Here is a 121,896-nt window from a genome sequence, read left to right on the forward strand (position 1 = left end):
CAGAAATGAAACGTAAATATATAATTTATCAATCAGTGATAACTTAAATTTTTTTGCTCAATTCAATTAATACAAAACACACAACCTCTTTACACAGATGATAATCTCATGGTGAAAATATACGTTTGCACCAAATTGCCCCTATTGGCCCCTTTGTTTGGCTCTGCCCCCTCCCCCCCCCAAGGAAAATATATTCCACCGCCACTGGTTGAAACACGCATCTTCTTCATGGCTAACTGCAAAAAGTTCTTTAAATGTCCCCTTTAGATCAGGTCAGAGCTTATATATTTAAAATTTCTGTTTGCGATCTTGCTCGCAGTTATTATCTTAATTTAGTTACATAGGCATCTCGTTTTGAAGATCACAAACATATTGCCCATCATATTAAAAAAATATGTATCATGTTATTACATATTTACTTTATTTTATAAGTATAAAGCTAATTATTGACTGTTAGGACTACCCTTTCAAAGAAACAAACAAAAATCAACTTTAAGCTGCCGATCGAGGAAAATGTGGCTGAAAAAAATATTGCCCCCCCCCTATTTGACGAAAGTTGGATCCGCCGGGAGGGAGGCAAGGGGCACTTGCACCCCAAATATGAAATAAAAAACAGGGAAATGAATATTGTCCAAAATGGGAAAGTTCCTTTTTCAAAAATAGATATGCCGTTTTTCGTGTCTTTTCGAAATAAAATACTCTTTAAAGTATACAAGTTAAGTTTTCAGGCTGGAATATTGCAAATTTTCAGCTTGCGCTTCGCACTCTCATTCGATTGGTGAAATATGCATCCTAAAGAGGTCACTACATGCTTTCTTTAACCAGTTAACAGGTTCCTTTTCTGGTCAGTATGTTTAAGCTGCGTTTTGCGCTCGTGTTAATTTTTTAGTAAGATGCACATCTTTTTAATGACAGCAGAAATCTGCTTGGATTTTCAAAAACTTACTTTAATTTTTTATTGAAATACCCTAAAGTTTTAGCTTGTGATTCACGTTCGCAACACCTTGCAATTATGCTACTTTAAGAACAATTGACCCCAAAGAACGTTTTACAACTTCACCTTTGAATTTGTTTACCAAGCCGCTCGCTCATTACACTCTCTCCCGAAAAATAAAGCCTAAACATACGTTTTGCCATAATAAGAAATCACTTCAAAAAAGGTTTTTCTCTACTTAATCACTATCAAACACACAATGACTTCAAGCAGATGATAATCTTAAGGGGAAAATATCACCAAAGTGTCCATTTTGACGTAGGCTATGAGTTTCATTTTTTTGCTTTACCCCCCCCCCCCAAACGAAAATTCGTCCGGCCGCCCTTGATTCCTATCCTCATAACAATTGAACGGCAACAGTGTCCCCGTCCCCCTCCCCCTTTCCTCTGCTTTCCCGGTTTTCATTTTTCGGATTAACGAACCTTATTTTGTTTTCGGATTAACGAACCTTATTTCGTTTTCGGATTAACGAACCTTATTTCGTTTTCGGATTAACGAACCTTCGGAACAACGAACCTTATTTCGTTTTCGGATTAACGAACATTCGGAACAACGAACCTTATTTCGTTTTCGGATTATCGAACCTTCGGAAAAACGAACCTTATTTCGTTTTCGAATTATCGAACCGTCGGAATAACGCCACAAATGTTCGGATTAACGAACCCTTTTTCGTTTTCGGATTAGCGAACATCGAGGTATAGGCAATTTACGTGTTTCGGAATTACGAACCTTCGGAATAAAGAACCTTCGGAATTACGAAGCTTCGGAATCACGAAGTGTAACCATACTGACCTCCACGTTTTAAAATTCTTTCATGCCTCGGTAAATCATAATTCATAATTTCCTTTTCAGAAATGTCTGATTTTAGCAGACAAGCAGACAACAAAGGATATTATACAAATAATACATGCACATGAGTTCATTAGGCCATGGACCTACACATCTATTCTTACGCGAGTTGATGCTCTGTTCAATCCATTGCACGAAGCCGTTAGGCTGAGTGCAATGGGGTGAACACAGCCTCAACGCCATAGGTCGCATGTGGACGAATGAAGACATGCATCATTTGGTTTATACAACGAATTTTCTAGATTTTATTTTTTGACAATAGAGAAGAAGAAAAATAATCAGATGGAATTCGGGCATATTTTGCCTTTGTCTGACAATTTATTTTCTCTGAAAATATTATTTTCTCGGTGTATGAAAGCAGTTATTGTTTATGTTGTTTTGTGACGCACTTTGGTTCATGAACCTGAGTGACAATAACAATGATTTTATTTACCCACATCACCCTAATTTAGCTATTGGGGACACTATCATATAGAACATACCATGTTCAAAATCATTTCAATTATAATTTCAAAGTATTTACAAATATATACAATCACATATTTACAGAGTAAAGGAATAAATACTGCATGATATTACATTAGAGACGTAACGATTGGTGAGAGAAGGGGGAGGGACAAAAAAGAAAAAGAAGAAAAGATGTGAGGAAAAACAAAAGGGGAAGAGAAAAAAAAAGAAAAGAACAAAAAGATAAATGATGGTAATAACAATAACAATGTTAAAAGAAACAATATTAACGACTATGATAATAAATGATAACAGTAACGGTAGATAGATAAATAGACGAATGAATGCGTGTTATCGTGGTTATAGGATTGAACAAAGTTGGAACTGCAATGCAAAGGCACCGATATGTGAATAAAAAGTGAATATATAATTCTAATATGTATTGGACTTTGGCATAAAACTTGATGAAAATTTATTTGAAAAAAGGAGAATTTAAGACTTATTTTCCCTTTATCTAATTATTGTTTATTTACATATATACATGAACGTGTTTTCAAAAAGAAAATGTTAACATAATTATTTTATTCATTTATTTATTTAACTGTCCATTATAATGCTGCAAAACTTTGATAAATTTATTAATGTTGACATTTTGGAAAAATTGAAAAACAAACATTTTTAATGCATTTTGACGGCCTGTATATGAACCATCAATATACGTCTTTCTTGTTTTAAGAAATCCAGGGCACTCGAATACAAATAATGAAATTCATCACCCAGCTTTTGTTGTATTATAGTGCATATTCTCTGCGGTCGCTCAATAATTGCAAATCTACCAGATGCTATTGGCAGACGGTGGTTTCCACACCGGAATCTTGTTAAAGTAATTCTGTATTTGAAATGCAATTTTAGAAGAGATAGATCACAACTGCAATTTTCTTTGATAGTTTAAGCACAGTGAATTAGAAAACATACCAGCATGCCAATTCTTAGAATATATATTTTGGTTGGTTTGGTTTGTTGGTTCATTTATTTCTTCTTTCACAACATTTGTACATAACATTAGTTAACAACACCATACGAAATACTTTTTACATCTTAAATACTTTGATTGTCACGCACACTTAGAATCTAAAAGATAATATTAAAAAAGAAAAAGTATACATACATGTACATGTATGTCATGAAAGAGGTGGAGACCTTCAAGAAGCTGAGCTTGTCAAAGCAAGGTCCCCCAAAAGAGAATACATGGCATGAAATTTTAAGAGATTAGAGGTAAAATTTGCCCAGAAAAACCAAAACAAATCAAATCGTGTTTTAATTGTTGCTTTGAACCACCGTGGATTTATTGGCTGATTATCAAGCCACAGGTAAGATAAGCCTAATTTATCCAATGTATTTGTTACTTTTACTAGCCACAGGTTTTGATATATATTCAGATCAAACTTTATTTTCAGAATATCGTAAACCGTATGGGACAATTTTGATGTTTTGCTCACGATTATTTTAATCCAAAAGTTTAACATTCTGCACTCAATTAGTTTCTTGATACTATGTTTGCGGACTTCTCCATAGGTTATGCAGTTTGCTGTAACATTTTGAAGATTACTTTCAAGGCCCCACAACTCACTTCCATGTCAAAATATAAAGAAATTCGGTTATTTAAAATAGTCAGGGGCCTTGGGCCCGAAATTTGAAGTTTTGGGGACAGAGTTTACAAAAGCACCAAACTTTCCCTATGTCACTATTAGGTCAATAGCTTTATTTTTTCCCACAGAACATGGTGTTGAAAATTGCATCTTCATGCAAAAATATGCTAATTTATGTAAATTAGCAGTAATTAATGCATGAAAGCCATATGCCAATAGGAATTAATTACTAAAAATTAATAAAAAGATACCAAACTTTAGGAAAATGTCTATCATGTCAATAGCTTTAATTTTTCCCCAGAACATGGTGTTGAAAATTGCATCTTCATGCAAAAATATGCTAATTTATGTAAATTAGCAGTAATTTATGCATGAAAGCCATATGCCAATAGGAATTAATTAATAAAAATTAATAAAAAGATACCAAACTTTAGGAAAATATCTATCAGGTCAATAGCTTTATTTTTTTCCACAGAACATGGTGTTGAAAATTGCATCTTCATGCAAAAATATGCTAATTTATGTAAATTAGCAGTAATTTATGCATGAAGCCATATGCCAATAGGAATTGATTAATAAAAGTAAATAAAGAGATACCAAAACTTAAGAAAATCTCTTGTAGGTCAATAGCTTTAAATTTCCTTATCAAACATGATATTGAAAATTGTGTCTTCATGCAAAAATATGTTAATTTATGTGAATTAGCAGTTGATATATGCATGAATAGTAAAAATTAGTAAAAAGGAATAAAAGGAAACCAAACTTAAAAGAAAATCTCTATCAGATCGATAGCTTTATTTTTTCCTATCAAACGTGCTATTGAAAATCCCGTCTTCATCCAAAATATGCTAATTTATGTAAATTAGCAATTATTTTATATGAATAAATTAGTCCCATTCCAATGGGTATTAACAGTGGAAAAGGGGCCAAACTTTTGAAGTACCTCTATCAGCTCAAAAGTTTAAATTTTACCAGCAAAACATGCTATCGAAAATCATATTTCCATGCAAAAGTGTGTTATATTATGTAAATTAACAATAATATATGTATGAAACTGTATTCTACTGATCAAACAAGTATTGCATAAAGCCGTATGGCAACCCAAACAGTGGCAAAAATCGAGCCAGAGCAGCCAGAATCAAGCCGAATTTAGCCCGAAGCTATTCGCATGCCATTTTTCTAATTTCTGGCCAGTTCGTCTCACTCGTCTATTTTGTTCTTTGTAATGATTCGTACGATATGGGGAGGCAAGAGTCGGACCTTTACTCTACAACTGATACGAATAGGTCTTAATCTTCCCAGAATACCCCCAAATACCTCCCAAATCCAACCGAATTCCATCGGAATACATCCCGATGTGGCCCGAATGGAATTTGTCGTAGCCACATTCGGGAGTATTTTGGAGGTATTCGGCTGGATTTGACCATTTTCATATCGAGCTGAATTCCTCCAAGAATATTTCCTAATCCCTCCTGAACTTTCCTGCATTCGGGAGGGGAGAACAGAGTGCTCCAAAGTCTTTATGTGTATTCGGATAGATTTGCTGCTGATTTTGTTCCGGTTTAACCCTTGTTTTAAGTAGGCAATCCATTTCTAGATGACAAACCAGAATAGGATACAACTGTGATAAACAGTCTCTGCAAACATTCAGATGATAACCAAAAGTACAGTCGCGAGAATACATCACGTCAGTCCTGGTTTAAGCTAGGTTTACACCAAAATCTAATTCTCCCGAATAAATTCGGACTGATTCTGCCTGATTCACATGGATTAGGGAAGTTCCCCCAAATAGAGAAGAATGGGTCCTGAATATGTCGCGATTCAGCGCAGAATCGCCAGGAATTGACCAAATCAATTTTCGCCATCCCCCCAAAAAGCAGAATGCCAACACGAATAGTGGAAGAATTGACCAAAGCATGTCCAGAATCCAGCCGAAAGTGACCCAATATCTCTGATTTACAGCAGAACAATGGCCTGAATGTAGACCTGAATCAGAACGAATGCGCTGAGCTCGAACGGTTCGGGACAGTTATGTCCAGAAATAAAACAAATCGTCTGAATCTGTCCAGACTCCGAATGACTCCCCGAATCCAACCGAATGTCACCCGAATTCATCTCAAATGTGGCCCGAATGAAATTTGTTGTGGTAACATTCGGGAATATTCTGGAGGGTATTCGGCTGGTTTTGAACAATTCAAAATGAGCTGAATTTCTCAACGAACGTTCCCGAATTTTCTCGCATTTACGAAGGCAAAACAGAATATTCCTGAAACCACCAGAATACGTGTATATGGATGAATGCGCAGCTGATTCGGTTCTGTTCTAACCCTAGCTTTAAGCAAGTGTTACACCAAAACCAAATTCTCCCGAACAGATTTGGACCAATTCTGCTCAAAATGGCCTGGATTCAATACTTATTCATCTCGGATCATCTCGGATTCGGGGAGCTCCCGGAATCGATGCGGGAGGATAAGGGACTATTCTGTTCTCCCTCCCCATCGGGAACATTCGTGGAGGGATTCAGCTTGTCTTGAAATGTTTAAACCAGCCGAATATCCTCCAAAATACTCCCGAATGTGGCCATGACACATCTTATACGAGCCACATTCGGGATGTATTCGGATGGAATTCGGTTGAATTAAATTTGGGGAGGCATTTGGACAATTATTTTGGGAAGTCAGTAGCTCTGATTCGGGAACTATTCCAGAACGATTTGACTCTGATTCGGTCTAAAGTTATTGATTGGGAGAATTCGGTTTTGGTGTTACTTAGTTTTAGAGATAGAGATCAATTCATTAGCCATTTAAGAAAAATCACTGAAATTATTCAGAAGGATCAGGTCTCTTTGCTCAAATCTGATGTGTCCCTGTTATAAAATAAATGTACATAGTTGTCAGAGGGGCAGACATGGACAGCTTTTTCTGACATGAGCACCATCCATATACCCTCCTCTTTCTGACAGGGGAAAACTCTACTTGGGAAAGAAATCTGACCTCTTGATTTGCTTTGAAAAGAAAGATGAAATACTCAGGGGCGTCGATCCATTTTTCAGATTGGGGGGGGGGGAATCATTAACGTTCCAAAGGCGCTGGATCGTACAAGACACCCACATACACACACACACACACCCCCACACACACATATATATATATATATATATATATATATATATATATATGACTCATGAGACACAGTCACGTATCTCACCGACAAATCAATGCGAGCGCGAAGGGCTAGCTGATTTTTTTTTAGTATACTGACAGGAAAAGCGTGCCTGTTTAGAACTGCTTGTATATAGTAACTCCTGAGGAGGATACATATCTCACTACACAGATAGTACGAGTACCGAGAGTGAGCTAAAATTTCTTTATATTCTGACCTGAAAGCTTGATATTCTAAGCATTTTGGTACCAATGATTAAGATTGGTATCTAAAAGAAGAATAGATGCGAGCGCGAAGCGCGAGCTGAAAATTTTGATTTTCGATCTGAAAAAAATGACAGTTTAATGGACGTTTTTGATAAAGAAAAAGATATATATCGAAGAAAAGAGGATTGCAAATCGAAGCAGGAGTTCTTTTAAGGCTTTAAAGTGAAAACGGGACTTTTGCATTCACCTATTTAATCATGAAAAGTATGGGTTTTTGCTACAGAAATGATGCGAGCGCGAAGCGCGAGCTGAAATTTTTTATATTCCAATCAGAAAAGCGGGCATTTTGAGCACGATTTTAAATAAAGAACGAGTTGTGTATCTCATTCTCGCTTGCTAAACATTACAATCTTGTTTTTTTTTTGCCATATCTGGAATTATTGGGGGGGCAAAATGATATGTTTGCCCCCCAATATTTTCATTGGTGGGGCGATCACCCCCCCCCCCCCCTTCCCCCCCCCCCCCAGGATCGACGCCTCTGGAAATACTGGTTTATCTTTTCCATATGATTTTTTTTAATCGTGAAAGGGGTAGGCACAAGATTTATCATTTGCATAAATTTGCATTTTAAACATGATACCCTCCTCTGGTAGCATGGAAAGTCACCATAATGAATGAATTGTGTTACAGTGTCTTATATGCATGGTGCTCGTCCCTCGGTTTAAAACCTCAAAATATGATAGTTGATGAGTTTTACACATTTTTGCATAAATTTTGCATAAATTTGCATTAATTAACATTGAAAATTAATTCTTATTCTGGAACTGTACAGAATCAATCTAGATTTCATGCCCAATCAAAATAAATCCCAAATACCCCCCCCCAAAAAAAAAGAAATGACAATAAATAGGCTTCTATAGAAAAGTTTAGGTCTGTACTATACATATGCAGTAATTTACGGTGAATAGTGTGATTTTGCATAATTTTGCATAAATTAGCACTATGAAATATGATTTCAGTCATTGATATCGAGGCATCCTATCAAGAATTAATGGTTTTGATACCGTTGACACATATGGAAATAAAAATGTGATTTTGACAATTCTATATGTCGACATATGATAAAATATGTGTTTTTACATATAATTTGCATAAAATTTGCATAAATTAACCTTAAGAATGATTCACATTCACCAATGTTTTAAAAATCGACCTGCAGTTAAATATTTAGCAAAAGAAGACCCAAATACACAAAATTTGGGCATTTAAAAATTATTTTTAGTGAGAAATGGCGAATTATGAGTTTTTTTCATAAAATTTGCATAAATTTGCATTTTAAAATAGGGTGCCCTTCACCGATTTTGGGGCACCCTATCTAGAATTAATGCTTTTGATACCAGGGACCCACATGCAAAAAATGGCGCTTTTGTAAATCCTGTCCCCAAAATTTTGCTAAGGCCCCTGACTAAAATAGATGTGAACAGTTTACCAAAGCGTTGATTTTTCTCTTTTTATTCAAATCGAGTTTTTGTTGGGGTGGACTTATGCACACATTAGAAAAGGTGAGTCTGCACCGGCTCTTGCGTCTACTACACGGTAATAATAATTGTTCATACTTTTGGAATATATGCATGAATTGCAGGTATATGCACCTCTAAGTATAAGCACGAAGCTCCATGGTATAAACTTATAGCCTATTTTGACAACAGAATCATAACAGTTGGTGATATTCACATAAGAGTCAAGCCATTGTTGTTCCGAATATTTTAGCAGGATTCTCTGTTCAATAAAGTTCTAGCTCGTTGCCCAGATTGAATTAATCCATCCAGCCTCGAGCAAACATCGTGTTCTGTTTACGTCAATGTGCTTGAACTCAAATTTAATTGAGTCGGGGTACAATACTGGATATACCCCCCCCCCCTTAGATCTCGACCGCTTATTGCGCGATCACCAGGAAAATTTGCACGCCCGTTGAACCGGATCTGTAATCTACAAGATTGTACAGTAAAAGATATGTAAAAAATAACCGTTCATAATCTTTAGTTCAATAATTATGTTCGTGTGTGAATTTTTTTTGTATGTTTTTTTTTGTCTTAAAATTTGTTTTTATTGTATTTTTCGATATATCTTGTACGCTCAATCATGGAATATGCTGTTAATGATGGGTAATGAGTGATTTATAATATTCATCAAGAAAATCCAATCACAGAGAGTTTAACCGCCCTTTTACATGGTAAATGTAATTTGAATGACGAGTCCAGTGAAAAATAAGGTTAATGACGAATTTCTAGCACGTATGAAACCAAACTAGCATCACGAACGCTAATCATGATCACGAATTCAAATTCTACTTTTCACAAGTGAATCTTGAATCGTCATTGTTATGGATCACTATACACTGTTAGAAAATTTATCCTTAAAATAAAAGAAGTTCCTTTAACTCCCTTTTCCCTTTTTTAAACAGACTTGTTCTGTTAAATTGCAGAAAAAATCCTGTTTTTCTGTTATTACTTTTTGTAAAATCTTCTTTCTTTTTCTGTAAACTCTGGGTTTTGTTAACAGTGTACCCATCGAGATATCGCATTAGCCGCATATGTGATGTCATAGTGATGTATAGTATAGTATAGGTTTTCCCGTCCGATTTCGCACTTGCATGCAAAAGTAAAGATAGGTCATTCAATTTCGCACATAGTGCATGACAAAATATATAAATAGGTCATTCAATTTATTAGATAGGGCAGCCAAAATCACCAGTCTGCATTCAAATTCGCTATAGTGCAACCATTTGGCATTCATAATTGCTTTAGAGCAAATCCGCCACTCGGCATACGAATATGTACATAGTGCAACCAAGTTCGCCCGTGAAACCCCCTCGAGCTATGTTAGAGCATTCAATTTCCCCATTGTGCATCCAATAGTACAATATGTGCATTCAATTTAGCACACGTAATATTTTCTATTTGTTTTATAACTTTCTCATGTTTATATTTTCTTCCATTTTATGGGCCTACTATTTCCTTATTAAAGATAAATTCCAGTGATCTGGTAACGATCTCAAAATGACTTTTTTTTTACAGAATCTAATATAATTACCACCCAAGTGTCTGTTTGTACGAATAAAAAAATATGTGCCAAAGGATTCTGGAAGAAATGAGAAATAAGCAAAATAAGCGCGGATTCGGTCACTTGTTGGTCTTTATTCCAGCAATAATAATACAATGTCCCACGTGTGCCTATCTGTGTTGGTGATCTTCAGTGTGAACATTTTTCAGCGTAGATTTCAAGATTTCACAAAGTTCAGTTTATGTAACTGTACCAGATCTAGACCCTCGATGATATACTGACAATTAAGCCTGGTTTTACAGAATTTCTCATAAAATCAATGTTTACTCAACTACTGGCATTTCTCTTTAAGTCACCGAAAAAATTTAAATATCGGATGGCTAAAGGCATATGAATTAACATGTTAAAGTTCAAAGCACAAAACTCGGTCTTTTTCAGTCATTGATTACTTTAGAATGTATACAATATCTAATTTTCTTCTTTAACATAACATACTTTTATTGTTTTTTATCTTGTATCTGTTTTCATATGCCTTTAATCATTTAAAACAATCTTTTCATCAAAACTTAAGACATTAACTTTTCCCTTATATAACTCTTTTTTGAACCTTTTATATTCTTTAAAAAACATAACATTATAACTAAATGTATATACCTAATATGATATCGTAATTGCAGATGGTGTATCACTTCCTAAATAAGCAGGTCACTGCTTTTATGTAATTTACATGATTTTTTACACGCATCTGTAAAGAATAATGTAAATTATCCAGTGCGGTTTTATGAATGGTCACTGGTGGCACACATACTGCAGGTTGGGAAAAACAAACGAAGAATGTTTGAATATGTATTAAAAGTCATGTAAATACGGTGCTAAATTGAATGCACTAAATATGAACATGGATACCCAATAGTGAAATTGAACGCTCTGTCTTCAGTCACGTGACCTCCGATGTTAACTTGAGTGCACTATGGCGAATCTGAATGATGTTTATACAATTTTGATTGCTCTATAGCCAAACTGAATGCCCATTATGAATTTTGGGCGGCCCTATGGCGATTTTGAATAACTAGTTTGAATTTTTGGTTGCTCTTTAGCGAAATTGAATGAACTGTTTATACTTTTGCATGCACTAAGTGCAAAATTGACCGGGAAAACCTATATTACTATAGTATTTTTTTTCGTATAAAAACTAAAAAATTCGAAACGGATGAATAGCCCGTATTTAGTTCTTCCATGTAAAGCAAGGACTATTCCATGTACTCCCAATACATGAAATAGCTAAAATGTAATTTTTCTTCAAATCATATTTTTCTTTAATGAGGACATGACACAATGGCTAAAATGTAATTTGTCTTCAAATCATATTTTTCTTTAATGAGGACATGACACAATATAATACCATGGTAGTATTTCGATTACTGTCCCTTGTTAAACGAATTTTCAGTGAATTGTATATTAGCTCCACGTACGTTTTAACGTTCTGTCATGCCTCGGTAAATCATAATTCTCACATTTCCCTTTCAAAAATGTCTGATTTTAACAGACAAATACGACAAAGGATGTATCTAAAAAAAAATTTCTGTCTTTTGGAATCAAGGTATGCATGAGGTACATATCCTCCGTGGGTCTTGACAATAGAATCATACAGGGGCGTCGATCCATTTTTCAGATGGGGGGGTACATGAGTCATAAATCGACATTACAACGGTGCTCGATCGCACAAAGCAAACTCTCACACACACACACCCTCAAACACACATTATACATATATATATATATATATATATATATATATATATATATATATATATATATATATATATGTATATATATATGTATATATATATATATATATAACCCCTCAAAAAAAGTTCCGCAACTCAAGTTTGAGTGATAATAAATTTCTTAGTCAGCCATCATCATATGTAAAAGTTGTACCATTGAAAGGTATGATTATTCCTCTTTACAATCATGTGTCATTTGTAATGCTAGTGTTATCATGAAATACACAGACATGATAAATATGCAGCAATGTAAAAAATGAAATGTTGCAAAATTCGTTGCCATCGCATGTTTGAGTTCTGCAACTCAAACTGCAAGTTTGAGTGCCAATAAATTTCTTAATGTGCCATCATCGTGTGTAAAAGTGATATCTTTAGAAAGCATGATTATTCTCCTTTATAATCATGTGTCATTTGTAATACTAGTGTTATCATGGAATACACAGACATGATAATACGCAGCAATGTTAGAAATGAAATGTTGCAAAATGCGTCGTTTCCAATAGCGAATTTCCAATTGTTTTGAGGATGGACCGAGTGCATTCACTGTCGCCGGCCGGCCAGCATGGTGGAAATTCTATAGAAATGGAGACTCTTGTTAGAAATCAATGCACTTTGCAACATTTCACTTCTGACTTTTCTCAATGTTCATTGTGACTGCATATTCCATGATTACATAATCACAGCAAATGGCATATCATTGTAAAGAGGAATAATTCAGCCTTCCAATGAAACCAGTTTCATCTTTTATACTTCATTAACCAAAGAGATATCATCCCCCAAAACTGAGTTGCAAAACTTTTTTTGAGGGGTTTATATATATATATATATATATATATATATAATATATACAATATATATTATATTATTATATATTATTATCATTATATTATATATATATATATATATACATATATATATATATATAATTGTGATGAGCAAGGACCTAAACATTGCGTGGGTTCTTCAGTGATTAATATATTGGCGAAGAAGCTCAAAAAGCATTGAAGCTAGAGACGTAGCCTGGATTTCTTCAACTTTTATTAGTACAAGCTTTCGGCCATTTAATTCGGCCTTCTTCAGGTATCTGAAGATGTAAAAGACATAATGGCTTTACATCAATCATGCATATATTTGGATTAATTTACTAAATATAGGTATATCTTAAAAAGAAGATGTTTTACATAGGTAATGTTTAATTAGGATTATCCAATAGCTATTAAAATCAATTAAGATTTGTATTACAAACATTTTTTTTTGAAAGTATGTAGACACATTGGGTTATGTGTACGGTATAATACATATATCGCAAAATTTATAATGATACATATATCTCAAAATGTATAATGATACATATATCTCAAAGTAATACATATATCTCAAAACAATATATATCTCAAAAGAAGTTGTATTGCATTGGTAATGCTTAATTAAGATTATTGAAAAGTTATTAAAATAGATTAAGTTTGCACAGATTTTTATAACAAATATTTTAGTAAAGTGTATAGACATATTGTAGTGTGTGTACTGTATAATATATATTGAGTACATATTAAGGAAAGGTATTGATTCATATACATTCGCGTCTAAGCACGTGAACGTATGTATGTAATCACACTCGCAGTCACACACCCTCACACATACGCGCAGACACCCAAACAAATCCTACTCCTATATAATTATCCTTGGCAGTGCTAGTAATTACAGAAAGTATTATATAAGGTAGAGGTAACAATAATATATGTGGTCCTGCGATAAATAAGTGATGTATACAATAAAAATACATTATAAATATCTGATTTCTTACCTTCAAGTTTTACTGTAAGTGCTTAACCAGGTGGGTGATGTGTGGGTGTGTGTATATCAGTGAATGTGAAAGTGCATTGACCCTTGTGTACTAGCACTACCAAGGATAATTATATAGTACCCTGATTTGTAAGCTCCCCGCGCCCGATATGAATCTAGCAAGACGTATAACGTGCTCCCGAGTCATATGCTACGCCTATCTAACGAGATTTCGGAGACCCCCTTTTAATGTAGTCTGTTCCTGAGCATTGCAATTTTTTTGGCAATTGTTGGTCCAAGAGCCGTTCCGAATAAACTTCGTAATTCCGAAGGTTCGCAATTCGGGGGGCCACTTACATTGACGAGTGGATACCATGCGCGACCAAAAAATCACGTAAAAAGGATGTCTTTTTCACGATAGGGCACGTTACGTACGTAACGTGATAAGGGTGTCAAAAACACAAAAATATTGAAAAAAGGGTCTCTATTTCGCTAGGAAAATTACGTGTTTAGGGTTGAATTTGCGGGAATGATAAAACAAAATTAAAATATTTTATAAAGGATGTCCATTTTGCCCCAACACTTCGTGTTTAGAGTCCGATTTGCACGAGATGTAGAAGGTGGGGTCGTACTAAACCAAATATGGTAAAGCCGACGACCGAAGGACCCGTAACAATAAAACATTCCTATACTTGTTTAGGGGTTCATTTCAGGGAATATTTGCCAAGAGTATCGTTTTGTTTAATTCCAATACTTGTTAAGGGTAGGGTTTCACACGCCAATACTCGTTAAGGGGTGCATTTTCAGAATATGGAAATTACGTGTTTAGGGTGCTTTTCGAGACCCCATGGTCGCGCATGGTATCCACTCGTGAATGGAAGTGGCCCCCCCGGGAAATTGCCTATATACCTCCATGTTCGTTAATCCGAAAACGTAGAAGGGTTCGTTAATCTGAACATTTGTGGCGTTATTCCGAAGGTTCGATTATCCGAAAACGAAATAAGGTTCGATGTTCCAAAGGTTCGTTAATCTGAAAACGAAATAAGGTTCGTTGTTCCGAAGGTTCGTTAATCCGAAAATAAAATAAGGTTCCTTGTTCGGAATTACGAACCTCACTTCGTTTTCGGACAAACGAACCTTCGGAATTAATAACGGAACTTCAATTCTTAAAGCCGGGGTAATAATAACAGGGCCCACTGGGAGAACAGTTTTCGGAAGTGAACTTTAGTGGCTCTCCTTGGTAAATATATGCCGCTGTTATTTTCGTTTTCGGACTTACGAACCTTCGCAATTACAAACCTTCGGAAATACGAACCTTCGGAATATCTGAACCTTCGGAATAACAAAGCTTCGGAATTACGAATATATGCGGTTTTAAGACCAAGATTTAGTTCCAGAACCCCCTACCCCTGACTAGGTATCATGTTATAATTCGAGTATCCCCGGGTGTCATCTCAGTTTTCCAAAGTCTTAAAAAAAGCTAAAGAGCACATTTTCTCTTTTCTTGTTTTCAGGGACCGGTATCAACATTCTCAGTACTGCGATCGTTATCACACTCGACGCACAATCTCCAGATGATTTCAAGATTTTCTACGGTATTGGCAAATCTGGTTTCGCTTTCGGAATGGTCGCAGTGCCTCTCATCGCTCAATATCTCAAAAAAGTATATGGTTGGCGAGCATCACTATTGCTTTTAGGAGGGTTCATGTCTCATCTCGTTCCGTTCACGATGTTGGTCGATACTAGTTTAGAGAGGAAGGAAGAAAAACAGTCCATAGTGAACAAAGATGACGCGACTATTAACATGAACTGCCAGAGTTTGCGATCTGATGAGTCTGGAAACGAATCTGGGTTTACAGACAACGATCCTACGGGTACCATACGTGAAGAACCAAAGAGAGAGTCATTGTTGGATCTTTCTCAAGTGGAAATGATAAAGAACAGTGAAAGCGGTCATGATGAACAGATAGCTCTTCAGAGGAGAAGGCCAGCGAAGCTAATTGAACAACAGTCTCCACCAAAATCTGGTGCCCAGGAGATTCAGATGGGCACGAGATGCCACGCTATTTTCGAAAAGATTGTACATGTTATCATAGAATCTATCTTTTACCAAGACCCCTGGCTCATTGCCTTGATTGTTGTTGTGGGTTTCTTCGGGGTGATAGATGGTGCTTGGCATGCATTCTTGCTTCCCCGCGCCATGGGTAGAGGTATAACAGCCTCAAAGGCACTTTCCCTTGCTTACTCCGCAGGAGCCGGTTGTTTTATTGGCCGTTGTGTTAGTGGTGTTCTCCCCAGTACTCAGTACTTCGGTCAGCTTGAATGGTTTCTTTCCTTGACCTTGCTAAACTGCTCGTCCCTTGTCGTCGACATCTTCATTCTAAATTTTAACATCATGATAGTGACATCGTTTGTGACAGCCATGTGTATCGCTGAACTTAATATTTTGCAAGTCACCCTGTGTCAAGAAAGATGTCCATCTCATGCCTTTCCTGTTGCCTTAGCAGTTGGAGAAGTCATCTTTGGAATATCAGATCTATTAGGCACGTCAATAGCAGGTATAAACGATGGTAACGTTATTATAACACAATTTTTAAACAACAGGACCCCGTTGCATGAAATATAAAATTATGGTTAACTTGCCTTCCACTGACAACTTCCATCAAAGCCTTTATTTTGTTTGGATATTGAACATAGTCACCATGGCAGTTCCCATTGAATGACAAAGTCACCAAATCAGGGGAGCTCACAGTAGAGGTGTGGATGTATTTTTGGTAGTCGTTGAAATTCATTTCAAATTTCATTTTGTAATATTTGTACGTGGTTAAAAATTATACATATCTTGCCTCTTCTTTTCAATTTTATCTCTATATTTATAGGATATCTTGCTGATAGATTTGCTGACTTCAACGCATCTTTTATCTTCCTGTTGGTCGTTGAAATTTGCATATTCGTTCTGATGGTAATTCTAAAACTCACCAAGCATCGGACTTAATATACATTTCGTTTTATACAATTATAGACATAATAAGAACTGGACGAGCCTTAATTCATTAATGTCTTGGTAGTCATCGCATGCAAAGCTTCAAATCCAAAGTGTTGGCCGCTAACATGAAAAAGAGGCAAATGTGAATGCATAAATGGATGGCTCTGGTGCCGAAGATGACTCGACTATGATGTCACTCATACCATTCTCTTCTTAAGAAGGGAAAAATAAAGCAACTGGGAGAAAATAACTCAAAGATTTGAAGAAGACCCTCGATACCGTATACTAAAGGGATACTCCCTGCTGAAAGTTTTCGAAGATATGTAATTTTAAAGTTTAAACAATATTTTGTGAAAAAAGTTATATGCACACCGTCATGAATCTTCATTAGGTAGGCTGATGATATCACATCCCCACTTACCTTTTTCTTAATAATGTTATTACATGAGATCATAACCATTTATAAGTACATATGTGTGTATGATAATAACGATGAGTTGTAGTAATTAATATCTTATAAGCGTTAAATCTGTTTTCAATCCATTTATTTTTTTCATTCTTGATGGATAAAATTTGAATAAATATATATAATTTCATATAATACAATACAAAATTAATAAGTGGATGTATGACATCACCAGCTTGCCCATTGCATACTAATGAAGACATGCACAGAACTGTTTTATCAAAATGATTATAACTTTGTTATTCATTGTCCGATTACGATGAAATTTTCAGTGCTTTGATCGTTTGTTTGATTTTAACCTTATCTGTTTAAATCAGATTATGTTCAGCCTAGTATATTACCACGTTTGAAAGGGCACAGTCACAGAGCTGGCTCATCATCTAGACTCAGAATTATTGTTTCACATATTTTGATACATCGTAAAAAAATGTCATTTTTATTCAGTTGATAGATCATGTAGATTTACTAGATTTTATCATGATTATTATGTGATAATGATTATTAATAATCGAGACGATTTTTTTTCTTGCTTGTTTTTTAATTCATTAAATATTACTTGATTCTAAGAGCCGTGTGTATCCCTTTATTAGACGGACATTATTACATGTAGACTACCTTTTGTCACTCTTAAAAATGCATTTCATTTTATTTATTTATTTTTCTTTTTTAGCCAAATGATTTAACCCTGTAATCAAACCAACGTAGCAAAGAAACCGGATTTTTTTCTATATATAATGAGCAGTGCTTCATTAATTTAGGTTTCCATCGATGACTTTAGGTAAATTTTGCCTGGGGATAGTTTGTGTGATCAATGTGCTTACTCAGTTACTGTTGTCCCAACCATACCACTTTCTGGAAGTATGTATGTATAACTTTCACATCCAAGTCAAATTCCTCTTCTGAATTTCTTTTTCGAACTACGTTCTTCATCAAACTTTATTTTATGGTTGCCATCTTTCAACAATCTATCAGCCGGTCAGGGCTCTTTCAATCGTTTCACTTCGGAACAGGCTTATGTATTTTCCCATTCCATGACACAATATTGGAGTTTTCTGTACATCTGCTGCTGTCTCATCGTCGTCATGGAGCTGATCCGTTTCCAGTCTCGTCGAGGAGAATCTAGGAGGAATAGGACAGATGAAAGCGGGAGGGGAGAAGTCTGGCTGCCAGGGGTTTAAGGATCGATGCTGAAGCAGACGACACTTGGGGAAGACCGAAGAATAGGACTTTTTGCAGTATTGTAGTTTATAGTATTGTAGTTTGTATATTTCTAATCCAGTTTCTTTTTTTTTTACCCAGGTTTAGTTGTTTTGTATTTGTTACTTTTGTAAATCATTGTTGGTTTGGGACTACATGGAGATGTACGTATTGGTATTTTTCTAATTTATCTAATATGTTTTCATAATGTAAACACAATTTATCATGTTAGTCTTCGAACGATAAGCCTTTTAAAAAATCCGTTCATCTATTTTGTACTATAAATCTGTAGCAACCTTTCGAGCTGAATTATGTAACCATTTGTTGGTATCTCTTGTTATTATTTGGGGATGTGGAAACAAATCCTGGTCCAAATTGTATTTTTTTATGTAGAAAATGTCAAAATCCTGCGAAGACTATTTTGCACCCCATTCAAACAAATGTTGGTCATACCGAACCACTTTTGCCCCCCCCCGAACATAATAATAATAATAATAATAATAATACATTGTATTTATATAGCGCTTAATACGTGATGTTTCTAAGCGCTTTACAAAACAATTAAGTAACATACATCAATAACATTGGACAGTTAACATACAAGAAAGGAAATGTACAGTGTAAAGTATTTTCATATGACAAATTAGCTAAGAAAACTGCCTACTCAAGTTGGGAAGTACATGAACAAATAATGAAAATAATAAAAACTATGACGTTTATTAATTAATTAAATAGTTCGAATACAATCAGTTTAAACAAAATGAATAATCAGAAATACTATGACATATGCATTATGTTCGAACAATAAAACAGGCAATAGCTAAACATAAACAAACAAAAAATCAAGGAATAATCGTTTGATATTGACAAGATTAACTTAAAACTTAAAGGAAGAATTGTAGAGGTAAGTTTTGAGAGAAGCTTTGAATGATTCGAATGACGGGGCATCCCTCAATTCTATGGGAAGGTCATTCCAAAGCTTTGGAGCAACAACACTAAATGCTCGGTTCCCATACCTTGTCCGAGCTCTGGGTCCTTGGGCAAGTTGCAGATGAAGATGTGTAGAAGATCGGAGTCGAATGGAGGTTGTCGGGATCCTGGGTGAGAGAAGGTCGGTAATATAAGAAGGGGCTTGACCATGTTGGGTTTTGTAAGTTAGAATCAAGATTTTGAAGATGATACGTGCAGAGACAGGAAGCCAGTGAAGAGAACGGAAGATAGGGGTGATGTTGTCGTGCTTTCTGGAACGAGTTACAAGCCGAGCAGCCGTGTTCTGGATACGTTGGAGAGGTTGGATAAGAGAGTCTGGTAAGCCGCAAAATAAGCTATTGCAGTAGTCCAAATTTGATGACACGAATGCATGAACTAATCGTTCAGTTGCACTTGGGGTCAGATACTTTCTTATTTTCCCTATCCTGGAAATTCCAAAAGCTGCTGCTCGAGACTTAGATCGGATGTGGTCAGCCATGGTGAGATTCAAGCATTACACCAAGATCACGGGAGACCTTATTACATCCGACTGACGTTCCATCTCCAATCTGCAGTACAGGGAGATCCCGAGCACCTCTGAACCTGGAGAAGACATGTAGAACCTCAGTTTTAGAGTCATTAAATTGAAGATTGTTCTTTAGTGACCAGTCCTTAACATCTGCTATACACTGCTGCAATTTGTGGAGGCCAGCATCATGTTCGTCAGGTCTGATGACAGCATACAACTGAGTGTCATCTGCGTACATGATGTGCTTGATTCCTTCATGTGTGTTAATGACCTGCGACAGAGGACCGGTGTACAGTGCAAATGCCAAAGGCCCAATGACGGAGCCCTGAGGGATTCCCTGGGAGAGAGGAAAAGTCTTTGAGATAGCGTTGTTAACTTTGACCCTCTGTCTCCGATTTTCTAAGTAGGAAACCAGCCACTGTTGAGCAACACCTGTGATACCATATTTACATTCAAGGATGGAGATCAAATTTCCATGGTCAATGGTATCAAAGGCAGCACTGTAATCTAGTAGAACCAATATCGCCTCATTACCCTTGTCAACAGCCAGTAAGAGATCGTTCATTACTTTCACGAGCGCTGTTTCCGTTGAGTGGAACGAACGATAGGCCGACTGCATTATGGGAAACAAGCAGTTATTTTCTAGATACGCTTTCAACTGGAAGCTCGCAACTCTTTCAAGAACTTTTGCAAGGAACATTTGGTTGGACACAGGTCTATAGTTCCGAAGATCATTAGGATCCAAACCACGTTTCTTCAGCAGGGGAACTACTTGGGCGACCTTGAAGCTGTCAGGAACACTCCCAGAACATGTTTTTAATATCCCATTTTTCGATAAAACAACAATGTTTAAGTCCTTTGAAAAAATGCTTGAGGCAAAAGGATTGCATTTCTTTCATTTATAACGTGAGATCAATCTTGAATTATTTGAACTTCTTTATTCTCAACTTAAAATAGCTATATTATTGCCATCACTGAAACATGGTTAAACTCGTCTGTACATGCTGAAGAAATATGTATAGATGGATACTATAGATTACGTCGGGATCTTGAATGTGGGCTCGGCGGTGGTGATTGTCTCTACATATAAGAAAAGACTACATCGCAATTAATATCAGAGTAGATTTGACTTCAAGAAATATTGAATCATTGTGGATCGATATTCTATTGCCTCGGACAAAGCCCATTACACTAGGTGCTCTTTACAGACCCCCTAAAGATAATGATTTTATTGAATCAATCTCTGACACTCTAGAAAAATTAACAAAAGATGATGAGATTATAGTCTTAGGGACATAGTTATAATACCTTTCCAATAAGTCTCTTGTCCCAGAAATATGAGAATATACTTCTAAATGGTTCAAGCCAATTTGTAAAGCTGCCCTCATGTACAACTTAGCCATCTTCCTCGACGATAAATCACATATTAAGTACTAATTTAGTACAAAGGAATCAAATTTATAATTAATCTAACTTGTTATTTGTTGCAATATCATAACAGTTTTATATCAATGATATGTGTACTTGTATTAACGAATCTAAATTAATTTGATATGCTGATAATAGTGTATTGCTATATTCAGATACAAATCCCAATATAAATGATGAAAAAAAATTAGTGCAGATCTGGCAAAGTGCATCGAATAGATGTCTGACAACAAGCTTAGTTTACATGTTGGGAAAAAGGAAAGCATTTTATTTTGTTCGAAACGAAAGTTAAGATATACACACGATTTTAAAGTTTCATATAATAATCAGGTAATTGGCAGAAAAGATTCAGTAAAATATTTGAGAACAAATTCAATGCTGAACCGAACCAAATCAAATGGGGAAATAGCCAAGATCAGGCCTTCAACACGCTGAAAGTTAAGCTTACCAACCCTTCATCTACCAGACTTGTCACAAGAATTCATCCTCAGAACGGTAGCATCTAGTATTATATATAGGATTCTTATGATATATTGGAAACCGAAAAACGAAACAATGTATCAAAGGTGTTCGAAAGGATTAAAGTGTAGTCACTTGTGAAGAATTTTTTTAAGTGCCTCGAGACAAGATTAATTTGGTGTTGAAACAAGTAATATAGTTATGAGATATTTTTTATATTGATATCTCATCAGACAGAAATTTTTTTTTTCATTGTAAAACAGAAATCCACTGAAATAAATGTAAATAGATTTGATTGGCAAAAGTTTGACCGATTCTGATTTTAGTATACATGTATACATGTGACACCTTTATTTTCTGCCATTTTACAATACTTCGCTTTCGATTGACATTATATTTCTTGCAATAAAATTGTAAATACGTATTGATATATATGACAATTTCCAGTCTGTGTATGTGTACGATTTCTCGTATGTTGATCCCCATATTCGTACTGTGCAGCTGAGAGAGATTATGTTATATTTCAGTGTTATTTGGAGAATAACTACATTTTTGTGTCATGAGTACAATCAGTGGCGTACCGTGGGTCACGGCATGGGAGGGGCACGAGCAAAAAATATTTGAGTCACTTATTACTGACTGCCAGTGGCGTAACTACGGGGGGGCACGTGCCCCCCCCCCCCCCCAATCGGCTGGCCAAAAAAAAAACGGGATAAAAGGGAGAAAAAGAGGGAGAAGAAAGAAACGTAATGGGAAAGAAGAATTTATTGTACGCTATAATGTTATATTATGTTATATATGTTGTGTTATATTACATAAGAATTATTTTCTTTCATAACTTTATAAAACATAATATGCTCAGGGCCTATTTGTTCATTATTCCTGGTACTAGCATTGTCTGTTTAACGAGATATACATGTACAATCATGTTGTACCAAAACGTCCTGTTTTCAAGTCAATATGCACCAAATATATTTCATCGCACTTCGAGTTAGTATTGTTTTATGTAGTGACATATGCTTCTTTTCATGACTACTTAAAGTGATAGCCCCATTTTAAGGTCTGCATATAAAAAAAAATCCTGTTCGTGCTTACGTTCGAATTAGTGGATTGATGAGATATGTCTGCTCTTCATGAATTCCTGAAGTCGGTCCTTGAAATGTCTCTTTTTCTAATGTAAACATCAAAAAAATTTCAGCTCGCGCTTCGCGCTCGCATCATTTGTTTAGCCTAAATACGTATGGTCATAGTAGATTCCTACAAACAAGCCTTAGAATGCCGCTCTTCAGATCTGAAATTCCTATATTTTCAGCTCGGACTTTGCGCTACCGAGATAATCATGATTACTATGACTACAAAAAGCTCTTCATGTGTTTGAATGTGATTCTAACAAAATCAGCAATCGCTTGGCACTCGCATTGAATGACTATGGTGAGAAATTTATACTCCTAATGGATTCAAAAAAAGAAATAGTCCTTAAAATGTCCCTGTTTGGGGTCAATATATACAAAATTTTCAGCTCGCGCTTCGCGCTCGCATCATTTTGTATATGAAATACGTATGGTCTTCGTAAATTCCTACAAACAAGCCTTAAAATGCTTCTCTTCAGGACTGAATAACCTAAATATTTAGCTCGCGCTTCGCGCTCGCAGTATTTGATTAGTGAGATGCGTATTTTAATCATGATTACAATGACTACAAAAGGTGTTTCGTGTTTTCTAACAAAATCAGCGAGCGCTTGGCACTCAAATTAGATGAGTATGTTGAGAGTAACGATATGTATTCTCTTATTTGATTTTTTGAATAACGATATGTATTCTCTTATTTGATTTCTAAAAATAGTCCTTAAACTGTCTCTGTTAGGGGTCAATAAATACAAAAATTTCAGCTCGCGCTTCGCGCTCGAATTGTTTGTTTAGCGAGACAGATAGGTATTAAGAGGGACATTTTAAGGATTGTTGGTAGGAATTCATGACAAACGAAATGTTTAATTTCATATCCTGGTTTATGTATTACAAGTAAAACAATCATATACTGCAACTTAAACAGAGGTATAAAAATTGCACAATGCATGTAACATAAAATAATAATGTAGTGATGATAAAACTAATGGTACACTAAGAAAAATCCAGTAAACATTATGAAATTATAGTGCAAATATACAGTTCAGCAGTTATAGGAGAGTGATTAAATACGGTATTGAATTACATGTACGTTTTAAACGGGAGATCCTGCATTCATATTGCATATACTTTTCTTTATTGCGTAAAGTCATGCCAACAACTTTCCCTTCCGGTAACCAGTTTTTATGTACAATCTGCATTTTTGCTCACAGATACTGCAAAATCATAACATAATTGTTCACCTCTATCTTTTAGTGTATCAATTTTGCATCGTTCTAAAGCATCTTTATAACTTACTTTTGGCTAGGAAATATTTAGAAACTCTATTCTAGATTTCTAATTTTTGCACATGGTCTAAAGTTTTAGAATTCTATTAAACACGGGCACACAGTATTCTAAGACAGGAAAGATATATCCGATATATATTTGAATTAAGTCAGATATTGGTAGTTCATATTTTTTCACTAATGTTAACATTTCGAGCTTTGTATTGCGGTTTTTTAACATTTCATTCATATGAAAGTCTCTTTAAATTGTGTTGGATATAAACTCCTAGGATCTTCGGATTCGCCAATATGCAAAAACTCACAATAAAGGTGCATTTTCCATTAATGCTATGTTCATTGCTGTACACTTACGAGGATTTAGTTTCATATTCTTACTGTCTGTCCATTCTAATGAATCATCTAATGCATTTGGTAATATGTTTTTTTTTAGTTCTTTTTTCAAGTAACGTAAGATCATCAACGTATTTAAAATATGACAATTGTTCTTCACAAGCATCATTAAAGATAATCAAAAATAAATTGGGTCCTAATTTTGTACCTTGGGGGACTCCGCGTATTCTGAAAAATTATTCTGATATCCAAAACCATTGGACAATAAGGGATTTTGTTACTTTGGAGAGACCACTTGTTAAAGCAATTGAGCGTAGTTGAGTAATAGTAGGTGGTTGTGACTCTGGGACAGGAACAATTTGACCTTTTTTCCACTACCATGGCACAATCAATACCTACATCAAAAGATGCATGTTAAATATCGATTACAGGTTTACTAAATTCTTAAGCAAATTCACTTAAATGCGAGGTGGAAGGTCTTCCTGCATGTTGTGTTGCTCTATATCTTTCTAAGGGCATTGTAAACTTCATGTTGTTAAACTCTTGGGCATTTTGAAATCGAAGGCAAGTAGGCTGACGAAGTCTTCTTGTCGAGGGGTTCTAGATCCCTAGTTACTGATATACAGGGGTGTGAGAGTTCAGATTTTTAGCTGATTTCAGTTTTTTGGCTTAATTTCAGATTATATTTGGCTTTCCTCTTTACAAAAAGTATAGGAGCTCTTTCTATTTCAGACTTTTTCAACACTCTTCGGCTTTTTTTTTTTAGATCTTTTTATTTGTGACCATTCACACCCCTGTGGTATAGGTCCAAAATTGTTCATGGATAGCATCGCGACTTTTAGCATGTTTATAGGGTCTCTATATATCTCAAATACCATCTACTCTTATAACAGGGGGTTTATTTGTCCTTTAGTCATTATTTTTATTTGTTTATACCGAGGACGTAAGGGGTGTTTCATTAAGCTGCTCGTGACGTTACACACAACCTTACGAACGACTGGAACATTTTCTTATGTCCTAAATGAATGACCTAGATATGTATCATCTAACACAAGAAAGGGTCACCAGTCGTGCGTAATGCTATTCGTATCTTACGAACAGCTTTATGAAACACCCACCAGGGTTTGTAGATTTGAAATGTGATACACGAAGAGTATGATAATATATTTTCTGTAACTTTATCATTCTATCTATTTTATTTCATAAACATCGAAAAATCGTGTTATTTTTGGATCGAAAGGCCTTTTCCATGTGAATAGGGCTTTGTTTGTGAATCATCCTCCATTCCTTGTCTTTGTCATTTAGTTCTGCTTCGTTGGTAGGTAAAAATTCATTCAATTTAGACAATAGAAAATTAGAAAACGGTGAAAAGGGAGCTTACGGTTTCAACACGTTACTCCACGAATTTTGTGTGACCCATTGACAAAATTATCGTAATAATAATAATACATGTATATCCATTTATATAGCGCAGTTACTTGCGCAAATACTCGACTGCGCTTTGATACTTGGTATCCTGGCTGATGCTGAGCAGCCATATTAAAAGGCGCTAAAGCGTTAAAGGAATAAATCCTACCGAGTACCCATTCACCTCACCTGGGTTGAGTGCAGCACAATGTGGATTAATTTATTGCCGAAGGAATTTACGCCATGGCTGGGATTTGAACCCACGACCCTCTGTTTCAAAGTCAGAAGACTACTCCACTGGGCCACAACGCCGCAAATACTATCTATCAAATACTATGTTAATCTTAAGAAAAATAATACCAATTTGGGATAACAATTAATTTCATTTTCTGGGCCTACTTTATGAAATCTTCTTCCAAGTAATATTAGAAACACCCCCAGTCGTAAGACATTTAGCAAATCGTTAAAATTAATGCTACTGGAAGATTCTAATTAATTTGGTATGGTAAAATACTGCCTGAAAACAAATATTTTTTATATAAAGATTTTGTGAATAATTAAGATGTTGTTTTTTTCTTGTAAATAGTGTAAATATGTTCACTGAAAATGATCGAAACTTTCTGCAACAGTAATAACTAGAATAAGTATTGAATAAAATATTGAGATTCAGTTAAATTTATTGTTTAAACTGTGATAATGACATTATTTGGGGCTAACCTCGATTAGCACAATGTGCTGCACTCAACCCAGGTGAGGTAAATGGGTACCTGGCAGGATTTTCTTCCTTGAAACGCAGCGCGCGTAACAGCTAGCACTGCTAAAGCCAGGGTAATTATGTTGCATGATATACTGTAGAGCGCTTAGAGACTTCTGACAAAGTAAGTATTAAGCGCTATATAAGCAAGTATGATTATTATTATTAGCATCTTATTTTATGTTAGCTCCAATTCCCAAATGTTTTGTCTATATGTGATGTACTATTCCTTGTAATTGTACCTGACAGTGCTATTTGGTAATAAATTCTATTCAATTCAAATACTGTCAGGAATAGGAAATGTACAACTCTTCTTTTAACTTTCTTCGTTGAACGTGTTACAGATGGTGGAGGGGATAATAATCCGGGATGATAATATACAATTATGATCACTTCTATCAAGGGGTGATAGTGTTGTCGCTGGAAGTAAAAACTTTTCACAAATTTGTAATAATTTTATACAGTATATTACCCTCTCGAGCTAGTTGGCGCATTTACAATTTGATTAAAATTCAAAAAATGATAAAACTCTGAACATCAATGTCATTCATGTTCACATATGGATATCTGCACTGCAAAAACTCCGGCGCTGATTTACCACGAGCTCTGAATCTACACAAGGGGAGCGTTTCATCAATATTTTCATCCGACAAGTTGTCAGATCTGACAACTTTCCTTGATTCTGATTGGCTGAGAGGCGCTGTTCCTACGGGAACTGTCGGATAAACTGGTACTTGTCGGATGAAATGTCCGACAAGTCCTTTCATGAAACGCCCCCCAGAGAAGTATTGAAACAACACCACAGTTTGGAATCAAACCAATGTTGTTTTATTACTAATTGATGATGATGTTAGACCAAATGGAAACTGTTGTTCTTCAACACTTCTCTGGTATGGACATATAGATTCCGGGCTGGTGTTAAATCAACACCAGAGTTCTTGCAGTGTGTCACAAACTTTCTTGCATAGTTCATATGATTTGATTTTTATGAAAATCCCAACTAATGCTTCTGTGAGGACTTAAAATGATTCGAAAATTATGAAAATTAAAAGAAATTAAGTTTAAGTCATTGACCCTACTCTGTGCCATATCGTTTGATTATTTTGGTGTGTGTGCATTTTGGATATTGTCACCCTGAAGCCATGTGCAAGTTTCATGAAAAAAAATATTCACAAGTTACAAAAATCGTCCATGAAACAAACCATTATTTCGTTTTTGATAAAATTTTGATTTTCTCTCTCATATACATGATATAAATTGTGCACGCTATGGGTGCATAATTATGTTTAAGAATAAGTATCCCATTCACTGGCGTAAATCCCTGGGGGATATATCCCCCCACTTTTCGAGAAGGGGGGGATGGCCTGTACAAACATCCCCCCCCCCCCACTTTTTACGGAAAAAATGAAGAAAAAAATCACAAGTGATAATTTTTTTGTTAGTGAAAATTCTTCCAAAATACCGCTTAACAAATAAAACAATATTATTGGATCATAAAATGCAAATAAAGAGCCAGTTCACCATTTGCAAACGAAATCCTTCTGTCCAATTATAACAATGAAGAGAAACCCCCGTTTCTTCCAATTCATCAATGTTGGGGTTTCGAGGGAGGGATTAAGATGGAATGTCAAAACATTTTGAATGTAATCTCTAATAAAACCATTAAATCATCATGGGGTAAAAAAGATAACAATATCGGAGGGGTATTTGCCATATGGACATACATATGGCGTAACTACCGGGGGGCATGGGGGGCACATGCCCCCCCCCCCCAAATTAAAAAAAACGGGGAAAAGGAGAAATGAGGAAGAAATGAAGAGAAACGTAGTGGGAAAGAAAAAAATATTATTCATTATAATGTTATATTATAATTATTTATGTTACATTACATAAGAAATATTTTATCATACCTTTATGAAACATAATTTGCCCAGGGCCTACGTCTTCATTGTTCCTGGTGCTCGCATTGTCTGTTTAACAAGATATTAATCCTGTTGTACTAAAACATCACGTTTTCAAGTCACTATAAACCAATTATATTTCCTAGCACTTTAGTTATCATATAGTGACATATGCTTCTTTTACATGACTCAAAAAGTGATTGCCCCATGTTAAGGTCTTCGTATACAGTGCGTATCAAAAAAAACGGGACAGATTTGAAAAGTCTATAAAATTTTTGTTTCAAATTATGATATCTATATTTTGGTGTCAATACATGCTCTGGAGTCTTATCCTTCAAATGCCATTAATATAATTTTGTTTCGTTCATGCTTGAGCGAACACGGAATGTTTTTGTCTGGGGCAAAAAAGGAGGCTTGCGCCAAAATGGCATAAAATAATCAATATGATGGTCGGACTTCTTGCTAATCAGCCGACTTCCTCTTAACTTTTTCACTATCTTTGCCATAATTTTCAAATTATGCGGTCAAAATTCATTCCCAAATCTACTTATTTGCTTGAATAGTTCTGTTGTTCTTTTTTAATATGTTCTCTTTTAGCTTTGAATATTCCTTGTTTAGGCAAGAACTTTTTTTTAAAACCAAAGTATGGGAGATCGAGCGTTTTTTGTTAATCCTTTCATTGTGTGCTACAAAGGTTATGGTGCCTTTGAACAGTGGCATACTGAGGGGTGGGGGCTTGGGGTGCCCCCCCCCCCAATAAAAAAAAATAATGACCGACCAAAAAAGTGGAAAGGAAAATATCAGAAAACATAGAAAGTGAAATATGATATCATTTTCTGAATAATATTTCAAAATCACAAAATTTGATATTTTAATAAAAAAGTGGAAATTTTTGCTTCCTCGCTTCACAACTTTTTAATACATTTTACCCGATTTGGCCATATCTTGCTCCTTCAAAATTGACTCAATTCACCATTGCCATTGAAAAACATGAATCCTTTCCTGTTTTTCCTGTCAAGCACATAATTAAACTTGGTGAAGGATTCACTAACCCCTTGAAAAAAAGGATTCCTGCCTTTTATAGGTACCATAACATAATTTGTTTCACATGATAATTGTTAAAGGTAAAATAACAATTTTTCACATAATAAAAGGATTTGAATTATTACAAATTCTCCCAATTAATGATGCAAATCTTCTTACTTGGGTTGACAAAAGTCTCTTCTATTTTTACTTATGAAGGAAAATTCAAAGGTAAAAGAAGTTTAAATGAAAAACCATATAATTCAGGAAAATAAATAAATTTGTAAATTAAATTTGACAGCATAATTCGAAAACTATGGCAAAGAAAATGAAAAGATTAAGAGGAAGTCTGAGTAGCCAAACTCTAATCATCAAATTTCCCATTTCTGCCATTTTGGCGCAGGCATCTTTTTGAACAAAAACGTCTCGTGTTTGCTCAAGCATAAACAAAATTTATTTTTTTGAATGGCATTTCAAAGATAAGATCTTAGAGCATCTATTAACATCAAAATATAGACATAATGATTTGAAACAAATTTTTTATAGACTTTTCAAAACTGTCCCGTTTTTTTTGATACGCACTGTATAAACATTTCCTGTCCGTGATTACGTTCGCATTAGTGGATTTGTGAGATATATCTGCTCTTCATGAATTCCTAAAATCAGTCCTTAAAATGTCCCTTCTGATCTGAATGGTGGCTCAGTAGTAGAGCGTCCGCCTCATGAACGGGAGGTCGTGGGATCGATCCTCGGCCGAGTCATACCAAAGACTTATAAAAATGGGACCTTCTGCGTTCTTGCCAGGCGCTCAGCATTTAGATTGGAGAAGGGCAATAATAACATATAATGTTATGCAGGGCCCGCTGGTAGAGCAGTTTCCTAACTGAAGTGGCTACCCTGGGTAAATAAAACGTTATTATTATCATCAAAAAATTTTCAGCTCGCGCTTCGCGCTCGCATCATTTGGTTAATGAATTACCTATATGGTTCTAGTTAATTCCTACAAAGAAACCTTAGAATGCCCCACTTCAGGTCTGAATTATCTAATTTTCAGCTCGCGCTCGCAATATTTGATTGGTGAGATGCGTATAATAATCATGATTGCAATGACTACAAAAAGTGTTTCATGTGTTCAGATGTAATTATAATAAAATCAGCAAGCGCTTGGCACTCGCATTAGATGACTATGGTGAGATATGCATACTCTTAATGGATTCCTAAAATATATTCCTTAAAATCTCGCTGTTTGGGGTCAAAATATACACAAATTTCAGCTCGCGCTTCGCGCTCGCATTGTTTAGCAGGACAGGTACCTATCATGATTACATAAATTTGATTATATTGTCCCTTTTTAGGTGAGAATATAAACAAATTTAGCTCGCGCTTCGTGCGCTCATTCAGTGATTCCAAAAATTTGCTGGTGCCCCCACAATGCCGTGACTCACGGAACGCCAGTGTGGACATATCAATGACAATCCCTTGCATATCTAAAAACATGATTGAAAAAAAAATGCCAAAATCTTTCAGTCATCCCCCCCCCCCCATCAACATGGATTTACGCCAGTGATCCCCTTATTCAATATAATGGAACTGTTTTTAAAAAAATGTTTTTTATAATGGGGACAAATTATGTTTCAAATGTGAGTTTTATCATTTTATCGCCGCACACTTTCCGAACTTTTCACACTTTCATGGTTGAGCGAGCATATTACTTGGGAATGAATACTTTTTATATTGCATAAATGCATTCTTTTCCTAGCAATTTCTCAGGATGAGTTGAAATTATGGACAAATCAGTGATGGATCCATAATTTGAAAATGGGGAGGGGAGACAATAAAATTTTCAAATTTTAACACGTGTTTTTATGTTATAGATCGGATGGTACTACCATAGATCTCACCCTGATGGGCAAGATACAACTTTTGAAAACATTTGCACTTTCTGAAATAAATTATGTGTCTTCACTTTTACCAGTACAAATATGGGTGTTTGAGGAGATCGAAAAGTTGATGTCTGATTTCTTATGGAATGGTAAAGATAAGGTCGAAAGAAACGTGATGTCTATGGAGTACGAAAGGGGAGGACTTAAAACGATTGATTTTCATTTATTTGTATATGCACAAAGAGTCATGAGGCTGAAAAGGCTTTTGACAGATTTCAGAATAGGATGGAAACTTTTTTTATATATATAAATATGGAACCCGTAATGTAGGAGGACTTTTGTTATTATTCACTAATACTTCACTGAATATTTGTAAAATAATATTACCAAAATTTTACATGGATGTTGGAAATTTGGGCCGCTACCGGTACTTCTTAAAAAAGAAACATCCAAAAGAAATGAGATATTTTTAACAATAAACTTATTCGACTAAACGGGCAAATGCTATTTGATGAAAACTTATTTCTTAAAAATATATATAAATTGCATCATATTGTTGACAAGGAAGGTAACATCAAATCTCCTAGAGACTTTCTGAGAATGGGGTTAGATGGAAATGAAATAGATAAAGTTTATTAAGTTTTTGAAAATATTCCAGCAACATGGAAATACCTTTTGAAGAAAAAAAGACAACTGTGAAGACACTGGTCTAAATCTAGAATTTATATTTAATGGTAAGATTAACATTTTACCAAACGTGACATCCAAGAAAATATACAAGGCACTTTTAAGTAATAAATTGGAAAAATCGTATACATGCGTTTAATAACATAAAGACATATAATTACTCCGAAAGAGATATCTGTGTTATATTTTCAAGACCCAGAAGATGTACTCTAAGCAGTAGGCTTAGAGAGTTTCAATTTAAAATGCTTTATGAATTGATATACACGAAGAAATATTTACATTTATTCAAAATTTCCTCAGATAGTTAATGTCCATTTTGTGGGAATACTGAAGAAACTTACGAGCATCTGTTTTTTTTTTTCATGTGAAAAGACGAGACGTATGGATAGAATGTGGTAACTTATTCACTATGTATGAAATAAAAATGCCAGGTGGGTGGATATACACATTGCTGTTAACCATGCTAATATAGGAAAGAACAGATAATTAATCACATTATTCTTTTAATAAAATATCTTATCTTTGCTTAAAGCTGGACTTCAAAAAGACAACCAAGTCCCAACGAAATCAAAGAGAAGATATTAGAAAATGAACGTGAAGAGAAAATTTTAGCAGTAACGCGGGGTAAATTATCAAACCTATTATAAGGAAATGGGAACATTTCCTTACAAGAGTATAGAGGCGACAGAGCTCACGAGATTATGTTCGTTCATTATGGTGTTTTTCTTGTTTCAAACGGAACGCGGGCACCGTATGCAAGGGCGTGAGAGTGTTTGAGGGTGTGAAGTGTGGGGGTTTGCGGAGGGAAGAGTTGGGGGATAGGAGGGGGCAGGTACAATGCATATACTTCTGTAATTTTTTTCTCTGATATTTGTTTGTCACACTCATCTGGTACGATGCAGAATAATATTACATGATGTGCATAATGTATGGGTTTAAGAAATTTGTTCGAATTATTATTCACAATTGTTACTTTGTAAACTGCATTGTATAAAATTTGATTTGAGAGAACAACAATAAAACATCTTTTTAAAAAAATGAAAATAAACCCCTATGATGATACGTCACAAAAAATGTGCCCATGAACATATACGTTATCCAAATATTGTGTGAAGTGGTAAATGGTAGGTAGCATAAGCAGTAAAAACACCATAAAATTACCAAAAGACAAACTTCGCCCACTTACTCCAACTTATACACAATCTGAAAAACGGTTCTTGTGACATTAAAAAATGATCATTTCTTTATTCAATCTTAAATTACTCAGAATGCATAACTCAACTGATTAATCTCATTTTTTCACATGAGTTGCTTAATGAGTGTAGAAAACCACCTACGAAATATTGTGTCTCATTAGGAGGAGGGGCTTGCTTTTTTAGTACAATTATATGCAATATTTTATATTGAAAAACAAGAGTCCATTTACAGTAAACTAATGATATAATTTACAAGAGTAGATTCTCCATTTGTTATAGAAGAAAGTCGTAAATTTCGATTTTGGAGGGTGTATAAAAAGGTGCTATATAAAAGACCTATTACTTCTTGCAACATAAACCTTACTAGCAAAACAAAATATCACTGAAAAGGCGGACTATAAAGGAAAAAAGAGAGAGAAAGAGAAAGACAGTCACTTTAAAATGCACTTCGAAACAAAGAGAAACATTTTGGCAAAATTTCAACAAAATTTTCTTTAATACAATTTCTTTAAAGTCTTTAATAACAAAATGCACATTCCCATAATAACTTTCTACACCCAAATGCGAATACCAAATCTTGTAATATTTATTTTATCTGAGAAGTAAAAAAAAAGGGGGGTTGGATAGCGTCTTTATGGGAATTCTATACCCGTCCCAATGCAGCGTTATAACTGTCCTTGGATGAGGATGCTAACGGCCATGTAAACATTGACGATCACCCCAATGCTGTGGGCTAATAGTCGGCAGGGTTGCGGTAAGGGTGTGAGGTAGGCTATGGTGTGGAAGACTCGGGAGAATGCAAATGCTCGAAAGAGAAGCGAAGCCGCATTGAAGCTAGGTCTTGTTGCTATGTAGAGTAATCCAAGCACTAAGAAAGGGACGATATTTTCAAGATCATTGACGTGGCATCTGCAACCGAAAAATAATTAAATAAAATTATTGACAGCTCATTCATGCCTTCATGGTTGTAACTATCGTAATTAACTCAAATTGAAAAAGACAGCTAATTGAATATTAAAGGTCAAGTCCACCCCAGAAAATTGTTGATTTTAATCGATAGAGAAAAATCAAACAAAAATAACGCTGCAAATTTCATCGAAATCCATTATGACATTTTTAAGTTTCGCTTATTTTTCACAAAACAGTTCAATGCACAACTCAGCGATATGCAAATGAGAGAGAAGATGATGTCCATCACTCACTATTTCTTTTGTTTTCTTATTGTTTGAATAATACAATATTTCAGTTTTTACAGATTTGATAATAAGGATCAACTTAATTTAACCATTAAAAGTTAAATCAATGGTAATTCCACATGTTCAGGGAGAAATAAAACTGTTTCACTTGACGCGGATGAGAAAATTATAATATTTCATAAATTAAAATACAAAAGAAATAGTGAGTGACGTCATCAGTCTGCCGATTTGCATACCGACCAGGATGTGCATAACTGTTTCAAGAAATCAGGCGAAACTTTAAAATGTCATAACTTTCTTATTTTACATCCGATTTTGATGAAATTTTCAGTGTTTTGCTTGATGGATTTTTCTCCTTTTTTCAAGTCAATATTTTGGGGTGGACTTGTCGTTTAATAAGAGGGGCTGTGGAACGAATTTGAGAGGGTAGTGTATGCGGAGGGGGGGGTGAATGACTGAACTGAAAGTCAAAACCATTTAATGGTCATTCTTACGATCCTGTAAACATCCACTGAAAAAGTTTTTAAACCCTCCACCCCCCCCCTGCTTCCGTGGCCCTTTTAGTATTATGATAATTAAAAAAATTGCAATATCAAGAAATAAAAAATACTTTTCAGAATAATTATGTGAGCTTTGGGGGAAGGTCGAAGAAGTGAGCCTATATTTCTCCGATTTTTGTGTATGATTTAAATATTGGGAACAAAAATGAATAGGTGTAATGATACAAAAACCGTTTAAAAATGTTCTTAAAAATTAATGTAACAAAAATAATACTGAAAGTCTAAGCTGGCCTAGGCAGATAAACATTTATATATTAAAGGCTGAAAATTATATGATTTGAACAGATAAAAAAAAATCAGACGAACAGAACACGGAAAATTTGATCAGAATCGGACAAGGAATAACAAAGCTATGGCATCTTAAGATTTGCGTTATTCCGGTGAAACAGTTCCAGGACTAGAGTACCTAACGGGGGGGGGGCATGGGGCAGACTGCCCCCCCCCCCACTAACGAGTCACAACTTATGCTTGTCAAAATATCTTCAAAAAAATGTTTTGACCCCCTTTGGAAAATCCTAGGTATGCCGCTGAGTTCTTCATGAATATTCAATGAGCAAACTGATGATGTCATATCTCCACTTCTTCTTTTGTATTTTATGTATGAAATTAGATTATTTAAATTGTTGATACCAAGAAATTTAAAAAAATGTATTGACAACTGATTAGTGTCTTATTGCTGCAAATTATTTCATATAATGGGACATAGAATTCACACGTGAATGAAAAAAAGAAGCAAATAACATACATGTGAGAAAAAGGAAAGTGGGGAAGTGACATCAGCCCATCGAATGAATATCATGACAACGTGCACATGAAATGTTTTCACAAAATATTGCAAAACTTCAGAATTTAATTATTTTTTTAATTTGTTGTCCGAATTTGATGAAATTTCAGCATTTTGCTCTGTGAATTTTAGTCTATTTATTTATATATGATTTTTCAGTCCGTTGTATCCCTTTAATAGGTATGTTTTTAGCAGGGTCTTAAAACTGACTGGATTTGGCATTGTGAATGTAAGAAGGTAACTAGTATAAATGAGAGAATGTCATACTGCCACGGTCGTTATAATCTGGTATTTTAGACTAATCTTGCGGTAACCTGTGCCTTAAGATACCATAATTATTATTACTATTAAAATTATTTTAATTTGGAAATTATTTTTTTACGATTATCCAATATCCATACATTTTTTTTGTATTGTTATCATCATAATTATCATGGAAATCATTAATATTAAAAAAAAATATTCTTTTATTTTATGAATGTAAAGGGTTCGGGTGAAATTTCTATTCAGCCTTCTATAATTATTATTCCTTAATTTGTGTTATTCTCGCGTAATCGATTCCATGAACTCTGCACAACTCGACCCAGTATTTGCATGATTTGTATAGTGGGGCCGAGTTATATCATGGTCAGCGTTGTTTCGATGCATGCAATCATATAAAAAAATACCATTGATTGTATAGTGTACAACGATTAATAGGCCTAGGCCTACTAGTGAAAATAAAGTGTAGAACAATCGCTAACCTTTGTGCTACCGGTCCCTGATCCAAGCGTTCAATCAATTATTAATCCACAAAAATTAATGCTTGACAATAATTAGTGATTGGCTTAGTTTCTATGTATTATTCTTAATGCAACACTATATACTGCCAATTTATTTTGTTATCATGGCAAAAAAATCATTAAAACAATTTATTGCAAAATCTATACCGATTGGTATTAATCATCAATTTATATAATCTTTCGAAAATTGCTAAGTTTGAAACTTGATGGGGAGGTTCAAACCCGGGCGAGTGGATACCATGCGCGACCAAAAAACACGAAAAAGGTATCTTTTTCACGATAGGGCACGTTACGTACGTAACGTGATAAGGGTGTCAAAAACACAAAAATAATGAAAAAAGGGTATCTATTTCGCCTAGGAAAATTACGTGTTTAGGGTTGAATTTGCGGGGATGATAAAACAAAATTATAATGTTTTATAAATGATGTCCTTTTTGCCCCCAACACTTCGTGTTTAGAGTCCGATTTGCGCGAGGTGTAGAAGGTGGGGTCAAACCAAATAAGGTAAAGCCGACGACCGAAGGACCCATAACAATAAAACATTCCTGTACTTGTTTAGGGGTTCATTTCTGGGAACATTTGCCAAGAGTATCGTTTTGTTTCCAATACTTGTTAAGGATAGGGTTTCACACGCCAATACTTGTTAAGGGGTGCATTTTCAGAATATGGAAATTACGTGTTTGAGACCCCATGGTCGCCCATGGTATCCACTCGTGAATGGAAGTGCCCCCGGGGGGTTCAAAGCGCATCATGGCATTATCAACGTCATTGTTGCTATAATAATCATTATCATTATCATTAGAAGTAATAGTATAGCAGGCAGTAGTAGAAATAGTAGTAGTTGCTGTAGTAGTAGTAGTAGTAATAGTAGTATAGTAGTATAGTAGTAGTAGTAGTAGTAGTAGTAGTAGTAGTAGTAGTAGTAGTAGTAGTAATAGTAGTATAGTAGTAGTAGTAGTAGTAGTAGTAGTAGTAGTAGTAGTAGTAGTAGTAGTAGTAGTAGTAGTAGTAGTAGTAGTAGTAGTAGTAGTAGTAGTAGTAGTAGTAGTAGTAGTAGTAGTAATAGAAGTATAGTCGTGAAGTCATAGTAGTAGTCGTAGTAGTCGTAGTAGTCGTAGTAGTAGTAGTAGTAGAAGTAGTCGTAGTAGTAGTAGTAGTAGTAGTAGTAGTAGTAGTAGTAGTAGTAGTAGTAGAAGTAATAGAAGTATAGTCGTGAAGTCATAGTAGTAGTCGTAGTAGTCGTAGTAGTAGTAGTAGTAGAAGTAGTCGTAGTAGTAGTAGTAGTAGTAGTAGTAGTAGTAGTAGTAGTAGTAGTAGTAGTAGTAGTAGTAGTAGTAGTAGTAGTAGTAGTAGTAGTAGTAGTAAATAAAAGTCAACGTACCTTCGTAATCTTTCAATGTTGTGATCACCATGAATAGGTTTCAGTTTTTCACTGTCATCTCGTGCTAAAGCGATGTCTTCTGGATTGGCAAATACCTTGTAATAATACAACAATAACAAGTTAACTTTGTTATGACTCAGCCATGGATTGAGCCCACGACTCTCCATTCATGCATGACTATCGCTCAACACTACTGCTTGAACCAACATAAATGTATAATATACAGAAAAATGCCCTCATAGTTTTCAGAAATATCATCCATTTTAGTATAGTTATTTCTAGAAAAATTGGCATATATAGCCGCAGGATAGCCGCTGACATAGACCCATATCGAAACGAAGAAACAGACCGTCGCCCATCCACGGCCACGCGTGCCCCAACTATGTTTCATTTGAGAAAAAGACTGCCAAATAATTTTATGCATTGATCCCATTCGAGCGTGATAGCAGTTAAAATTTGCTCAATTCAAAAAGTTATTAGAATTATAATTATTTGATTTGTGACGTCATATGCGAGCAGGTTTCCTACACATCGTATGGTAAAAATCAAGTATATATATCAACAGACAAATCATTTCAAACCCATTCCTAAAAAGAAAACAAAAATAAGTCATTACGAACCATTAAAAACTTGAAATTTATACAATCCATATTTTTTTAAAAAGCTGCATATGACGTCACAAATCCCAAACTTAAAATTCTAATAACTTTCTCAATCTTTTATCAATTTTCCTCAAACCTTCACCAATATTGTTCTGCTATTTTACAACAAAACTTCCATTCAGGGTGAACTTCCCCTTTAAAGGAGGAGAAAATTTAAAAAATGTTGTCAAGAATCATGAGAGACCTCTGTAAATCAATCTTAATGGTCCATTTCTGGACGCCTGTTGCGAAGTTAGTTTCCCCGCAAATATCTGATTAGGTCTATATTAACCAATAAACTCTATTCGCGCATACATGCATCAGCCTCATTGGAACGTCAAACTCAATATCCAATGGATATGGATATGCCAACTCAATATTACTCTAACTATGGAGTTAGTGCTTTATATTGTGATTTAAAGGCATGGTCACACCGCCCCGAGCGTTGTTGGAGCGGTCGTGGAGCGGTAGGGAAAGAGGGTCGAATTTCGCTCTCAAAATTTTTTTTTTTTTAAGGATGTTTTATTATATTCTCTCAAATCAACATACATAATCAGATTCTATAAACAATTTGTACAAACTATTTGAAACATAATTATAAATTATACAATAAATCCATTACAATATAATTATACAACTTATACATCAAACTTCAAAAATACTAGAAATTAATATACTAATGCGTTTCAGCAATTACAAAATGAAATATTAACAAAATATATGACATGATCAGAGAGAAAAAAGATAAAAATGTTGTTCCACCTCCCACCCCCCCCCCCCCCCCCCCCCTCCCCTCCGTCCCCAGGTTAGGAGCATTCTCCCCTTTATGCCTATACTCTACATGGAAGGGACTGCAATTCTCCGTATTGGTTTTTTCTGTGTTTTTATTCATTTTGTTTTGTGGCTTTGTCTCTTTGCCTCACTCTCCCTATTTATTCTTTTAATTAAGATTTTCCCATTTCCTTAAATGAAGAGACATCTTGCCTCTACCTAGCGCCAGCCTTCTTTCTTCCCATTCTTCTTCTTTAAATTTCCTTTTAATTTCATCCATGGTTATACAGCGCGTCCCAAAAAAAATGTCCCTCTGATATGCGGCTTAATAACTTCCAAAAATAAAAATTATTCTCAATGAAATGTATGGATATAGGAAGCCCATCTCATGTCCTAACTTCTATAAAAATTTCATTGGTCTTGTTTCAGTGGTTTTGAATACACAGCCTATTATGTAACAGTGGTGCTTTTCAACCCATTCCAAGTTTATATGCATGCAACACTGCTTTGTGTTCTGCACTTTCTTGCATATCAACCACCTTTGACCATTCTGACCGAGGAGATTTCACCTCTATCTCCTTGTTCTGACCAAGGAATTCCCTGATCTGACCAGGGAAATCTCCATGATCTAACCAGGCTCATCAAATCACAACCTTGAGCATGTTCAGAAGGGCAAAAACAGTATTGACAGTTCATTTCATGTTTGATAAACGGGAGATGCACAATGATTGAGACAACGGGTCATGTCTGTTTCATGCATAATTCCAACAATACTGCATTTTTGTTTTCATTACTTTTTTTTTAGTTAATTAGCTACTGAGGTCAAGTTCAATAATGCAGTGTAACTTTTTAAAAGAAAAAAGTCAAAATTTTCTTTGGTATAGTTCCTTTTTGCAAAGGGTGATTAACTTGTTGATTCCCCCTTTTTCAGCTTATTGTACTCATCCATCATTCACATTTTCTTTCAAGTTGGTGCACTGATTCCCCTTATCAATCATCAAACAAACTTATTTTTTTATGTTTCTTGTCCTCTGAACATGCTCAAGTTTATGATTTGATGAGCCTAGATATGATTAGGGAATTATCCCTGCTCAGATCCTGGATGTAAGAATGGGGGTTAACATGCCATAGACAATGAAGAAATGCATCAATGCTGCAAACTTGGAATGAGCTAAAATGCACCACTGTTACGTAATAGAGTGTGTATTCAAAACCGCTGAAGCGTGACCAATGAAATTTTCATAAAAGTTAGAACATGAAATGAGCTTTCTACTCATGAACATTTATTTGAGAATCCTACCACATTTTAGAATTAATTCAGTCCTATGTCAGAGGGACATTTTTTTTGGGACGCGCTGTATGTGCACCCTTTTCCCTCCCTTTGAAGATTAAAAATTTAACAAAGATTAAAAAGTGATTGATTAAGCGTTCTTTTCCTTCGTCCTTTAATTCTACCCCTACAAGAATTTCCTCCCAGCTTAAATTACCCGTAGAAATAAAACCAAACATCTCCTTACAATTATCCCAAACCAGACAAGCATATTCACATTCCAAAAAAAGATGGCGATATGTTTCCTCCTCTTTTTTACAATAACAACAAAGGTTATTTTGTGAGATTTTAAAACGGAACAAGTGATGATTTGTGTAAGCAATGCCGTGTAACATTTTAAACTGAAATTCTCTTAATCTACTGTTCAGAGTACATTGTCTTGGTCTCATAAAAATGTGTTCAATCTTTTCATAAGAGAAACTATATTTGTTTTTTAACCTTTCGAAAACATCAGGTATTGAGAAGTTGCATTTCATAAAATTTGCATAAACGTTTTTAGATACTAACTCCTCCATTGACAAAATTCTTTTTCCAGATATAAATGATATTTCTTCCCTAAGAGAAGCCTCTTTGCTATCTATTTTCATATTTCGTTTCCAGTTGACTGGAAAAGTTTTATAAATTGACTCTATCAAATGAAAATCATCTATGTTTAAACCCTGTCTTTGGAAGTACGAAAATGGCCTTAAGTTTCCATCATAATCCATAATATGTTTCAATCTGTAAATATTTTTTTCATATATTTTTTGGTTAAATATGCATTTCCCTTCAATTCGTACAAATTTATTGTTAAAAAATATCTCATTTCCTTTAAATGTTTCAGATTTTAAACGAAAATCCTTCGTCTCTATCCATACTTCTAACAAATCTATATAAAATTGCGGCAATGCTATCTCCAACAATCCAAGCAAGTAATCACATGAAAATATAAAATTTCCTCCCAGATGTTTTGTGGCATAATTGAAATATTGTTTCCATTTCATTGTATTATTTTCTTTTAGTCTTTTAATCCACATAACTCTCTGTGCCTTTATTAACCATTGAAAATTCATCATTTTTAAGCCACCTTGATGGTAATCTAAGTACATCGTTTTTTTGTTAATCTTATTTCTGCCACCCCACAAAAAAGTAAAAGTCAACTGATCAAGCTCAACATAAACCCATTCTGGAATTGGTGTAAGAGATGCCACATATATGAATTTTGAAAAGATAAACTGCTTTAATAGTTGTATTTTGCCCATCAAAGTTAAATCTCTTTGCTTCCACCAGTTTAACAACTTCTTTATTTTACTTAATATTTCTTTATAATTCAATCTTTCTTTTACTTCTACATCTAAAGAAAAAAATACACCGAGAATCTTTATAAAATCCACCTTTTGGCCAAAAGATAAATCATATGATTTTCCTTGGGAGGAACCTAATAATAGAACCTTCGTCTTATCGTTATTAACTTTGAGTCCTGACACTTTTCTGAATTTTTCTAAAATTTCTATTACTTTTCTTACTGAATCTAGATCTCGGACAAATATAGACATATCATCTGCATACATAACCTGTTTTACTTCTTCCTTTCCAAAGGAAATTCCTTTAACATCATTATTATATCTTATATTATGCGCTAATACTTCAATACATAAAATGAAAAGATATGGTGAAAGCGGATCTCCCTGCCTTACCCCTCTTTCAACATGAAAATAGCTTGTAGAATCCCCCCCCCCCATTAAAAATACAACTTTGGCTATTTGTATATAATATTTTGACCCATTTGCGAAATTGCTGGCCAAGACCGAATGAACCTAATGTTTGATGTAAAAATTTGTGGGATATCGAATCAAAGGCTTTTTCTAAATCAATTGCTATCATATACCCAGGGATATTATTATATAACGTATGAAAAAGCATATCATCAATTAATCTAATAGCTTCTCCTATATTCCTGTTTTTAATAAATCCTATTTGATCTGCTAACACCACGCTCTCCAAAACCTCTTTAATTCGTTTTGCTAAAACTTTGGATATGATCTTATAATCTGTATTCAATAACGAAATGGGTCTATAATTCTTTACGTAATGTGGGTCTTTCCCTTCTTTAGCTAATAAAATAATAATTGCTTGTTTTTGTGATGCCGAAAGTTCTCCAAGAACAAAAGCTTCATTGAATGCCCCAATCAATACATCCTTTATTTCAGCCCAAAATGTACAATAAAATTCAACTGTTAACCCATCGTTACCAGGGGATTTATTTTGCTTCATTTCTTTCAGTACCGAAATACACTCCTCTTCTAGTATATCCCCTTCACAGCTTTCAGAATCTTCAGATGATAACGTTGGTACATTTTTAAAGAAATCCCTAAAATCTTCCGTGTGTTCCCTTGCATAAAGGTGGGTATAAAATGATTTAATTTCATTTAAAACTTCCTTCTCATTTTCAGTAATTTCTCCGTTAACCTTAACTAATTTTGTTAACCTTAACTAATTTTGTCAAAATTAAGGAAAAAATCGATAACAAAAATCGAAAGAAAAAAAAAACAATCGAAATAGAAAATGGTGAACGGTAGCGAGCGGTGATGATTTTTTTCTCTCCGCTCCAAGACCGCTCCAACAACGCTCGGGCGGTGTGACCATGCCTTAATACGGAGAGATTATAATCACATCTACGCAAATCAAGCAAACAGAAAGTTCAATTTGAAAACTGTATATGCCTTTACTGGTTCACTAACACCATGTTTTCACATCAGACCGGGGCAGTGCCAGGGCAATGGGAGTGTTGCCGGGGAAGGGGCGTTGAATTAAGGGGGCGTCGCTATTTTTTCACCGAAAAAATGGATTTCAATAATAACATTTGTTATTTCTACGCCCCCTCCACTGGCCCTCACCCTTCTTTTGTAAAATCATCTGAAAAGGAACGAGGTGTTCACCAGTAGCGCCATGAGCCCCCCCCCATACAAAAAAATAAGGGAGCTAGATAATTATATCATACAACTTAAAATTTACAAATTGCGAACGAGCCAAGCGAGCGAAAAACAATTTCGACATTTTTTAACAAAAAAAATCAAATTTTGTGATAGATATATAAAATATTCATAAAATGATATCGTCTTTACACTTCTTTCCTTTCTTTTCTTTCCTTTTTTTTCTTGGTCGTGAAAAGATGGGATAGGGGCCAGAGCCCCTCCAGCCCCCCCCCTTCCCATCTGTACACCAGTAGTGTTCACCAGTGCCCTGTCCCTTATTATGTAACTGCCAATAATATTTATAAAATCATAGATTTTATGAAATCTGATCAAATCAAAATCCATAAGTTTCTATATATAAGAGGCAAAGAGGTAATGCACTATGAAAGTTCCAACAGAGTTTATTACTAAGTCCAAATTATCGACGTAATTCCCACGTCTTCTTCAGGGATAAAACAAGCTCACAGTGACAAGATACATGTATAAAAGATGCATTTATGATTATGGTAGTCATAGAAACGAGCCACTTAAAAAAAGCATCACCATGATGCGTGTTAAAAAAGCGTGATGCTTTTTAACCTGCGCGTTTCTATGACTACCATAATCACGAATCATCATTTATATCTTGTCACTGTGAGCTTTATTGTATCCCTGAAGAAGACAGGGGATTTACGTCGAAAATTTGAACTTGAAAATAAACTCTGTTGGAACTAGTATAATGCATTACCTCTTTGCCTCTTTTATCTCATCTATGTCCAACTCGCGTATGCAGTATGTCAAAGTAGGCACAAAAAATTACACATACTGGACTATTTGAGCAGATCACGCATATATGTTTAGATTATTTTGAATAAGATGTTTTAAATTTAAACAGCAATGTTAAGTTTCTAATATGTATTGCTTAAAAGTTTAACATTGTTGTTTGATTAGTGTTTTAATTGATTGAACTCTCTTTGAACGCTTCAAATACCAACCATACACACCAAAAACTGAAATGTTAAATGAACAGTAACTGAAAGTTTGACGTGACAACCTTATTAAAATGATGAATTCAATCCAACATTATGTCAATTCCCCCAGATAAATGTTGATTTGAATAAATAGAGAAAAATCAAACTAGCAAAACGCTGAAAGTTTCATCAAACAGTAATATGTATAACTCAAATGAGACAGTCGATGTCCCTCACTCAATATTTCTTTTGTTTTTGATTGTTTGAATTATACATTTGACAATAGGGACCAACTTGACTAAATCATATAGTATTAATCAATGCTCATTCCACATGTTCAGGGAGGAATTATTCGTTGTTTCACTTGACAATGAAAATATAATTTTCCCTATAATAAAATACAAAAGAAATAGTGAGTGGATGACTTCATCAGTATCCTCATACCCACCAGGATGTGCATATAACTATTTTGTGAAATTAAGCAAAACTTTAAAATGGCATAACTTTCTTATTTTACATCCGATTTTGATGAAATTTTCAGTGTTATGCTTGTTGGATTTTTCTTTTTTATTCAAATCATTTTTTTTTGCTGGGGCAGACTTGTCCTTAAAGTTTTTGGATTCAGCTTTATGCCACATTTTAGAAAAGATTGTCACGCATCCAACACTTTACTTACTGCATGATTTAACATTTCAGTTTATAATAGCGTAATGTACGTATACGAGCTTGTACATAGGCCTATTATTATAGTGGTCTACACCCACCCCGCTCACTATCAGAAGAGAACTTCAAAAGTCTTCAGTGAACATAAAGGATGCATACAATGAAAAGCATTTTTGAAGAAAGACGTGGGCTCAATAAAGGGTTGATAACTAAAGATTTGGATAAGGAAGACAATATGACAGTCAGTATGGTAGGAGGCAATCGATCGATAAGCTAAGAGAGGACGCTGCAGATTATTGTCGAATGCTCTACACATTTCATCCCACACGACAGCCAGTCCCAGTCAGTTTGCTTGATATATCCATCTGACGAATCTTTAAGCACCTTCAGCATTCTGTCTGTATATTGGATTCGACTAATTACAATGATCTGTTCATGAACACAATAATATAGGCGCCCCATTGCCTAGCCAGGGGCCTTGGTGGATTGAGTGGAAAAACTAGTGGATCTAGTATCGACGAACTAAAACTTTAAACAATAAAAATAAGTGAATTCGCGTAGTGTATGTCGATCAAACGACAAATGGTTTTACTTTTAGCCCATATATATATAGACCATTTGAAAAGATGATTTTTTTTTTTCAATTCAATTCATTCATTTGACATCCTTTAAAAAAAACATACAAACATAGGCCTACATTAGTATATACAAGTATACAACAAAGGAGTAAAAGAATTTAAATTACAGTATAAGCAATAATAAGAAAAATAAAAATGGTAGAAATATAAAAGAAATGGAAATAAAATGCACAGCTATATAACCAGGCGTAATACTCCAAATCGGAATCGTCTTTGAAATTGAATAGTTTAATTCCCCGACCCGGGTACATGTCCTACCTTGTTTTGAAAACGGTACTTCGAAGTCCAGATACCGACCCAGAGCATCTTTATTACGACGATAGTTGCGTAGGTGGCGAAAAGACGGAATATTTCATTTTCGAATGAATACAAAGGCGATTCCATTATTTCAAAAATCAGAATTACATGAACGATTTACGATCAAGGAGTAAAAGACAACACAGCTGGTATTAATACACATGCATATAGAATGGTATTTGGCCTTCACGCGCTGTGTGCAAACAGCAGAGTTTATGAATGGGTGACGTAATAATAAGAGGCCCCCTGGACTTTTTAATACGGCAGCTATATAGGCGATTGCTGTCGTCGTCGTTGAGCGGGAGCTGAGCGAATGGCCCGCCAAAGGGGCTTAGCTGCAAATAATAGATTATTCTGCAACAATTTTCCATATTATGCTTGTATAATAGGGGGTCAACCCGGGACTTTCGGGCAGGAAATGTCTGTTTTTCTTAAACAAATTTAATTAGAGTCTAATATCCAGTAGACTAGCTATATAGGGTACCTGATTATGCAATACCAAGAGCTTCAAGATTGGAACGAACCATTCCAGTGAAGAGGAATGACAACAAAAGTGGTTTAACCCGAAAAGAGCCGGGTTATTTGGACCACGTCTCACAGCCGAGCCTCGCGAAAATTTGCACGGCGGTAGTGTGCGATAAAATCTACAAGTCTGTATGGTGAATTTTTCTTTACATAATATTTTTTTTTATTTTAGGAATTGGTTGTGCTTTGATTTATGCATGAAATAAAACATTTGCTCTAATAAACAAAAAAGCCCCAAAACTGATATTTTTTATTCACAGACTCTTTGTAGGATCCCGATCAAATATAGACTTAAAAAAATTGGTATCGCTTTTTTTTCTTATGTATTTTATTGGGGGGGGGGGTGGTTCTTATGCATTTCTTTGTCTTTTACTTTTTGTTTTTCATTGTTTTTTCGATGGAAATTATTGCAGGATTAATTTTGATCATAAAGACAAAATTAATCAAGTTTAATCATCAAAAGTGGAAATAATGACACATTTATGAATTTTGTCTAAATACACAATTTGCATTGGATTTGTATATTAATCCACGTTTTGGGCAGTTTTGGGTGTGACATGCACTTACATAATGTTGCGTAATTTCGTAACCGCGTACCCAGGCATCGCAAGTTTGGTCTCAAAAGGTGTGCAAGATTTGAAAGTAAAAAGTCAGCGCCGAGCGGCGCGGTTGAAAAATTTCGCGATTTATCGTGAAAATGTAGAGGGGGCGGATTCCGCCCCAAGTCCTTTTCGAGTTAACAACCCCCTCAATTGAAGGAGCTCTGTGTCCCGGGAATGAGAAAGGGATGGTTGGGGTTGATTAACTCAATTAAATTGCAAAACGACCAATGATTGTGCACAACAGTACCCTATGGCCGCAGCGGTTCAAAACTATTCATTTCACTTATATACATGTAGACTTAAATGGAGAAAGCATGAAAAAAGTTTTTTAAAATTCCTCTGCAAGATTGGGTTTTTACACTCTTATCTCCTAAATACAAGAGACTATAAAGATACATGTTCATATTCAGGCTATGGTATAAACCATTTCATTTTACATGATGAAAAAAAGAAGTTTATTTTACAGCCTTTAGATGGAAGCTCACCCTGACAAAAAAAACATATTGTAAAAATAGCAGAAAAATATTTAAAGAAAAATTTTGGTGACAGTTTTAGGAAAAGCTATCAAAGATTACTAAAGTTATTATAAGTTTAATATTTTTATTTGTGACCAATTTTTCACGTAAGGTGCATTGAAAAAAAATGTTTTATTATGTTTGTACCTTCAGTATATCAACAGGCAACGAAAGTCTGAAAAAATATTCAAGTCATCATGAACAATAAAAAACAAAATTAAATAATGCATTTTATATGACATATATAGGGTAGCCTATCCGATATGCGTCGGGCTAGTGGGCAAACTACTACTAACGGCAAACTTACTAACTAGCCCGGCGCATATCAGATAGGCTACATCGGGCAGCTGCTCGTTTATGACGTCACAAATCGAAAAATTAAAATTCTAATAACTTTCTTCATCTTTGATAGATTTTGTTGAAACCGTGACCAATATTCGTTAATTAACTCTTTCCTGCATGGTAATTTTACAACAGACTTTTCGGCGTATATATGGGGGACGTGGCTTGCAGGCCATTTGACCCCCCCCCCAAAAAAAAAAGGAAAGGAAATGAGTGAAATATATATTATTAACCACCACCACCACCATCATGCCAACATCTCTTCAGTAACACCGGGCATTAACATCGTCATTAAAGGACAAGTCCACCCCAACAAAAACTTGATTTGAATAAAAAGAGAAAAATTCAACAAGCATAACACTGAAAATTTCATCAAAATCGGATGTAAAATAAGAAAGTTATGACATCTTTCAAAATTTCGCTTCATTTCACATAAACAGTTGTAGGCCTATGAACAAGCCAGCTACATGATGAGAGAGTCGATGATGTCATTCACTCACTATTTCTTTATTGTTTGAAATATGAAATATTTGATTTTATCGTCATTGTCATGTGAAATGAAGTTTCATTCCTCCCTGAACATGTGGAATTCCATTACCATTTTGTGCTTCAGGCAAGGAGGTCCTAATCGTCAAATTCGTAAAAATTGAAATATTGTACAATTTAAACAACAAAATCAAAAGAAATAGTGAGTGAGTGACATCATCAACTTTCTCATTTGGATGTAACTGGCTCGTTCATATAACTATTTTGTTAAAAATAAGCGAAACTTTGAAATGTCATAACTTTCTTATTTTACATCCGATTTTGATGAAATCGTCAGCATTGTGCTTGTCTGTTTTTTCTCTGTTGATTCAAATCAACATTTTTCTGAGGTGGACTTGACCTTTAAGGCCTGTTGGCGCCGCCTGCCTGCATCTACGGTCTGCAGACACAGACCCTATCTTTGGTCAGCAAATGTGTCTCCACGGAAAGACTAGCACATACAAAACTTGCTGTTTCAACCCTGAGAGGGCCGTCAGTATTTCTGTGGGCATGAGTGGGCTGCACATGATCTTTAACTCGAGTGAATGGTTTGCACAGCAGACCTAGGGTGTTGCAACCGTATATTTGCAATCAATCGTAAATATTCAGTTGCAATTTTACAATTGATTATCACTTTACTATCATGAGCAAACCAAATTACACTCCTTGTTTCATGGAGCAGATTTGCAATTAATTGCACAACATATGCTTGATTTCGGGAACTATAGACTTGCAATTGATCGCAAGTTTCTGGCAACGCCCCTGCATTCGTCATTCCATCATGCAGCTGCTTGAAATAATATCGGTCGAATTCAAAGCTTGCGAGTTTGTGCATGGCTGGGCGACACACTTGGAGTTTGGGGCGATTTGTTTTACGTGCCAGCTATTATTAATAATGCGACAAAGTTTTGAGGAAAGGTTGAGGGAGGCTGAGACAGCGATATGGCTGACGTTTTAAGTTTACTTCGTGTTTATCACTCTCAGAATAAGGTTATAACAGAAAGAAACGACGATGTTATTTTCGGAGAATTTTCATGGCCCAAAGATACCAAAACCAACTACGTTACTTATGGGTAAGTTAACGGCTTTTCCTCCTTTCTGCTCTGCAAATTGCAACGACACGGTCGGTAACATACCGTACCGGTACTGGCGTACAGCGCGGAGCGCTGCAGTGCAGTGTGAACGTGAAGACGAAGTAGACTGTACAGCTGGCAGTGGCAACCGTCTGTTTCGAGGATTTTTTTAATTGACATTAAGTTTTTTTTCTCCTCGAAGAGGACCTCGTATACAGACGGCTCTCTATCGTGCAGCCACCATAACATAACAAGGGGACTTATGCAAAATCCCCCCGCCAGGGCTCACAATTTTTGTCTAAAAATATAGGAATAACGCATTCCGCGGAGTTGTTTAGCGAATATGCAGTGCACGAGAGGTTTCTTCTGAGCATGCGCACTCCACACGAGCCGGAGGCGAGTGTGGAGTGTGCATGCGAAGAAGAAACCTCGAGTGCACTGCATATTCGCTGAAAAACGACGGGTAAAATGCGTTATTCCTTTTATAAGATGGCTAAGTAATTTCGATCGCAATTTTAAGCACCTTATATGAGAAAGAAATAATGAAATTGATCTAAATCAAATATCAAAAATTTTGAAATTGCACTTACCGTGGGTTAGACAATTTGGGTGCGCGAAATTTGCACGGGCGTGCAGGGATAGACACTTTTCGCGAATGATCACGTGGTACGCTTTGACCAATCAGCAAGCTGCAAATTACTTAGCCATCTTATAAAGTAAAATTAACGCAACCGAAATGCAAATTAATATTCCCTCTTTATATGGTAGTGGATCGTATTACCGAACGCTTTTCAGTAAATCGTCCTTAGTTACAGAAATATTCTTTCATTTTCCGTCAAACTTACTCCAATAATACCTGAAATCCTACAGAAGAGGAATTTGCAAAAATCTCCGTGGAAGCCAAGGTCAAACGCACCCCTTGTCACCGACGCGTCTATTTCCGCCTAAGAAAAAGGTATTGTATTACCGAACGTGCGCCCCCTATGGCAAATTGACATACAGGCTGCCTAATTCTAGGGTGACGAAAGAGCATTTTGTAACGTCATGTCGTCAAGCCTACCTTTAATTTCAATTTATCTTTAATCATTTGTATATTATATGGCTGTGATGTCTTTTTTTAGAATTAATAGAAAATGTTTTTTTAAGTTTCATTCGTTTTATTATCGCTTATTTTTTGGTTTTTAGCATCTTGAAATAATTGAAATAAATTGTGAGTATGAAAAAAAAATGTTTTTTTTTCTTTTATATAAACCCATTGTTAATGCCCTCTTTCCCCAATCAACTCATCTAACGAATTAAACAAATCAATCATTTATTCATTCAATCAACCAATCAATCAACCAACCAACCAATCAATCAATCAAACAACCAACCAACCAAACAAACAAACAATATATATAGATTAATAAATGAATAAGTAATCATTTACTGATAATGTATTGTTTCATCTTCGCTATATCAGCTGCTGTAAATTTAAGCATTTATCATTTCCAAAACGCTCAACAAAACACAATTGACAAAAGAGTTCAGTTTAAACATTTCATAGAAATGATATTCTTTTCTTATTGTTGTTCACACATTTCATAGAAATGATATTTTCATTTTTTCCTTTAACCTTTTCACACATTTTCAATGAATAACAAATTAAGATAACAATATATCATACATCTTAAAATATATACTCCACATTTCCAATGATGTATTCATAACATTCAAAGGAGTCATATAGTTATCATATTTCATTCATAAATGACAGAATCAACTATAAGCTATACAAAATTAATAGCATGGCATTACAATCACATTATAAATATCACACATGTCTAAAATGATTGTAAACTGAAAGTGATAGATGACAGAAAGGAATAAAATATAAAGGAGAAGATGAATCAAGGACAGGAAGAAATCAAGATAGAAGAAAGTTGATCAACTAGGAAAAAATCACTCGTCACTACAACAAGGACACAAATAACTCCTTGGTGCCTTAAACCAACGACAGCAGAAACGCAGATGGACCCAATGTTCACAGTTGTCACACTTTACCCAGTTCACGATGGTAAGAACTCGTCTATCCATAGACTTTGATGTCATCTGCCCACAGACACAGCATGGTTTGTCATCTTCATCCTCAGCACCGTAGTCATCAGGGTCGTCGTGCATGGCGTCGAAGACTAATCTGCGGGGCTGTGTGATGGATGAACAGGCTCCTGACGGTCCTGGTCGTGCCGGAGTCTCATCAGCAGTTGTTTCGACTGAGGTGGTTGCAGCGGCTGGAGTAACATCTTTTACCCTCAACAACCATTATTTACACGGAGAATCTTGAGGTAGATCCCTTCTTCTGTCACTGCAACTCCAGCTGCTTGGTACTTGTACCTTCTCTTCTTCTGATCTTGGCTTGGTGGTGGATGAGAAGGGCGGCGCTCAGCAAGATATGCCTCAGTTGGTGTCGCAGATTCGGCATTCTCCACAGACTCGACTGGTGCCGGATTTACAAGCGCTGACGGTCCGCAGATGACATCGATGTCAACCCGGTCTCGGTTGAGAGGAGAGATGCCGGTCACCCTGAATCCTGCTGAAAGGTTTCCCTTGTTTATGGAGCATCTGTATGCATCTCCAATCAACTGACACAGGTCATATCTAGTAATTACTCGGCCAGGATGTTGTCTGAGAAAACGACTGCATGAAGTATTATAATTTGCCTTCATTGGGGAGAACACACCAACATCCAACGGCTGCAGGAAGTGACTGGTGTGAGCTGGGAGGACAGGGACTGACACATGCGACTTGTGACCGTCATAGATCAGCATGACAGGCTCCCCAGCTGCCCTCCTTCCGTTGATGTAGGGGAGGAAATGTTCCTTCATAAACTTGAAGATTAACTCCGAGTTACTCCAACCCGATTCACTAACGTCTACCAATGTTCCTGGCAGTCCGCCTTCTCGCAGGGTCTCGGTTGCCTTTTTTCCTTTGAACACAAGGAATGGAGGAAGACTATCACCTGCAGCATTTCCGCATGCGATGAGTGTCCTCAATGCTGACCTCGGCGAAGTAATAGACTGTGGCCGATGGCATGATTTCCTCATCACAATCTTGACCGGCCGGTGTTCGCAATTGAAGCCAACTTCGTCCACGTTAAAAATCCGGCTGGGCATTTCGAGAAGATTGTACTTTCTCAGGATTCTCTCTAGCTCATCAAAGTAGTCCCTGACGATCTGTGGCTTTGATGACTTTGCCCGGGACATGGAGAGACCTTGTGGCTTCACAAGTCGGATGGTTGGCCACCGTCTAAGAAACCCTTTAAACCAGTTGACAGTCAGCCGGCGTTTGTCTTCAGGGCGATGTGTCAGTCTCTTCAGATTGTTGGCTAAATCACCAGCCAATGTAATTGCCTGTAGTAAAAGATAAGAAAAGAAATTAAGTGTAAGCTTTAATTGTCAATCATTTCACACAAAAATGAAAACAAAATTATCATAATAATTATTTCAAAATAATGAAAAGAAGTGATAGAATCAAACTCACATCTCTCCTTGAAAGTCCATAACCTCGATCAGCCATAAAGTTAAGATGGGATATGACCTGTTCCTCTTCTGTACAGGACAGCACCGGACGAGGTCCTGACTTGAAACATTTGTATTTCTTGTGGACTCTATCATGAAGTGTTGTTTTAGGGATGCCGCATCTCTTTGAGGCTGAATGAAGAGAGGCCCCTCCGTCCACAAGATTGAGGGCTGTCTCCATATTGAGCTCAGAGTAAGATTTCCGTCGACCATGTTGATTGGGACATTTCCTCGGGGATTCCTAAATGAAATTAATAAACAAATATGCAAAACATCAGAAAAGCAAATCTATTTTGGTAGTAGGTCAAAGTAGGTCAAAGTAAGACTGGAAAAGTTTTTCTTTTCCCTTTCTTCTTCATTCTCCTTTTCTTCTTATTTCATATTCACTCATTAATGCCCACCCCCATGACATCGCCCCTGTATTTTTTAAGAATTATCTTATTATATTTCCAGCCGTTCCAATCATTCATCCATTCAATTTCAAGCGATAATTATCTTTTTCCTTTAATAGCAAGTTTCAAACTGATCTGTTTTTTTTTTCATCATGCTGTCATCTCTTTACTTCATGAAAAATGTGTGTTATTTCAAATTCTATTCCATTAATTTCAATAATCACTTTTCTCATTTCTAGATCCAACTTGGATACAGTTAATTTAATTATTCATTTTTTATTTCATCAAATATCTATGAACAACTCAACGAACTAACTCTGCAAACACTTTTCTTGTTATCACTCAAACTTTCGTCGTATCAAACGGCCGATTCGACCGAATGCTTCGCATCGACGGTTGCCCGTGTGTAAATAAAGAAGGCACACACCGCATATCACTTCCTCTCTCTCTCTCTCTCTCTCCGACGGTAACGAAGAAGATCGAAACGAACGTTCGCGAGGTCTCTGAAATAACAGTAATTTCGCTCTAAAACGAAAATATTTTCAATGATAAAGCATTTTTTCAATAAAATAGTAACTTTTTGTAGAAAAATGATGAATTACTTACATTTTTTCGCCTCATGTTGTGAATTTCTGTCCTGTCTTGGCTGTGTGATGGGATGGAGAACATTCTACGCGTAGTCCCATGCGTATGAAGCCAATTTAGTTGAATTGCGCTACGCGTTCGGTAATACAAGGCCGGTCGGTAATACAACCCCTCACTATACAAGTTAGTCTTGGCATTAATTGCCAAAAAACGGGGAAAAATCAAGCATTGAACTGCCAAAAACCTCAAACTTTCTTCCCCGAGATTTCTACTTAAAACAGATTCTAGATCTAGCCCAAAATTAGCCTGGCTTTGACAAAGTCACAAAGTGTTACATGAATTCTTGTGAGCTCACAAAAAATATTTCAAATTATTTGCTCTATTATAATGTACTGCCTTTCACAACGACAAATCGTCCATAGACTGTGTACAGCGGATAGATCGTCTCTGCACAGCGACTCGGCGACCGCTGATTGGTGAATCGCGCAGATCACGTCATGACCATGTGGTCGGACTGCGTGCAAAAGTATCGATAGTGATAACAATATCCGGTTGAATGCTGTGTTCACAGGAATTGGTCTTGGTTTGTGATCGGATCGCTCTGGTATTGATAAAAACTCATTGAAACTCTACAATTTCATGCATATTCACGCGAGGCTCCAAAACCCGGAAGCCAGTTGACATTGTGCACGTTGTTGGTTCCATAATTTCTGAGCTGTGTAGCTAAGTTAAGAGTAGCCTTGGTTTTAGATTAGGGTATTTCCAAAAGAGATAAAGGTAAAAGCTGGATTTTTTTCACCTTGTTTTGGAATTTTATATGTATTGCTCTGTGAAATTGAACCATGGAAGTCTTACAGTACAAAATTGTTTTCGTACACAGTAGTATGCGCGTCGGAAATCATGATGGTGTCCGGTAATAGAAAATGTGACTATACAGCTACAGCTTGGTAAAATATACTATTAGTCAATTACATGTAGTCTTGTTTTTTTTCTTCCCGACTTTTGAATAATTCAAACTAATTTAACTTGAATGAAGTATCTTACTTTATCTCTGTTTATCTCTGTGCAGTACGGGCAAAGAAGGGGAGGCAAAGAGTTACTACACACTAGAATCTATCCTCTACCTACTGAAGAATGAGAAGCTCACTCACACCAGCTATGTCAAGAAAGCACTTGTAAGTATCAATTGCCAATTTTTGACAAGTGGGCCTCTTTTTGTAGATGGCTGGGTAACTTTTGATTAAGGGGAATGAAATTCCATGTGGAAAGTTGTTTGAAAAGTGAAAGAGTATGTAGAAGCAGAAAAGTGAAAATGTGATAACTATTTTGTTATTCCTTTACATTTATTACACTACCGGTATGTCACAGTTCTCCTTCTGAGCACAACATATGTCATAGGAAAATAAAATCCACACCATATATGTCAAGGTCAGGAGGAGATAATGTAAAATATGTAAAATAAAGGGGAAAATCTGAAAATATGTGTACAAAACAAATGGAGTGTTGTCCACAAAATCAGCCATTTTGAAGCACATTTGCCAATTTGAAGATCCACATAGTAAATACAACAAGACTTTTTAATTGTCCATAACCTGCTTATTTCATAACCGATTTTGATGAAACTTTTTTTTAATGTTCTTCTCATTTTACTCTTTCCAATAAGATTGCTTCTCTTCTTGGGTTTTGGTTTCCTTTAATTTAGCTGGTCACCGACCACTGGTGTCCTCAAGTTGTATCACAAATGGCCTCATTTTTTGTAATGTAGAGTGAAATGCAGCACCATGTTGAGAATTTTAGGATTTAGGGTTCCCCCAGAAATTTGAAAACGGAATTCCATGACTTTTATGTGGAAGTTTTGTAGTAAAGGTAAATTCAGGATCCTTATTTCAATATGCCTGGAAAATTTGACATTTACATCTATTGTATAGTTCACTTTTGTGACAAGATCTGCATGCTATGCTCTGAAAATTTTGAGATACATGTAGTTCATGGAAATCTGTCAGTTCAAGAAATTACATGAGTTTGTGTTCAAGACAATTTTGAATCTTGATGTTGGTGAAACGAAAATGGTACTCTACCCTGGTCAGAAACAGACCGTATACGAATGATAATACATGTAGATGTATATGTCATGAGTAAGGTAGTGGGTGGAATGGATGGCCGTGAGGGGAGGTTATGGAGGCCATCATAATGTGTCTGATTTGGGAAACCATGCCAGAAAGCAAGTCATGGAAAAGTCATGGAATTCTGTTTTCAAATTTCTGTGGGAACCCTTTTACAAAGAGTTGTGATTGATTCGTTCAATTACAACTATGGAAAGCGAGCTAAGTCAACATATGAAATGCATGTTCATTCAAAAAAATTCTAGATATGAATGTATATCCATAAAGTCATTTATTTTGTTGACAATTTTCCTGTTGAAAAAATTATTACCCTGATGGATTTCCATTGAGTTAAGATTGATTGGATCAGTTGTAACTCTTTGTGAGACGGGGCTTAGATGTTTCAAACATTCCCAGCTTTTTTCATTTGTTGTCTGATTTTGTCTAAATAATGTACAACTGTCAATGTTGTGTTTACTCTATTAGATTAACTCACTATTTTATTGTACCCTGTTTTTTAAGAGATGTGAAATAAATGAATTTGAATTCATTACGGTACCAGTTTGCTATTACTCAAATAAATCATCAAAGGTCAACTCCCCACAAAGTGCTTGTAATCAGAATTTATCCATAAAAGGATGCAGTTCCATTAAACAGTTGGAACAGCATTGTAATTCTGATGTTGAATTTTTTTTTAAGAACTAATAAAGCACCAAAGCCTGTAAATGAATGCCAATGTGATGGAAGTACACATTTATTGTATTCTTTTTTAAAGTCAACTCATACATATTTGGGGTAGAAAATTAACATACATGTACATGTACTATTGCCAGTTTGTGAAGAAAATACTGATGAAAATATTTTTCAAATGATAACTCCCTCTCATGTGATGTAACTTTAAAATGTTAAAATCAGATTCAGAATGCCACAATGAATCTTGTTGTATTTCCATTTTATAATTTGTTTACTGTCATCCATTTGTGTGCATGATCTGTTTGGTATTCAAGAGAAATTATGCCATTTTATTTTTTTTTCATGTACAACTTTTGTAAACTGGTGACTAAACTTGGCTTGTATAAAATACTGACCATAATTATACGTATTGGATATTTTTCATACATAATATGATATTTCATTATGAAGTGTCAACTTGCTTTGTTTTTAAATTAACAGGAAGAGAATATTCCAGTAGTTCGTCGTCCCGACAGGAGAGATCTGCTTGCCTATCTTAGTGGGGAAATAAGTGAGTGATGATGTACCCCCAATTCTTTCACTTTTATTCTCTTGTATTCTACCCATTTAAAAAATCTATATCAAGCTTTCATTGGGAATAGATTATGATTTGCTGACACTAGAAATCACTTAAATTGTATGCACATTTAGGGATCAGCAGATAATGCTGTCCTTTCAGATGTTCCTGAGTCTGAGTCGGGCACTGTTGTACCAGGTCATGTGAGATAATGACTGTTGGATTGAATATATGCACAGCATTATTACACATTAGACCGGTGTGTCCGTCTCACAACCGGGAGGTCAGGGGTCCAAACCCCGGCCACGTCAGATCAAAAGACATTAAAAGATGGGAGTTGCTGCTACCTGTTTTGCGTTCAACGATTAAAGGGATAGAGCCTAGTGGATCTGGCGCTGCACAGTGGCCGCCGGGCCCACGATCAATTGGGCAAAGCAAATTTTTGGAGGATTTCATGTCTATTTCAAACAATAAAATATGGATTTTCGTCATTTTTTTTGTCATTATTACATTACAAAATGGATGTTCTTCTTAAATCCAGATTCCATTCTGTGTAATTGACAACACATGTACCTGGATTAACACTAATGGAATGGAATCCCTTGGAAAAAAAGAATTTGCTTACTCCTGAATGGTGAAAAGAATTCCAAATAATCATAATGATAACAAGATACATGTTTGTAGATAGGATGATTTTATACATTATTGTTTTTTTCTTTCTTTCTTATTCAGAAACATCTGCAAATATCGACAAAAGTGCACCCCCTGAAATATCAAGGCAGAGACCAACACAAGGTAACGTGTCTTATCAGTCGTAAATTTGTTTTTGTGTTCTTCAAATGATGTAGCAAATATTACGCTGTGCTGTGATGGTAATTTTGAAGTAATTGATAATACAATTCAGAAAAGGAAAAATAATGATATAGGGTATCTGTATAGCACACATATCCTCTTTCTTAGGTGCCCAAAGCCCTCCTATATTACCCCGTCTAAGCTAATCTACTGATTCCGGCGCTCACACATTTCCATTTTATTTACAAATAAATGCAAAAGATGCTGTATTCAATAAGTCAGTAAGCCCTCTAATATTCAGAATACACATAAAATTCTACTCATGTGGCAAAACTGCTTGTCTAAAAATTTTGTTTTATTCAGGTGAGAGAAACAAATTGGCTGCCCTTATGACAATTTAGCCAATTGGAGAAGCATTCTCTTCTTATGTTTCTATAAGATATCACTTGAAAGCTTATCTTTTCATTATTAAACAAGTCATTTTTCATTCGACAAGAGGAAGCGGCTTTTTTTGGGGGGGGGGTTAATTTTACAGACATGAAGGTCTTTCTCTGTTATTTTTATGGTTTTATTTTCCTTTCCTTGTAGTCAAAAGAAGTGCAGATGAACCGCAGACAGAAACGACCAAGAAAAGAAGATTTGAGGATGATGAAGTTCGACGAGACAAGGTGAATATGTTTTCTTTACTTATTTTTGCTATAACAGGTCCTAATGCCAGCATTATCATTTGTTGATTGTATGGTGAGGATCATTGTAAATTACCAGTGGGTAACAAGTCACAAAAGATTTTAGATTTTCATTGAGCTTTAAATAGCATGTCCTATGCTTTGAAATAATATATAACTTGTCAAAATTTATCAGCAATAACCCTTTCAAGTAAATGATTAAATGTAGAAGAAATTCAGTGAGAGCTTCATAGAATAAGGAAAGAGAAGTTTTGAAGTTTAGGGTTCACTCGGGCATGAGATGTGCAAGCTGTGCATTCTCAGTGAAATTGCCAAGTCGTCTGGAATAAACAGTTTCAAAGAAACTCTTATCTTGCTTTCAAGTAAATGATTAAATGTAGAAGATATCAATTGAGAGCTTCTTAGAATAAGGAAAAAAGAAGTTTTGAAGTTCAGGGTTTACTCAGGCATCAGATCTGCATGCTGTGCATTCTCAGTGAAATTGCCAAGTAGTCTGGAATAAACGGTTTCAAAGAAACTCTTTTATCTTGCCGTTTAATTCAACTTTACAACTTCAAATTTTTACAGTATGAAAATGAAAAGTATCCTTTCAAATATTCAAATTTTCTTATTTTTACTTTTTGAAGACCAAATTGCCAATTTGGATATTTACAGAGAACCTCCCCTGGCGATTCATTGTTGGTCATATTTTTCAATTATTTGAATATTTGTTTCATGTTTCAGGTGGGAAAACATGCTCAAATTATATTAAATCATTGAAAGCATGCCATTAAATACTGATGGGCCTTTATCATTCTTGATCATTAATTTTTTTTACCATAATTTTATTCCCGATAGAAACGTCTGTTGGAGAGACTTGAGGGTCATAAAGAAGGTGCCGTGGCAACCACTGATCACATTCGGTGAGTTCAGCTTTTATTTCATCATTGTATTGTTTGATGGGTGATGCAACATACGCTCTTGCAAACTCTGCTGCGGTCTTGAATATATCAGAGGGCATAGGGTTAGATTTGGGGTCGTAATAGAGTTCTTGGTTAGGAATACTTTAAAAGTTAAGATGAGGAGGGTTTGTTTAGTTTTGGAGGTAAGGTTTTATGTTTGGCTTAACATGCAGGTTTGCCATCGAAGCAATTGTCGCTGGAGCAAGTGTTTTAGAACCATTTGCTGTTATCTTTGGCTGGGTGGCGAAAAAGCGGAAAAAATTATTATGAGCAGTGGGTCTCTCCTCCTAATGTAAATTATTTTGGGCGTGCAGGTGGGCGTACACCAGGGTTTCTCCATACTCTCATACAAATGTTGCAGCAGATTTTCAACATGCAAAGTTAGCCATCTTCTGTACACATGGCCTGCGTTTAATCTACTAACCGAGGGACGTTGTGTTTTCCACTGCACGCAACCTGCATGTATGAAACAAAGGGAGGGGATATGTTATCTGGCAACATAAGCTTGAGTCTTCCGCTCAGGACACACCCAAATACATTGTCTTTCTTTCAACAGAGTCGCATAACCGTCTGAGCCAACTCCCTCATAATGATGCATTTCATTGAATTCAGTTGCTTCAAGTGAGATCCCTTTATATCTATTTTAGATCCTACTCTACAAAGAAACAATTACATGTGGGCTTGGGTTGAATACCTTACAGAGCCCCGGAAAACTCCTAAAGAAACAGGGAAGTTCCTACACTATAGGAAAATTGTGCTGGTGAGCTCAAAAATTAGCACTGGAAATGAAATTGTTAATAATTTCCCTGCTTTTTCACAGAATCTGTGTACATTGTGTGCATGCACAGTTACGTTTTCACTTCAATGTGTGATTCTTATAAATCAAAGTTCCCAACCCAAGCGGAAAATTCAGGGAGATTTTTTTTCCTGCCAGGAAAGAGTCGGGGAATTCAATAGAAATGCCCCAAATCAGGGAAAGTTTTTATAAAAATTAGGGAATTATCTTTTCTTGAAAAGCAGTGAAGCCTGTAAAATGCTAATGCAATGTATCTTATCAGGTCTACTCTGGGTAAATGGGAATTATGACGATTTTCGCGATTATAATACAGATCCCTCTCTGATACAATGTCCATCGAGCGTATCGCATCCATCAGAGCGAAGATCCATACCAAGAAACGTGTGACCATCAAGGCAGACGTGGAGGCTGACCTTGGGGTTGGAGGTCTTGAGCAGCGTAGTTTCATTGATGCCGAGGTTGACGTCTCAAGGGATATCATGAGCAGAGAAAGGAATTGGAGAACAAGAACATCTGTACTAAGGAGCAATGGAAAGGTAGGTTTCTGTCTTGTCTTCCGTTTTCTGTCAAAGTGGGCCAGTCACGGTCTTGTTTTTCCATGACTTTTTTCGTCCATTTTTTCCTCTCGTACCACTCTTCTATTTTTGCGTGCTGCTTTTCCCAAACTACTCATGAAATCTGCAACATTGGATAAGCTTTAACATTGCAATGCATGGAGATTTTCCATGGCTCTTTTGATAATTTTGAGGGGGCGAAATCACCGCAGAGCCCCCATTAATTTTTTCTCCGTACTATCGCAGATTTTTTTATTTTTGAAGACTTTGAATCAGGTTTCAAGTCTTGGATTTTTATTTTTCAAAGTCTCGCTTCAATTTCAGTTCTTTTCATAACTCCCAGGTCAGCAAATTGTAATTCACTGCCGAGTGAATGCCGAAGATGATATGTCTCTAAAATGGGGATTTTTTAAATATTTTTTGTTTTATTTTGAGCAGGAATTCAAGAACATCTTTGCTATTCTTCAGTCGGTGAAGGCAAGAGAAGAGGGCAAGCAAGGCCAACAGAATCAAAATCAATCATCACACCAAACCCCATCACAAAGCCAGGTAGGAGTGGAGTCAAAGTTCATCCTCATTATGAATTGGTTTAATATGAGTTGAAAAACTAGAGAAGAAAATTTGCGAACATTTGACAAAAATCCATTGAAGAATACATAAGTTTGATATTTTCAGAATCTTGAATTTCTGAAAATCAGACAGATTTTGCAGAACAATTTTGTTGTTATTTGTCTTTGCCTAGAATCAACTCAAAAACAGTTGATTTTTTTTATTTGTACCTATTTAAGAGGTCTTTTACAAATAAGTGATATGCTTTATATTGATAATAGAGTCATTACTATATGATTCTTTATCAGAGTAGGAATTGTTGATTTTTGAACAGCTATTGTTATTGGGGCTATAATTATAGCTATTCTTTTTTCTTTTGGAGCAGTTTTTTTGTGCACTTCGCACAGTTTGGTTATTCACCAAGTTGTTAGCATACGATCTTGAATATAGAGCTGAACAAACTTTTTTTTTATAGGGCTTTCTTAGTGTGTCTAGTCCAAATCATCATAAATAGATATTATTGAAGAGCAATAATTCTTGAAAATTCTTGTAGCAGTTTGGGGGTGAATTTGAAGAAAATGGTTGCACTGAAGAATAAGGCTTTGATTAGGGGCAATTTTTGCTTCAACAGGGGCGAAATCACCTGCGGCCCCTGGTTATGCATATTTAATTATTATATGTGAAATATTATTGTTTCTTCAACAGCCCACAGAAAGAAGAAAAACGGTTCAGCAGACTGCACAGTACAACAGATACGATCAGGAGAGATTCAAAGGAAAAGAAGGTATGAATAATAATTATACTTCTCTTATATAGTGCATAATAAACTGAAAGTTTCTATACGGGCTTTACAATAAAGGGTACAAAGAACACATACTACAAACAAAGAAAATAGACTTGTGAATTACAGAATTACTTAATATTCAAACTTACAATTATTACCTATAAAATAATTATTTATACTATACCTAGTTATGAGTTTCGGAAAGATAGGTTTTGAGTAAGGATTTGAAAGTTGAATAAGTGGATGCCTGTCAGATATACATGTAGGGGAAATTTGTTCCAAAGGGTTAGTCCAGCTACAGCAAATGATCTGCTACCATAAAAACTTGTGTGGGTTTTGGGAATTTGAAGAAGTACTTGTTTGCTTGATCGAAGGTTAGGTGGTTTGTAATCATTTAGTAAATTGGACAAGTATGATGGAGATAAGCCATGCTGAGCCTTATACAAATGATACACATCATTATTAAAGAGCATTAGTGAGAATGACATGCTTTAGGTACATTTGGAACAGTTCTAATATGCCTGATGTATAGCCGTTACTTCATTGATCACTACACTGTAGTGTGCATCATCTGACCGTGATCTCACCAATCCCACAATGCATTTGTATTTTATTGGATGGCTAAGAATGGAATTCCAAAAATATTCCAAGAGTTAGGCAAATACTCCACAAACCGCAGAGTGGAATATTGACCCTAACAAGTGTAATATTTCTGGTATCCCATGAAATCAAGCCATCCAATTCACTTATTGTCTATCCCACCCCCCCCCCCCCCAAAAAAAAAGAAAGGAAAAAACTTTTATTGAGCAGGTCATGTCACTTACCACAATCACTTCATAAGGTCATCATAGAAATGCGAATTAAATGTAGTTCATTATGATTTTATTAAGTATAATTGTGCTCTGTGCATTTGTATCGCATAGCATCATAGCATTTATTGTTGTACGCATTGTATATTTCGCACATGTGCTTCAGACTGTTGAATACAGTCACATATTGAACCGCAAGTTTTGTACAGGTACTACAGGAGCTTATAGGATATTCTTCAGATTTTGGTCCTTTTTAGAATATGCTCTTGTTTTTGAACAGACAATTGATGCAGACCAAACACTCTATATAGATAGTAATAAATAATATATACCTCACACTTAACTGAAATTTTATGGGCAGTTTTAGTCAGACTTGCTCAATTTGACACCAAGTTCATTATTGACACCTTTTGTTTTTATCTTACATGAAATGCCAATTGTAGCTATATCAAACTGAGTTCATACAAATCCAATTTTAATGACCACCCAAGCATCTGTATTTGTGAATGTAAAATATGTGCCAAAGGATTCTGCAAGATATTGTGAAATTGCTGAGAAATTAGCAAAATAAGCAAGACATTCTAGCTATCTTTCGTGTCTTTTTCCAAACAATAATACAGTGTCCCACGTGTGCCTAACTGTGTTGGCCGATCTTTAGGGTATTAAATTTTCAGCTTAGATTTTGAGATTTCACAGAGTGAGGTTAATGTAAATTTACCAGAACTAGATCTACGATGATATAGTGACAATTAAACTTGATTTTACAGAATAACTCATGAAATTGTGTTTTAACTGCAACTATTTTCATTTATTTGTAACATTTTGAAACAGAAACTGAGGGTTTCAAGATCGATACTGGTGGCTCCCATATGCTGGCCTTCCATGGGATGTCTAATCTCAACAAACCTGCACAGGTAAGCAACTCCCTTTCTTTAATTTGTGATGAATAGTACCCACACCGCTAACAGTTAAATTCATGAGAGACTTGTAGTTCAGACACTTTGCCCAAGGAATTACAAGATAGCTCGGGCTGCGAGAGAGAAATGCAGATATTAAAGGAATATGTCATTGAACTATAGATCCGAAGCACAGGGAAGAAAGGATTAATTAGTAGATCTACAAGTGAGATTCAGGAAAACTAGTGTTTTCATGGTGATTTTTGTTTTGTTTTTGCTTTGGAAGAGAAACATGATGATTAATGCATGTTGTTGAGTACACTGGTCAACTAACATTGTTAGAAGGGAGCAGCTTGCACAAATTAATCATGAAATGCACGAGTTGGAAATATAAATAAATTGATGTGAATATATTGCTGTAAATATAATGATGTAAATATATTAAGATAAGCTTCTGAGGACTCATTGATCCGAATGTAATAGTATCCAGATTTCTCAATGAAACGTACAGTTGATAATTGCTTTAGCAGGGGATAAAAGTTGTTTAAAAAAGCATTGTAAAATAAGATGTGTTAACCCTATCTAGGCCGGGGTATTTTGAGAGTTCCTATGGCCGGGGGGGGGGGCCTCCCAGGCCCCCCCCTAAGATCTCGGCCGTCGACCGCGTGATCGCGCCGAAAATTGGCACGCGGGTTGCCTGGGACATAATCTACAAGATTGTATAGTAATTTATTTCATGCGAATCGCTATTAAGTGATTATGCTAATTTATGCGTAATTAGTATGCGAAATCATACTTTTTCCTCTAACTCCCTAAATAAAGCTCCAAATGTACTAATTTTTGGTATAGAAACTCTTTGTGGTGTCCTTAGCAAGTGTACATGAAAAAAATTGTGATATCAAATGATTTTCTTATGTATTTTATTGTTTTTTGCAATTTCTTATGTATTTCTTTGTTTTTTTACCTTTTGTTTTTCATTGTTTTTTCAATGAAATTTGTTGAGGAATCTTCTGTGATCATAAAAATCATAAAATGAATACATTTTTACCAGCAAAACCAAAAATAATCATACATTTATGAATTTTGGTTGAAAACACAATTTGCATTGACTTTGTACACGAAATCACGTTTTTGAGCCATTTTCGGTCTGACATGCACTTACACAATGTTGCGTAATTTCGGAACCACGTACCCGGGTGACGCAAAATTGGTCTCAAAAGTTGCGCAAGACTTGAAAGTAAAAAGTCAGCGAGCGGCGCGGTCAAAAAATTTCGCACGGCGAAAATATCGCGCGATTCGTTGAGGGGGGGCCTCCGAGGCCCCCCCCCCCCGGCCTAGATAGGGTTAAAATACAAATTAAAAAATAAAACACAACTCTCGAATCCGTTCTTTTGATTAGTTAGAAATCAATTTGCTATTGAATTTTTTTTTCTTCTGTTTTTATTGGTTTTCATAAAATAACAGTAACAAACAATATAGGCTGACAATAAGTTCAAGGCTATCTAAACACATTAACAAGCTAAATTATCTCAAATTAACTTAATAATAAGCCACAGACATCCATCCTTACAACATACCACTCACACATACACAAACCCACACATACACACACACACGCACGTCTTCCCAATGTTTAAAGCTTGTATAAAATTTAACTTTCTTCATACTTTGTTATGTTATAAAAAAGGACCCTCATTACTGCATAACAAGTACAAATTAAATTAAATAAGTAAAATAATTGAACCAGGATAAATTTCCTTAAAACTGTATGGTCCATTTCTTAAAATGAGCACTCTGCTTATTCTTTTTTTGAGCTATCTTATATTCTACATTTTCAATTTGCTATTGATATTTAGAGTTGCATTTAATAGCAACCTTTTCTTCAGAGTCCCATATCCCCATATTACAAACAGTGTCATAATTATAGACAATATTCTAAACCTTTCTTGGAGACAGCAGAGCATTACTGACTTGTAAAAAAATGTAAATCATAGACTCATTTTAGATGTTGGAAATGCTGGCCTTCTATAGTTATGATTGATTGGATCAATCACAAAGCTTTATAAGACAAAGAGTCCAGAGGCCCGTAACACAAAGCTTAGCAGTCATCGTAGAATTTTTTTTAAACAATTGATTGCAATGACTACAATGTAAAATCAATCGTAAAATCAAGCGTATGATTAATCACTAACCTTTGTGTTACAAGACTCTGGTCTCCAAGCTTGAGACCCTGCTAAATGGGCTCTCAGTCAACGATTCAAATTTCAAAATGGAATGGAATTTAAAATGTAAATGCCTCTGCTATTGTAATCCTGAAACTTAGAACATGTCATTTCTTGCTATTTTGATCTTTTTGTCTAACCAGGAAACTGCACCTGCCAGGAAACCTGTTACCCCTGCACCAGCACCGCGCCCGGAACCCGCAGCGGCCCCTAAGCCCCAGGCACCTGCCAAAAGGGTATCGCGTACCCCCATCATCATCGTCCCTGCAGCCACTACAGCTCTCATCACACTCTATAATGCCAAGGATATATTACAAGATTTTAGGTAGGTTTCTGTCGTATCAGTAGCCCACATTAATAATGATATAATATATAGGGTATTTATATTGCGCACATATCCACCTTCTTATGTGCTCAAGGCGCTTCTATATTACCCGGCTAAGCTAGGCTTGTATAGCGCACACAACTTTTTAAGGAATTACTTTCTTCTGGTACCCATTTACCTCACCTGGGTTGAGTGCAGCACATTGTGGATCAGTTTCTTGCTGAAGGAAATTATGCTATGGCTGGGATTCGAACCCACAACCCTCTGTTTCAAAGTCCGAAGACTAATCCATTGGGCCACAATGCTCCACACATTAGTTCTGCAGGACCTTGTTAAAGCCATGGAGTTGCATAATGTTGTCTAGCTTTACATTCTGAGAAATGAGTGTGAATCTCTAATGGGGTTTTGAATTAATTCTTTTGCTGGTTTAGGGATTCAACTAGATATTGACAGACTGCTCATCAATTATACAAATCAGTGATATGATCAGTCGCTACATTTTGTGTAAAAGGACCACTTGTGTGGGTGTATTCAATTTCACAGACTTTGAAGAAGGCATAGTATCTCATAAAGAGTTGAGTTGACTTTAAGGCATGCATAAGTACCAATGTCATTGTATCAACATTGCGCAATCCTTGTGATGTATTTCAAACATTGTATACATACTGTACATACAGAATTCCAGTTGAATGCCTGTGTGCATATTTGTGTGCTGTGCGTGTGATTATATAGGGTTATTTTCTGGGATAAGAAATCTTGACTTCATGCATGGATGAACTCTCATTCATTTGTTAACATATTGTGCATGCAGTCAACAACCATTGGCTGATGGGGGGGGGGGGGTGAGACAGCCTTACAATTTCAAAATAGCCCTGGCTGTAACACTCTCAGGGGGTGTTCCAAGAAAATATTTGCAATCAACTGCAAACATTGAACTGATAGATCAATGTTAGCTGTAGCAAATCAGATTAAACTTCCTTTTTCAAGGAGCAAAATTATCAATCAATCACTAATTTGCAATCAACTACAAGACATATCGTTGATTTAGGGAAAAAATTGACTTGGAATTGATCGCAAGTTTCTTGCAACACCCCATTAGAATACCAATCCAGAAAAGACAACTCAAAAACATATCAGGAAAATGTTATTGTGTTTCCACTAGGCCCTAGTTTCCACACAAAGATGGGACAGTTCATGAAACAAGTAGGGGTATTCACTGGTGACTGTTATAAGCTTCTGAAATTCTAGCATCTGATTGGCTCAGCACAAATGAATAATTGGAAATCTGTTTTTTTTTTTAAACGCTGTCCTGAACTTTGTTGGGGCATCATGGTCTAATGGTTATGACTCTCATCGTGGGCTCACTTGGAGAACAGTTTAAAAACTGAAGTGGCTACTCTGGGTGAAATATGAAATTATTATTAACTGTCAAAGATTGCTTATTATGTTCTCCAAACTTTCCTGATCTCACTTTCTTCAGGTTTATTACGTCGGAAGACAAGAAGAAGCAAGGTGCTAGGAAGGAGAACGATGTCTTGATCCAGAGGAGAAAAGACGACGGTAGCACGGTGCCCTACAGGGTCATAGACACAATCACCAAACTCACCCAAGCAGATTGGTAAGTGGCTTTCGATACAACGATTGATGATGATGATGATGGTGATGAAGATGATGGTGATGAAGATGATGGTGATGAAGATGATGGTGATGAAGATGAAGATGATGATGATGATGGTGATGATGGTGCAAGTCCACCCTGAAGATTGGTTGTTTTAATCAAAGCAGATAAATTAGCTGAAAATAATAGTGATGGTTTGACAAAAATCAACCAAAGGTCGAGAGAGTGATTTGTTATTTTTTTTAATATGTGACATTTGCTAGCAGCTCCCTGTATATCATGAAATATAAATTCCAATGTTTTAATGGAGTTGGATGAATACAAATATTTTTCTGATAGAAGGGGGAATTAAATGATGCGTCTGATGATATATATTTTGCGCAAATAAAATCACTGTCAAGTTTTTGATGAAATGTTATTTTTCTGAAATTCATATTACACGACATATGGGGGAGTTGCTCCTCTGTACAAATTCAAAAGTTTGAAAAATCTTATCTGTGTCATTCTGTGACGGATTTTTATCAAACCTTCACCAATATTTTTCTCAAATTTTACTACTATTCAAACCAACTTAGCATTGATGATGATGATGATGAACATGATGATGATGATGATGATGGTGATGGTGATGATGCTGAGGAAGATGATGATGATGATGATGGTGATGATGACGATGATGATGGGGGTGATGATGATGATGTTAATGATGTTGATGAATATGATGATGATTTTTTTTCTCTCTTTTCTTCATTCAGAGGTACTTTATTCTTCATATTCCTTTCTCATTTTAACAATTTCTTTTGAGGCACAGTGCACGTAGAGTTACATAAACATGCAAAAGACATCAACTATTTAATCTTAAATGTAATAGATGAAATTTCTCTATAGTGTTAATGCTCTTTGAACATTTGAATTAAATGAACATTGGATTGATGATGATGATGACAACGATGGCAATAAAAGATGGTTAGATAAGTAAATTTAGTCTTTTCATTTGGCAAGAACAGAAAGTCATAAAAAAAATGAAAGTTTGTAAATTCTATCTTTGATTACCAGGGATCGTGTTGTAGCAGTATTTGTTCAAGGACCAACGTGGCAATTCAAAGGATGGCCATGGATGAATGGCAACAACCCTGTAGATATCTTTGCTAGAAGTAAGTATTCCCCAGTGCTGGCCGCACAGAAACATTGTTAGCCTAACAGAGCGATAACAGTAAGCCCAGTCACATCTTTCGGATTGTGAAGTAAAATATTCATTTCAGTGTGTAAGTAATGCATTGTTGAATAAACATTAGGCATCGCTGCCACATTACCAGTTTTGACAGGGTCTCTGTTGAGTACAGGAAAAGTAGCCTTATTGCTAAAAGAGGTTGTCACAACTAAAAGTTTAGCCAGTGTACAGCAATGTATGAAGGCTGAGGCTGGTGGTTTTCTTAGTCCATTCTCATGAACTCTCTAGAATTGCCTTTTATTAAGAACATGAAAAATTTTACTTCATGATTTTTTGTTAACGGAAGGCAATTGTTGTTATCAAAGAATTGAATGTTTGATATCAAGGAATGGGGTTAAAGGAGAAAAGGGCTGGGAACTCTTTCAGTTTGTGGGCACACACTGGGTAAAATATCTTGGTGGCTGTTTCAAAAAGATTTTAGTATGACTTGCATTTAAGTCGCATTTAATGCCAAGTTGCGTGCATTGTAAAAGGCACGACTGCATTGGTCAGATCATACCAAGTGGATGCGCAGTACTGAATACTTATAAGATTGCGCGTTTCGTGTCGTGTCATATATGCTTCAGCATTTTAGTGGGGCTCTTCATACTTAAATCTTTGTGAAAAACCCCCAGGGGTCCGTTGGAGAAAGAGTCAAAAGTAAAAAAAAATCAATCGCAAGTCCCAAATGCATGCTGTTGATTAGTTGAAAATCAAGTTGAGATTGATTTTTAGAGTTGCGTTTGATTGCAACTCTAGTGTGACAACTCCTTTGTGGGTAATTTCATAGAGTACGTACGTGCAACCCCCTTTATTTAGAACCATCCTGAAAGGATTTGCATTTTGTATGAAAAAGTGTAAAGCTTTCATCATGGTGTGAGAGAGTAGGGCATTTAGTGAAGTAAAAATAGAGAAAATGGGAGTTGGATGAAGAAAAGGATGGATTTTCATTGGATTTGTTTTATACAACTCTCTTTTCAAGAAAATATTTTTTATCATGGATGATATGATAACCTGAAATTATTCAAATTGATAATAAAAACACTTTTGTTCTACCGCTAAATTATTAAAGTCAAACTCAAATAGTCACAATGAGCAATTATTTTATTGAGAAATTCTTGTATTACCCTATTTTTCAATCATTTTCTCTTTCAGTTCGTGGTTTCCATTTGAAATTTGATGAATTCAAGATTGACCCAAACGTCAAGAAATGGAACGTCCACATAATGGAGATCAGTCGGAGTAAACGCCATTTGGACAAAGCTAGACTTCTCAATTTCTGGGAAGTATTGGACAAGTGAGTAAATCTTCTGATATTTACACTACTAATCAAATATTGCAAAAAGTAGTATCCAGTGGTGACTGATTGAAAACTCATTGATATATTTGTAGCACATTTGATTATGCATCCACGTAAATATATTGTTTAGAAACCCTGTTTATTGGTATTTTTTGTCGTGCAACAAATTAGTGGAATGTCTTTGTACTACATGTATATACTATACTGTATTTGTACTATATATCTTGTATGCCATTTTTGTCTTGCCTGCATAGCAGAATGAGACTGTAGGCGCCGCTTTTACGACGGGGGCAGCGGTTATGTTTGTTTCTGAAATGACATAACTTAGAAAGTATATGGACCTAGTTCATGAAACTTGGACATATTATTAATCAAGTATTACTGAATATCCTGCCTGAGTTTAATATCACATGACCAAGAACATAGGTCATTTAGGGTCAATGAACTTTGGCCGTGTCAGGGTAGTCGTTGAATTGCCAAGTTTATGGATAAAGTTTATGAAATATGGAAAACGTATCTCAAGTGCTAGGTCACATGATCAAGGTGAAATGTCATTAAGGATAAATGCACATAGTATTATATCATTATATGAATTTTTTGTGAATACTTATTTTACAGTAGTTTTCAGCACTGCTGCTATATTGTATACAAATAATGCATGCAGCCGAGTGCGTTAGTGGAAATGCAGAGCACGAAGGGTTCTTTAGATAGATGCCGCACTGTGCACGGGCCGCTTGCGGCGAGTGCCCAGTGTGCATCATCTGAAGAAACCGAGCTTCTCTGCATTTACTTTTACGCACGACAGAGCGAGTGTATTGTTTGTTTTATAAAATAGCAACACAGAAACAAATTTTTAAAAAGTTACAGTACAGTTTTGTTAGACTTCTACCGCACTGGTTTGCTCAACGTGCAATATCAATTTTCGTTGCTCACCTTTTGCACTGTCGTGCAGTGCACCAAAAAAGTTGGATGTCCTGTGATGCCTATTGGCCAATCACAATGCTTAAAAATACAGAGCTATTTTATAAAATTGCATAATGCAGGCGAGACTACCAGAGGCACTCCATTTGTTTATAATTTATTTCATTGTTTCTTAGTTTATATCAGGTTTTTGAAAAAATGTTTAAATATTTTTTATGTTTTCTTCTTTGTCTTACATTTCAGGTACATGGTGAAAAACAAATCACATTTGAGAATCTAAAGCTGAAGATGGAACTCTTGTTATTCGGGGCAGTACTCAAAAAGCAACATTGAAGGTCCAGTGGCATGACGAATCCTGGAGTCAAGACTAGACGCATTGGATTAGTACACTGAACAGACTACATGAATGTTTGATGGGCGATCTCAGACATAATCATCAGTCATCATTATTGATGACCAGTAACATGTGATTCATATGTTTCCATCACTGACAATGGATAGTGCTATCAATCACCAGTGGTTATCTGTAACATATCATTCAGACATTATTACTGCTTGTGATGGATAGCGATATCATTCAATATTGACGATCGGTGAAGTATTTTTCAGATGTTATTACCATTTGTAATGGATCGCAGTCAATCACCAGTGGTTATCCGTAACATATCATTCAGACATTATTACTGCTTGTGATGGATAGCAATATCATTCAATACTGACGATCGGTGAAGTGTTTTTCAGATGTTATTACCATTTGTAATGGATAGCGCTGTCAATCACCAGTGGTTATCCGTAACATATCATTCAGAATTATTACTGCTTGTGATGGATAGCGATATCATTCAATACTGACGATTGGTGAAGTGTTTTTTTTTTTCAGATGTTATCACCATTTCTAACAGATAGCGCTATCAATCACCAGTGGTGATCAGTAACTCGTCATTCAATAGTGGCGATCGGTGAGGTGTTTTTTTAGACGCTATCACTATTTCTAACGGATAGCGTTATCAGTCACCGGTGGTGATTGGTAATGTATCAGGTTTTATCACTTCTTGCAATAGGTAACATGTTAGCATTGCAATGTACGATGCGTCACAATGCACGGTACGCATTGCCCATGGTGATACATATCACAATACAAATAACAGCACACCATATCATGCAATATCAAAGGCCCCCCCCCATTATAATTAGCGGAGAAGAGTAATTATTCATTCTGACATTATTACGACTTGCTATTCACAGCACAAACATGGTTGCAAGTGGTGACAGGCGTCGATTGGCAATCGGTCACCACTCACAATAAAGGATCATTCAGTCATGTGATCTATGACCATTGGTCATTGATAGCACTGTCCATCATGATTGGCTATAATGCTGATATTGAAATATTTGTTTTAGAGGAATAAACTCACCAAGGGTCTGCTACACAAAGCATAGCGATTGATCACAATCCGTTTGTTGATATTTCTTGGTAACAGACATAGGCATTACACCTGGTACATGTCTTAGAGGGGTTCCATGACATTTGCTCTGGTGACATTTGCTCCGATGGAAAATCTGCATGTTAAGCCAAACATTTATAATCTGACCTCCAAAACTAAATAAACCTTAAGCCTTATCTTAAAATTATTCTGAACCAAAAACCCTATTGCAACCCTAACCGTATGCCCTCTGAGATATTTGGACTGGAGCAAATGTTGTGTCACCCATAGAGGTGTAACCCTTGTTTAGGGGAGAGGGATAAAATGTTAAGTAGAAGAAAGTGGAATTTGGAATTGATTTTATGAAGAGAGCTATGGTAGAATGTGTGTACTGCAAAACCGTAGAAAAGTCTCAGAATGATCGACATGTTTGTGTACAGAAAAGGGTGTTGAATCATTGCACCATTTGTATTTTTCAGCTACTTTTCATATCTTCATAGAAGTATCGGTATTAGTACCGTTCAAATGACAAACAAAAATGGAGTGGGCCAAGACCTTTTTCTTCTCCAGACCATTTGGCAAATTACATTATTTTCTTCTTTTTGAGTATTTGATGCAAGACCATATAAAATGATTGTATGCCCCACACCGTAATTGTTTTTAATATGCCATAAATTGATCGAAATAGACCCTGATATCATGTAAACAACCTATTTATGTAGCATATGAATTTGTTTCACTGGTTGGAATGCGAGTGTCCATATGTTACATGTTAATTGGCAGATCAGTCCATGATATTTGTATTTTCTAGCAATAAAAGATGCATACTATTCCCTAAAACACTAATACAACCTGTGTAATATGTAATTCTTACTTTGCTTCAAAATCTAGACACTTTGCAAAGAAAACAGCATTCCTGGATAAAATAATCACTTTGTCAAAGTTGCTTTAAAGTAGGTAAAAGCACCATATATGTAAATAAACCCTCGGCGCATTTACTTTCCTTGTTTGAAAATTACTGTTGTACAGTGTACATATATATATATTACATGTAAAGGATTATATTGTCATGATCCTGTGTAAGAAATATGCCTTCCTATTGTTCTACATGTATATGATCATGTATTTATGACAAAAGGTTGTAAACAACAGTTCTTCAAATTTACAAATGGTTTCTTGTTAATGGTAATAAATTCATAACAGCCGTGGAACCTACAGTATATGATTCACTCCGACTTATATGACTGACCATCCTTTGTCCAGACTCTCGCTCATGGTATACATTGGTCTGCTAACCTACAAGCAGTTGGTTTTCTCAGATAGTAATATAACACATGGGCTAAACCCATTGGCCTGTATTCTGAAGTCGGGTTTAAGTTAAACTCTGGTTTTAAGTTGTGGTTTAACTATGGAAAGCTAGTTGTTACATAAACCTATAACATTAACAGTAGAGGTTCATTGTATCAGCTCATTTGACTCCCGAAACGTTATTAACTGCCTGGGAATGATAAGTATGACAGTTGACGTGACCATCAAATAATTAGTAAAGAGCACGGTAGACATGAGAAGCATTCACTGTAAACAAAATTTTGACACTTTTGGCTTCCCATAATTTTAGCACAGAGTTAGTCCATGGTCTATTTTAAACACGACTTCAGAATACGGGCCATTTGGTCTACCGTCGCTAGTAGTATAATGTGTAATTTAGTCTAATGCCGAATTGGTCTGATTTCTGTTTACTTTGTAGAATGAATATTTGGTTTATAAACAGTTCATTCAGCCATATAGACTAAGTTATGTTATTAAACCAAGCGGATATTAGACAAAATGGCTGTACCTTAACTGGAAATTAATAGGCAAAATGGTAATTTGGCTAAAAGTCAATATATGAGCTGGGTGCAGACAAACTAGGATTAGACCATGTTGAATGAGACTTGACGGAAACTAGAAAGTAGACTAAGCGAGCATTGACCAAGTGGGTATTTACTATATACATTTACGTACTCGTACATTTGCAAGTCTTTCAAGACTATACACGTATGAGCACTTGCCTGATTGCCCAGGGTAAAAGTTAAAATTTCAATTTTCAATCTCGTCCACTCCTTTGATCAAATGTTAAAAAAGTCAAAAAGTAAAAGTTATAGTCTGGCAAGTGTTTTGTAGTAAAGACCCAAACTACTTGCCCGATTTGGGCAAGCAAAATTCTCACAGTAGAATTACCAAAATTAGGGTCGATATGATATACCGACCCTAAATTTGGTCATGGCGGGCAAGATAAAATCACTTTATAAAAAAAATGCAAGAACAAGGTACATCAGTTCATGTCAAAAGAGAAAAAAAAAAGGTCAATGGTTCCTAAAACCATAATATTTTCTTTTGAAGAAGTAAAACTTTTTTTCAATGATTTTTGGGGGAAAGTGAAATAGATTTCAGGCAAGTATATTCCAACTATTTAGAAATTTACTTGCCCAACAAGGCAAGTTTATCTAAAAGGTTATGTAGCACCCTGTATAACACTGATGTTGAATTGGTTTAAATAAAAGAAGAAAAGTTTGAAAGGTCATGTGTGAGCAGCTCCACAGTATTTTTTTTTTCAAAAATAATAATAATAATTTAAAAGTGACTTCATGCATTGTAAGCTTTATACATTCATAGTGATGTAATTTTTTTATGGATTTTTTACCAACCCTTCATCCAGATCTTCCTCTTATTTTTCAGGTTTTTTGTTAAGACCAACTGATCATTAGGGTGGATAACCATTGCTGAGCTGGATTTCGGGCATTTTTTGAAGAATAGAATTTCAATTAGATGCTGTCTTTAAATTGTTTTCAACCCCTTGTCATAACAATGTTAATTGTTACTAATAATAAATGACACATGAACATTACTTATATCTTTTGTTTCTCATCAGTGGTGTATATTTAAACTCACTATATATATCCATATCTTAACAATTGGACTTGGGTATGTCAGAGTGCCCATTGTGCAGAAGTAGATGTAGTGAAATGCAAATCCCCAAATCAAACATAATTTGATTTTTAACTAATCTTAAGTCTTCATTTCAGATTTGCAATTGATGTTTTAGTTGCAAATAAATGCAATGCTTTCTGTAAAGGGCCCCTGTCCTATGAAAAAAGCAAAAGGCTTTCTGGAATTTGAAGGAAAAAAAGTAGATACCTACCATATTCTTTACCTGGGGTTGACTGTTTCTCAACTTCCTCATAAGTTTAACTTCTTGACTTAATCAGAGATAGTGATGAACTACTTGTGTACTAATCATTTCACAAAGCTCTCTTTGCCAAGGTTGGGGGCAACAGCCTGACTAAATATTTATGACACCTCCGAACCAGTCAACCTCTTTCTTATGAGGTAGTGGCATCATGTCAGTAGACTATGACTTGCAAAAATGCCTCGAAAATTATAATTGTACATAATCAATAATAAAAGTCAGAATAGCATTGGAAAACAATTGGATGAGATCATATTGTAATGCAAAACTGTTTGGAAAAGCGGGATAAAACTAACTCATTTTAAGATAGAAAAATGATTAAATCGATAAAGACCTTGCCACAACAGGCCATCCATATTTGGCTTGATTTCTTTGTTTCCAAACCCTTTATTATATGTTTTCCCCTATTGCAGTTTTATCATGGCTTGATTTTTTAAAATTATGATATGTGACTAAGGCTACGTCTCATCTGCTCATTCTGCCAATAGTATCACTATTAAGGGATTATAGCTTCATTGAGAGCCTTTCGTGCAATGGTTTAGTAAGATTGGAGCTAACTCCATGGTTATCCAATAAAGATAAGGCTATTCCCTAATTTGTCCATTCCAGAAACAGGTCCTTGAACTCCTGTGAATATAAGGAACATAGTGGTAGAGAGAGAGGGAGGGGGGGGGAAGAGTGGGGAGACAGATTTTTCTTGCCATAGAAGAACCCATGAAAGGAGTCACTTGATTTTAACATCCAAGGCCTATGCTGAAAATGAGAGAATAATGGCAAAAAATTTCCCCTATATTTTGGGTTTGGGTTGGGCGGTACGTTAGCTCGATCATTTGCCACTGGCTGCGAGAGATATATAATGTAAAGGGAGAGAGAGTGATGGAGAGAGAAAATTTATTTATACATCTCAGTGTTGGATCCAGGTGGGGGCACATCCGGGTCATGGCCCCCACTTGGATCGAGAGACATAAATATTAGGTGAATACGACATGCATATGCATGTGAGGACTTCTTTTTTTTGGGGGGGGGGCTTGCTAATTTTTTCTTTACAAAAATGCCCCTTATAACCTCTCCCTTTTGGGGGAAATCCTGGATCTGCCCCAGATATATATAGGCAGACAAAGGAGGGCATGTAACAGATTTGGGGAGTAAAAGGGCACATTATAAATTGAGGGGATCATACGCCCTAAGAGCTTGGAGCACATGGAGGGGAGGACAAAGAAATGAATAAAGATGCTTGAGTTTGATATGATGTAAATAAAAGTTAATTCTGTCTCTCGATCAGTCGACCAGGCCCCTTCTACTCAGCTCACTAGGCATATATATGTTTAATTGCATGGAAATACCCCTGCTGGGGAAATACCTATAAATAATATAGGAATGGTAAGTTAAGTTGGTAATAGTGTAATGCTGTTTTCAAAGCCCTATAGGCTAGCCAACCCCCAGCAGCCCCCCCCCCTCTTTTTCTTTCTTGGATCCCCCATGCATGGTATATATAACTTAAAGGACAAGTCTACCCCAACAAAAAATTTGAATATGAAGAGAAAATCCAACAAGGATAGCACTGAAAATTTCATCAAAATCAGATGTAAAATAAGAAAGTTATATGACATTTTAAAGTTTTGTTTAATTTTCATAACAGTTATTTGCACATACTGTTGGTTATGCAAATGAGGAGACTGATGATGTCATCCACTCCCTATTTCTTTTGTATTTTATTATATAAAATAGGAAATATCCTATTTTTCTCCTCATTGTCAAGTGAAACAACATGGATTCCTCCCTGAACATATTTGATATATATGATTCAATCAAGTTGGTCAATATTGTCAAATCTATGAAAAAATGAAATATTGTATAATCAAACAATAAAAAAACAAAAGAAATACAGCGAATGAGGGACATCATCGACTGTCTCATTTGAGTTGTGCATATCACTGTTTTGTGAAAAATAAGCAAAACTTTAAAATCTCTGCATAACTTTCTTGTATCCAATGATCGATAGAATTTGGGTGGAATTTTCAGCATTAAAGTATGATTTTGTGGGGTGGACTTGACCTTTAAATAGCGATGTGGAATGAACCAGGGGGAATGAAACGAAGTACATGTAAAATGATTTCGCAAATATTTATAAAATATCCCTTTTTTATCATTGTTTATTTCCTCTATTGTTATCGTACCGGTATCCTGTGAAAATATCCTTCATCGAACTAGACGACTGTTAACTTTCCTTCCGGTTTGCATGAGTCACAGATTCATTCAAAATGGCAGAAACAGCGAACGTCGATAGATGGATAGAAATTGCGAAACAGTGCAAGTATCTTCCAGAAAATGATTTGAAGGTATGTAGATCGGTATTTTTGTTAATTGTCTTAGGCGAAAATGCGGCATTCAAGATTTTTTAAGATGTATTTTTCCTGATGATGATGTCACTTTTGTGAAGCTGCTTCTCTGACAATTGCCTTCGGCTTGCACCCGGAGGCATTACTGTTACCTTCGCATGCGATTTTAATGCACTAATATCCAACCTGGAAATCACGATTCTGTGATGCATGCGTTCGAATTGCACAGGAACTCTTCCCCACATTTATTGTGCGACGGTAGTATTGATGGTCATCAATACAAATTTGTTCCTTGCAGTGCGATATGTATGGCAGTGTATCCTATTGCCAGACACCTTTATTTCATTGCTTAAAAATTACAACTAGAGGATTTACAAATACAATCAAGAAAAATTTGCACATGCTAATAGCTATTCCAAATATTGTGAAATTATGAATACGTAATAATGTATGATAAAATTATTTTATATTTACCAACTCAACTGTTTTCTTTGGCTTTGCATCGCATTTGCCGCATACGGTACCTCTCCACGAAAAACAATTATTTTTGTGTGTGGCAAATTACATCATCATGATTCCGGACGTGTAAAGATATTTTTTATCAATTATTATGCAGGGCTCCACACTAACCCATTTTTTTTACTGGTCCAACCTATTCATGTCGGACCAGTAGATACCCAGTTTTTCAAATTTTTACTGGTCCGAACCTAAAATCTACTGGTCCCAAAAAATAAAGAAAACATTAAGAAAAGGCGCAAGTTTATATTTCTAGCCTTTCGTTACCCCCCCCCCAAAAAAAAAATGAAGGAAATGAATGACAAAAAGAAAGCAAGACCGAAACAAAGAAAGACAGAAACGAAGAAAGAAAGAAAGAAAGAAAGAAAGTAAGAAAGAAAGAAAGAAAGAAAGAAAGAAAGGAAGGAAGGAAGGAAGGAAGAAAGGAAGGAAAAGAAAGAATAAAAGAAAGGAAGGAAGAAAAAAAGGTAAAGAAAGGATAGATGTGAAGGAAGAAAAAAAAGAAAGAACTAAAGTAGGAAAGGAAGGAATAAAGAAGGAACAAATATAAGAAAGAAAGAAAGAAAGAAAGAAAAGAAAGAAAGAAATGAAGGAAGGAAGAAAATGAAGCAAGCAATACAGAAAGAACAAATCCAGAAAGTAGTAAAGGAAAGAAAGAAGAAGCAATAAAAAAGAAAGGGTAAAAGGAGAGATGGAAAGACGGACAAAAGAAAGAAAGGAAGGATTGAAAGAAGGAAAGAAGGATCGAATTAAGGAGGAATTGAAGGAAAGGTAAAATGATAGATAGAAGGAAATAAATAAATAAAGGAAGGGAAGGAAAGAAGCAAGCAATTATAAAAAAAAGAAAAGGTAAAAGAATAGATGAAAGGAAGAAAAAAAAAGAAAGACGGAGAGACAAAGAAAGGAAGGAATGAAAGAATAAAGGAAGCAAGCAGTCAAAAAAAAAGAAAGGAAGGTAAAAGGGTATAATTAACAAAGGGAAAAAGGAAAGAACAAGACAGATAGAAGAAAGGAATGTAATAAAGAAAGGGCTGAGAAAAGAAATAAAAAAAGAAATGGTAAATAAATGATGGATGGAAGAAAGAAACAAAGAATGAAGGGGTAAAAAGAAGGAAGGAAGAAGAGAAGGGATGAATATAGGATGGATGGACTCAAAAACTAAAGAAAGAAAATATCAGAAAGAAAGAGAGAGAAAAAGGAAATAGAGAAAATATTTTATAAAAGGATAGAAAGAAAAAATGAATTAAAGAAAAAAGGGAAATTAAAAAAAAGACAGTAACAAAAAAAAATCCAGGGAAGAAACAAAGAAAGATTAAGGAAAGAAAGATAGGAAGAAAGCTAAAACTATTATCATAAATAATTTATCAGTTTCTTTTTGGCTCAATTAAAATAGCTACGAAAGAAAGTCAGATACCAAGTGTATCAACACACACATACATTGTAAATGCATATGTGGGGCTATTATGTATTCAGACGATATCACCCGAAACCCGATCTGTTTGAACCAAAACAGAAGTGAAAATTTCTCCTTTTACTGCTTAAAAATGACAGAGTTGCTCCAATTTTTAGGAAATATGGACATTATAAGGGCCTTTCATGAGTATGAACCTTGAATTTTGACAGTTCTGTGAGAGATTTCTGCCAGAGTTTAGCCAAGCTTCGTTCGTGCGGCCAGTGGAGAATTTACCATGTGAGTTGTGTGGCTGACTAGACTGACTACATGTACACTGTATGCATGCTGTATACACTTACGTGCAATTCATTCTGTGTATATTCTGTGTGTAAATGCCAGAATTTAACGGGGGGAAATGGTTTGCTGTGAATTTGACCATTTCTGGAAAAGTTATTGGCCCAACAATGGTTTTTATTACTGGTCATGTCGGACCCTTAAATCTTGCTATTTTTGGAAAATTTACTGGCCCGACAATGATATTTTTTACTGGTCATGTCGGACCCGTAAATCTTCCAATTTCTGAAAATCTACTGGCCCGACAGCGATTTTTACCGGTCTGGGACCGTCAGACCGCCGCTAGTGTCGAGCCCTGTATTATGTAAGAATTGGTGTGGACGAGATTGAAATTCGGCAAAACGGGCCCATAGGCCATATTTCCGTCAGAAAATATATCAATTGTTAATGCAAAACTATGTTATCATGCCTTTCATGGTTATAATATATTTCAAGTATTTTCTGTCATTTTAGAGATAAATAAGGTAAGAGTTTAATTTTTCCAGCTTTTTTTGCAATCTTATTCTATGTACATTGTATTGATCTGTGAAAATGAACTGCGGAAGTCCTAGCAAAGTTTAATATGGTACAAAATTCTTTTTCAGTGATGTGCGTGTCCGGAGTCACGATTTGTAACTTCCCCACATGAGGCGCATGCAACAACACCCAGTTGTCACAGTCTTTATTTTTTGGCAAATTTAAGATGGTATCTCCAAAGTGCAATAAAAAGAGAAATTTTTCACTATCAAAGCCAGCTTGGAGCAACTGAGCTAGCAGCGCAGTGAGTGGCTTATGTCATTGCTCAGCAATTATTTCGGGGGCGACTTCCAGATTTTATTCTGCCTTCAAAATGGCGAAAGCATGATTTTGGGGGACAACTTTAGGCACTTCCTGGGCAAATTCGCTTGCCGCCCCCGTGTATTTTTTTCACTGGAATGGTAGACAGACCACTTCCCAGATTTTTGTTCAAACCTCTTTTTTCCCCCTTTTTTTAACCACTGAGGTTTCATTTGTGTGGCTAATTTTGTATGTTTTTATTGAGAATCCATTGATAGCGTGTGGGAGTGTCTTACTTGTGACACTAGCAAACTGTCTTCATCTATTCTTCTAAATGGGAACCAGCGTGTACAACTTCATGGAGGATTTTCCAAGAATATTTGGTGTATTTTATATATGGAATTTGAGGATTTTCTTAATTATCGTTAATTACAATTTATTAAATAACATGTTAAGAATATTAGATTATTATATTATCGCCTCAAGCTTTAAGATGAGACCAATATTACATCTCTACCCCCCTGTATACCAAAGTTATTCACCTTGAAAGTATGAAATGTTAATGCTTAATTTCACAATATATATTTTATAAATCCCTCCTTCTGCATTTGGTGTTTAAATATCAAATTATTTCTCCACTTTTTGTCCCCCAGAAATTGTGTGATGTGGTATGTGACCTGCAGTTAGAGGAATGCAACGTTCAACCAGTATCAACTCCAGTTACAGTGTGTGGCGATATACATGGACAGGTAAATTTCTTCGGGTCTACTGCATTCTCAACAAGAAAAGTGACTCCAAGTGACCAATGTTGTGATATCCATATTTTTTTATTGTTCGAAATAGAAATCTGAGAATTCAAAATAACATGGATACAAGTAAATTTCATTGGTCTGTTGTCGGTTTTGTTGATGTAACTGTGACATTATATTTTAATCGGATGAAAGTTCCTTGTTGGTCATCTTTCAGTTTTCTCCTTTTTTCCAATCCTTTTTTCATCTTTCCCTTTTCTTTCCATCCCCTCATCTTTTCCAGTCTTTACCTTCCTTGTGTCACTCTTTTCTTCCTTCCTCTTCCTTTCTGTCTTCCTCTTCATCCCCTTTCTCCTTGCCCCTTTCTTTTTCTGCTCCTCATCCTATCATCAGTCGTCCTCCTCTCCATTATCCATCTCCCCTCTTTCCCTTCTACCTCGTCACCCTTCTCCTCCTTCATCTGTCCTCCCTGAGTGCACCTTCCCATCCTCAGACCTTCCCCCCCCCCATCATCACGTAGAATCACTTTTAGCACTTTCCTATGTTTGTAGATATGAGAGTCATAACTCTGTTTTCAATGGCGATAAGCAAGGATTTTTTTTTTGCATGTATACTTATCATAGTTATTTTGTGAGTTTTCCTATTTTAATGCTTTTCATCCTTTTCAGATTTATCTGAAATATCTTGTTTCATAATAATCTGTACCCAGACACCATTGGTTTTTACCAGGGTTGTAATAAAAAACGTTTTTTATTAAAAAAAAAAAACATTTTTTATTGTTTTAAAACGTTTTTAATCATTTTAAATTGTACACTTACTATAGTATGATTTAAGCACTGAATGATCTAAATACATTTTCGGAGTATAAGAGATGACTTCAATCTTTGTTATTGAATTTTCAACAGAAAAGTTCATATTTTTCCCAAAATTACTAAATCAAGGAGATTGAATGCCGAAAAAGTAAGTTGAAATTTTATAAGTAAATTCCTCATGCATGTACATACATGTAGTCTCTTTTGAGTCTTGTCAATCTAGGGGGTGAGAAGAATTTGCACAATGTAAGAAAATGACATAATCTATAGACTATACAGTTTCAAAGCTTAATTTTATTTACTCAATAAGCTTTATTTCTTTTGAATCAATCATACCAACTTTAGGAAATGATAATAGTCCGCTTTTATATAGCACTTAATACGTATCAGAACGTGTCTAAGCGCTTTTCAGATATACTAGTATTATTACCCAAGTCATCAGATTCAATCAGTCATTCCTGCACACAATACACGCACATCCTCCACTCCGTGGGTATTCCAGTCAGTCGCCACTCGCCAGTAAGGCGCACAAAGTACTGGACAAGCTACAATGACTTTCACATCCTACCGGGTATCCATAAGTGTATGAAATACAAGTTTGGGTTTAAATCTATAAATATTAGGCCCTTGAACTGCTTATTTCTTTAATTGAGGAATTCTGATCAAATTTTAATGTTTTAACTTTTTTTTATATTTCTCATGTACAGTTTTGTGGTTACTTTTTTTATTGTCTTTTTTATGGAAATTATTGGCAATAATTTTCCAATCATCGACAAAAAGTACAAATATTGATACAGATAAAAATGTTGGCAAAAAAATTGCATTGGCTTTATACATGAAATAACTATATTGAGCAATTCTGGTCTGACATGCACTTGTGAAATAATCATGGAGCTATCAATGTGTTGATAGCTCCATGGTAATATCACAACCGCATATATGCATGTATCCAAAAAATAGTATTGAACAATATGGCTGGCCTTGTTGTGCTTGTATGTTAGGGTTAAAGGTTAAGTCCACCCAAAAAAATGTTGATTTGAATCAGTAGAGAAAATTCAAACAAGCATAATGCCGAGCATTTCATCGAAATCAGATGTTTAAATAAGAAAGTTATGACATTTTAGAATTTCGCTCAATATTTTTTTTTATTGCTTGAACAGTACAATATTTCAATTTTTAAAGATTGATAATAATGGCCAACTTGACTGAATCAGAACATGTTAAAACAATGGTAGTTCCACACATGTTCAGGGAGGAAAAAAACTTCATTTCACATGACAATGAGAAAATAATGACTTACAAAATCAATAGTGAGTGATGTCATTTGTCCCCTCATTTGCATACTAACCAGAATATAACTGTTGTGCGAAAATGTCATCACTTTATTATTTTACATCCTATTTTGATGAAATTTTCAGCATATTCTTGGGATGGACTTGTCCTTTAATGTTTGCTAGCTGATTATCTTATTCTGAATTAAAGTACTTTTCTTCATCTTTCTGAAGCGCTAAGTTTCACCTAATTTTGTGTGTACCTCAAGGTTACAATGTAAGCATACAGTCTATTTGCAAAATATCATTATGCTTGTGCAACACTTTCATTTCATTCAAGTACTACTATTACATATTTGAGATTATTTTAAATAGTGTTTCTGTCCCTGTCTAGAAGTGGGCACAACACTCTGATGTTTGTTAAAATGAGCATATTCTTAATATAGACTGATGTGCACCATTGAACAGGAGGAAAGGTACATAGCAATGCAGGGAAGAAAGGGAGAATAAAGGGGGGGGGGGGAAGAGAGGAGAAAAAGAGTGGTGTTGAGAAAGATATTTAGTTAGAAGAAAATAAAATTGAAATATAAAAAATATATTCATGTAAAATCACATCCATGCATATTTATAATTATAACACTCAAGTCTATGAGGTGTTTTAAACATGTTTTTTTTTACAAAAAAAAATGGGTGTTTTAAAACACGTCTTAAAACATGTTTTAAAACGCACCCTTTAAAACATGCCAACCCTGGTTTTTACCACATTTCAAATATTTCATGTAATACTTGTCCATGTACATGTAGTTTGATCAATATTCTTCTCCCCATTTCACAGTTTTATGACTTGGAAGAGCTTTTCAGGACTGGTGGTCAGATCCCAGATACAAGTTATATTTTCATGGTAAGAATTTTTTTTACCACTTCATTGAGGGATACTTATCAAGACGTCACTGGGCTTTATGCTATGTGGACCTGATCTCACTTAGGATCAAAACTGCATACAAGAACAAAAAAAAAATATTGGAAAATTCTATGCAAGTAATAGAAAATTAATTTCAAGATGAAAACAAACGCAAACAAAGGTTAAAAAGATGTAATTATGAAGATTTTAATACTTTACAGTTTGAAAAAATTTGAAAAAAAAAGGTAAAAGATAGGTTATGGCAATTTTATGGCTATTCATGAAAGCCATTAAATTCCATCTATTTTGCTAATGAGGGCAATGAATGGCATAGACTGATCTAACTCTTCTGAGGTTTTGAATTATTGTTTGACTAGCCCAAACTTGGAGTTGTGTATGTGCAGTGCTTTGTAACCGAAAGGAAATGTGATTTTTCTAATGACCATTAGATTGGATAATAATAATAGCCAATTTTTATGGCTCAAAGCGCGTTACAGCATATTATTACCCCAGTCATTGGATTCATGAAAAGTGCGCAATTTCCACTCCCTGGGGAGCATTCCTTGCATTCTTCGCAGCCTCATTATGGTGCTGGCAAAATGAAACATACAATATCTTACGCATCCTACTGGGTACCCATTTAGCACCTGGGTCGATAGTGGCAAAGTGTGGATTAATGCCTTGCCAAAGGACGCTAGACCACGGTGGGATTCAAACACACGACCCTCTGTTTACAAGGCAAGAGTCAGAACCACTACACCACGGCTCGTCCACGGATAGGACTTTTACTTTGTTTAATAAATTCCATCCATTTTTTCCCCCTTCCAGGGTGACTTTGTAGACCGAGGTTATTACAGCTTAGAGACATTCACCAGGTTACTCACACTCAAAGCAAAATGGCCTGACCGTATTGTTCTGCTGAGAGGGAATCACGAAAGCAGACAAATTACACAAGTCTATGGATTCTATGGTAGGCCATCTTTATTCAAGAGCGTACCTTCTTTTACTAGAATTGCGCAGATACAGGTGTGCGCAGACAAGGGGGTTTGCGCAGACTTGGGGAAACTTGCCATACAAGAGGAGGCAAAATGGTCAATGTCGTAGAAATACATGTAATATTGTATGTAAGCATACATACAATACATACAATTACCGGTAGGATGTAATTCCTTAAAAAGCTGTGTGTGCTATGAACACCTAGCTTAGCCGGGTAATATAGGAGTGCCTTGAGCACCTAACAAGGTGGATATGTGAGCAATATCAATACCCTATATTATTATTATTATTAAGCAGTTACGCTACGGTTGAAAAGAATTTCAGTAATTCAGTTTCTGTTGGAGTGCTTGCTATAGCAGAAGTTTGTAGTATACCTACCAAGAAGTATCAACAGAGGGTGACCGTGGAATGACAGTTAAAATTAGGGTTGATTGAAGAAAAAAAAATCATGGAGGATTAATGGATTGATGAATTAGATGAACTGGTGTCAGACGAACTATTATTAGACCAACAAGCCATCAACCCTTGTAGCTTTGAATTCATTTGTAGTGAAATATGAGCTCTAAACTGCTCTTTATTTTTCAGATGAATGTCAGACGAAATATGGAAACGCTAATGCATGGAGGTACTGCACCAAAGTCTTTGATCTTCTCACAATCGCTGCAGTAAGTTTCAAGTGAAGGAAATTGTTTTATATTTGATGAGGTTGCACAATATGATGATGTGAATGTATTATGAAAAGGAAGAGATGATTCTTAAATGGGAGAGAGGGGATTTGAAGAAAGAGTGACTTTTGCAGATGGAATGAAACTTACTACGTTAATTGCTGTCAAGAGACAAAATGGTGCCTTTTGATTGAGAAAAATTGGCTCAGAAATGGCATAAAGACAGGGAAAATGAACATGAATTGAAGTTTTCTATGTATGAAGTATGTTTTTTGAGAAGTTGTAAATTCCTGTAGAACAAATGACATCTTTAAAAAATGCAACATAAAAATAGCCTTCTAGGTATATCTTACATTTTGTTTACATTGCCAATGTGAGGATCTCCAAAGCATTTAGTGATCTCAAGTTCACAATATTCAAATGCTTATAACTTTCTTGATTTATTTCATCTTTCTCAAACATCCATTGATCTGTTTCTTCAATGTTTAAAGTAAGTTTTGAATACAGTTCAACTGGTTTCAAGAGTTTTATTTTCCTTTAAATTTAGATTTCTAATTGTTTATTGCTTCTTTATGTCTTTGCTAGATCATTGATGAGCAGGTTCTGTGTGTACATGGAGGTCTGTCACCAGATGTCAAGACCATCGATCAAATCAGAATGATAGAACGAGCTCAGGAAATACCTCATAAAGGAGCATTCTGTGATATCCTTTACAAATCAATTATTATACTTGTGATTAGGGATGTATTGTTTTCTTGGGGGGAGGGGTAGAATGAGGGAAGGGTACCGACTTTGGAATTAATTGTCAATTAGTCTACACCTCCTTCTTTCCAGTGCAATGAGTGTGTATCTTAATTTCTTCGTTAGAATTTACCTGAATTTCAGACCCATCATATTTTCAAGAGCAAATGCTGGTCATTCTTTTTCCCGTTATTTTTTTCTTCAACCAGTCGACTGTGTGCACTGGCGATCGAATTATACGGCGATGGTTTTTGGAACTAGTATTCAACCCGTCGGCACTAGTATTCAACCTACCAAAGAAAGATAGCCCTGTCTCTCAATCTGCCCTTGTCCCATCCGACTATGGACTTGACCATTTGAGATGAGACCAAACAGGGAATTAATCAAAACCAGAGACTTACATAGATCTCTATCTTATTTAGCAATCTAAACCCTTTTGAGATTTGCTGTCTATCACTAGGTTGAATACTAGTGCCTTTCAGTGCAAAAGGCCATCGCCGCATAATTCGATCCTCTGCGCATACAGTTGACAGATTGATAAAGAAATTACAGACAACAGATTACCCTGGAAATAACAAAGGTATGAAATTACGATTAATTCCCTATTTCTAAATATTTTCGGGAATATGTCAAAATATTTAAATTATGCCAGGTTGAATACTAGTGCCCATATGGTATCTCTGAGATGTGTCATAGACATGTCTGAATGTAACATATTTACTACCCTTACTTTGTACACTCTTGCTTCCTTATAGAGTTTTTTGGGGGGGATAAATTGTCATGTTGGGTAGTGTTGAATGTTGATTCTCCTTGACTTTGTAGCCTTTACATCTTGTCTGGTCAGACCCCGACAATGTGGAAACGTGGGCCATAAGTCCGAGGGGGGCAGGCTGGCTGTTTGGTTCAAAGGTTACAAATGAGGTCAGTATGAAAACAGAAATCTAATCTTCAATCATATTTCTTTTTAACAACTTGTATTGGTCATATCTGTTTTATGATTTGCTCTTTAAAAATCTGATAATTTTGTATGTGTACATGTATGATATTGGATAAGTAGCTATGGATTTGCAAATGAGGATCAACCTCTTTTCTAAGATGTCATTGGAAACTTTAAAGTGTCATTTGTTTCATTTTTATTCTTGCCGTATATGAATGTGCTCCAATAAATTGATGAAATATCAGGACAATGAAGCTTTTTTCATGGTATCAGGATATCGAGAATAGCATCACTCATGATATACATTTAAGTCTGGGGTACTATTTGTATAACACTGCTTTCTTTGATGGAAAATGAACATTCCAGTCACTTTCATACCAATTTCATGACACATAATGTCTTTTACATTTTTCAGCATGTCATCATTTCACTATGTAACATGCTTTTATGGAATGCAAGGTCATGCAGTTAATATTCTAGAGTTGCCAAATTTTAGGGTAGTACTTGAATAGTAAATTCATTATATAATGCATTCCTTTGATCTTCACTTTAAAAACCATAGTTTCCCATTCTTTCTGAATTATCCTTAAAGGGATGGTCCAGGGTGGAAATGTTTATATCAATAAATGAGTAAAATTCACAGAGCAAAATGCTGAAAATTTGATCAAAATTGGATAACAAATAAAGTTATTGAATTTTAAAGATTTGCATTATTCTGGTGAAACAGTTTTAGGCATGTCTTTATAAATATTCTTTAGGTGGGCTGATGATGTCATATCCCCACTTGTTCTTTTGTATTTTATTATAGGAAATTAGGTTTATTCAAGAATTTTCTACCAAGATCTAAAACAATTGGACTGGACAACTGATTAAGTTCATTAGTTATTTATTGCTGCAACTTATTTCATCATAATGGAGACACATTTACACATGTATGAAAAAATAAAACATTTATGATTTCATGTAATAACATAAGAAAAAGGAAAGTGAAGATGTGACATCATCAGACCACCTTATGAATATTCATGACGATGTGCATATAACTGTTTTCACAAAATATTGATAAACTTTACAATTCAATAACTTCGTTATATTTGTATTCCAATTTTGATGAAATTTTCAGCATTTTGCTCTGTGAATTTTACTATATTTATTGAGATATAAATATCTTCAGCCCGGACCATCTCTTTAATTGGGTAGTCCCTCTGAACACGAGTATATTTGCATAAACGTAGTATGAAATTAGAAAACAGCAGCCAAAAATATTATATAAATAAAATGGGAAAAAAATAATTTTTTAATGAATAAATAAGAGTATGAAATTAAACAAGAAAGCCTTTGATGCATAGTCAAGATGAAATTGTAAAAAATTCCCAGGCATTAAATATCCGTACATTTCTTTTTTTTCCCTAGTTTGTTCACATCAACAACCTGAAGCTGATATGTCGAGCTCACCAGCTTGTGCAAGAAGGATACAAGTACATGTTTGATGACAAGCTAGTAACAGTGTGGAGTGCCCCCAACTATTGCTACCGCTGCGGAAACATCGCATCGATACTCGCTTTTAACGACGCCACCACCCGAGAAGCCAAACTATTCCGTAATGTTCCAGATAGTGAACGTGTGATTCCGGCTAGGACGACAACGCCGTATTTCCTCTGATTCTATGTATACTAATCACATAAAGACTGTCTGAACCAGAGAATCTTTGGAATTAAATAGAAATCACCTGCACATTTAATTGTGGATTGGCTCCTTATGTAATTCTAATTTTATTCCCCTCAATAAATTAGTAATGTACTTTGCTCTAGAATGCATGTGGTGTCAAAGTTCGTAGTCAAAATACAAATAAATTAATCTATATTTTGGTCCTTCTTATTAAAGCCAATAATTAGATCAGGATTTAAAACTATGCTATGTATTTTAGATATTGACTTGGTGAAAAACTGTATGTAAAAGAAACAGGTACCTGTATGTAAATAATGAGAAAAATAGCCTTTTTAGATCTGGATGGAATAAAAGATTAAGTTCAGGTGTGGATTCGTTTTTTTTTTATCAAGAAAGGATGAATATTTTTTTATGTAAATCTTCTCATTTGAATACATCTTAATGATGTTTATTCACACATTTTACATTTTCAGTGTCTGCTTTTTGCTTTTTTGTTTACCAAGAAGTTTATGAAAATCGCTGTTTTCTTTTATTCCGTCACTCCCATTCAATCACCTATGTCACATGTATAAGTCTTTTTTATGTACTTTTAACATTATCCTTGATACAGTTTTTAGTGCCAGATTTAAGTGAATCAAAATAATAAGAAGTTTTCTGAATAGGCAATTTCCCAATAGAGGAAAAATTTCCCCTTGGCCATAAAAATGCGCATGCAACTTTTATGCAAGGGTGATCTTAATAGGCAATTTCATTTTTATGAGTTTTATCATTGCTATGAAAGAAAAACATGGTGTTTGATGCATAGTGTTGAGTACACTCTCAGTATAATGCAAGTGATTGAAGTCATATGGGTGCAACTTGCATGCATGTATTAGGAAACACATATATCACTCTACCATACGAGGTCTTGTGTCCTCTGTCTCGATTGATTCATGGTTGAATGCTATTTAATTTTCAATTATATTTCACTGAGCTCCTTTATGTATATTGTATAAATGAATAGTGAAGAGATACCGGTTTTACTGCATCTGTATCTCTCAAATATTTTGTAAATGACTGTAAATAATATTGTGTAGTGCATGTTCCTTTGAATTAAAAACAATGGAAACGGATGAAGATACATTGAGTGTTTTTAGTACACCAAAAGACAATATGTTCTCTTTGAGGCTGCCATTGGGCTTTAGGCTGGCCTAAAGGACAATTATGTGGCATTACATTGTCCTTGACCTTGACTTCTGGCAGTCAGTTCTTGGCCTTGGCCATGGTTTTCAGGCCTGGTGCATAACACTGACCGAAACCCAATCTTCCCCCCAAAAAAAAAAATTAAAAAAAATGAAAATCATGTCCCTGTAGATGAAAATGCAGTGTTTTACTTCTACCATGTCATTGCGATAAATCTTGACATAGTATTTGAGTTTTGAATATATTTTAATCTGAGTAGTGCCAGAATTGAAAGTTTTCCATCATTCAGACCCCAGATTATCAATGTTATATTGCATATTTTCCCAATTTCAGTGATGGTTAGCCAAAAAGTTAATCTATTGGGAAAATACATTACTTTAATCATCTTTAAATCTTTATGTGATAAGGTATAAAGCTATCTGAAAAGCTAAACTACTAGATTTTTAAAGCATCTTCAAATGTCTATCCATTTGTTTTTAGAAATATGTGTATTTCCATTTCATGTTTTATTTGATATTCTTTTATTATTGTTTTGATTCAAAGCCAATATTTGTTTTATGTTTGTGTGGTTTTAAGGTCATTGAGATGGTGAAGAGTTATTTCAAGTTGAATCATTTTATGATCAGTATTAGATTCTTCAAGATGGCAACACCCTGTCATTTCCAAACACCTAATTTATTGTGTAAGAAAACTTTGTGGATTCTCAATGATTTTTATAAAGCTGAACAAAAATACTCTTGAGGTTTGTGTAAGATGGTACATATCCACTCCCTCGATCCCCCATTAAAAAAAATGCCAATTATTAAAATGGACTTTAAAAATATATGTTTGAATTAGCCATTGTTGCCAATTTAAAAGCAAAATCCATGAAGTTCATGTGATCATGAAAAAAGGGGGTCCTATTTTAGCCCAATTCTATCCTTGCATCATATAAATTTAAGGATCGAAAAAGTCAAAATTTATTTGAATTTTTCTCGCTATATTATGCACATGATGTACTTGGCATGTGGTCACATTATACAGGAGTGAGGGTGTATACTGCATTACCAAAGAGCTTTGTAGTGAATAACAAAAATGTATCGAGTTTATGTGTATAAGTGAAAGCCATATCATATAAAAATGAAGTTGTTGAATCCATACCTTATGGAGTTATAATAACCATGTCATATGAAAGTGGAGTTGTCAAAACCATATCATATGAAAGTGGAGTTGTCAAAACCATGTCATATGAAAGTGGAGTTGTCAAAACCATGTCATATGAAAGTGGAGTTGTCAAAACCATGTCATGTGAAAGTGGAGTTGTCAAAACCATATCATATGAAAGTGGAGGTGTCAAAACCATATCATATGAAAGTGGAGTTGTCAAAACTATGTCATGTGAAAGTGGAGTTGTCAAAACTATGTCATATGAAAGTGGAGTTGTCAAAACCATGTCATATGAAAGTGGAGTTGTCAAAACTATATCATATGAAAGTGGAGTTGTCAAAACCATGTCATATGAAAGTGGAGTTGTCAAAACCATGTCATATGAAAGTGGAGTTGTCAAAACCATGTCATGTGAAAGTGGAGTTGTCAAAACCATGTCATATGAAAGTGGAGTTGTCAAAACCATGTCATGTGAAAGTGGAGTTGTCAAAACCATATCATATGAAAGTGGAGTTGTCAAAACCATGTCATATGAAAGTGGAGTTGTCAAAACCATATCATATGAAAGTGGAGTTGTCCAAAACCATGTCATATGAAAGTGGAGTTGTCAAAAACCATATCATATGAAAGTGGAGTTGTCAAAACCATGTCATATGAAAGTGGAGTTGTCAAAACCATGTCATATGAAAGTGGAGTTGTCAAAACCATGTCATGTGAAAGTGGAGTTGTCAAAACCATGTCATATGAAAGTGGAGTTGTCAAAACCATATCATATGAAAGTGGAGTTGTCAAAACCATGTCATATGAAAGTGGAGTTGTCAAAACCATGTCATATGAAAGTGGAGTTGTCAAAACCATATCATATGAAAGTGGAGTTGTCAAAACCATGTCATATGAAAGTGGAGTTGTCAAAACCATGTCATATGAAAGTGGAGTTGTCAAAACCATGTCATGAAAGTGGAGTCGTCAAAACCATGTCATGTGAAAGTGGAGTGGTCAAAACCATGTCATGTGACAGTGGAGTTGTCAAAACCATGTCATGTGAAAGTGGAGTTGTCAAAACCATGTCATGTGAAAGTGGAGTTGTCAAAACCATGTCATATGGAAGTGGAGTTGTCAAAACCATATCATATGAAAGTGGAGTTGTCAGAACTATGTCATATGAAAGTGGAGTTGTCAGAACCATGTCATATGAAAGTGGAGTTGTCAAAACCATGTCATGTGAAAGTGGAGTTGTCAAAACCATATCATATGAAAGTGGAGTTGTCAAAAACATATCATATGAAAGTGGAGTTGTCAAAACTATGTCATGTGAAAGTGGAGTTGTCAAAACCATGTCATATGAAAGTGGAGTTGTCTAAAACATGTCATGTGAAAGTGGAGTTGTCAAAACCATGTCATGTGAAAGTGGAGTTGTCAAAACCATGTCATATGGAAGTGGAGTTGTCAAAACCATATCATATGAAAGTGGAGTTGTCAGAACTATGTCATATGAAAGTGGAGTTGTCAGAACCATGTCATATGAAAGTGGAGTTGTCAAAACCATGTCATGTGAAAGTGGAGTTGTCAAAACCATATCATATGAAAGTGGAGTTGTCAAAACCATATCATATGAAAGTGGAGTTGTCAAAACCATGTCATGTGAAAGTGGAGTTGTCAAAACCATGTCATATGAAAGTGGAGTTGTCAAAACCATGTCATATGAAAGTGGAGTTGTCAAAACCATGTCATATGAAAGTGGAGTTGTCAAAACCATGTCATATGAAAGTGGAGTTGTCAAAACCATGTCATGTGAAAGTGGAGTTGTCAAAACCATGTCATATGAAAGTGGAGTTGTCAAAACCATGTCATATGAAAGTGGAGTTGTCAAAACCATGTCATATGAAAGTGGAGTTGTCAAAACCATGTCATATGAAGTGGAGTTGTCAAAACCATGTCATATGAAAGTGGAGTTGTCAAAACCATGTCATATGAAAGTGGAGTTGTCAAAACCATGTCATATGAAAGTGGAGTTGTCAAAACCATGTCATATGAAAGTGGAGTTGTCAAAACCATGTCATGTGAAAGTGAGTTGTCAAAAACATGTCCAAAAGTGGAAAAGTAAAAACCATGTCATGTGAAAGTGGAGTTGTCAAAACCATGTCATATGAAAGTGGAGTTGTCAAAACCATGTCATGTGAAAGTGGAGTTGTCAAAACCATGTCATGTGAAAGTGGAGTTGTCAAAACCATGTCATATGAAAGTGGAGTTGTCAAAACCATGTCATGTGAAAGTGGAGTTGTCAAAACCATGTCATATGAAAGTGGAGTTGTCAAAACCATGTCATGTGAAAGTGGAGTTGTCAAAACCATGTCATATGAAAGTAGAGTTGTCAAAACCATGTCATGTGAAAGTGGAGTTGTCAAAACCATGTCATATGAAAGTGGAGTTGTCAAAACCATGTCATGTGAAAGTGGAGTTGTCAAAACCATGTCATATGAAAGTGGAGTTGTCAAAACCATGTCATATGAAAGTGGAGTTGTCAAAACCATGTCATGTGAAAACAATACCTATATGTACATGACCAAGAGTAATGAAAGATTTTAATCTTTATGCAAAAGAGATACATGAATTTCCGTATTGAAGATGTGATTACAAAAGTATGGATATATCCTTGATTCATGCAGTGTATTATGGTAAACAGAAATGTATAAAATATATGAATAATCCTTTGAAATACACACTGTTTTTTTTTTTTTTTTCAAAGACACCCATGATGTTCTTTCCAACTCCCATTCCCTCCTGTGACGGATCTACAAGTAGTCAATCCATATACTTCTCAGTCTTATACCACATTGGACATTGGGTCTATTTGTCGTTTGGACTACATACACCTGACGTAATGCCAACGTGTAATTTCTACTTTATTTTGTTTACTAATTACTTTGCACTCAGTCAAATTAAAATTTGATTCACACACAGTTTATCTAATCATAAAAAACTTTGACTAATTGGATAATTGACTAACTTGGTATAGGAAATGAAATGAGACCAAATGGAAAGTAGTCGAAGCGAGTGTAGATCAAGTGCTTCCCATAGACCAACTGGCCCTAATCTCCGTTCATCTAAAGACCCATATTTGCTTGCCATACCCAAAACTCGTACAAAAACAGGTGATTTTACGTATAGTGTTACTGCTTCTAAACAATGGAACATCCCACTTTCATTAAATCATCAAACTCTTCAGATCATCTTAAGAAACTTCTAAAAACATGCCTCTTTTTCAATTAATTTCTTTGCGTGTATTTGTATTGTAATTATGTACTTTTGTTTTAAATCGTTTGTAAACGTCATATAGTTAACTACTAAATGGTAGTCATTATTATTAAGTGCTCAATCTTATCTCTCCCCAATTCTCCCATGCTTTATTAAAATACCCATCATAATTCAGACCCCTTCTCCCTGTACTCCATTCCTGCTTTGGCAACACAAATGAATATTCAACTCTAATGCACTTTTCACAACAAGAAATTTTAATTTTATTCCTATTTTTCTTAACAATAATTAAACATTCATACGTTAATGTCTGATGAAGATTTCATTTTATATATACCTTTGACAAAATATCTGGCTAATTCTTTAAATATGGCTATGATATGGGTGCAAAGTCACAATCACAATATTTCTGCTTATAAATAGCTCTTAATGCATCAGCCACGTCCAAGTTTGTACACATTATCCACTCCTTGAGGAGCATTCCAGCAAGAGCTACCATGACCACGTTGTCTAGCATACTCCATTTGCTTCAACATTTTTTCAGAGTACCCATCTAACACCTGGGTAGAGAGTGGCAAATACACATTATATAAGCATTTTGCCAAAGCATGGTAGAGTGCTGGAATAGGATTTAAACTTGCATTACTCCATATTAAAAGGTGAGGGTTGGAACTATACAACGTGGCACTTGCACAAAACATTCCACACACTTCCATTTTATTTTACCCATGTGTTTAGGCACTGTGTATCAATCGAGCACTTGCAAATTCACCATTCTAGGACCCAACAAAGCATACTTCATGTGTTTCATTGGTATGTAATACATGGACCAACATCAGGAGAATTAAAAACAAAAATTGTTAGCAATGTTCACAAACTAAATTACTCTCAGTCAATCATATGCAAGATTTGAAGTAGCTTATAACAGCAGTTGGTGAAAGATCACTATTTTTTCATGTAATGCTCCCCAGAACACAAGTCGCTCATACTGTGTATTATGCAGAGGTGCCAACCGTTACAGAATATTAATCAGATAAGAAATTACAATGTGACTATTAAAGCAAACGACTGAACCAAATGTTTTCTTATGATACAAAACGTGAACAAAAGCTTTTCACTCAGTCATTCAATGAGAAGTATTTCTGAATTTAAATTAGATAACTCTGATTATGTTGCCTGGCGATGATAGAAGGAAGAAATTTATGAATTTACATTTTCCCCGAAATCAAAATTCATGTCTTGAAAGGGGGTGTGTGGCAAGAAACCTATTTGTAATCAGCCATGAGTTTTTCATTGCAAATCTTTTTTTGCAACTACTGGGTCAAATGTCAGAAGAAATCACTTTTTGCAAGGGATAATAAATTGCACACATGCAACTAACTGCAAAATTTCCAATTGAATTCCAGACCTAAAATCAACTTTAAATTAACAATAATATTCCTTAGACTGAAGTTGATGCAAATTACACAGTGGTACCAATGCTTTCTGATACTGGCATATACATGTATTTTAGTAGGATGAGTGAACATAAGGTTGATCAAAGAGAGGAGTGTACTGTGAAATATGAAAATATATTGATAACTCAAATTTGGTTGAAATTTCATTTGGTTCTTTTTTAATTGCAAGATAGTATGAACTTGATTTTAATGGCATTTTCTGCACAATATTCATTTCATATGAAATCATTGCTAGGCATTCATGTAATAAATGCCTTTTGAAAAGAAAAATATGCTTAAAATTCATTTGTTCCATACATATTGTAAGTCATAATTCCATTGAGATACAATATGATTAATAAATGGGTAGAATATTTGAACAATTCAGAAAATTCACAATACATACTCTCATGTACAGTTCCATATATATACTTTCCAGCCTCTCAAAGAAAAAATCATTCTGAAATTGAGTAAAATTTTAAAAAATGTGCAATCTTAAATTCAAAGAAAATTATTGAAAAAATAGCTAGAAAACATTTTTTAATCACAAAATCTTATTTAATCAAAATGAATAGAGAAAAAATATTTTAAAAGCAATAAAGAGTTAATTTCAAATTTGTACGCCAATGTAATATCTTGGATATGAAGTGAACAAATATGTGTAAATTACTGTACTGTTTTCATTTTATGTTACCCTGCATCATGCTCACTTAGGACAGGTAACCTGGGCTTTATTGTAAGAACCGTTTCCCTTTTTATATCAGTGAAAGGTGATTTATTCAGAAAAAAAATCAAACACCCCACCCCTAAACCATGATAAATCTCACAGAAGAGTTTTGCACAATTTAAAATATTTCATTTCATGGTTGAAGTAAGAAATTTATACCAAAGGAAATTCATTTTGGAATAATGTCTGTGGTAAAATGCCATATATATTTAAAAGCATATAAATCCTAGATCTTTCATTTTCAATATTTCCATTGGTATAATTCAGTTTCTGAACCTTTTATTATGTTCTACTGTGCAGCTGTGATAAATAGCAATATTCATGGTTGGAGCAGAGGGAAAAAAAATGTAAATTTTCCCTTTTTTCAACCCTAGATAAAGAAATCATTTTGGAACATTCTGCCAGTACATGTAGTGCAATAGATAAAATATGATACAATTATAGAAACATGTATTCACATAAATTCATCTTCCATTTCCCTATATAATTCAATTTCTGTATCTTTAATAATATCTTTCATACTTGTATCTATTGTGATACATAGCATATTCACAAATTTCTCTTTGCTTGGTGATTGTGTTTCTCAAGTAAATCTTTACGTAATTTATTTCATGAATATTTTCCCCTCTTACATGAATGTGAGTTGTGTACTACACAAAATAATAAAACTCTCCATCGTACGTCTTCTTGCAGCATATAATAAAAAAAAACTTTACCCTTTCTACATCAACATAGGGCAATCAAATTCTCTGAACATATTTAAAGGGCATTGGTTAACAAGGACTTGACTTTAAAAGATCAGGTGGGTGTTTCATAAAGCTGCTCGTAAAGTTACGCACAACTTTACGAACGACAGGAACATGTTCTTATATCCTAAATGAATGACATAGGGATCATATGTATCATCTCGCAAAAGAAAGGATCACAACGGCTTTATGGAACACCCACCGAAACTAAAATGTACCAATGCAGTGGATTCTCAATACGATATGCCACCTGTCTATTACAGCAGACAGGCCAAACTTCACAAAGCCTCATGGGGAAAAAGTCAGCACTGAAATTAATCTCTGTGGTGCGCACTGCATGCATGTGATTGTACGTGTATTGCGCTGGCTGGCGCGGCTCAAGTTCTTCCTTTTTTTTCTCTTGGCTTGGGATGGTATGCCACGATCAGTAATATCCCTTTTTTTTTTTGGTTCGTCAACCCGCATTCACCAAAAAACAAAAACTAGATCTGAGATCACAGTCACATTATAGCACACAAGCACTGTGCGCTGCCTGCGCCTGCGATGTCGACCCCAACCGATAGGTGGCGTACCGTATTGCGAATCCACCGAATCTCTATCTGTGATATCTTGTAAACTGAAGCCCTTAAACGGAACCGTATCTGAAACTTGTTGATCAGTGCTTCACAAAAGGTGAAAATGTAAGTGACTGGAACAGTTTTATTTCTGCTACACATACTACCTATCCTAACAATTTTTTCACCAGTAGAGATATTGCATAATAATTTTTCAGTAATACAGTCATTACAGTGTCTGCTAGAATTTGATACTTTTGTTCCTTCACATGTGTTTTTATCCTAATGATCAACACTACATACATGTACAACACACATCAAAGTTTAAGATTTTGTATTTAAAGAGACAGGCCTCTGTAATGTTTATTCCTGTTTTATGTGAACATTTACCCATAATCAGGCTACTCGTACATGCATAACTTAACATGGATTATAAACGGTGTGTACTTAAATTAAGTTACTAGGTCAAGATTGAGAAATCTTATCATCATGCAAACATAATGCCGCCATGAAAACACAATATCTACATATCAAACAACTATGCACAGACTACTGCAATTTGTATTACTATCATTTGCAGTAAACACATAGAAAGTACTGCATTATTTAAAAACAAGTCATTTACATAAAGGTGTTCAAAGTTGGAAAAGAAAATCAATTTGCATAATTTCATTTAATATCCAAATAATTTCTTTAAAAAGAGGACCACAAAATTCAGACACAATGAATAAATGGTCTATTATTAACAATCTTAAATATATAACAATAATAACTCCCAAAACAGTGGTCTAATACTTTGGCACAGCCAAACGTTACACTGGAATTTTAATTTTACAAGTTTTTTTGACCAAAACAAGGCACAATTTTCTTTTTCTGCTCACTCGCAGACTCAACCACAATCACACCTATGGGCACGTAATGAAATCAATTTTGGTCAGTTTTCCAGGATGTATTTTGTGTAAATTGGAAACAGGGACCCACTATTCCATAATTGATAATAATTCTATAAATCAATAAAATAATAATCAGCAACTACTTTATCCATGATATTGGTCTGTTTGTAGCACTGTGAGCTAAAAACTCACCCCTAACATGCAGATTCTCCCCGATTGAGAAAACAATATTTTTCTTATTTTCATATGCAGAAATTCTTTCGACAATAAAAAGGCCGATAGCTATTATAAAGGTGATGATAATAAAACACTTTTCCTACATGTGAAGCCATGTTCTACTCAAGACTAAAAAGATTTGGCATGTCTGAGAGAGAAAGTAACCTCGCAGTAAAAAATTGGTAATAGTTACATGTTTTTTTCTTTAATAATCTGTGTGTACTGGTACGCGTTTTACTATGAATGTATGGCACAAACCCTGTTTCACAAACAAATTGATAAATGAGAAGTTTCTGTTATAAGCTACTGATATTGTGCCATTTTATTGGCTAAGTAAACATCTGTAACAGAATTTCTGGCATTTAGGCATTTATGACTGTGAATAAGTACGATTTTACATGGCAAATCTATCATTTCAAGTTTGATTGCAGATGCTCAAATAGGAGATTGCCCCCAAGATATCTAGACTATTAGGTTAGGGAAATAGTAATTAAAGCATTTAAAATCTAATGCTGGTAGCAATATGCAATTCATTGTCCATTTTCAAATCACAGATGAAGCAAAATATTATTGCCAGTTTTTGACCTGTAAGTAGGTTTAATTCAACCCATGATCTATTATTTCTTTACTGTGCTTCCTCCCCCCCCCCCCCATAGTATTCATGGTAAAGGAAAACAATTTCAAATACCATAACAGTTATGAATGATATTGAAGGTCAAAGGTACAGATGAATTTAATTAATCTCTATTGCGAGAGATTGTGTCACATTTGGCTATCTTAGATATTCCACAGCTTTAGACCATAGTTAAACTAGAGTTCCGAAAAAGGGCCTATGGCTTGTTTTTTACCAAAATTCATTATTTCATTAAAAATACCCGTCTGAAATTCACATTGAAGGGGAATTCACTGCACCTTTATTTTTCAGAGACCTTGGATGAGTCCTTTGCAAAAAGAAATGTTACACAACCGGTAGTTTCCGTGTAGGATTGGCATAGGTAAGAAGGAAGAAGTCCACTCCATGTATGGGCACCTGCCCTGAGCGCCACAGAAAGTACTTGCATGTGCCACAATTGCAATAACATAATATACTGAATCAAAGCATTCAGACATAATAATGATCATAATAAATATTGTTGCACTCTTTCAAATAGGTATCATGCATCACTGAAAATTCAGCGTCATACTTTGTAAGAGTTTGGCTGCCTGGCCATTAAATCCGGCTATATCAAGCATGCCTAGGTCCTCTGGGTTCGCCATGGAGAAGCTGTTGGACGTCATGGCAACGATGGCAACCTTGGCATCGATCTTCATGGCTTGGCGATACTGAGAAAGGGCATCTCCTGCCGACACATCTCCGCTGAAGGTCTCGCAGTCTGTGCACATGATGAACTGATCCACTGCTATCTTGTTCTTAGCAGCCCACAGCATTGGTTGAGCAAAGTCTGTTTGACCCATTGACAGCTGCAACAAAGGTCGTCAAAAATGTACAAAATTATAGAATAATACTTAACATATTGCAGTATAACATGAGAACATTCAAGAAACTGCAAGGAAAGCAAAGTTGCTAAAGTAAAGGGGCATCATTATGAAAACAATAATTTTGTCTGCGATTTTGCTGGACTGCTTACTACATTTTTGAACGTGTGTCGTTACTTGTATCTTGTGTATACTGTGGATATTTTATGCCTGTATATGTGATTGTGCGTTTTTAAAGAATCAAATAAGGGAGCTACATGTATTTTCATTATTATCGGGGAGAGTGATTTTCTGTTTCCTGGTATTTCCAGAAAATCTGTGTTGGTACTTCATTATTCCTGTAAAAATTTACATTTGCAAAATAAAATCAGTGTTTCTGCTGAGTACATGTTCTATGACATTTTAATTTTAGATCAAGTTTCAAGGGAATTACAGGTTTTCAGAAACGGAAAAGATAATTTTCAAGCGGACAATCCCTGTCCCTACATGATGAGCAAAAAAATAGAAAACATGGGGAAAAAGCTTTGTGTCATCTATTCTGAGGTGCACTCTTATTATCATCCCCCGCCTTTAGCTCGAGCTCCCATTTCCAGCGCCCAGTGCACACAAGGAATAAATCCGGCCTGGTACCCATTTACTACACCTGGGTTGGGTGCAGCACAATGTCAGGGGACTTTCTTACATGAAAAGAAAACCCAAATTGTGAATATAACAACTTGTCACAATGCCACATGTGTCCAAATTTATTCATTTCTGGATGCCAAAATATTGGCCTTTAGTTCTATAGCGGTTCTGTTGAGACTGGAGAATGAATTAAATATAATAATAACAAAGATGAAAGATAAATGGCTAAGAGCAATTGCTGCGAGTGACAGGTAAAAATGGCCAACCCTGGGGAAAAGAAACAGGTTTGAAACTGTGAGTTTAATCTCTACCCCTTTCTGTATCATGAATAAATGTTCTATAAAGTAATAAATGATGTTTGTGATTTTAAAGAGACAGCATACAATAAAACCTGGGGAGCGTTTCATGAAAGGACTTGTCGGACGTTTTATCCGACAAGTCCCATTTTATCCGACAGTTACTATAGTTACAGTGCCTCTCAGCCAATCAGAATCAGGGAAAGATGTCAGATCTGACAACTTGTCAGACAAAAATGTTGATGAAACGGTCCCCTGGGCGCCCTTTAAAAAGAACTACTACAAGAAATCTTGATTTCTATAAAGTAATAAATGATGTTTTGATTTTAAAGAGACCACATACAATAAAACCTGGGTGCCCTTTAAAAAGAACTACCAGTACTACAAGAAACCTTGATTTCTATCTCTTACCAAACCCTGTTACCATGGGTGTAGCAAAATTTACATGGTTGCTATCATTGGAAGGTTTTTATCTTTTTCTGTAACAGGTCCAACTGCTATTCCGCGGGGTTAGATTACAGTTAATCTACTTGCATCAAAATTCAAGACGTAAAAAATAATTTGGAATAAAGGAATAAAAATGACAATATATAATACATTCTAGATACGATTTTATGTCAGGACCCTCAAGGATAGCGATTTAGATTAATGGTGAGGCGTCCCCCGATTGAATAAAACTGAAAATAATTATCACAAACCTCTCCCATCTTTTTGACAGCATCCTCCAGTTTCATGTTAGCAGTGATGGGGATCTCTTTAAGCTCTGATGTGAAACCCATGATACGGCTGCCTTCTTCTTTCTTGGCGATCATCAGCGCGATGGTGGCAGCGGCCTCTCGGGCGGCGATATTCCTCGTTCCATTCACACCACTCAGCGCCATGGACGAGCTGACATCAACTGCAAGGAGATATCGCTTGCCGGTTTTTTCTGAGACCTGGATAGCAGAAACAAGGAATGCATGAGAGGAGGAGTCAGAATAGGAAAGCTTACACAATCTGAAATGAACAATTAAGGAATATTCTTTGCTCCCTGTATTTCTGTTTTCAAGGCCAGAGACTAATCCACTGGGCCACAATGCTCCACAAAGTAACCATAATTTCTTTGCACGTGACTTAGAAACTACCCATTTCTCTCCAGGTACATTCGAACAAACTCAATTATTACAGTTTACAACTTGCTCAGGCTTAAAAATAATTGATTATTATTTTCTGCATTCACATCAACCCTAACCAGACCTTTCAAGTGTAAGTTCTGAAAGTTATGAACATGTACAGTATGATCTAAGTAGCAGAAAAGGCATGTGATTCAAGATTGGTAGCTCTCCAAGCAATTATCCCAAGCGCCCTTACATGAAATGTTTTGTACATGACTTGTGATATGCTTTCACATTGCAAGAATACTTGAAACCTTGGAAAATATACCTCCAAATGTTCTTGTATCTTGACAAGTCCCCATGACTCAGCAGGTACATGTAGTCCTGGAATATCATGAATAATTTTCTTTCATACTCAGGCTGGCCAAAATACCAGGTATTTTCTGATCGGGGTAGGTCAAGGGGAACTTTCCAATTACAGGATACCTGGTATTCTTAGTTTTCCTGTTGGTCTGAACTATGAAAGGACCCTCTTATATCAATATCACATGAGTGAACTTTTTTTTTGGGGGGGGACTAACTCACCTCAAAAGCTTTATAGTAAGCTTCTGTCAAGGCTTTCATGAGTTCCTTGTTGATCTCCCAGTGTGCCTTGGTCTTCTCCACCTTCTTGGAGCGGTAGATGCGTTGCGCCATTAGTACACTAAACGGATGGACGTGCGCCTCCGACAGGTCCTTCGGTGTCTGCAATCGCCTGCATATCACTTCCACCTCAGGACTCTTCGGTTTGAACAGACCCATCGATGCTAGTCTCACAATGTTTTCTAGTATGGACTGCACAGACAAATGAGGGACTAGAGCTTTCCACACCTGTATATAGATAATTAGATATATTGGTGAGCTTTTAAAACCTTGTACCTCAAAATTTCACAATTTTGAAGACGGATCAGAAAAAAAAATATTTTCAGGATTATCACAATTTATGGCATGAAAATACACGTACATGTAGTCTCCTTATTCCTGTAAGGAACTCTTTCTAGGAAACAGAAAGTCGCTCCTACAATGCAATACATGTAGGTCCTACTAAGTTGTCCTAATTTGTTTTTAAACTTTGAGATATTTCATCCAAAGCTTGCTGATGATGAAATATTTCTGTTACAAGTATCATACTTAACATCCCCATTACAACATGTACATGGCTACACATAGCTGGAATTAAACCTTCAACCCTATCACCTAGTCATACATTCCACCAATTTACAAATAATGCATGCAGCCGAGTGTATTAGTGGAAATGCAAAGCTCATGAGGTTTATTTAGATAGGTGCCGCACTGTGTACAAGCCGCTGGTGGCAAGTGCCCAGTGTGAACCATCTGAAGAAACCGAGCTTTCTCTGCACTTACTTTTACGCATGACAGAGCAAGTGCATTATTTGTTTTATAAAATAGCAACACAGAAACAAATTCTTAAAAAGTTACGATACAGTTTTGCTGGACTTCTCCCGGGACTTCTACCGCACTGGCCTGCTTGAGCGTGCAATGTCAATTTTCGTTTCACACATTTTGCACTGCCATGCACGCACAAAAAAATTTGGATGTCATGTGACGCGTATTGGCCAATCGCCATGCTTGAAATAATACACCTATTATAAAATAGTTTCTAATCACTTTGCTGTAATAATGCATGCAGACTATAACCTATCATGAGAAAAAAGTTGTAAAAGAATAATAGACAGAGACATATATAATTATATTTTCACACAATTCATATTTCACTAAAAATGAATGAATGTATAAAAAAGTTTGGTTTTCTTTTGTAAGAATCGAATGTCGGATAATTGATACTTGAGTATTCACATCAGTGGCCCTTTAAAACAGTCTTACGCCATATTCACCTCTCTTGATTTGAGACTCTTGGTAGGAAGATGTTCCAGTGAGAGTTTGTGTTTCTCCACCAGCCCTGCCACTCTCTCCAAGTCCTCCTCCTTCCGAAGACCATCGACATCCTTGAGGAACTCTGTCAACGCCTTGGTGCTGTCATCTGCTCCCTCGGTGGGCTGAGACTCTAACACGACTTTCAAACCCCGCATGATGTACTTCAACACCAGAGCAGTACCTGAACCTTCATAACAGGGGAAGGGAAAAAAGACAAAATAATAAATTAATACACATATATTAAAGTTTACAGTAAGTACCGGAAAAAAAATTATTCATTAAAAAAATGAACTTAAATTTCAAAATACAAATACTTTTACATTTCATTTTCAACAAACTGATATCCTCTGATTTTGTACAGAGCTTCAAAAAATATAATGCACATGAATGCTCACACAATTGATGCCAAATACCTTCCTACAGAAACCTGATATAACTCTTACATGTAGGAATATCAAGCCCAAGACTTATTTTGTGATTTTTGTCCTTCATTTCATAATGATTTTCATGACACTGACTGACTTCCCCTGCCCCCATAGGATTTAGAATGCAGCTTGCCTTCAAAATTATTACTGTAAGTGCTGGCCAAAGGGGGGACTCAGTCCTGGAACAGTACCCCCTGCTGTGATAATGTGAGCTATTCTGCATGCTTGTACTACAAAACATTGTTTTTAAATGTACAGCGTACATGTATGTACATGTACACAGGGGCGGACCCAGAATTTTCCAAAACGGGGGGGGGGGGGGGTGGGGCGGGCCGGAGTCATTTGTCATTTTGGACAATTTTGACAAGCAAAACAAAAATAATGGTCCTCACTTGTTTAATATTAATGACATATCCCCATACATGTAATTTTCTTTTGTGCCTCTCAACTCTCAAGGGGGGGGGGCAGGGGCTGGATGTGCCTCTATATACCTGGCGGCACTGCATGTGTATACAAAATATTGATCGCTTGCAGTCAATAAGAATCCTGAAAATCAAAATGATTTCCTGGGAAAAGCTAAATGTATAAATTTAGAGTGACCCACTTAAAACTGAAAAGTTATCACAAATACTCTTTCCCCTCCAAGTCACCCCATGACCACTCCCTCGCTCAGCCTCACTAGACAGTCCAGCCACCCCCACAAGACAAACAAGTCCGAGTAATTTAAAGGTCAAGTCCACCTCAGAAAAATGTTGATTTGAATCAATAGAGGAAAATCAGACAAGCACATTGCTGAAAATGTCATCAAAATCAGATGTAAAATAACAAAATTATGATATTTCAAAGTTTCGCTTATTTTCAACAAAGTAGTTACATGTATATGAACGAGCCAGTTACATCCAAATGAGAGAGTCAATGATGTCACTCACTCACTATTTCTTTTTTTTTTTTGAATTATACAATATTTCAATTTTTACGAATTCGATGATTAGGACCTCCTTGCCTGAAGCATAAAATGTTAAATAATGGAATTCCACATGTTCAGAGAGAAATGAAACTTCAATTCACATGACAATGACGAGAAAATAAAAATATTTCATATAATAAAATACAAAAGAAATAGTGAGTGAGGGATGTCATCAGTTCCTTATTTGCATACCGACCTAGATGTGCATATCAGTAAAATGAAGCGAAAATTTAAAATGCCATAACTTTCTTATTTTACATCCGATTTTGATGAAATTTTCAGTATTATCCTTGCTGAATTTTTCTCTTTTTATTAAAATCAAGTTTTTGTTGGGGTGGACTTGTCCTTTAAAGAGATTATTTGTCATTTGGAAGAGAGTCTGAGTGAAAACGTAACACTCCTGAGTCAGATTTAAGATTATCTGCCTTCATCACTAAAGAGTGCGTTCACATAATGAATTATGTTTGCATCTCCTCCCCCCCCCCCCTGCGCCCCGGTCCATACACCTCTACCAGACGTCAATCAAAGAAATCATTGAACACATTCGAAGATTTGAAATAGCATCATAGATAGATTCTCTGCCTTCATCACTAAGGCTGCCTTCAGCTTCATACTTATTTTTGTATCCTATCACCTCCCCCCCCCCATAACCTTAAAAAGAAAAAAACATCTCACCTAAGAAATTATTTCACAGGTTATTGTCTATTTGGAGAGAGTCTGAGTGAAATAGCTACACTCCAAAAAGAAAATTCTCTGCCTTCATCACTAAGGGTGCGTTCACACTAAACACACTATTATGCATAATTTTGCAGGCAAAAAAAGCATATACATGTATGAACAACCTTGGAAACATAGTTTGAAGAGTAGTTCACATCATGACCCATGCCCATATTTTTTGGCTCAAGAGATCTTAGAACGAGGGGTGATTTCCAACGCACTTGAGAAGTTGATACTTAAACCATCCTTTAGTTAAAAAAAACCTGAAAAATCTAGGCTTCCATGTTACATGTACATGTAGTTACCAATTACATGTAGGCCTTATTATAAGTCTGAACAAATGGGCCTTTAGTTTATACATGAAACTTATAAAGTTATAATACACTGTATTAAAAATTAACATAAAACTTCATTATTGATACTGTTGCATACATATTTGGTCTAGAAAGTAAAAAGGTTTCAAAATGCATTTTTGTATGAAAAGTTCTTCACAACAAAGAATCCAACAAGATCTATATTTCGAGCCAAACCTATTTAAAACGCCTATTCTAAGCCCTTAAATATGAGCCTAAACACACCCTACAGTAAGACATGCTGGTATGTGAGGCATGCTGAGTTGAGGGGAGAGGATAAAGGTGTGAGCAATGAGGAAATGACATTTCTGTCTGTCAATGTGCACTGGGTCACATTCATCTCATTCAAGGAGATACACCATCAAGACAATCAAATAAACTATTAAAAAAAATGATTTCTAGTATGTAATATACTATTACTAGGAAAATACAATATGATATGCAAACAATAGTTTTGGAAACAATACATGTACATGCATCAAATACATGAACCATTAAGCAAAACAATGACAAAATTTCTTATGCACTGCATAATTTACTAAAGCTTCTTTTAATGATGTGCTCTCCCATTCAGCACATGGGCCCTATTCATTCAAACAAAGCTTATTGATTGATCAAAAGATACATTTTAATAATTGATTATTCACAATCAATAATAGCAATTAGCTCTAATATCAATCACTATTTAGCTTGTTAAAGGGCCTCTAAATAAGTACAAACAGACATTATGCTTGGCATCTGGCAGAGATTATTGACTGCTTTGTGGCAAGTTCTGATTTTTGTATTTGGCATTTGAATGTACATGTACATGTATCATGTACACACAAATTGAAAATAGTGGAGTATTTCATGACTCGAGATTTGTAAACGTGTAAGTTGAACAAAGTAGTGATCAAAAGTAAGGATATTATATTAATTTAATCAAGTGACCAGGTTGAAAAATAAATATAAATTATACATGTTTTTGCAAGTTTTTAAGCTTACCTTCTGCTGGAGGTTTGACATGAGCTAGTCGTATGAGATCTCGATGTGACCATCCACAACGCTGCTTGCACCCTGTAACCAGCCGCGCCAACTCCTGGCCATCTTTGCCACAATACCAATTACATATTGCTTTCCTCTGCATGCGTCCCCAGCCTGTCCCCTCCCCACCCTTCTCCACCCCGTCAACAAAGCGAAAGAGTCCAGACGCAGTTGGGCACAGCTGACCTAGTTCATTATACAGGGCCTTCTTGGCAGTCGAGTCCTTGCTCCTTGCAATGCAAACCAATACTTTCATGTAGGAGTCCTCATGTACTACGTGTCCAGCCTTGGAAAACTTTAGAAGTTCTTTGACAATATCTCCTCCTCGACCTTCCTCTAGGATCTTCTGCGTGCATTCTGGAAGGGGATTCCCCTTCGGTTCTTTGTTTACAACGTAGTATGTTCCGTTTGTTTGTCCCATACAGAGGTACCGTCTGAGGGTGACCAGGTCCGAGTTGACCCCTATGTTGTTCGTCTGATCTTCAGAAGCCATCTTTGGTTGAGTTCAAAGGTCAGGCAAACTCAAAGCAAACTGAAGAACGTTTATCCTTGTGGTCTGCAAATTACAGAGGGAAAGACAGGGAGAAAACAGAGTTAGACTGCACTCTTTTCAGCAAACATATTTTATTTCAGTTTGTTTTATAATTTGGAAAATACATGTGCAAAGGGAATTCACACACCTTCAGATGGACTGGAAATGTTTTACTAAAATTCCCCCCAAAATGTTAATCACCAGACCAACCATGGGTGAAAAACTTTTTAACTACATGTATAACTTTTTTTTTTCACAGCCAGGTATAATATAATCAGTATCTATGGAAAAAGAAAAATTAAACCTGCTGAACACTACTTGATTTCAGTACTGTATGTATGTTTTCCATAGACCTTTAATAGCCTGAGTTACTACATGTACCTCTGGCATAGGGCCCAAAGGGTTAACTTATGAAAGACTTACTTTGAAGGAACAATAAGATGTCATCAGCATATTACTGTGTGAATCATCACCTCTATTAATGCAACATCCTGTGCAAGCATCTCACAGTAATACCACACAAATCTTTCCTATTTTTGCACTCATTTGTATCACAAGTTCCAAACCTACATGTTGAAGTCAAAGTAGCTTCTATTCCTTTGATCTGCTCTACACAAACAAAGCCTGAATTACAGGAGCATTTCATGTTGAAAATTGTCAAAAGCTACTGAAATCCTTGCATCTGATTGGCTGAAAGAATTATTTTGCTTAAAATCACTGATTAATGAAATGCCCCCAGGTGTACATGTAGATCCAGGATTTCATTTGAGGGAGTGCTTAATACAGAAAAAGGGTTAATTCCGTACAACTCTCTCACAAGCAAACAGGTTACAGGCAAAAAATGTGCCCGACTCATGCCGTAAGCACTGTTTATAGCTAATTCAATTTTCATGTACGGCCGCCTTTTTAAATGTGTGTGTACAATTTTTCACTTGAATCTTGAAATGTATAACAAATCATGCAACTATATTATTCTAATGATAGAACAGAGGGCTTACACTGTACAAAAAAAACATGTGCATAAAATACAATCACTCTTGAAATTCCAACTAATTGGCAAAGGCAGACAAGCACTTTAAAAGAACCTTTATTACCAGTGATTTATCATATTTACACTTCATGTCATTAAAGTGTATAATGCTACTTGAAATCAGTAACTTTTATTCAGGTTAATCACATAAAGTTTAAATCACAGTTTATGTTTTATTCTCCGAAGTATTAACCTACATGTACTTGTTATGTGATTGAAAATTAATCAATTGAAATAATCAAGTGCCATTCCTTTATTAGTGATTTTAATGCCTGAAGTTCAAATATTCAGCTCAGATAACATAATTTTTTTTTCATAAGCATCCACACTCAACCAGGCATTATGGCTCAGTGGTAGACCCTCCACCTTACAAACGGAAGGCCATGGGTTCCAGCCCTAGCCAAGTCCTACCAAAGACTCGAAAAATGGGACCTCAACGTTTGAGAATGGAGAAGTGGCTCCCTTGGTAAATAAGAGTTATGATTATTATCAAATCACATTCTTTTAACCCTATCTAGCAGGGGGGAGGGGATTTTTTCACAATAAATCTGTACTGGTAATGCTGGAAGACAACACCACAACATTTTATGACTTTTTTCCTTCAATTCTCTGTGCAACTTTTAAGACCAAATTTATGACACAGGGGTACATGCGATTTTAAAGTTACACAACATTTTGTATAAAGTGCATGTCAGACCCAAAATTGTTCAATAAAGTGGTATTATGTACAATCCAATGCAAATTCTGTACACATAAGGCCTATACATGTATAGCCAAATTTAAAAAATGTATGTGTATCTGTTTTTTTTACTTTTGCTGCTTAAAGACAATTGATTTTATGCTATTTATGTTTTGAATAGTGTCGCAAATGATATCCATAACAAAAAACATAAACCCTAAAAACAAAGGAATAAATAATTGAAAAAAAACTAATAAAAAACATACATGCAAGAAAAAAAAATTACACTGCCATTTTTTCAATATCTGATAAGAATCCTGAAAAGAGTGTTTAGGCCAAAATTAGGCAGTTTTGGAGTAATATTTGAGAAATTTCAGCTAAACTATATATGCATTAATTAGCATAATCAATTCATGAAAAATAAAATTTAATAATTTTGGGAAATTAACTATCCAATCATGAGGGATGTACATGCAAATTTTTTGCAAAAAAGGGGGGAGCAAAAAAGGTCCCCCAGCCTATGCAATTTCAAAATAGGTCAGGCTATACATGTACAGGGTTAAATCCTGCCTCTTCTTTCTGAAGTCCACAAGAAAGATTCGCCCTCCTCTCCACTTTCATTTCACCTAAATCGCTCAACCTCTTCCCCCCTCCCATCCTCCTCCTCCTCTCAACATCCTCTGCTTCCCCCTCCTTGTCATCCCACCCACCCCCTCATTGTCCTTATCCTCATCCACCTCCCCTACCATTCATTCTCCTAATCCCCCACCATCTCTTCTAACCTCCTTCTAGCCTCCTTCTAATCTCTCGACTCGGTCATAGTCCAAGGTCCAAGTTTTTGTGCGCGTCACGTATAGGACATTGCAGAAGCTCGGGATGCAGAAAAAAAAATTTCAAGTTGAGAATTCTCTGACAGTGTATCATTTGACAGGGCTCGACACTAGCGGCGGTCCGACGGTCCCAGACCGGTAAAAATCGCTGTTGGGCCAGTAGATTTTCAGAAATTGGAAGATTTACTGGTCCGACATGACCAGTAAAAAATATCATTGTCGGGCCAGTAATTTTTCCAAAAATAGCAAGATTTAAGGGTCCGACATGACCAGTAATAAAAACCATTGTTGGGCCAATAACTTTTCCAGAAATGGTCAAATTCACAGCAAACCATTTCCCCCGTTAAATTCTGCAATTCACACACAGAATACACACAGAATGAATCGCACGTGTTACTAGAGTACTATACAGCATGCATACAGTGTACATGTAGTCAGCCACACAATCCACATGGTGAATTCTCCACTGGCCGCACGAACGAAGCCTGGCTAAACTCTGGCAGAAATCTCTCACAGAACTGTCAAATTCACGGTTCATACTCATGAAAGGCTCTTATAATGTCCATATTTCCTAAAAATTGGAGTAACTCTGTCATCTGTAAGCAGTAAAAGGGTAAATTTTCACTTCTGTTTGGTTCAAACAGATCGGGTCTCGGGTGGTATCGTCTGAATACATATTAGCCCCACATATGCATTTATGTGTGTGTTGATACACTTGGTTTCTGACTTTCTTTCGTAGCTATTTTAATTGAGCCAAAAAAGAAACATAAATTATTTATGATAATAGTTTTAGCTTTCTTCCTCTGTTTTCTTCCTGTTTTCTTTCCTTCTTTCTTTTCAATCTTTCTTTTAATTTTTTTCTCTATTTCTTTCCTTCCTTCTTTCCTTCCTTCTCTCCTTCCTTCTTTCCTTCCTTCTTTCCTTCCTTCCTTCTTTCTTTCCTTCCTTCTTTCCTTCCTTCCTTCCTCCTTTCCTCCCTTCTTTCCTTCCTTCTTTCATTCCTTCTTTCCTTCCATCCTTTCTTTCTTACTTTCCTTCCTTCTTTCCTTCCTTCTTTCCTTCCTTCTTTCCTCCCTTCTTTCCTCCCTTCCTTCCTTCCATCCTTTCTTTCTTTCTTACTTTCCTTCCTTCTTTCCTTCCTTCCTTCCTTCTTTCCTTCCTTCTTTCCTTCCTTCTTTCCTTCCTTCTTTCCTTCCTTCTTTCCTTCCTTCTTTCCTTCCTTCTTTCCTTCCTTCTTTCCTTCCTTCCTTCTTTCCTTCCTTCTTTCCTTCCTTCTTTCCTTCCTTCTTTCCTTCCTTCTTTCCTTCCTTCTTTCCTTCCTTCCTTCTTTCCTTCCTTCTTTCCTTCCTTCCTTCCTTCTTTCCTTCCTTCCTTCTTTCCTTCCTTCCTTCCTCCTTTCCTCCCTTCTTTCCTTCCTTCTTTCCTCCCTTCTTTCTTTCCTTCTTTCCTTCCTTCTTTCCTTCCTTCCTTCCATCCTTTCTTTCTTTCTTACTTTCCTTCCTTCTTTCCTCCCTTCTTTCCTCCCTTCCTTCCTCCCTCCTTCCTTCCATCCTTTCTTTCTTACTTTCCTTCCTTCCTTCTTTCCTTACTTCTTTCCTTCCTTCTTTCCTTCCTTCCATCCTTTCTTCCTTCCTTCTTTTCTTCCTTCCATCCTTCCTTCCTTTCCTTCCTTCCTTCCTCCTTTCCTTCCTTCTTTCTTTCCTTCCATCCTTTCTTTCTTACCTTCCTTCCTTCCATCCTTTCTTTCTTTCTTACTTTCCTTCCTTCTTTCCTTCCTTCCTTCTTTCCTTACTTCTTTCCTTCCTTCTTTCCTTCCATCCTTTCTTTCTTTTTGACTTTCCTTCCTTCTTTCCTTCTTTCTTTCTTTCTTTCTTACTTTCCTTCCTTCTTTCCTTCCTTCTTTCCTTACTTCTTTCCTTCCTTCTTTCCTTCCATCCTTTCTTTCTTTCTGACTTTCCTTCCTTCTTTCCTTCTTTCTTTCTTACTCTCTTCGTTTCTGTCTTGCTTTCTTTTTGTCCTTCATTCCTTCGTTTTACGGGGGGGGGGGTCACGAAAGGCTAGAAAAATAAACTTGCGCCTTTTTTTTAATGTTTTCTTTACTTTTTGGGACCAGTAGATTTTAGGTTCGGACCAGTAAAAATTTGAAAAACTGGGTATCTACTGGTCCGACATGAATAGGTTGGACCAGTAGAAAAAATGTGTTAGTGTGGAGCCCTGCATTTGATAACTTGTAACTCAGTGTGATAAAAGTCACAACACCCTATCTAAGGCAAATTTTATGTCATAAGGCAAAACCCACTAAATTACAGACTCAAATTAATGACACGTTACATGTACGACATGGGACATTTTGTCCCCATAGAGAACATACATAAATATAATTTAAAATATGAAAATACAGGTAACATAAGAATTTTTCTTTTAAAATGTTCTATTGAGACATATTTGATATGACTCAAAAGGGAAATATGCCATTTAAACAATTTTTTGGTTTGACACATTACGTATGGGACATTTTGTCCCCATAGAGAACATACATGTACACACACAAATTTCCCCCTAATCTTAAAAACAATATAATTTAAAATAATACAGGTAACATAAGAATTTTTTCTTTTAAAAAGTTCTATTGAGACATATTTGATATTCATGACTCAAAAGGGAGATACACCATTTTAACAATTTTTTTCTTGTTTTTCATGATTTCATGAATTTTTCATGTACATGTATTTATATTTTTAATATTCTTCCATTTTCACAATTGTATTTGCTTCAATTGTTTTTATTAATCAGTATTTACAATAAATCAGTCTTTAGAAACTAACGAAAAATAAATAACTGAGTTTTAAGAGCACTATTGAAATTTGTTTTTCTCCATTCACTTTGTACAAAAATCTTTCCCCTGACATTGCATGTAAATGTCTGATATGTGTCCCATACGTAACAATTTTTAGAATTAGATTAACTTCTAATTAAAAAGTAAACTATATTTTTGAAACTTTTTGTGGTATAACATTTAATACCTCACTAAATTAGAACTTCCCAGAGATGGAACAATACAAGCATTGTACTCTGAGAAATAACTAAAAGAAAAAAAACTCCTAAAAATGTTAGGTATGGGACATTCCATCCTTGGACAAGACCTCATTTGTATAATAATTAGATGACACCATCACCCCCCCCCCAGTAATAAGATGTTGGGGGTCCATGACATGTCCCATCTATGACTAAATCTCATAAGTTTTGTTTTGATTTTCTATGAATTTTTATAATTGTCCCAAACATTGTATTTACATCCATTTTATTTTACACCGTAGTCCATACCCCCGGGAGGGGGGGGCACTCAGTATATAATGCATAGTTCGTATGTGCCGCGGAGGGGACCCCCATTTTTACACTCAAAATTTTGTTCCAAGGCATAGCATTTTTGGTCTTATTGAGAAAAAGAACAAAGAAAGCCGCTCCTGGGCATAGCATTTTCTTCTTATCGAGAAAAAGAAGAAAGAAATCCGCTCCAAAGCTTCGTATATTTTTCATTACGCAGTTCCGGTAGCATTGATCTGCTATTAAGGAGCTGCAATTTTGGTGACTTTCTGAGACCATCGCCTCAGCACGAGCGCACCCGGCGGAGGCCACGCCAGCTGCATCATGCACGATTGCCCGTTCCAAAGGGATGCATAAGCACTCACACGCTGGAGATTCGTTCCAAGGAGCAAGGACCCCCGTTTTCACAAACACCTGTCATGCCTGTAGTTCCGAAGCCGTTCCAAGAACCCTCCTTTTTACAGTAAGCCCGCTCCAAGGCCCTCGTGTTTTTGCCTCGCCCGCGGCACACCACTACCACTTTTTTGGTCGAGTGCCTCCCCCCGGGTCCATACCACAATGATGGGGTGACCAAAAATTGCAGATTTAACAAATTATCATGAAGCTGATTTCAATCAAAAATTTCTTACACCTCACACACAATCAAAAATCATAAATACCAAATAGAATGCAAGTGCCCCCCCCCCTCCGCGGCCGCAACTAGGGTGCAGGCCAAGCTTCCAAGCAAAGTCTGAATGAGAAATCGACAGCCATTCGTGATCACTGTATTTTATTAGGGTGTCTGGAGAAAAAAATTATTTTTCTTATTTCAAGAAAATATCACATTTTCTTTGTGAATTCGAAGAGAAATGACCTTCAGACTGACAGAAATGTAACATTTTTGAAAAAAATCCAATTATTGGCTGCAAAAAAGAAGAATGAAATTAGGTCAATTTTCAGCATTTCTCTGCCATAGACTGTGTAGTTAAGAAATGGACACACACAAATCCAAATTTTTAGCTTCTGAGAGCTGTTGTAAATTTATTATTAATGCCAAAAACTTGTCCACAAAGTGTCATATAGGATTTTTATGCTCTTTCTGATGGTATGATTTTTATAAAGATTTGGAAACCAGATCACAATGAAAAATTGCGACAAAGTGAAAAAATTTTGCAAAACAGAAATTTCATTTTCCCATAGAAAACGCATGGGGAAATGGCAATCTCAACACACACAGAAATAAGGGTTTGCAATTTATCTCTAAATCCTCATTTAATATGATCATATAAACTTGTCCTTACTGTCAAAAGAAGCCCCTGAATTTACTCTTTCCATACATGCCAAACACAAGTTCATAATCAATTCAGATCACATTTTTCTAGTAGCCTGAACTTCCCGAAAAACATGTGCCATATTTTCCCCTAAATCAGCCTGTTTTATGCTGACACTTTTCAGTGTGGCTTCAGACACCCTAATTTTATTGAGAAAGCGGTGGTAGACGCAATGCCATTGACCTATCGGCCGGTGCGAAAGTGAAATAGCGCTCTCACCGGCCTTGCCGGCCACTTATCTAGATTCTAGTTTTTACTTGTCTTGGGCTTGGCCCACTTGGGCCTGGCTGGGCATCCCACCAATTCATCATGTTCTCATACAAGTTTGAATTACAACCATGCATGTCCATGGCATGCAACCATGAATGCATGCTACATATTGGCCTTGGGCACCGCTTAGTACCGGTACTAGTAGTGGAAGTGGCGTGGAAGTCGAGCGATGATCTCGCAAAGAAAACTCAATACACAGCGGTCCTGTTTTCAGCCCAGCGTGCCAATTGCCTGGCCTGGCTGGCAAGCGCCTAGCATCGCATCTAAATGGCTCGGCCTGGGCCCGCTGCTATGCCTCGCAATGACACGCCCGTGCCCAGTCCATTTTCCCGGCTCGCACACACGCCAAAAAACACACCCTGACACACAAATTACGGACAATTATACTCGAATGAGCTAATTAAAACATTTCAAGGGATGCCTGATACAATATTTCAAAACATAGAAAATATATTGATAAAAGAATAATGTTTAAATCTCAAAAACAAGATACCTTGTTCAGGGAGCTTCTCAAAATTCCTTCCTCGTATGCCAAAACACTATTCATGACGTCACTTCCGATATCCTTTTTTTTTCTTGGAGGTCTAAGGCTGCGTTTATGCGACCTCAACCCAGAATCATGATTGGAATCACGATTTGAATCATGATTCAAAACAGCAACATGAATCACGATCCGACAGAATCAGCGTTTATACGACCATCTTTCTAACGCTGTTTCTCCCTGAATTCGGGGCGATCCAGTGCGCATCACAGTGCGCAGTTTGACCCAAGAAGTATAGGTCAACATTTTCGCGCGTGTTTCTAACTTCACGTCGGCTGCTAGATTTTTGCTGCCACCGGAGCTAACGCGCGATCGTTTGTGCAAGTGCAACTCGGCTTCCGAAAAATAAATCTTTTACTTCCAGAATTCCGTGTATTGTACCTCGTATTGTTTTTGTTTACTTGTATTCAATCTTGTCGGTTCATCAAAAATGGTGTTCGGTAGCCGTAGTACTGGGCACGAATTCTGTTAATTTTGTCTCGACAGGCGGTGCCACATCTCCGTTGAAATCCCTCCCTTGCAAGCGCCGCTGAAAGGGACTCGTAGATCGTCTTATATTTCTGTGAATCCCGGTAAGGGATGCTTGTGCTTCAGGCTGAGCCCAAAGCACAAGCAGAGCCCTGAGTTCGTCGTCAGTCCAATTTGTGCCTTTGGAACTTGAAGACATGATTGATGAAAACAGTGAAATCAGGGTGACCAGACGTCCCGTATTTCCCGGGATTGTCCCGTATTTCAGAATATTGAACAAAAACATTTAAAAGTGACGAATTTTCATTAAATAACCAACAGCTGACGAAGCAGGGACAACAATTAAATCGATAACTGTAAACTTTTGCAAGTTCTGCGATGATTTCTTGCTAATACATTGCAAACGAACTGGCCTCCTGCCTGTGTGTGGCATGCAGGCTACTAGCTAGGCATGGAGGATCGAAGCAAATTCTCAATGGTGCAAACACCTCACCAAAATAATCACAAAATCGGCGGGAAATTCTTATAATTATACTATGGATTCTCAGTTTAATGATTTGGAGATGTAATCGGAGGAAAATGTTATTGGCTTTTCATAGATCTAGTTATTTCAGCTTTCGTTTTGAGTCTTGGTGTGCACGATGCCGCGATGTTTCATCTAATTTTTAAGTTTGACAATATGTTTCACTTTGAAATTTTATTCATTTCTAAAACATTTTATGTTTAAAATTTTAAAAATACATTTAAAAAAACACCAAATAAAGTTATGATTTTTATTAGATGATTGGATTTTTTGTTTACTTGAAGTTTGAACTTTTCCCTTTTCTTTATTTTATATATACCCTATCCTTTCTGCTTGCCCTTTTTTGTTCCATCTATCTTTATTTCCTATCTTTCTTTCCTCGACATTTTCTTTTCTCTCTCTCTCTCTGTTCATTTTTCTTTCTTTCCTTCTTTATCCAATATACTTTTTATTTCCTTCATTCTTTCTTTCCTTATAATTACCTTGGCTTCCTTCTCTCTTCGTCTCCTGTTTCTTTTCGTTCTTTCTCTCCTTCCATTATTTTCTATTTTTTCGTTCTCTTCCCCTTCATTCTTCCCTTCCATTCTTTATTCCTTTCTTCATTTTTCCCTTCTTATTCTTTTCCCTTATTTTTATTTTCTTTCTTTTGTTTCTTTCAAAGAATGAAGGAAACATGTTTATTTCCTTAATTCATTCTTTCTTTCCTCCTTCTTTTTCTCACCTTTCCCCCTTTAATTGTCTCCTTTATTTTGCGAGACATTTATTAATCTTCCCTTCTATCCTTTCTTTCTTTCTTTCTATATTCATTTCAAAGAATGACGGAAACCTTTTTTATCTCTTATTATTTCTTTCATCCTTTTATTCTAACTTTCTGTTATTTTTTCTGTTTTCCTTTATTTTCTTTCCTTCCCAATCATCTCTTTTCTTTCTCTCCTTCATTCTTTCGTTCACCTTCCCTTCTAATTCTTTATATTTTTTTCAAAAGTCTTATTATTATACTATGGATTCTCAGAAGCCCACACTTTGTGTGGGCTTCTTTGTTGATCTTCGTTTGTCAATTGTCCCGTATTTCATTTTGTGAAATCTGGTCACCCTGAGTGAAATATACAAATGACGCTACAGTACAACCCCGGGGTACAATACACAGAATGATAATTCCTAAATGCACATGACAATTGGCATATACCGGTACTATTACACTGGCAATCTGCTACACGAAAATTAACCTGCACGAAACACAGCGCGCGCCTTTGAGTCGAACCCGGAAGAAGCACGACACAATGACGTCATAGAATCATGATTCAAATCACGTTATCGTTTATACGACCCTTTTCGTTCGTGATTCTACAGAAACGTCTTTCCAAACGCCCCTTTTTTCGTGTTTCATGTTTGTGATTCTAATCATGATTATATTCAATTTCGACTAAACGCAATCGTGATTCTGCAGAATCGTGATTTGAATCATGATTCTAATCATGATTCTAGGGTAAAAAAGTGTCGAATAAACGCACCCTAAATAAGTTAACTTGAAAACTTCAAACCTGAACAACAGAAGCGGAACTAGAGGGGGGGGGGGGGGGGGGTTGCAACCCCCCCCCCCCCAAAAAAAAAAAAAAAAATCCGGGACCATGTTTTTAAATCTTATCTTTTTTTAACTTGTAATTTTATTTTATTCTATTTCTATGTATTTATTTCATTTATTATTATCATTATTATTCTTTTTGGGGAAGGGGAGTTAATTTGGCAATGACATCTATACCAAAAATAGTGGTGTTTTAGATGCAAGAAAATGCCATTTTCACACACAGATTTTCAAAAATTTTCCCTACTGTGCGAGGGGGACACATTTATTCTAGTAAAAAGGAACTCTGTTCTACGACTAGAAAAGACTGCACTCAGCTGACAATATCAACTAGTCATTTCTTACTTTATTTTTTAGAGTGTGACCCTGCAACCTCGGGCACCTATAGTGGCACAAATTAAAAAAAAATTGGGGGATAAAAAGGAGGCCATAAATAAAAGAAGAGAAGAGTGTAAAGTGGTATATCACTTAAAAAATATAAACAACGTTATTTACTATGTGAATCGCACAGTACAGAGTGTTCAAACATTTTAAACAAGGGTTTTAAAATATTAAACAACAGAAAAGTTTAAAATCAAATATAATTTAAGCATGGTTGTAAGATTTAAAG

At 35.7% G+C, this 121,896-nt stretch overlaps 6 protein-coding genes across 6 annotated transcripts; 4 read left to right on the plus strand and 2 right to left on the minus strand.

The window, feature by feature from the left end:
• The first annotated feature begins 14,109 nt into the window (after positions 1-14,109).
• Positions 14,110-17,880, plus strand: LOC121429043. The gene is made up of 3 exons (XM_041625939.1): positions 14,110-14,125; positions 15,454-16,497; positions 16,819-17,880. Exons 1-3 carry the CDS (start codon positions 14,110-14,112, stop codon positions 16,932-16,934), a joined length of 1,176 nt encoding a protein of 391 aa, XP_041481873.1. The 3' UTR covers positions 16,935-17,880.
• A 14,511-nt stretch (positions 17,881-32,391) lies between these two features.
• On the minus strand, positions 32,392-46,715 carry LOC121428679 (microsomal glutathione S-transferase 1-like). The gene is made up of 3 exons (XM_041625478.1): positions 46,473-46,715; positions 38,268-38,362; positions 32,392-34,473 (listed from the first exon to the last, which is right to left on the minus strand). The coding sequence occupies exons 1-3, from the start codon at positions 46,596-46,598 to the stop codon at positions 34,230-34,232; spliced, it is 465 nt and encodes a 154-aa protein (XP_041481412.1). The 5' UTR covers positions 46,599-46,715; the 3' UTR covers positions 32,392-34,229.
• A 3,074-nt stretch (positions 46,716-49,789) lies between these two features.
• On the plus strand, positions 49,790-74,814 carry LOC121428388 (parafibromin-like). The gene is made up of 15 exons (XM_041624984.1): positions 49,790-50,093; positions 55,697-55,802; positions 57,903-57,972; positions 58,711-58,773; positions 59,359-59,438; positions 60,294-60,358; positions 61,507-61,729; positions 62,186-62,296; positions 63,002-63,080; positions 64,721-64,803; positions 67,151-67,332; positions 68,813-68,950; positions 70,007-70,104; positions 71,316-71,457; positions 72,625-74,814. Exons 1-15 carry the CDS (start codon positions 49,963-49,965, stop codon positions 72,659-72,661), a joined length of 1,608 nt encoding a protein of 535 aa, XP_041480918.1. The 5' UTR covers positions 49,790-49,962; the 3' UTR covers positions 72,662-74,814.
• A 4,439-nt stretch (positions 74,815-79,253) lies between these two features.
• On the plus strand, positions 79,254-94,398 carry LOC121428462 (serine/threonine-protein phosphatase 6 catalytic subunit). Its single transcript, XM_041625077.1, has 8 exons — positions 79,254-79,373; positions 83,046-83,141; positions 86,060-86,125; positions 86,954-87,095; positions 87,707-87,786; positions 88,372-88,489; positions 89,357-89,448; positions 90,878-94,398. Exons 1-8 carry the CDS (start codon positions 79,296-79,298, stop codon positions 91,124-91,126), a joined length of 921 nt encoding a protein of 306 aa, XP_041481011.1. The 5' UTR covers positions 79,254-79,295; the 3' UTR covers positions 91,127-94,398.
• Positions 94,399-95,599: 1,201 nt separating this feature from the next.
• On the plus strand, positions 95,600-96,046 carry LOC121429046 (keratin-associated protein 12-2-like). The gene has a single exon (XM_041625949.1). It carries the CDS (start codon positions 95,600-95,602, stop codon positions 96,044-96,046), a length of 447 nt encoding a protein of 148 aa, XP_041481883.1.
• A 5,341-nt stretch (positions 96,047-101,387) lies between these two features.
• On the minus strand, positions 101,388-118,745 carry LOC121428461 (60 kDa SS-A/Ro ribonucleoprotein-like). Its single transcript, XM_041625076.1, has 6 exons — positions 118,666-118,745; positions 110,159-110,753; positions 106,673-106,899; positions 105,363-105,647; positions 104,382-104,618; positions 101,388-102,748 (listed from the first exon to the last, which is right to left on the minus strand). The coding sequence occupies exons 2-6, from the start codon at positions 110,688-110,690 to the stop codon at positions 102,449-102,451; spliced, it is 1,581 nt and encodes a 526-aa protein (XP_041481010.1). The 5' UTR covers positions 110,691-110,753; positions 118,666-118,745; the 3' UTR covers positions 101,388-102,448.
• Positions 118,746-121,896: the final 3,151 nt, after the last annotated feature.

Source organism: Lytechinus variegatus, chromosome 15, assembly GCF_018143015.1.
Source record: "Lytechinus variegatus isolate NC3 chromosome 15, Lvar_3.0, whole genome shotgun sequence".
Classification (NCBI taxonomy): Eukaryota; Metazoa; Echinodermata; class Echinoidea; order Temnopleuroida; family Toxopneustidae; genus Lytechinus; species Lytechinus variegatus.

Bases quoted from the DNA above. Each gene is read 5' to 3' on its own strand.
- LOC121428679 (XM_041625478.1), bottom strand. From the start codon at position 46,598: ATGGAATCGCCTTTGTATTCATTCGAAAATGAAATATTCCGTCTTTTC. The intron at 38,363-46,472 runs GTAGGACATGTA...TATTATTACAAG, and splicing joins AGTACCGTTTTCAAAACAAG to GTATTTGCCAATCCAGAAGA. The intron at 34,474-38,267 runs GTACGTTGACTT...TTTCGGTTGCAG, and splicing joins AACATTGAAAGATTACGAAG to ATGCCACGTCAATGATCTTG.
- LOC121428388 (XM_041624984.1), top strand. From the start codon at position 49,963: ATGGCTGACGTTTTAAGTTTACTTCGTGTTTATCACTCTCAGAATAAG. The intron at 50,094-55,696 runs GTAAGTTAACGG...ATCTCTGTGCAG, and splicing joins ACCAACTACGTTACTTATGG to TACGGGCAAAGAAGGGGAGG. The intron at 62,297-63,001 runs GTAGGAGTGGAG...TTTCTTCAACAG, and splicing joins AAACCCCATCACAAAGCCAG to CCCACAGAAAGAAGAAAAAC.
- LOC121429043 (XM_041625939.1), top strand. The intron at 16,498-16,818 runs GTATAAACGATG...CTATATTTATAG, and splicing joins ATTAGGCACGTCAATAGCAG to GATATCTTGCTGATAGATTT.
- LOC121429046 (XM_041625949.1), top strand. From the start codon at position 95,600: ATGTCATATGAAAGTGGAGTTGTCAAAACCATGTCATGTGAAAGTGGA.
- LOC121428462 (XM_041625077.1), top strand. From the start codon at position 79,296: ATGGCAGAAACAGCGAACGTCGATAGATGGATAGAAATTGCGAAACAG. The intron at 86,126-86,953 runs GTAAGAATTTTT...TCCCCCTTCCAG, and splicing joins ATACAAGTTATATTTTCATG to GGTGACTTTGTAGACCGAGG. The intron at 87,096-87,706 runs GTAGGCCATCTT...TTTATTTTTCAG, and splicing joins ACAAGTCTATGGATTCTATG to ATGAATGTCAGACGAAATAT.
- LOC121428461 (XM_041625076.1), bottom strand. From the start codon at position 110,690: ATGGCTTCTGAAGATCAGACGAACAACATAGGGGTCAACTCGGACCTG. The intron at 106,900-110,158 runs GTAAGCTTAAAA...CCTGTTATGAAG, and splicing joins TGTCAAACCTCCAGCAGAAG to GTTCAGGTACTGCTCTGGTG. The intron at 104,619-105,362 runs GTGAGTTAGTCC...TCTGCTATCCAG, and splicing joins CTTACTATAAAGCTTTTGAG to GTCTCAGAAAAAACCGGCAA.